The sequence below is a fragment of the Eschscholzia californica genome, unplaced genomic scaffold (genome assembly GCF_041429995.1).
Source record: "Eschscholzia californica isolate CP2 unplaced genomic scaffold, dmEscCali1.0.p SCAF_3, whole genome shotgun sequence".
Taxonomy (NCBI): Eukaryota; Viridiplantae; Streptophyta; class Magnoliopsida; order Ranunculales; family Papaveraceae; genus Eschscholzia; species Eschscholzia californica.
The window spans coordinates 28,265,649-28,408,973 of NW_028238420.1; the positions used below are offsets into that span (position 1 = coordinate 28,265,649).

A 143,325-nucleotide genomic window follows, 5' to 3' on the forward strand; every position below is an offset into this window, starting at 1 on the left:
TGGTATTTATAGAAGTATTAGTGACACTTCAGACAGGTGACTATAGACGAATGGATGCTTCCCACCAGACATATTTGACTGTTGGTTTTCGAGTGCCATCTTGACCGTCAGATCTGAACGGATCTATCAAGATCTCGCGCCTTGAACGCCCACCGTTAGATCATCAACGGATCTATCTTAAGGGCGCCAATCATCCTTCTGACCGTCGGATCAAATCTATGACCGTAAAATCAAAGGCTTCAATCGCTCCTCGCGAGGATGCGTACGTGCAAAGTGTGGGCGCCTCTAAAGCGCCCAATGCGCCCTAAATGCCCATTTGCCCACGCCGCGCGTGGGCCTGCGTGGTGCAAACCACGTGAAACACCTTTCTATTTCAACCAACATACCATAAATTTATGGAAGATTTTATTTAAGAAAATAAAACATTTCCTCCATCATAAATGTGGGACTAACTCAAAATCCCGGTTTAGAGTTAATGGTACCCATACCAAACTAATTTTATGATAACTCACTCATACGGAATCGGATTGGGACAAAATTTGAGTCTAAACTCAAAATCTCGACGAGACGGATCCAACGAGACGTCTTGCTCGAGATTCTAATAAATATAGGTACACCAAATTAAGGAAAAACCGGTCCAACTGCTTTTGAGCTAGGTACCAATTCCAACAAAACATAAGTAAATGGATCAGAATGAAAGGTAATCTTAATTCCTCCATACTAGACTGTTAAAAACCCCAATTCCATGACTTACGAGCAAGAACAGGTCATATAATTCGCGATTTCATAGTCTTTAGTTAGTTTTGGTTGAAGTTTTCAAAACTTTTATCTCCACCTAATATTAGACACTGATGGAATAGTTTGTTGACGTTGATTCAGGTACTTGAACATGAGCTTGAGGCCGCACTACTATGCATGTGAAGTTCTTTCTCAATAAAACGAGAAAGTCGCAGTACTTTGTATATGAAGTTCATTCGCAATAAAATCACAGCTTTTTGTAATTTTTACCTTTTTGTTTTTATATTTTATGTGAATTGTGCAATTAATCATTGGGAAGTTTTATAAGGCCTCCCCAATTTTGTTAAAAGGCCTCCCCATGAACCATTTTACTTGCTAAATTATCACTAAGGGGAGGCCTTTTAACAAAAATGAGGGGGCCCTATAAAATCTCCCTTAATCATTTTGTATGGGCGTTTGTTTAATCAATCCCGTTACTTTAACTACTCAAAAGGAACTTAAATAAGCATACATCTAACTTCCATAAACGACATTTTTCAAAGTACCTGAACAAATATGTCATAATAGTAAAGGAAGTTTGAGCCTCTCATTTAGAATGGGATCACATACATGCATGGAATTTAATATGGTTTTATGAATACTATTGTGATGATGGCGGTGGTGACATTGGGTGGATGACAACGATAAGCAGAGCTGAGGTCAGAGAGATGACAAAACGTCACTTCAACAATTTCACCACATATATTTGACGGATTTGTCGGGCACGGACAGAACCCAAGTATATATATCTAAAGGCTAGAGAAAATTGGGCTAGAGAAAAATGGGTGTGCATCAATATGGGATAAGTGGCATAGAGGTTGGTATTTGGGCTTGATTTCAATTTTTATTAAAAACTTTGGGTTTTTTTGCATTATTTATGAGTTGGCACTATTTAGTATTTCAACAAGGCTACACAATCCACCTCCTGTGACTCCCACTTGAATCGCATGTGAAAAAAACAAAAATTTCTCTCTCCACATGACTGAACATGTGGGAGGAGAGAGAAACCCCTGTTTCTCTCACATACGCTTCAAGTGGGAGTCCCAGGAGCGCGGGTCGAGTATACTTTTTGTTAATATTTGGCCATATTTTTCGGGCTTCTCACCCAAAATTTCTCCCTTTCTGGGCATTAGTAATTTCTGATCATCTTCCCACCTTTCGGTGTCGTTTGGCAACCAAAAGTAGAAGTACTTTTGCTTGTAGTAGAAGTTCTTTTGCTTTAAAAAAGTAAAAAAAGTATATTTGGCAAAAATGTTACTTATAAGTAAAAAAGTCAAAAAGTTAGTTTGGTAACTCAATTTACTTTTGAGAATATTATTTTTCTTTTTCATAGAGACACTTGTTTCAATTGAATTTATTTATGATTTCCACAATTACTCGTGTATGCGAAGTAGTGGTAATATTGGTGGTAGTGGTGGTGGAGGTATGATGGTAGTGGAAGTATGACGGTGGTGGTGATGGTGGAGATACGGTGGTGGTTGGGATACGGTGGTGGTGGTAGATAAGGTATGTGAGTGATAGTGACAGAGTTATGGTGGAGGTGGTATGGTGATGGATAAGGTATGCAGGTGGTAACGATGGAGGTATGATGGTGGTGGTGAAGGTATGTTGGTGGTGGTGAAGGTATGTTGGTGGTGGTGGTGGTGGTGGCGGTGGCTGTAAAGGTACGGTGGTGGTGGTGGTGGTGGCGGTGGCTGTGAAGGTACGGTGGTGGTGGTGGTGGTGGCGGCGGTGAAGGTAAGGTGGTGGTGGTGAAGGTACGGTGATGGTGGTAGTGGTGGAGCTACAAAGTGGTTACTGTCGAGGTGTGGTGGTGTATGGTGGTGGTGGTGGTGGTAGTTGAGGTAGGGTGGTGGGGGAGGTGCAATGCGTGTTGTGGTGGTGGTGAGGGTAGAATGTATGGTAGAAGTTTAGTTGGGTAGTGGAGCGGAGATAGACAAAAAAATAATTCGTCAAGTAAAATTCATTCATGTCTCAAAGAAAAGTTACTTTACTTTGAAGTCAAAAGTTAAAAATTTTAACTTCAAGAAAAAGTCAAATTTTAACTTAAATGAAGTCGGTAATTTTTGCGTACCAAACTAACTTTTTGACTTTTCTACTTAAATAAGTAAAAAAGTAACTTATTTTAGTGTTGCCAAACGACACCTTCTTCTTCTCCTTCAAGGAATACCACTTTCTACACCTCAAAACAAGTTCCGAAAGCAGGAACAAAATTATAAAACCCAATAATGGACTAGGATCCAATTTCAAGTATCAGAGTACTTTTCCTAAGCACAACACCATTTTGAGCGATGAAGAAGAATAGAAGGGAATCGTCAAGACACACAAAGAGAAAATAGTCAAAAAAAATCTTTCTATTAGGATCTGCAACTTTTTCGTAAGCATTTCATGTCTCCGAAACAAGTATAATCTTTCCTTTCTTTACTATAAAGTTTCTTTTCTTCGAGATAAAAATGAAAAAGATAAACTGCGATAGTTCTTTTCAAAAGAAGGAAAAGCCACGTATATAAATAGAAATTACAATTGCCAAAAAGATATGGAAGAGTACAGCTCAAAGAAGAAACGCTTCCTGATCTTCTTGATGTAGCTAAATTTTCGAAGTTCTTGATCGTGATCCTGCAAGTCTACTTTCAAAATTTATGTATCTGCCTGAAATTAGAAATGAAGGAGCTTCCATTAATCAGCTACTGCACAATCTAACACCTTTACTTGAACTCCTACGAGGCTCCCGTCTCTAATCCGTTAACAAGTTATGAGCAAAACTCCTTCGAAAATAAAAAATTATCGAAGTCCCAAGAAACCCAGAACTCAAAACATTGCATCGTCAAAAAAGAAAGCCATATAACTTGTGCAATAGTTTCTGCTACCTCACCAGACACTTAGATGCCATGAAAGGAACTTTTATAGATGTTCATCCGAAAATACCAGTGGACGAAGGATGTCTCGGGGAGAGTTCAAGAAAGTTATATCTTTTATAACTTAAGGCAAAAAATTGTTTACTTCACCTGCAGAAATTCATTTTCGACTTGACTAAACTTTGCTTTCATGTGATCAGTCAAACTGGATTGAATATTCTTTGTGATCTTTTTCTGATGTTTGGTGCTTTTCAGCCATGCAATCCCGAAGTGTACTTGGACACTACACGACTTTGGTTTAGAGGGGGAATCCTCAATTTGATATCTTAGGTGAACCTGCAAATGACAGTAGATTGAGTTCACTGTTCATTAGTAACAAATTTTTATAAGATGCGAAAAGACTCGTTAGCTCTTACCCATTTTTAGGTTAACTCGTTATTTTGTACTGTAAAATAGCATTCTCAGAAAACTGAAAAAAAAAATGGGAAATATTAGAGGAGGTAGTCTTACAGTAAAATAGTCGGCCAGTGGGATACCAGTGAAGGTCATGACCTCTTCGACAACCCATGCTTTTCTATCAGAGAGTGCAGATTTTTGTTGGGTGCTTGTTACTTCTCCTCCATAACAGGCAATTTTTTTGTCAAATTTGTAACATATTTCTCTCTGATATATTTCAGGCTTCACAAATTCCCATGGTGATTGAGTATAGTCAATACAACCAATCTTCTCCATCACTTTATGGTCAAGAGGACCTCCGGTGAACACTTCCATGCAGAAATCCATCTAACAACAACCAAATAAAATTTAACAACTTAAAACCACGTCTCAGGGACCAGCCAACGAAGTATAAGCAGATAAATGAACAAACAATCTCAATCGAGAGCATACACCACCTAGCACGCGATGTTTGAACTTTGAACCTTCCTACCAATAAACTAATCGAAATATCCTTGTCTCCATTGAGGCAGTAAGTGAGGATTATGATGTACAACGTAAATATCTCCTTAGTTGCAAATGAGAAGAAAACGGTAGTAGCTCTCATTTATGTGGAAATCGGTGAGTTTAGATAAATAAGCTAGTTTCCACCGCTTGATTGCAATTTTATTTCTATAGAAGTGTCAGAAGTTGACCTAAAAGCAAGACAATAACTGTAGCTCTAATACATTTTCATGGAATACGTTTATTGACTGATCACTGGCCCGAAGGAATTGTTCTCGTAAAGTTGGTCATAATGGATACACATTCAAGAAACACATTTTTGTGCTATCAAACATGTATTATCATTACTTCATTAGTAGAGTTAAGTTATTTATCTTGAAGTTCATTGACTGCAATACAGACCCTTCAGATAGATATAGAACATTTCAAGTTTGATAAGTTCACTTATTAAAGTCATAGATGGTGTACTTTTGGTTGATTGACAAAATGACACGATGGCACAATAATAGCATGCATATTGATGGCATACATGGAAAGATAACTCACAAGAACAGGAAGAACAGAGGAATAAATCTCTGACATACTTGCATCCTCCAGACCCAAGAAAGATCCACTCTCTTGAGTTTGCAGGCTTTTTACTCCAGATTCTTCTTCAACTATTTGCATCTTTTGTTCAGGACTCAAAGCTTTCGCCCTCCATAGTGCCATGATTGTCCTGTATGAATTAAAGTTAAAACAAGTGAAACATCTAATCTTGAAAATGTAAAAGCATAAAAGAATCAAATGTATCTTCTTTTTCTTAATTTTCTTCTTGCTGCTGCAGAAGCAAAAGAGTAACCATGTGTACTACTTTTAGTTTCATTCCGTTCGTAATAAAATCCTGCAACCTTCTAAACCTGAGACTCATTGTCAGAAGACTACTGCGGGTGAATTCATGAGAACGCCTCTCATACAAGACTCGGCCACCTTAGAGGGTAAGATGCTAAGAGTAAGATACGAAGTGTAACGAAAATACCAACATTAACCTAGCTGTCTTCTAAACTAGGTTCCAGAATTCAGGTTTGCAAGTTTTAATTTGACATGTTGTCCATCCATCAAGAAAAAAATAATAGGAAATTTGGCCAAAGACCTAATTTCTTGTAAAGACATTAATATTTTTTTAGGCTTGGGCTCCCTGTGCAAGTTGTGCAAACCCGTGTAACCTATGTGAAAATCATACATAGTATGTGCGAATTTGCAAACCTGTCCAAACCCTGCGAACTTACATAAGGAGCCACCGAGCCGGAGCCTTTAAAGATTGATGGATTCTTTTTGACAAAAGAAAACTTGGGCTAGGGAGTTTTGGTTAATTTTTCTATAAAATAACAGGAGAAAATTTAAAACATCGAAGTCATTTACCGAATTTTGAATTAATGATGACGTGTGATCTCTTTGTATTTACAGAAATATTATCATTGAGGATAAACAATTAGCAGATAATAATAACTTCGTGTATGGAAATTGAGGTATCCTTCTAAGACATACAACATGGATACAGAAAAACGTATCAGTATCCAGTATTGGCATGATAGCAAGTTGGAAAAGACCAAGAAGGAGATATAGCTATCAATGTTCAGAAATATAGCTACAAATTTTCTTGTTTTAGTTGTTAGGTAGTTAGGTCTTAAATAACATTAACCCAGGGTTGTATGGTCTTCTGTCTTAACGTGATTGCCCGCAAGAGTGCACAATACTGTACATAAGAAAATTTAAAATTTAACAACCAGAGAAGTTTCAGCCATTATTCGACGCGGCAAAATACAACAAGATGTCAGAAACTACAGAAAATGAGTATCACAACACAGCAAAATACTATAAGTAACCAAGTTGGATGGCTTCTACGTTATTTTTACCATAAACCACTCAAACATTTGAGAGAGAAACAGAGACAATATTAGTTAGTGAAAAGACATAAGATGTGAAATATCTAACGTTTAGTGTTTACCTGTTCGCTACATTGAAAGACACAAAGGACTGGAAATGGAACTTCAGCCGACCTTCCTCGTCTAGTGTCTTTGCTCCATGCCTTGCATCCATACCTCTGCCTTTGCGTAGAACAAAAACAACCGAGGGACTACACATTGATGCTAGAGTCGGGGGAAGCAACTGAATGTCTTCTACATCTTCCCAGAGAAAAAAGAATTTGGTTATACGTCCAAACATGTTTGTATGAAATCCAATTACTCTGGCTGACAAAAAGAGTCGGCCCTGCACAAAACCAACCATAAACTATAAGTGGAGTCTTATGCATCTTGTAGACTCATAAAACAAACAATTATGTCCATTGTTACAGATCACTCCTAGTCCTAGAGTCCTTTCAGGATTTTAACTTAATGTCTGATTTCATTGTTACAGTACCTGAAGTGGCAGCTTACGCTTCAAGTGACACGTGAAATCATTGATAAGAAATTCCTCTGATGGAAGCCCGAATAGTTTCTGGAATGCTGAATTGGTTTGAGGTGACCTGACATTTAGCTACAAATATTCTTTTAAAGTCAAAACAAGAAACACAATACAAACACAAGAAAAGAAATATTGTGTTGTAAGAAGACTTGTAATCACATAAATTGTTCACCTTCTTTCCAACCTCCTTTTCCATCTTTGCTAAGTACTCTGGAACAACATCATTACCTCTAGTATTGTTCAAGAATATTTTCAAGTGTAACTTCGCCTGACATGCCTGAGCTGCTTTTCCTTTAAGAGGGATCCAAATATCCACAAGATCGGATATATTAGATTTTAAAAAATTGATTTCAGCACGTCCTAGACATGTAGGTTCACTAAAAGGTCCATCAAAATCAAATACTTCCACATCCAGCATGGATGGAGGCTCTTCCGTAGCATCAAATTCAAATACTTCTGCAAACCAAATAAGGGTGCATGAACATTTGACCAGCGGACAGAACAAACAGCCGAAAGAGATTCACACAAAACTTCATATTCAACAGTGATGCCTTTTGAAGGGTAAATTGAAGAAAAGACAGCTTACCATTCCACTGAGGGTTGGATTTCTGGAACTTGATCGAACTAGTTCTTGTCTTACTATTGCAAGTAAAGACCACATATGGATCTGACAAACCATTTGAATCAATTGCAGCTAAGCCACTCCCTTCAAGCAAGGCAACAGTTAACAACCACCCTTCTCCTTCTGCTTTCACTCCATGATCGCTACCTTATGAAACAATAGAAGTATAGAACATGCCATCATCAAATAAATGTTCACATTGAGAAGGCAAAATTCAGTCTTCAGCATGAAAATGTTGGTTATATTATGATGAACTGATCTACGTTAGATCACATTGAACGATATAATAGTGGTTGAAGTGAAGACAAAATGTTAAGTATTCTTTCTAAGAGCAAAAAAACGCATGTGCCATTTAGCTAACTACAGAATTACAACAAATGGCCTACTCTATTACGTGCTTTGGCAGAAAAAAAAAATCCTAAATCATGGTAGTTCAGAGGAAACAAATTTACCACAACCCGCAACTTGTAATAATACAATTCCAAGTAAATTGAAAGAGACTAAAGGATACACTTCAGAATCTAACTGTTTCCCAAACAACCATACCAGGTCACAATTAACTAAAAGCTTCGAGTTCATCAAACATATAAGCACACAAGATCAGATATACTGTAATTTAATTTGTACCTGCTTGTTTTCTAGCGCGCAAGAAGCGCAGTAATTTACTGAACACTCTTCGAAGCTGAAATACGAGAATTCCACCAACAACTACTTCACCAATTGAATCTGGCAAATCTATTCCATCAAATTCGAGCCCCTGGGTCGTGCTAGGCATGGATAGCAAGATGTGTACAACAACATACAGTCCCATAAGAACTGTGGAAAATACAGTAAGATTCAAAAAATATTGAGTTGCAAGCGTCCAAGTGGATTGTGGTTCCGCCTGCAAAGAAGCTAAAGTATGCTCCTTGTTTGACCCAAGATCTCTCGAATCAACAACCTTAACCGTCTGAGACAAAGCTTCGGCGAACTGTTTATAATTGTCTTTAAGACCTTGTCGGGCCCCATTTTCGATCATCCCTTTCATCATTGTACTCTGTACAAAATTCAGGCGCCATGATATTACCAAACGTGATGACTGCTCTCCCGAAGGTAATTCAGGACCAGGTGATATAAAGTAGAGTATTTCTGTCCTGAAGGTACTCCCATACATAACATCTGGTATGCTTACAGTTGCTAGTACCACGAAAACCTTCCCATCAACTTTCAAATACGTCTGCTCTTCGGTGGCTTTACAAGACTTGATTAATTTAGAGGCAGCAGTTACAAAGGTAACAACTCTTTTCAGTCTCTCTCCACTAACCTCGAACCCCCAAGGTTTTTGTTGCAGATCTGCAGTCCCCTGAAGTTCTGCTACAGTTTTAGGGAAATTTGAATCAGGTGAAAAGAGGATGCTATTTAGGTCCGACGGTGCTATTACATAAGATTGGTCTAGAAGTATTCCTCCAGGTAAATTACTAGGAACTTCCCCTCCTTTTGATTCCATGATTCTCAGTAGTTCATCAAAACTGCTGTCTGGAGGTAGGGTTTGGGAAATATTCTCATCAACCTCAGATTCAGGCCTTTCAGGTGAGTCTGACACAGAAAGCACTCTATTGATAGTGGGCATGGTTTCACCACTTCTCTGAAACATTTGAGCTAGACGACCTGCAATTGTTTGGACATTAAATTTGTCTTCCTTAACAGAAGTTTCTTCTTCTATTCTTGTAGGAGATATTCGGGAGGGACTTCTCAAAGACGACCTTAACGAAACCGACGATGAATCACTCGTGAAGTCCGCATAAGGTGCATTATTAGGACTACATGATGGTGATTCATCAAGAAAAGAGTTGTTTAAATTCAAGGATACCGTAAGAAGAATTTCACCTGCAAATATAAGGGAAAAAGAAAAAACTATTAAGAACCTTAGGATAAGCAGCGCTGCGTGCAGAACTACACCTTACAAAATCTTGTTTAAATTCAAGGATACAGTGGAACACGGATCAATATCTGAAACATGTACATGGCACAAAGTTTCGGACATGATGAATGGACCAATATGGGGACATGGCCATATACAAATATTAACTTTTGTTAGTTATTAGGTCCTTCGCATTTACATAGATTGTTTAGATTGTGGACACACCTAGAGTAGTATTTTATGGTACTAACACGATTGTCCGCAAACATACACAAGATATACATACAAGAACTCACATTATACATTTATACCTATTAATGTAACAAAAGAACTGGATGGGAGTATTCGGGTGTCTGACAGAAATATCCAAGTATTCAAGTATCCAACATGGCAGAAATACTGAATAGGAGTATCCATGTTTATGGTTATTTAGTAAATTATGATGAACACGCTAACATAAATATAATTGTGAACGGTCTCAATCATTTTGGCTATCAATTGAATATCTTCTTCTATGCCTGTAAAATTAGAGCCATGAAGCTCAAAAGAGCAGTGGGTCAAGGTTTTCTTTCTTGTCCCATACAGATAAGGGTTGCGTTGCTAATGAGTAGTGACTCTAAGTACTTGTTTCGAGTAGAATCTTTGTTATATTATACAAAAAAGTTAAAAGGAGGTCCTAATATTTTGTTTAGATATAAATTTACACAATTCAATAACCAATAAACCTCATAATGGTTTAAGGGCATCGCGCTCGAACGAGTAATCGACATCATTACTTATTCCTTCGCTGTTTTCCATTAACCATGACCTTAATGTTTACTAGTTCTTTTTTGTATAAATGATATGAATTGAATTCAACCCATCGAATTGTTAATCATTCTCATATCTAAAACAAGCAGCAATATACCGACAAACTTCAAGCAATTCTAAGAAAATAATAACAACAAGCAATCTACTAATGAAACTCCAAGTGAGTCTAAGCCAAAATTAAAACTTAAGAATTCAAATATGATCACATCATGAAATTAAGCAAATTCTGAATACTTACCACAACCTTTGTTCTTAGACTTCTTATTTCTAGGTCGAAGATTATACCAAGTGGTTTCAAGAAACTTATTTTCTGCATCAAAAACCTCAGACATTGGAATTTTTACCTTACCCACAAAATCATCATTGAAGTACTTATCTTCATTCATAACATATATAACTAATTTTTCTTTTAGGTCTTCAACTCGAAAACAAAAATCTTCACACCATAAAGGATTCAAACTCTTTTTAGCCACTTTAGTTTTGAATTTCTGCCTTCCAAGCTTTAACCTAACGTATGGATCACTTAACCCATTTATATTTATCCCTCTCAAATTTCTTGCTTCAATCACCCTCACCAAAAGCCTCATCTTTTCTCTTTCAAAACTCTGTTAATAACATTTTACTAATCAAACAAAGAGTTTGAGCAATCTGAAAAGTTATAAAACAAAAAGTATCGACTATTCATTCAATCAATCAATTCAATAACCTAGAAATTAAAGGCTGGTTAAAATAATTAAAAAACTTCAATTTGAAGAAATTAAATTGATCAAAAAACGATAGGACGATCATGCAAATGAAATGAAGACTAAAGAAGTTACGTTTTTTGTTAATAGAAAACCCTAATTCCTCGTTACAAAAAGAACAGATTTAAATGACAAGAAGGGGAAATCGGGAAAAAAGTAGGAAATGTGGTGTGGAACTATGATCAAATACAAAAAAAAAATCGTGAATTAGAAACCCTAATTTTCTAGATAGAAGGTGTAGAAAGAGAAAGAATGGGGAAAGAATGAAACAGGCTCCTACGTTGCTGGTAATTTCTCTTCTCTGTTACAAGTTACAACCAACGCGCATAACCATTTTCTCGTCTCTCTATTTCTTGCTTCTCTCTGGCGGACGTACGTTTTGAGTTTGAAATTTGATTACTAGTACTAGAAAATAACGTCTCATTAAACTCTAGTTTTTTTTTTTTTTTTTTGTGAGAAATCGACTACGATCTAGGTAAGTCTTTACAAGACATTGATATACCATTAAGATATGATAAACACGATAACTGGCTAAGTTAAATTAATAATTAAAGAGTCGTCCGACAACATTTATTTTATTTAGTGCCTAAATTACATGAAATAAATTTTGGTGTGATAACCGGCTAAGAAACTCAATATTTGAGATTTCTTTTGAGGATCTCAATTGCCCACTCAACATTAAAAGCAAATCTAACCATCTAGGAAATGACACCCAAGTTATTTTTAGGTTTTTAGAGTGTTGCATTGGAGATGTCTTTTGAATTGAGAATCTCAACATTGGCATCTAGGAAAGAGAAACTCAATTGAACCTTAACACATGTGACTATTTGAGTTTTTTTTGTGTTTTGCATTGGAGATGCTCTTAAGAGGGATGTCCTACCACTACACCAAAGTGTGGTGGACATTAAACTCTAGTTAAAATAAAGATGGGAATGGGTTTAAATTTTTTTAACCAACAAACTTAAACAAAATCAAAGGCCTACATTAAAAGGAGTTTGATCTAAGAAAAGTGGACATTTTCAACAAAAAAAAAAAAAAAAAAAAAAAAAAAGAAGAAAAGTGGGCATCCCCTGGCGTGAGAGGTTTAGGCATTATAACAAACTTCAGCCAAGGAGTTCTTATATCTATTTACACGGACGAAGTAAAAATATATATATATATATATATTTTTTTTTTTTGTTGAACTTTATATATATATATATATATCATCGAAAAAAAGTAAAATAAAAATATTTATACCTAGTTTACAAGAACCACATGGGTCTTTAATGTCTTGCTAAGAAGCTGGTACTGCATCAGCTCCAAAAGCTAGAGGGTGGGGTCCCAATAATGGTATTTTGGTAGGGTAACAATCGGACATTTATTGATTTTATTAGTCTACAATGATTTCTAGAATAATTTATGGAGTTATTTGTTTTTTAACCCCTATTTTATGATCATTTTTTTTTCGGTCTCCTATTTTTTATAAATTTAAAATTAATTTCAATCTTTATAACTTCGTTCACATACTGTTAGAATCAATATTTCTCTTCCATAATATCCTTGCGTGTGTCAGTGTGCATTATTTCTTTTCGAGATTGTCAAATCAAATACTTTCTTCTTTTTCTTCGTATGATACTGGTTTTTTTATGTTCTAACATTGGGTGCACTAATTTGTTCATGTTCAGTTTTAAGTTGATGATGATTTCTGATCTTCATATATTTTTCTTGAAGAAGACCCACTACTTCCTTCACTTTAACACCCATTTCAAGTAGAACTCATTGATAATGAAGTCATTTGATCATCTAAAAAAGATTCAATTAAAACAGATTAGCTATTGATTTCTTTCTCATTCATCTTTGTTAAAGCTCTATCTGCCTCCCTAATGTCATATAATTTAATGAATCTTTGATTTCATTTGGAGGGAGTTTCTCTTAGCTCCTTCACTGGACTTGCTAACATTGAAACATAGATCAACCCCCTAATTGAAGATTTTAGTAAGAGACTCCAAAAAATCACTAGAGATCTCCCATTTGAAGATGTGAGTAAGGAAAAAATTATGAGAAACTCAAAATGACGATATAGGTAGGTAAGGAATCATGAGAAACTCCATGCGTGAAGATCATGAGGTAAAAAAAAATGGCAGAAATCCCAAACCTAAAAGTAGCAACTAATATACAGAAAATAACAGAATTTAAAGTTTGAATCTTACAAGAAAAATATGCTTGCATAAGAATTTGATTAAGAAATAATTAAAGATATAATACCAAAAGTTTCAAAGATTTCTTTGATCTTTGAAGCAGAAACACCTGGATCCAATTTGTAAACATTTAGAGTTCCTTCACTAAGCCCATCAACCTGCCATTAACGTTGGTATAGTGTATTGGGCCCATACTTCCGTCGGATAATACGACCTCTTTCAGGTGGGTGGTAATGGTGGTGGAGTAGCAAAAAGTTCTATCTCTAAACCTTCCCGTGGCATATAAAAGGAGGAATTATGGTGGCAGTGATGATTTTTGTTGTTAATGCAGATCCGGGGGATCTTCTCCCAAATCTTCAAAAAATTAAAGAGAAGGAGGTTTGGGAGAGATCTCCTAGATTTTCAAAAAAAAAAATTTATGAGAGAAGGAGGTTAGAGAGAACGAGAGGAAGAAGAAGAAGAGTAGTTGATTTGATAACCTCGAAAAAGAGTAATGCACGCTGAATCGAAATATTGAGTTAACAGTATGTAGACGTAGTTAGAAAAAAGTAGACTAATTTTGAATCTATGAAAAGTAAAGAGTCGAAAAGAAAATTGGTTATACAGTAGGGGCTAAAAATGAAACAACTCTAATTTATATAATATTAAGGTTTTATAAGATTCTCCGGAATAGTTTTGTGAATGTCATGAACATGTTAAATCTCTATGACGTATATAAACATTTGATGCATAATGTATAACATACGATGTCTATCATACTCATGTAATTATGTATTTCAAGATTGAAAAAGCATTGGATTGTCAATAAATGTTAGGGTTATTTTCCAAACCCAACTTTGTGACCGGTTTCCTGCCTAATCCCCTACATTGTCAAAAATACCCAGATGACCCCCTTTTTCAGATTCCGTTATAACACCGTTAACCAGTCATTATTTCTCTCTCCTCCATCTCATAACCTCTCTCTACCTTTCTCGCCACCTCATCGTCTTCACCGGAGAAGGTCGCCGGCCGGCGACCTTCAAACAGTTAAAAAAATTTCTCTCTCTCTAAAAAAATTGGTTTTTTTTAAACCTCACCTTATTTCTCTCTAGATCGGGTAATGGAGGTCGGAAAATGACCAGTAAATTGATTATCATCCTCTGCTACTTTCTCTGATTAAAATCACGTGAACTTAACGCCATTTGTCCGTGATGAGAGAGAGAAAAAATGAGGAAAGAACAGTAGTCTCTCCAACCACCATTAATGATTTACTTCAAAGTTTTTTTACTTGAAAATTTGGGTTTTATGAAACTAGGGTTTCTATTTCATTGATTGATCTTTAACTCTAGCATTGTTTATGAGCTGGCAACCAGTGAAGAAATCAAGTCGGTTAATTTCTTATGGATTTTTCTGTTATGAAGATGGTGACATTGTCTTATCAAGTTATTAGTGTTGTTTATGTTTTATTGAAGAAGCTAAAAAGGAAGTAAAAAGAAAGTTAGAGAGAGAAAGAGAGAATACAGATTTGAAGATTTTTCTCTTTTTTAAGATCCATCAAATGATGAAGAAAAGGAAGAATTAGAAAGAGAAAAGTGATAAAGTTTTAAATATCTGATTTCACTTTGTAAAAGATTGAAATGAAATCCATAATTTCAAGTTCAAAAAGGTATGTTTTATTATTTTACTTTCTCTCTCTACAATTAAATCTTAGTTTAGTAAGATCAAATGATGATATGAAAGCACTTTTAACTCTCAAATCAAGGATTGATCCTTCAAATACACTTCAACGGATTGATAGATCTGATTTCTGTAAATGGGAAGGATCAGAGAATGTACAAGAGGAAGAGTTACTAGATTAGTTTTAGAACATTTAAACCTAACTGGAACCCTAGATACCAAGAGTTTAAATCAGCTTGATCAACTTCGTGTTATAAGTTTTAAAGGAAACTCTCTTTCTGGTGAAATCCCTAATCTTTCTGGTTTAGTCATTTTCTGACCTCCATTACCAGATCTAGAGAGAGAACGTGAGGTTTAAAAAAAAAAAATTTAGAGAGGGAGGAAATTTTTTTTGTTTGAAGGTCGTCGGCCGGAAAATTGGCCGGCCGTCGACCTTCGCCAGTGAAGACGATGAGGTGGCAAGAAAGTGAGGTGACAGAGAGAGGTTATGAGATGGAGGAGAGAGAAATAATGACTGGTTAACGGTGTTATAACGAAATCTGAAAAAGGACATCATCTGGGTATTTTTGACAAAGTAGGGGCTAGGCAGGAAAGTAGTCACAAAGTTGGGGGCTATTTGGGGGATAACACTAAATGTTATACTATATTTTTTTTTCTTGTTGAAAAGGAAAATTTCAATTGAACTATAACAATTTAAGTTGATTACAATAAAGGTGTGAGAGAGGAGCTGAAACGGAACTATCAAGACAACTTAGCTATAATGTCTATTTGGATATTACACTTACCACTAATGTAGTGAAACTTGAGAGACTTGAAGGATAAATAAATTTGTTTGATGTGCTTAACTGTTGTCCTTGTTTGCTATTGAATCTCTTACATTTTTCTTTGCATGTATCTCATTATACTTAGAGCGTGTTTGATTTTTAGCACTCAGAAGTGCTACCACTTACCAAGTTTAATCACTTAGTCAGTGATCTAAATTGTAAGCGTTATATCGTTTTTTTCCGTCATTTCTAAGTAATTATTATTTTGACCTTAAAGTATTTAAATGTCACTTTATAATAACTCATTATGGTTTTGATTTAGTTAGAATAAAACTAATAAAGTTTAGGGTTATTTCCCAATTCCAAAAGTGTGACTGGATTCCTCCATGGCCCCCTAAAGTAGGAGAAATATTGAAATGGGCCCCATGGGGTGTACATTTAGTATCCGAACCGACCAAACTAATCCAATTCAAATAAAATTGGGTGGTTTTGGGACTGATCCAATGGTTATCCGGATTGGATGTTAAAATGTCAAAACCGAGTAGTTTGATTCAGTCCATGGATTTGTTTGACGGATAACCGAACCAAACCATTTATTATTATCTTATATATATATATATATTATATATGTAAGAATACATGATTTACATGATGGATGGTAGAGATTCAATTGTTATCGTTTTTTTATCTTCCTCGAATGTTGATAAACTACGTCGAATTAATCACGTACATGTAAACTTCAGGGTTTGTGAGATAATACTAGTTAACACGTTTTAAGTATAACTGTAGCAAGTCTTAAAGTTGAAAACTCGAAATTTTCTTCTTGGAAAAATTTTAACTTTGCCAAAATTTAACTTTCTAAAATTTCCCTTTTGTATTTTTCTTTCTCTTATTTCTGTTTTTGTCCCTTGTACTTCTCTCTTTTAATTATTTTATCTTCATCATCTTCTCTTTCTCTCTTTCCACACGACCTCCATTAATGGAGTTCTTAATAAAAAGTTCTTTCAAATTAAAATTTAAAACCACCCACACTCTTCTATCTTCTCTTAATCTTCTTTCTCTTCTACTAAGAGTCTTTATTTTCTTTAATGATTCCGTGACTGAAGTCCAATTTGTTTCATGGAAGCAACGCAAGATATTATTATTTTTTTTCTAAGTTAACTCTCTAGGGTTCTTCATATCTATGTTGAAAAAGTCGGGATTAGTCCTAGACTAGTCCCCAGTCGCCATTGTGGCGCCTCGACTAGGGACCAGACCCCTAGTCGGGACTTATTATAAATAAAGCCCCGACTCGGCCCGACTAGGGTCGGGTCGACTAGTCGGGCCAGTCGGGCTTTATAATAGCAGGTCTGTTTTTTTTTTTTTTTCTTTTTCATTCTCCAAACCGAGAAAGTCTAGGGTTCTTCCATCTTATCTTCTTCCCTCTTCTCCAAACACCAATCAACCATCATTGAAGCACTTTTTCAAGTTATTTTCTTCTCCAAACTTGATTCCAAGTAAGTTTCTCTCTCTGTCTTCTCCATTTTTTCTTTTTACAACTCTTTCTCTCTCTAGAAATCATTAGTTAACACTACAAAACGGGCAGGCTTTAGCTACAAACCTTTTGTTATGGAATGCAATAACCGTACCTACTAGTCTCCATTTGCTATGGATATCTTCTGGTCATAGCAAATGCCGACCAACGACTACGAACTTTCTATGCACCTGCTACACATATGTCCGTGTTAAATGTGTCTTGCGCACACTATTTGTAAAAATTGGAAAGATACCTTTCGGCTACGGTTGGGTAAGCATAACAACTTATGGGTATTCGTTACAGCTACGTCGTAGCTATTGGGTGAAAATCGTAACATTTAATTTGGCGCGAAGAAACACGGCCGAGATGTCGAATATTGCGCGAAAGTTTTAGAAATTGCGCCAAAATTTCGGGTGCCCATTGTAAAAGAAGGCCAAATTTTTGGGCGCCCTCTGCAAAACATGCTAGGGTTTAGGGTGCCCAAATCATCCCTCAACAAACTTCTTTGGTTTGGGAATTAGAACTGACTATGAGGAGAGAAGTTTAGAGCTCCACAACGAGAGAATTGCTGAACCACGACGAGAAGATTATAATACCACGCTGGGAGAAGGTTTCTAGTAATAAGAGGGAGAGAGATCAGGAAGAGATAAAGAACATAAGGGTTTTGCTGATTTCTTGGTGGGAGATAAGTCAGGTATTTCTTTATCTTTGATTTTGTTTAACTATATAAAATCCTAAATCAAGATAATTTGATTTTGTTGGTAAAACTGATGTAGTTATATTGGATAAATTCTCAATTGTTTTAAATCCATATATGATTTTGTTGCAAAACTTTTAGAAGTGAATGGATATAAGAAGTTTAAATCTCAAAATTGAATTTTTTTACATCATTAGAAGTCTCCTGAAAACAATAACTTGAAATCCATCTCTTCTTGTGCCAAATCTACACCAATCAGAAACAATAATAGATGTAAGAAATAGTTGGAACTTTTATGCCTCTATTTCTTCCTTTCTTTATTCCTATTTTTATTCTTGATTGGTAGAAAAGTTAAAGCATATTTCTACAGCAAAGTCTTCTTCCTCGATCTTTTAAGTCATCACTTGGTCTTGATTTAGCTTGTTTATCTTCTCCCCTTGTCATCATCATCAGTTAGATCACTAGCTCTAATTTATTATGCTATTTTTTATTAAGCTTTGTGAAATTATCTGTAAAACTTTGAATAGAATTGTGTGTGCTCTGTGCCTCACAAATATGTATGTGTGTCTAGAGGAGACACAAACAATTACATACGAAAAGTGAGAGACTTGAAAGTTTGCTTTATACAAATAAGCTTGTGCTTGTCTTTTCTTATTATTTGTTTGTATCCGAAGTGTGGCTCAGATAGAACCAACATCAACCATTTAGACGATAGGATATCATGATTCGTTTCAAATCTCGACTCATATTTCATATATTACTTAAAAGACAGTCCTGTAACATTAAACTATTATCCTTAGAGGACTACATAAGAACCACAATGACTTGTCGGATTTGAAAATAGACTAGAGCATAAAATCCCAGACGATTGAAATATGTGATTTAGAAGAGAGAGATAGAGAGGATAGTAAGAGAGGAGTAACTGAGTTATTAGGGAACTTAAGGGTGCAAAATAGATGTTAAAAACATTAAACATTTACTCGTTCCGATAACCGCTTGAAATTGTTTGTCCAAATAAAGTAAAATCTTTAATGTTTTTGAATTTTTGTGTTAACTTTCATTCCTCTTTGTTTCATTATTGTTGATGAACTTTCCTTTTTATTGATAAAAGTCAAAGAGAAGGATTTTCTTGTTATTTCATTTAATTGAACTTCGGAATCGATCAAGCTTTTATCATGGTATAAAGACATAGGATAAAGATTTGAACTTCTATAACACAGTCTGTCTATGTCTGCCAAGTTATCCACAATGCTTTATTGAGTTCCATTTTAGTTCAGCACTTCTAAATGCTTTATAGTGTATTTGTGCAGGCCTCAACCAACACCATACTTTTCCAATTTTGGGGGTTTGTTTTCTCATCGGACCTATTGCGCTCAGTTACAGTTTCACTTTCCAAAGGTATTCCTGTCCCCGAGCTTGTAAAGTAGGCCGTGTATGATTTAATACTGCCACGGTGTTTATTAGAATTATAGAAACACTAAAACAGATTAGGAAAGACCATTATCCTAAAGATTTAGCTTCATATATTCTATTTTATTATTTTACCATGTTATGTCAGGTTATGACCTATTCATTATTTCACCAAGATTTTATTTTCAAACTCTAGTTAATCAATTTTCATGAGAATTTAACATGATTCAGTTAGGGATTTGAACTTAGTTATTTTAAATTTATACCTCCAAGTTCTATTTTCACGCAATCGAATTATTATTTTCATTATATGCCCACATAAGTTAGATACACTTTTTAGAAAAATAATAGTAGTAATTGGTTGTTACAGAGTTGGAGATACTAGGTTTTCGAATTTCTTGTTATGTAAGTTCTGTACAGGCCTTTCTTCATACAGATGGATAAAAGTTGGATCCATTTGTGTAAGAATTCTCAAGAGTATGATGACGGAGTTTTCACATTTTTAGAATATGCTTATGCCCATGGTTATGTCAATAATGAGGGACATATAAGGTGTCCATGTGTAGACTGTAAGAACTTCAATTTCATAGATAGAGAAACTATTTATGAACATTTGGTTTGTAAAGGGATGCTAGGTACTTATACAATATGGATTCATCATGGAGAGACAATAGGAACTACATCTTCTTCATCTACTATAGTTGAGAATAGAGAACGTGGAGAAGATGTTACTGATGATGATATTAATGGTATGTTGCAAGATTTGTTCCCGAACGTAAATGAGGAAATTGTTGAGGGGTTGGCAGAAACTGGTATGAACAGTTCTAACATTGCAGGAAAATTTCATAAATTCTTAGAGGAAGCAAAAAAGCCGTTGTATCCTGGATGTGAGAAGAAAACGATGTTGGCGTTTCTTATTCGGATGTGGCATTTCAAGTGCCTAGGTGGGTGGAGTAATAAGACCTTTAGTATGATGCTCGAACTACTAAGAGAGTCTTTACCAGATGGTTGTACTCTGCCGGAAAATTTTACACAGTGCAAAAAGGTTATCTCTGACCTTGGATTGACTTACGAAAAAATTGACGCATGCGAAAATGATTGTATGCTGTTTTGGAAAGAAAATTCAGACTTGCAGTCTTGCACTTTCTGTGGGGCTTCTAGATGGAAGGTTATGAGATCAAGAAAGAAGAAGAACACACCTGTTAAGATCCTTCGTTACTTTCCTCTAAAATCGAGGTTGCAACGTATGTATATGTCTTCTAAAGTTGCAGAGGATATGAGATGGCATGAAGAAGGACGCACTAAAGATGGAGTGTTGCGACATCCAGCTGATTCGTTGGCTTGGAAACATTTTGATGAAAAAAATCCGATGTTTGCAAGAGATTTGAGGAACGTAAGACTAGGTGTAGCAAGTGATGGTTTTAATCTTTTTCGAACGATGAGTTGTGCACACAGTACTTGGCCTGTTATACTTATTCCATATAATTTGCCTCCATGGCTGTGTATGAAACAACCTCACATGATTTTATCTTTAATTATACTGGGTCCTAAAAGTCCCGGCAATGACATCGATGTATATATAAGACCTCTAATAGAGGAGCTTAAAGAATTATGGGAGGAAGGGGTAGAGACATACGACTCATATACGAAGGAAATGTTCACATTGCGTGCTGGAATATTGTGGACAATAAGTGATTTTCCAGGTCTTGCCATGCTCTCTGGTTGGAGCACTAAGGGTTTTATGGCATGTCCCACGTGTCATAAACATACACGGTCCAGACGTTTGAAAAATTGGAAGAAAATATGTTATATGGGCCACCGACGTTGGCTGCCTATGAATCATAGATTCCGTAAGCTTAGAAAGGAATTCGATGGAACCACTGAGAGTGAAACTCCCCCACCTCCATTACTCGGAAATGATGTATTAGAAAAGTTAAAATGTATTCCACATAAATTCGGAAAGAAACCTGTGGTAAACGATACATCGTCACTTGTTCGGAGAAAGAGACCGCGTGAATGGGAATCTTTACCTAGCATGCCAGATAATTGGAAAAAACTGAATATATGGTATGAGTTACCGAATTGGGCAGACAATCTTCTTAAACACAACTTAGATGTCATGCACATTGAGAAGAATGTATTTGACAATATTATGGGTACACTGTTGGACATCGATAAGAAATCAAAGGATAATGCAAAGGCAAGGCTTGACTTAAAGGATATGGGAGTCAGACATGAACTTCATTTGCGCTTTGAGGAAAACAATAATAAATGTTACATACCTCCTGCATGTTACTCTATGGACAAGTCTAGGAAAGAATTATTCTGCAAGGTTTTGAAGAGTGTGAAGGTTCCTGAAGGTTATTCATCTAACTTCGCTAATCGAATTAACATAAAAGAACGCAAAATATGTGGATTAAAGAGCCACGATTCACATGTTATAATGCAACAACTTCTTCCTCTTGCTATTCGGAAGACGCTGCCAAAGCAAGTTAGCTCTATTTTAATAGAGTTAAGCTCATTTTTTCGTGATTTATGCTCTAAGGTAAATATGCCAAATGATTTTAACCAGCTGGAAGAGCGTATTCCAGTAATTCTTTGTAATTTGGAAAGGATATTTCCACCATCTTTTTTTGATGTTATGGTGCATTTGATCATCCATTTGGCGTCCGAGGCACGTATCGGTGGTCCTGTCCATTTTCGGTGGATGTATCCCATTGAAAGGTAAACTTTGTTGTCAAATATAATAAGTTCTGTTTTTTCTTATTTATTTTCTTTATTTAAAACTAATACAAATTTTGAATACATGTCTATCCCAATAGATTCTTATGTACTTTGAAGTCGTATGTGCGGAATAGAGCTCATCCCGAGGGATCTATTGCGGAGGGATACATCGCTGATGAATGTCTCACATTTTTGACTAGATATTTAGGAAATGTGGAGACACGATTAGATAGACCACCGAGGTATAAAGATAATAGTCATATTGGAGGATTTCAAGTCTTCGTTCTTGAGCCTATAGAAAGAAGACAAATACACGACTACATATTGTTCAATGAAGATAATATCTCTCCATATGTAAAGTAAGTTTTTTTAGAATTGATTTTGCATAGTTTTATTAGCAGTGTCCATGAACAATTGAATAACAAACTACACTTTTGTATTTAGGCAACATGAATCATTCGTCAATTTGATGAGTGGACGAAAAACTTCAGTCCATGAAAAACAGAAACGCTGCAAAGCTGAGTTTGCTGGCTGGTTTAAGGATGAAATTGGGAGACAAAGACAAACAAAACAACCTTTAGCTGAAGGTGTTGATGCATTATCTCGAGGTCCATGGTCTCATGCGAAAAGGTTCACCGGCTACATGGTGAATGGATATGTCTTCAAAACAGTTGATAAAGAACGTGATTCTAAGACGCAAAATAGTGGTGTGACGCTTATTGCAACAGTTATGAGCTTTGCTAGTGCAAAAGATAAAAGTCCAGTGAGTGGGGAGGTATTACATTATGGGCGTGTGACTGACATTATAGAGGTGACGTATCCACAAGAGCGCAAGTTTGTACTTTTCAAGTGTGATTGGGTCGATGTCGACAAAGGCAAAGGCATTAAGACTGACGAGTTAGGGTTCACTCTTGTTAATTTCTCTCATCTATTGGCATCACAAAAAGATGAACCGTATGTATTAATTTCACAAGTCAAACAAGTTTTCTATGTTGAAGATCCTACAGAACCAGGATGGCACGTTGTTGTTCATAATAAGCCTCGAGATACTTTTGACTTGGGTACAGATGATCAATTAATGGATAGTGAACCTTATGGCAACCTTGTAAAGGTATTATTTTCTTAACATGAACTTTTTATTCTACTAGTAATATGTGTTCACTAGTTTCATTGTTGTAGTTGAAAGATAATTTGTTCACCAACAAGAGCAACCATAATATACTTGGATACCTAAGAAACAAAATCTAAAAATGAGATTGTATGCATTACAAGGAAACTTTAGCTCATGAATACCATCTTAGGAGAACCTGAAGGGGCCTTATATCCCATAAAGTTATAATTGATGGTTAAGAAGTGATTATGTATGCAAATGAGTTTTGGATATTTTCATGTATGGTCAACTTTTATGCTCTATTTTGTACTTCTAGAAATATAGTATGAGAGCATTATTAGAGCAGTAAAACGATTACCTTGGGAATAAGTAGTTGTCTAGTACTTCGATTATATTTCCTAAGATATTCTTATCTATATGTAAGGCTTGAAAGCATGGCAATCATATCTTAATGATGTTGTTCTGCTGCTACTGTCGTTGTGCCGTTACTGTCGTTGTGTTCCTACTGTCGTTATTTTTGCTGCTGCACAATAACAACAACAATAGGTCAGGACCTGAAAGTATAGGGTTGTTTCAGCCGCATAACAACAAAAATAATAGGTCATGGCTTCAATTGCTTGAAATTATGACATTATGGAAAACAACACTTGCTTCTATGTTTTCATATGTGTCGTACTTACTAGGCTTAATAACAAAAAAAGGATCAAAGTACCATATCTCTGTTTTTTATTAAAGACACAACGATATCAAAATCCAAAAGACGAACTTTGATGAACTTTTTATGGAAATAACATCAATATAACTTTTTTTGAATCTATTAAATGATTCACCACTACATGGACTGTTCTGTTGGGTGTTGATGATATAATCAATTCTTATTTGTTTGTGATGCCTTTCTTGTTGTGATGCCTTAGTCTTGTTGAGTATTATTAATAGTTACTTTCAATTTCATGTGAGTTGCTTGAATTTTCATTCAAGTTTATCGTTCTTTCTTTTGCCTTCGTTATTTAGCATTGCATATTAACATTGTCACATTTAAGTTTATTGAAGCAAACTCCATAATACGAATTATTGTATGCGTTATTATATGGGTTTGGAATGTACCAATTAATCAAATCTAAACTTGTCTTTCCTTTTGGCAATTTTATTCAAGTGTTTAACTTATTTTTATCTTGGTGTTAATTTCAAATTTTTATTTTTGTAATCAGGTGGTATATATTAGAGCAATACAACAGAGCTTATACGAAGAGTGACTCAACAACTTCTCTACAACATTCGGAGCTTGTTTGATGAATTTAAGGAAGAATATTGTTTTTTTTTCTTGTTTACTTGAAGATACAATTGGAGAATTTCAGTGAAGTACTAACGAATGAACTTGTACTGCAGAATTTTTATATCTATTAGTTTGAATGTGCAACTAAGTTATTTATTAAATTCTAGGTTACTTTTTGTTATCTGCGATATTATCTTGAGAACATATCTGTTACGAGCTTTTACTCGTCTTAACTGTAGTAGAAGAACAATTGATACGGGTTTTTTGCTACGCCAATTTTGGAATTGAAACACAGTTTATACGGATTTTTAGTTATGCCTAAACCGTAATCAAAGTCAAAATTGATGCAGATATTTGCAACGGAACCCTGTAACAAATAATATTAGCTACAAGCATTTTGCTACGGTTCTTGTCGTAAGCAAAAAGTTTCAACGGTCATATTTTTTAAATTTAGTTCTACCTTTCGTTATGGTTTATGGTGTAACAAAAACCTATGCAGTAGTTATGGAATTCGGTTCCATAGCAAATACGTCGTAGCAAAAACTATTTGTTACGGGACCTTCAATGACGGAACGTAGTCCATAACAAATGATCATTTGCTACGACTTTCTATATATTTGTTATGGACCCTGGCCATAACAAATGACGGTCTGTTTTGTAGTGTAAGTTTTTTTTCTATATAAACTGATTTTAATGTTAAGTTTGAGTTGTTATACTTCATTAATGTTTATAACAATTAGGTTTGACTTGTTATGGTTAATTTATAGTGATTTATATGGGTAATATGGACTGATTTTAGGGTTTAGGGTTTGTTTTTTAGTGTTTTATACTTATAATGGGGTTATTTTAGGGTTTAAGGTTGATATTTTAGGGATTAGGGTATGATTTGTACTGTTTTATACTCATAATGAGGTTACTTTAGGGTTTAAGGTTGATATTATACTCGTAATGAACTGATTTTATGGTTTATTGTATGATTTTTGTTGATATTATACTTATAATTAACTTATTTTATGGTTTATAATCTGATTTTTGGTGATATTGTACTCTTAATGAATTGATTTTGTTCCTTTTTTGGTTAATTTGAAACAGTAAAGTGCTTAAGCGATGAATTCTGCGAGTACTGGATCTGCTGGTGCTAGTAGTGTTGCTCCGGTGAAAAGAAATTCCAACGACATAGCATGGGAATGGGGAGAATGTAGGAATGTTAATGGCAAAAATTTGGTATGGTGTAAGTTATGTGAGAAGAAGTTGTCAGGGGGAATCTATAGACTTAAGGAACATCTTATTGGCAAGAAAGGAAATACTTTACCATGTGGTAAAGTTACTATTGAGATAAAGAAGAAAATCCAAGAACAAATGGATAACTATGGAAAGAAAAATATTGAAAAGGCTAGAATTAGTAATATCATTCGAAACCATGATGTTTTGGGTGATGATGATGATGAGGGATATGATGAAGATGTCGAAGATGAGGGTCAAGTATTGGTGAAGGAATCAAATACTGTTAATGCGAAAGGAAAAAGTCAGAAGAGAGCAAGCAATGTTAGAGGTTCTACGGATGTTTATTTTAAGGCTGATGCTAAGAAAATGAAACAAGACACTCTAGATAGAAACAATCCTCATAAAATAGAGTTGATGCACAAGTCTTGGAAGAAATATGCCATTTGGGCAAATGAGGCTGGGATTTCTTTCAATGCTGTAAAATTGGATAGCTACAAAGACTTCACAGATTCAGTTGGAGAATATGGAAGATTCATGCCAGCTCCCTCTGTCTACCATATTAGAACAACCATGGTCAAGGAGATGTTGAAGGAAACAAACGCCTATGTTGAGTCTTTTCGAACACATTGGGAGAGCTTTGGATGTACTATAATGTCAGATTTTTGGACTGATGGAAAACGTAGGTGTTTGATTAATTTTTTAGTGAGTTGTCCGAAAGAAACAGTTTTTTTGAACTCCATTGATGCATCTGAGTATGTTAAGGATTCGAATCTCATTGTGGGCATGATTAATGATGTGATTAAATTTGTAGGAGAGAAAAACATTGTTCAGGTATGTTTTTGGATTATTATTACGTTATTTGATATCATCTTTAATTAATCTTGCTCATACAATCTTACTATGCTTTTCTTTTGTAGTTTATTACCGATAATGCTGCTAATTACAAATTAGCAGGCAAGAAGTTAGTGGAAGAACATCCTCATATGTTTTGGACTCCATGTGCTACACATTGTGTGAACTTAATGCTTCAGAATATTGATGATGATTTACCGAAGATAAAGAGTGCTTTAGCTATTTCCAAAACTGTTGTGGGGTTTATATATAACCATGGTAGAGTATTAAACATGATGAGGAAACTTACTCTCGGGAAAGAGTTGCATAGATCATGTATTACTAGATTCGCCACTGCTTTTTATACTCTGAAGAGTGTTCATATGAATAGGTGTGCTATACAAACATTGTTTGTAAGCGAACAATTCAGAAAATCAGATTTTGCAAAAAAAGCGGATGGACTGAAATGTGCAAGGATAGTGGGTAAAAGTACATTTTGGGCAAATGTATATTTTGCATTTCGACACTGAGATAAAACCGAGTATGGGCTACATATACGAGGCGATGTCTAGAGCAAAGGAGCAGATCAAGAAGAACCTTGGAGATGACCACATCGCATGTGCGAAAGTTTGGGGTATTATTGATGAAAGATGGGTTGATCAACTTCATCATCCACTGCATAGAGCTGCGTATTATCTGAATCCGGCAATTTATTATGGTCAAGATTGGGGAAAAGTTGAGACTAATCAAGTCATGAACAGTGTATATCTTGCCAGTCATAAATTAATAGATGCTGATAAGCTTGAGGAAATGCAAATTGAAATGCTCCATTATAGAGATGGAAGTGGCCTATCAAACCCACTGGCACTGAAGTTAGTCGACAAGATGGAACCATGTAAGTTTTCTTCTTTACGCTATACTTTTTTGTACTTATGTAGCTATAAGTTTTCTTCTTTTGGCGCAGATCAATGGTGGAGGCAATATGGTAGGGGGGTTGCCTATTTTGTATGATTTTGCAAAGAAGGTTTTGAGTCAAACATGTAGTGCTTCACCATGTGAGCGAAATTGGGCTGCATTTGATAATGTAAGTAGTATTTCAATTTCTAGTCTTATTCATATTTCAATTTATAATCTTATTTCTTTTCATTAATTTATAATCTTGTTTATTAAGGTACATTCATAGAAGAGGAATCGCTTGTCCCAACAAAAGTTGAATGATATTGTATTCATACAATACAATAGAAAGTTGCTAGTTCGAAATTTAGCTAGGGACAATGTTATTGGGCCAAAGAGAGACGTTAGAATTGATCCTATTATTCTAAGGGATGTTGACGATAATGATGAATGGATAATTCCTAATGAGGAAGAACTTCAAGATTTTGTTCATGCAGGCGACACCCTCACATGGGAACAAGTTCGAGCGGCTCAAGGGGTGACTGATATAGGGCCAAGAACGAGGAGCAAGTCAATGAGGGGGTCTACTTCTTCTACTCCTTCTGGATCGGGCACTCAAATGGAACTTGTAGACGAGGATGAGTCTGAAGATGAAGATATTGAAGTTGAAGGGGCAAGATATATGGATTTACTTGATGAGATTGAACCGCCAAGTGTATTCGATCAATGCTACTAATCACTTGTTGTCGTTTGTAGTTTGTTTTTAGCTTACTAGTTGTTAAGACCTCTATGAACCACTTTTATTTTGAATTTGCTTTAACTATGGACCACTTAAGTTTATGTTATTTAAATGATATTATTGTATTAGTAATTGGTGATGGCGATTGGTAGTATTTTTTCTTTACATGAATTTGCAATGGTGAAGTAAATATTGAGCTACTGAATTGAATATTGAATGAAGTCTTTTTTTTTCAAGAAAAGTTGTGTCTACACTTGGAAAATTTGGAAGAACCTCTATTCACCTCTATCAAGGTAAGATTTCTCATCATATTGATCTCAAATGTTTATATTTATGCATATATATAATTACATATAAAAAAAACATTATATATTAATATTATACGACTAGTCCCGCCTAAATACGACTATTAACGACTACTCCTAGTCCCGGGTCTGGCGACTAGTCCCTGTTGCCGCCTTTTTCAACATAGCTTCATATATTAGAGTTTTGGTATAATAATCTTTTACTTACTCACTAACTCATTTGGTATGGTTTCTTTAGGGTTTTGTTTCACAATCACTTTTTACTTACTAATTATAGTCATTCATACGCATACGCTGCGCGAGTAAATCTTCAATTTTGACATCCCAAAACTCTGACTACTTCAGATATAATCTCACAATCAAATATTGTAATTCAGTCAATCAATTACAAACTTGTTTTTCTCTTGATCAACTGATCAATTCAACTAACCAAAAAAAGGAAAAAAAAAATTAAAAAAATCTTCTAATTGGACTACTAAATCTAGTGAATCATATGGATTTCAAACTCGGTAGTCTCAGTCTCAACGTCGTTGCTCATATTATTTTGATTCATCCTTCAATAATGGTTTTTCTTTCTTTGCTTTTTAAGTAGAGAGTAACTAGGGTTTCTTTATTCAAGATGCCTTTTTAATTTCTCCATGATGAAGGGGGCTGGTTTTAGAGAAGGGACTAAACCGAAATAAATACAAAATTGTCAAGGTGAAACTAAAATTAAAATTTGGTCCCTGAATAATATCCCTAATTAGAAAATGATGTTTGTCCCAGTCAGCGAAATCCCTTCTATTTTATAATATAGATTTTCTTTTTTAAAAAGTTGTTTTCTCGTAAACTCATTTTTTCGGGAAAAAAAATGCTTTTTTCGAAAATTATTTTTTCAAAAGCCGCTTTTCTCAGATGTCGTTTTTTTTACAGAAAAACATTTTGCCAAAAATTGTTTGTTTTTGGGAAAATTATTTTTTTCCGTAATATTTTTCACGAAAACGGGAAAACGATTTCTGAAAAAAAAATGGTTTATGTAAAAACACTGTTTCTGAAAAATAGTTTTTGCTGAGAAACAAAGATTAAAAAAAAACAGTCTCATGGAAAAGTTGTTTTCTTGAAAAAGGTTTTAAAAACACAATTTCTGAAAAAAGGGGTTTTGGAAAAAAAATCGTGGAAAAAATAATTTTTGGGGAAATCTTTTTTCGGAAAAAACAGATGTTTATATACATAAAAAAAAATTGGGTTGATTTTAAATCTGAAATTTAGGCTGAATAATCCAAAATCTTAGTAAATCTTAGGATGTGAGTGAGATTTTTGTCCAATACAAGTTTTTGACTTTTGCATTAATAATCCAACGATCAAAACACATTACTAATAATCCAAAATACATTACTAATAAATATAACGACCAAAATCTATTCATTGTCGTCGTTAGATCTCGTATTCCATAAGTGTTCAACAAGATCTGCATTTAATCGAGAATGAATTTCCTCGCTTCTAACTCGACCTACGCGTTCAAGCACTTCGTCTGATAAATTTTCTCCACGATCTATCAGACCTATTTCACATACCTCAACATTGATTGTAGCATTTGGACCTTCGTCTTCAATAATCATGTTATGCATTATGATACATGCCTTCATAATATTACTCATGGTCTTTACGTCCCACCAACGTGACGGTCCTTGAATAATTCCCCAACGATCTTGCTGTACACCAAAGGCTCGTTCAACGTCTTTTCGAATCCACTCTTGTCTTTTGGCAAAATATGCTTCTTTTGGACCATATGGATTAGCAATAGTTTTAACTAAAGTACTCCATTAAGGGTATATCCCATCAACAAGATAATAACCCATATCATATTGTGTGTCATTAACTACATAATTAACTAGGGGACTCTCACCCATTAACAGTTTATCAAAAACTGGTGAACTTCAAGAACATTAATGTAATTGCAGGATCCAGGCATCCGAAAAAATGCATGCCATATATGGAGGTCTGACGATGCAACTGCTTCTAGGATGATAGTTCGGGTTTTGACATGGCCAGTGTAGGTTCCGTGCAATGCGGCGGGGCATTTACTCCATCCCAATGCATACACAATACTCCCTAGCATTCCAGGAAATCCTTGCGATTCAGCAAGTGCTAGGAGTCTAGATATATATAACTCATTCGGGTCTCTCAAGTATCTAGGGCCGAAGACATGGATGACTCCTATTAGAAGTTCTCTTAAAGATTCAATGACAGTAGACTTACCAATTCAAAATATTCGTCTTGTGAATCGGCCACACATTCATATGCAAGCATCCTCATTACAGATGTTATCTTTTGATGAGGTGACAATCCCTTTTGCCCCACTGCATCAACTCTTTCAGTAAATTTGGGGTTGTATTCTCCAACAACATTGAGAATACGCAAAAATAAACCACGATTCATCCTGTAGCACTGAGCGAAACATTGTATCATCATAAGTTCGAGTTTCATTGAAATAGTCTCTCATAATGTTTTCATGACCGAGTTGTCTATTACGATCTATCGTTTGACGATCCGAAACAGAGCCAACATGACGAGAACGTTTTCGTGTAACGTTCTTTTCCATTTCTTCTAACATTCTACGATCATCATCATCTCTTTGTCAAGCCCATTCATCTTCTTCAAGCATCAAGTTTAAAAAAGTGAAATTGAAATTGAAATTCATGGGTGTATTGGCCAAAAACAGCATTTGGGCTTAATGGAGACGACATTCGTGTTAGGCCTTCCGTCTCCGCCCGCCTTCATACAACATGAGGTGTGAGCCTCTAGCAACCCAGCGAGCCTGGCATGGAAGCCCATCGAAAGTTCCTTACTAGCAAGCCTAACACGTTTAGTAGGCTCAGTCAGTCTGGAGTGCTCACCCTAGCCCACTCTTCTAGCATGACAACCCCAGTCCGACGTGTCAGGCCACTCAGACTCTGTGTAGTCACGCCACCACGTGGCTATACGTTGGGATCATGGTAGAAGACCGAGTCTTGCGCTACTTTAAAGGGGTAGTAGACCACTTCTATTAACAACGACGCCCTGTTAAAAGATCGACGGCTGCGAAGACACTCTAATGGGATCCTACTATTGCGGATCTAACAAACCCACACCTATGGGTGCTTATTCTCCCCTAGACTCTATAAATAGAGGAAAACTCACTCTGGGAGGGACATCTGATTCTCACTCGAAATTACTTGCTTACTCTCTACTCGGTGTTCCAGAAACTATTTTGCTCCGATCACATCAATCATTCACAACTAAAGCTCCGATTAGAATTCATCTATTCCGGTGATATTTTATCTAAGTTAGTCTAAGATAGAGGTTCTGGCCAGAAGTGTCTACGATACCTCACCAGATCTATTAGAGGTTCTTTGTTCATTTTCTACCTTTCTAGTCTACTCTACCATCATCAGAAGCCTACGCTGCCATCATCAAAAGTCTACTCTACGGTGATCAGAAGCCTACTCTGCCTAACCAGAGACCCGCTCTACCATCCAAGTAGTCCAGAAGCTATCCCTACTCATCACTCCGTAGAATCGAGCTCCGGCCACTCTACGAGTCGCGCCACCTCCGACGCTACAACGACTCTACTATCATTAGTAACTCTATCTTCGGTTTATTTACTTTACTTTATCGAACTAATTTACTAACTTGACCGTCGGAGGGTCCTTGGCCGACACCATCTCTGGTGCCCTTGGACTTCACGGTTCTGTTTCTCTTGTGCAGGTCTACAGGTCGTCAGTACTCCTTTTCTACCTAGACGTTGGTCCGCCCGTACCCGTTTCCTACCCAAACGTTGGTCTACCAGTAGCCACTTTCTACTCGGACATTCATCTATCCATCCACCCGACTACTAGATCCGACCTTATGCCCGTCAACCCGTCTATTTGGAGGCCTGAAGCCTAGTTGCTGGTGCCCACCTAACGATCTCTCTAACCGTGTGACTTTTTATCCGTCCACAATGGGATTCAAAGGATTCATGGGATTCAAAGGATCCATGGTAGAGAAAAAAGAAGATGAAGTTTGTAGAGAAAGAAGAAGATGAAGTTTGTAGAGAAAAGGAGATGTATTTATAGATAAATATGAGATGTTTAACATGGTGGTTGGATGGTTAGAAAAGAGGGAAATTCAAATTTCAAATTCAAATTTTCGGCCTCCAGAGAGGCTGGAGCTGAATTTTTGAGGCTGAGCTGAGACTGAAAATTTTGGGTGAAAAAGTGGTTTTTTCGGCCTAAGACATACTGGGACTGGAGTTGCTCTTAGGATTCAAGAGACTTAGGATTTTTGTTAGCCAAAAAGATCAAAGACTCTTGATTTCTACTGATTCCTATTTTTGCTAGGAATTCAGCGTCCAAACGCACCATTAATGTTTCAAATATAAGGGTTTGTTTGATACAGATAAAAATCAGGATTTTCAGCTGTTTGATTCAACTAAAAGGTTAGAAAGTCACTATTCCGTAGGAAAAAAAGGTTGGAAAAGGGGGTTCAAAATTTTACCACATTTTAGATGGTAAACTGGTTTTCTCTTCCTCTCTCCACATCCGTAACTCTCGGTCTCTCTTGCACTCTCTCCATCTCTCTCTCTCCATCTCTCTTACACTTTCTCTCAAGTGTTGTTCTCTCCCATACTCATCTTTATTAATCAACTTGATTTTCTGTCAGGATTAAAAATCATCTCAAGATTAGCAATTAACAGTAGTAAAGAACAACCTGAAATTTCAAAAACCCTAGAAAAACCAATTCACATATTTTAGCACGAAAATTATCAGTCATAACCCAATCCAAAACCCTAATACCACTTATGTTTAGGCGATTCTGGAATTGAACCCATGAAAGATCAATTCACGTATTGTAGCAGAAAAATAAAGTTTATTTGTAGAAAATTTCAATTGAACTTGAAAAAGGACCTAGTTTCTATATAGATCCTAAAAAGAATTCACAATTTACAATAGAATAAACGGCTTGAGCGAGTACGACGGCCCACAAAACACCCATCCAAAACCCCAATCCCCCTTATGCTTTGATTTTGTTCTTCATTGAGAGTCGATCCAGAGAGAAGATGAGATTTTTTTATTTTTGACGAAGAGAAGATGAGATTTGGAGATAAGACAACAAGACGAATTCTGGAGGCGCCCCTAAAAATGTTCTTATATATCTTAATTTTTAAAGGCATTCTTTTAAAAGTCTTATTTACATGTTAATTTCTAAAGGCACGTCTTATTTTCCTACTCCATATATAATCTAAAACATATTTTTCAAGTTAAAAAATTTTATTTTCTTTCCTATCAGAAATAAGTTGATTTTCTTACTCTGACATTCTCACGTAACAAACGGACTCTTAAGTCTTGGGGAGGGGGGGGGGGGGGGGGGGGGTAGTGGATTGGGACTTTCGTGGACATTTGGGTGTCTACGAAAGTCGAAAAATATATATTTGAAATGTTATTATAAATATAGTATTTCATGTGATTAAACAATAATAATAATATTAAAATAATAAATGTCTACCAATGTCCACAAAATATTCACAGATGTCTATGAAAGTCGAAAAATATATTTTTGATTAGTACAAATATAATATACATTACACATTTTGTCAATGGACTCAAGATCTTGAAATGCCCCCAGGACATTTTGTCTATGGATCAAATGTCGTGAAATGTCTATGAAGACATGTTGTCTACAAACTCAATGTCTTGAAAATGTCTATGAAGACATGTTGTCTATAATAAGTCATCTGAAATGTCTTGAAATGTCTACGAGACATTTTGTTTGTCTATGAAAGTCTGTGAAAGTCCCAATCCACTACCCCTTAAATTCCTTTGAAATTTCCTACCTGTCGTTTCGGGCCGCCGCCCGAATACCCTCTAGCACCAGCCTAAAACAAACACCCACTAAGCATCGTGTCGGGTTTGGGATCTCGGATATTGGTTAACCCGCTTAACTTGGACATATCCATAAAAAGGCTCAACACTTTCTTTCTCTCTCTCGAACTCTTTCCTTCTCTTCACCAAGACGAGAGAACCGCCATTATTGCAGAATCCATCACTCATCTGGTAAGCAGATTCTTGTTTGTATTGTTCCTCCATCTCTGTCTTCATTACGTTTAGGGTTCTTTTCTTGTTTGATGTGCTTTCTTGCTTCCTGATAAATTGGGGATCTTTTCATACGATTCAAATTAGGGTTTAGTTTAATTTGCTTGAAGGACATCCTTATAATCGTAACATCGACTACTTTTATCTTCTTTGTTGATTTACGATGAGCAGCGTTTCCCTACTTGTCTTTTCATTCCAGCATAACCTACTAGCTATCATCTTGTATTGAAATTCGATACGGTTCCTTTCCATGTCTATAATAGAAACTTTGGGGTTAATTCGATTAGAATGGAATTTACGGTTTTTCTTTCCCAAATTTTGGTCTAGAAACAAAAGTTAAAAGCTGATATCTTTTTTTTTGTTTTGGGGATTTTGAAGCTTTGAGAATTGAATTTTTTCCCGATTCCTCGCTTAGTATATAATCTGAGGGTTTTGCTTACTTGTTCTGTAGTAGAAACTTGAGAAGACATGACAACGGCAGCTAGACCAACATGGGCACCGGCTAAAGGGGGACAGGAACAAGGTGGTACTCGGATTTTTGGTCCCTCACAGAAATACTCTTCAAGAGATATTGCAGCTCATACTACCCTTAAACCCAGGTAACCCTTCAAAGTATCACCTACTTTTGTATACGCTTATTTGATATACATAGTCTTGTGCCTCTATGAAGATATTGAACTGAATATGCTGTGAACCAAAAACCTAACATAATCTTTTAGAGTCACGGCGTAGCCACACCACTGCTTCTCATAAAATAGGAGATATTGGGTGTTCAACAGCTACGTCAGTGTCTAGAATTGCATAGCATTAAAAAACTAAATCATGTCTTAACAAGACTCATCTGCTCTCCTTTTTAAGACTACGAGAGTCAATTTACTATGTGAAGCACAAACGTGGCTTTGGCATCTATGGGTTTATTATTCAGGTTGATGAAGTCATGAAAGTGCAAAGACACGCACACCCCAACTATTCTACATGTAGAAGTGTTATATATATGTAATTTGGTGCGATTTTGTAAAATTTTAACAATTTGGTGTCTCTACCTCTCATTTGCAGAAGAGAAGGACAAGATACGCAAGAAGAATTAGAGAAAAGGAATCTACGTGAGGAGCTGGAGGAGCGGGAGCGCAGGCATTTTTCTTCGAAGGATAAGTCCTATGTTGGTAAGAGAGAAATTTAACCAGGCCTAATGTTTCTGGAAGCCCTGTTATTACTTATACAGTTTTGCACCTCCGCTGATTGCAACTGCACTTTTTTTATTGCTGCCATTCTCCAAATTCTGTTTTATTTTCTTTGTCTTTTCTTTTTTATTTTGACGTTCTGTGTTTGGTGCAGATGACAGAGATCGAAGAAAGGGCTCAGGTCACCTTCTTTTAGAAGGTGAGTGAAAGCAAACTGTCTACATATATGCATTCAGTAGTAACACTTCTATATCTTCAGCTGCTAATTCGTTTGAGCGACTTCTTAACTTACTGAGTGTCTTATTAAATATAGGGATGAAGAGAGATACTGAAGATCGCATAGTTCCGCGAAACATAGATGCTGATGACTCTGATGTGGACGTTAAAAGTGATGATGAAAGGTAATCTCACAACATATTGTTTTTTTTTACTACTGTCTTTTGAATGATCAATTTCTTGTTTCATTATTGATGAACCTATATATGTTTAAGTAGGTGCATTCTGATCGATAACATGTATCAGACTATCAGAGGTTTCTTTGTGTAGTGAAAATACTTATGTTCTTCTCTTGGTTGCTTCAATTACTACAAAGTGACACAACATTTACCTGCTTAACATAGGCACCAATGAGATTGATTTTGTAATTTATATGTTCTAGAAATTTATCATAGTTCAAATTTCCTTTTTCCTGTTCTCCCATCATGAAAAAATCTCAGTTCTGAATTATTATTCAAGTCTATCTGGATAAGAAGCCCAGGTATCGATGGAGGCATGGAGTTGATTCTTGTAAATGTTAATGACAAATGATGTGGCCTTGCTGTGTCATAGGCTACATTGGTTTTAGTACATAAGCTTACATGGTTCTCGTTGTTTCTTCTTAAAACTCAATCATTTCCTTGTCTATGAAATTCTTTATTATTGGGCTTGAGTGATCTAATCTATGACGTGGGTAGTGATGACGAGGATGATGATGAGGATGACACTGAAGCTCTCTTGGCTGAACTGGAACGCATAAAGAAAGAAAGAAACGAGGAGAGGCTTAGGAAGGTGTGTTCTTAATCTTCAGCTAGATTCTTTAATATAATGGATGATTGGTGACACTTGCGATTATTCTCTTAAGTTAATTTTAATATATTATTCATGGAAACAGGAACGAGAACAACAGGAGGAAGAGCTAAAGGTAAAAGAAGCAGAACTTATCCGAGGCAACCCTCTGCTCAACAGTGCCACATCTTTTACAGTTAAAAGAAGGTTAGTCTTTTGAAAACTGAGATAGTTCCTTGTTTACCGGTGTCAAATGTCGGTCCCTGGTACGAAGGGTTAATATATTCTTTTATCATCTTTCGAATTTACATATAACTTTTTTACTTCTGGATACCCAGATATTTAACTGTACTGTTTTCTTTTCTTATGTGTTCGGTCAGGTGGGATGATGACGTGGTTTTTAAGAACCAGACTCGTGGAGAAGCTAAGACCCCAAAGCGTTTCATAAATGATACCATCAGAAGTGATTTTCACCGAAAGTTTTTGCAGAAATACATGAAGTAGGGCCTGCCTGTATTACTTGGAAAACTGGAAGCTAAACCCATGTAACTTTGTAACTCAGTCCCAGTGAAGACTGAGAAGTGGAAAGTGGAAACCCTAGCATTGCTCTAAAACTTAACATCCTTGAGCCTTATTTTGTGAATATACAAACTGATATCTGGTTGCTTGAAATGGATGCTTTTTTTTTTCTTGTTACAAACAAATTGTTCTCGGTTCTTCGTAGGGTTTCAAGTAGCATATTTATAACTTTCTTGCGGAATTGGTTAATGGAAAGAATATGTGAACTTGTTGAAGTCATTCATGATAGCCAGTTTTATTGTTGTAGTTGATTTGTCGACTTTGAAGTTGAGACAAAAACGTCGGGCTCGCAACTTAATTGGTACCCCTGGTTGGTTTAGAACAGTTCAATGCCTAGTTGTTTTAATTAGGGGTGAGCAGCGGTCGGTTGCCAATCATTTAGAGTCCGGCCGAAGCCGAACCAATCAATGTTTGGCTAGATCACCGGCAGAAGCCGAGCCGATCAAATTGCCAGCCGACTTCGTTCGGCCCGGTTCGGTTTGGCTCGATTGACTTCGGTTGGTCTGTCGGGCCGAACACAATAAACCAAATAAAACGTGAGAAAAATGAAATTATTGAAAATCATAATGTTTAACGATGTAATTCCAATCAAAACGTAAAGAGATAACGTATTAGGCACAAAATAACTAAATACCATATATCTAAGTTCAATTGTCTTGTAACCGTCACAGACACATAAATCTATTATATAAAACAGAAGGGAAAACGATGACTGGGACAAACCCCCTTATTTAATTATGTATATTGTCTAGAAATCCTTTTCTTAATTTATGATATGGTCCTTAGAAAGTTAGAATTACATATAATTTTACTTAAAAAAAAGAAAGAAATCGAAATTGAAAAAGAAAAATAAAGAAATAACCCATGTAAAGAAAGAAAAAGAAAAGGAAAAAAGAATAAAGAGTAAAGAAATTTCTCTCTCTAATATTTTTGTTCTTCTACCGAGAAAGAAAAGAAAAAAAAGAAAAAAAAAAAAAGAAAAAAGGAAATTTCTCTCTAATGTTTAAAATGGGGAAAAAAAAACTCTCTCTCTCTAATAGTTTTGTTCCTTTACATATTAGGTATTCCTGTCGGTGTAGAAGGAATTTTAGTGCAAGAATTAATCGGTTTAGAAAGAAAGAAATTTAGGGCAAGAATGATTAAACCCAATTCATCTCTCTCTGTTAGTTTTGAGGTAATTTCTAAGTAGGTTTTAGGGCAAGAATGATTATGTAATTTCTAAATTGGTTTTAGGGCAAGAATGATTAATTCGTTTATGTAGTTTCTGTAAAAAAAAATTTTGTTGAAACCTGTAGTTTCTGTAAATTAGTTTCAGTAGATTAGTTTATGTAATTTCGAAATTAAAACCTCTCTCTCTAAGATTCGTTTGGGGCAAGTTCTACTTAAATTTCAATTCAGATTTGAATTGATAGCACTGGTTTAATAGCAATGGTAATTTGGAGAAATAAGAGGAGTTCTACTTAAATTTCAACTGGAGTTCTTCACTTTTTCTTCATTGTACTTCAATTCTACTCAGGTCTCTGGTGAGTACTCAAACCTATCTTTAAATTATTTCTCTTCTTATTCTTTTTTGACATACAAATTACATACGGACAATAACACATGATGCTTCTTTGGAAAATAAAGAATAAATCGGATATCCCACACTATACAAATAAAGGAAATCCCAGACTATAGTATTAGTTGTGTAGCCCAATCTTTCTACCAGGTACAGTACATTTGAATAATAAGAATCCTTCTTCACCTAACTTAAAAGTATGTAAACGATCCAGTGTGATAGCATATATTAGCAATGGGGCAACACTTTCAATATCTGTTATCTCCAAGCATTGTTGTCTTGCTCTCTCTAATACTTTAGAATTCAGGTCTTTTTTTTTCGTATACATACTTTATTTGTACTAAGAACTAAAAGAGAATTAGGATCCTTACAAATAATACACTATTACATACTTTAGATGCTCCAATGTCATGTTTCCGTATACATACTTTAGAATTCATATTTTAGAATTCAAGTCATTTTTCGTATACATACTTTATTTGTTGTTGACATGAAGTATTGGATTCTTAAGTAGGTATTAGACCCTTTTGGTTCATTTGGATTGTGTATTTGTTTGTAAGTGATTAATTTTGTATTAGGTATTTGTTTGTTCATGGATTTTTTTTTTCCCAGTTGCTGTAACATGTTGATTGGTATGTTCTATATATATACAAAAATGAGCTTTTTAGGCGTTTGATGAAATGCCTATGAAAACAGTGATTAATTGTGATATACATATTGATTGGTATTTTCTATATCATAACCAAAAACTCCATCAAAGGAACACCTATTCGAGCTTTGACTCCGTACCTGGGTAGGTGGACAATTAGGGCAAGGGTAACAAGCAAGAGTCCTCTCAGATCATACACAAATACAAGGGGTCTTGGAAAAGTTTTTTCGTTTGATCTCCTTGATTTTGAAGCCAGCGAAATACGTATTATTGGTTTCAACACTCAAACTGATAAATTCTACAATGACATTCTGGCTGGAAAGATATATATTATTTCTGATGGTGTTTTGAAACCAGCATCCACGAGCTTCAATCACCTGAAAACCGAATATGAGATTTTTCTAGACAGGGCTCTTAACACTCAGCTGTCCACGGATGATGATAATTCAATCCCAATGCAATTATTCCACTTTCTTCCAATTAGTGATATTGAAAGCATGCAAACAAACTCTTTTGTGGATATCATCAGTGTTGTTCATCGATAAATCCCGTTCTGCCAATAACGAAAAAAGACGGAACTAGAACACATAAAAGGACTCTACAACTGAAAGACAAGTCTGAACGAAGTGTGGAATTGTCCCTATGGGGAAGCTTCTGCAATATTGAAGGACAGAAGGCTTTTGTGGTTGTTGGTCGAACAATACTAATGGATCTTTATGATGTTTAGTCAATTTCACTTCATTTACAATTTCCCAACTCCAGGTTGTGTCCTTCTCTTGCTCCACAGAGGTGAGTGAAATTTCTACAATATCAGTTCTTTCCTGTTTACTAACTTATTATGCCCTTTTACATGCATATTAGTCCGACGTGTTTATGAATGTCAGTACAATACAAGTTTTCATACCTATTTCTTATATATTTACAAATCCAAATTGTAGCTAACATTACCAGATGCTGCTATCACAGCCCCTTGAATTGCTCTCACTATTGTTAGAAATCTGTCCAGAATCGTAATAATTTTATAATCTGTCTTGAACGTCTCGAATTAGTGGAGATGTTGCAGCGGATTTAATTGATCATGTCGTAGTCATGGCTTTCGAGCAGAGCCGGAGTAGCAATTATGTTCGTATTCAGGCACAATTTCACATCTTAATACATCAAAATCTATTGGTTATTAATATATCTTTATAATCTATGTTGTGGGTGATAAATTTGCACTTTCTTTCATGCTTATGTTTTCAGTATACTACTGTTGAATTTATTGTTTCCAATTTCATGAAATTGGCTTCAATGTTACCGCTAAGACTGAAATACCAACCTAAACCCAGATGAGAGTAGTTTTTTTATCAACTAAATGCAGAGAGACATACTCAAATGCTTATTCAAGCAAATGAAATCAAGTAAAGAAGATGTACATATTTGAATTAGAACTAATAGGGAAGGCAAATAGTTAACCAACAAACTGTGATTGAGAGATAATCAAATGCAAAATCGATCATGATTTTATTTCAGGTTTTACAATTAGTTCAGTGATATGGGGCTGATGCGGAGTCTGAAATCAGAGAAGATTGCATAAAAATTTTGTACTCCAAGCAGAAAGTATTATAAACCTATACGATTATATAGAACCTCGAACTTATCTATATCTATCTACGTGGCTACTCTTATTCTACATAATAACCAAGTTTTGAAATCTTATTGGCTTTTGTGTAGTATATGAATTAATTCCCTTTCATTTGCCTCACCTAAATATGCAGGCATATTATCTCAGATTAAGAAAGTTCCATTGTTGGCGCAGTGGCAAAATTCCATAATGGAAAAAATACTACAAATCAAAATCTACAAGATTGGAAGATTCTACAACAGAAAGATCATCACTCATCCGAGAAAGAACTGGTTCAGTTCAACATCGACCTAATGCTGACAGCCAACAACAACATCAAGGTAATAGCTCATTGGAACACAACCAATTGCCTTTACAACAGAACCAGTCTCAGGATGATCAGCCACAACGCCAGGAAGAACAAAAGGCGACTCATTCCCAAAAAAATGTTGCCTAGATATCTGAACAAAATACTGCAAATAACCACGGATAGTGTAGAATGCACCTTCCCCATAACCAGCTTCCATATCAAAAATTGTGGAAGATGAGTAATCAACAAGCATCACCGCATATACATGGACCAGTATCTGTTTCTGAACAAGCAAATAACTCGCTCATTCGGAACGAACGGGTCCCCTTTGTGATGTTACTGCCAGCAAAATTACCTCACCTTGAAAAAGATAAGGCCATGCAGCTGACAACTCTTTTTTCTAAATTGAGGGTGGGTGAAGCTTCTTTATGAGTTTTGGTAAACCTTTTCTCAGCTGACATGTTTTTCAACTTTTGTTGCAGATTAAGAGGAGCCAACATAACCTATGAATCCGGCTATTATTATTCTTCGCGCGGGCGCTGGTTACCATGGTGTATCGCCCCTAGGAACTGCAGAGTTGTGTTAATGGATTATCCAGTTAAGGTTTTGGCTTCTACGAGAAATGCAAGTGGGTTTTTGAGGATATCATGTTTAGAATTGGTACAAACCGAAAACAACCATATGTTCTTGGAAATTAAAAAGTTATGCAAGCGAAATTAAATTGTATTTATTTTTTAATTGTCTTATTAACCTACACTTGCACCATGTTTGATGTACCACATTTTTTTTACTAAATTTTAATTCATGTGCTCTTTCTTAATATTCAAAAAATTTGTTTATGATAATTTGATGTTCAGCTAGATTTCACTAACAATTTCGTTAAATGTGTATTGATAGAACTGTCCGTGCCCTAGGGCACGGGCTATACCCTAGTAACTTAAAAAGATAAATTCCATGCACAAAGGTCAAACAAGTATATAAAACTTGAATAGTGGTGTATTAGTTTGATGGGAGATTGTGAACTTTGATGTTAAGACTTCACACCTTACAGAAGGCGGCAAGAAGAATAGTTGAAAACTATATTAAATTAGATTAGATTTTAACTTTTTCACTTAAGGACAAAACAAATAGAAACTTGTAATTCAATGGAACTCTTTATTCTATTAAAGGTTTCAATCCGTAGAATATTCATTTGTTAATTTCCAATCCTTATTTACTATTTAGTTTCAACTTTTAAAAACTTATTTTAGTATTATTTTATACAATATATATATGTATAATAAATATATGTAGTTTGGTCGGTTCGGTTTTGGCGGTTTTCAAAATCCCAAGCCGAAGCCAAACCAAACTTTGATCGGTTTTTCAGTCGAGCCGAGCCGAATACTATTCGGTTCGGCCTAAAAACCATTCGGTCTGGTTCTGCCGAATTCGGTCTGGTCGGTTCGGTCGACCGTTGCTCACCCCTAGTTTTAATTACACAAACTCAACCTTGGTCACTGTAGGCCCTAGGCGCCAAAATTCTTTCCTCTTTCACATTTACTATATATCTGGGGTTTTCTAACCTCTTTAATCTACTACAAATTTAGTCAAAATAAGTAGATTTCATCCCTTCAACAAAGAAAAAAGTAGATTTCATATTTTCAACAGAAAAAAAATGTAGATTCATTTTCATTCTAAAATGTTCTCTTGTTCAATTTAACATGAGATGTCTCTAGTTCAACAAAAAAAAAAACATGAGATGTCTCTCTTGTTTATTTTCTTTTAACAAAAAGAACGAAATTGTAAATTTTTAAAAAATTTCTTGGGTGCAAAATTGTGAAGGAAAACAAGACATCTTGTTTTTCTTCATTTCCTACCACCAACTCTGTTCCGCTGCCACAATTTGTCTCCTTTTTTCTTCTTTTTCCTCTGTAGTATGAATTTTCAACCCCAGGAAACCTTGTTTGGAATAATCCCAAACCAAGCCATTCAACAAAAGGCGCCATACCAAGTGAGCTGAAAAATCTGTGAAGAAAACCACAACATATCTTAAGACTGCTAACTGGAGCATATTTTAGAACAACCTCAGAAAGTGAAGTGGAAGCTCAAACACATCTTGAGTTAAGAGGCCCAAAATTTGGTACATTAGAAGAGAGAATGACACATTTTTGTAATGTTACACCAGATGCCCCACACAATTCTTTTCCAATTGAAGGCAGAAAGACGAATAACTTGAAAATGAACCATATTCAATTACATATGATAAGATTCTCTTAAATTTTATTTTATTTTTGAAGTCTTCTTTTTGCCCGTGTAGTCTCTTAGGAACTGTTTGGGAGAAGATCCCTTCGCCGTAATGGCTACAGAGAAAAGGGGGAGTGAAAGAGATGTTGGAAATATAGGGTTGGATCAATGAAAAGTAGTATCACTCAGAAAAACCAAAAACGGAGTTTGATGTGTCATGGTATGGAGGCCACTGCCTTGAAAGTGATTTCGGTACAACCTCGGTGCAAATTGTATCATTCCGAACACTTCCCAAGGATTTACCACATCTATCACCTTCCACTGCACTTAAGAAGATGATATTGGAGAAGCAGAAAATCGGCTTCAATATTTAGTAGAAGATGAACCCTCTTAGTAGTTGTACGTGTCTCTATTTTGGTTTAGGTCTTATTTATAGACCAAGAAAGTTGTGGGATTTGAGGATATTTAGTAGAAGATGAACATTTCTCAGAAGACGTGGAGAAGAATAAGGAAGTTGTGGGATTTGAGGATATCCGTTACTTGTTCTACAAAGAAACAAATAATAGAGTTTTAGAAATAATAAATACCAAAAAATATTTATTTTATTCTAAATTTCCCCCAAACTCCAGAACTCCCAAACCCGACCCGACCCGCGTTGGTCAGACCGACTATTCTCCTCAAGTGGGATTATCGGACTTAACGGCTTTGGAAACCATTTATCCAACAATCCCCCACTAAAGGATTACAAAGACTTCTAAATACAGAGCCTAAGTGGGACATGTACTTAAGTGTTCAATATCTTTCGATTTGAATTGACACATAGTGGAGTGGGGCAACAACAAAAATAAAACAACCAAGTGAAATGATTCTTCAACTTGGAGATTCTTAGTTGAGACCCCCACAACACATACGATACCCAATGACTTTCCACGTTCTCCGCGATTCGTTCATGTTCGTTTAGTAGGCCCTGAACATACTTTGGGTCTAATGAGTTTTTAAGAAGACAGCTGTATATCTTCCATAGAAGGCGGCCTTCCACCCTCGGGCTCATGCAGGTGATTTCTTTAAGTCTACCTCAGTGTAGACACTGACCCCTCACACGGGTCATGAAATCATTAAGAACTTTGGTAAGTTCATCCTCGTCATCATCAACAACTGAACACCCAGACAGTCCGTCTCAGTAAGACCACCAGTCATGGTGATGGATGTATCAGTCATCGAAAATTTATCAAGTCCATCTCAATAGGACCACCACAAAGGGCTATAAATGCATTAAGAACTTTTTACAAGTTCACCTTCACATCATCGGCAACTATGTGTCCATCGAGTCCATCTCAGTAAGACCGCCATAAAGCTTATTAACACATTCATCAGTCGGTGCATTCATCAAGTCCGTCTCAATAGAACTACCACGAAGGGATATAAATGCATTAAGAGCCTCATGCTCAACCTTAGGTCCAACTTTGACCTGCTCAGTGAAGCTCTATACTCAGCTAGCTCTGCTCCACGCTATAGGAGTAAGAGATCAGCCACACAGGCTTTATCTCATCCATCTCGACGTCTCGAGAATCAATTTGCTCGTGAAGCCTTTCAGAAGTAGATCTGCCAATTTCTGCTCAGACCACTCATCCTCAAGAGCTATCGCACAATTCTTCAGCTTACGCTTTACTGCTACATGCCTTATCCGGATGTGTCTCATTTTGTCATTCTACACATTTTCTTTGATATCACAATGGCTGCATGTGAGTTATAATGAAAGGAGATCAAACATCATCTCCTTCCCCCACTGTGACACGTCTTCCTAAAGAGACTTCTCAATCACTCAACTTCCTGACCTACCAAGTCAAAAGGAATACATCCAGACTATAGTAGAGCGCATTACGCATGTCAGTTTTTAAGCCTTCAATGACACGACACCTCCACCAAAGATAAAATTATAACTACTAGCTTGAACAAACTTCATCATTGTTAATTACTCAGTTAACATCACAATAACGTTCCAAAGCTGTAGAAAAATTACTTTACTGCAAACCTAGGTTAATAATGCCTCTTAAGTAATTAAGCAAGCGATGAAGAACATTTTAGAGTTCCTCACTAGGGTTATGAGTATATCTACTGAGTCTGTTAACTGCAATGACAAATCAGGTTAAGTGTAATTCACCAAAAACCTCATACTTCTTATGATCTTAGCATACTTTGGTTGAGAAAAACAACACATTCATTCTTAACTGGAGCTATGTTGAGGTCAAATGAAGTTCTCGCATGTGTCACATTACACGAGTTGAACTTTCTCAATATCTGTTCAACACAATCAGATTGACTTAGAGAGATGACATTTAGGTTTCTCTTAAACTTAACCTCCAGAAAGTCATTTTCCTCCATTAAGTCCTCTATCTCAAACTTAGATGACAGAAAGATCATAACCTCATTCACATCATCTACATTGGCACCAAAGATAAGCATGTCATCAACACACCAACAAATGATGACATATCTGGACTCACACTGATTTGAATAAACACACGAGTTTGAGTTTATTCACAATGAAGTCATTGCTTAGCATGGTATCATCTAGTTTCTCATACCATTTCTCAGGTGCCTGTTATAGACCATAGAGAGACTTCTTCAGTCTACACACCTTACTCTCCTGACCAGGGATCACAAATCCCTCGGGTTGGGACTTACAAACACATAAATCTCCTCATCGAGATCTCCATTCAGGAAGGTTGTCTTTACATCCCTTTGATGTATTACTACGTCATGTAAAACAGCTAACTCAATGAGAGATCTCACTGTAGTAATTTTGGTCACTAGAGAGTAAGTGTCGATGTAGTCAAGTCTCTCTTTCTGTGTAAAACCTGTAATCAAGTAGTTTGGTTTTATATTTATCTATGTTCTCTTCAAGTCTCATTAGCACGAAAAATAGACATCTCATCAACAGATACCCATATTGTCACATACCCATAATTATACTGTTTAGAATAAACACATGATTCAAAGTTATTCACAGTAAAACTATCACTCAACAGGGTATTATCAAATTTCTCATGGCATTCCCTGGGTGTCTGTTCCAGACCATGTGGGGACTTCTTCAGTCTACACACCTTACTCCCTTGACCAATGACCACAAACCTCTCAAGTTGAAACATGTAAGTTTCCTAGTTAGGTCTCTAATTAAGAAGGGTGTTTTGACATCCACTTGCTGGATCACTAATTCATTCAAGGCAACCAAGACAACCAAGACAAAAAGTGACCTAACAATTGTGATTTTTTGGCCATAGGAGTGTAAGTGTCAAAGTAGTTAAGTCCTTCACTCGGTGCAAAGCCTCTATTCACAGGTCGAGCTTTATACGTTTCTATGGTCCTGACTGGTCTTAGCCTTCTCTTAAGCAACCATTTACTACTAATGGGTTTACACCCTTAGGTAAGCCAGTCAGTTCCCAAGTGTGATTAACTAAGATATAGTCTAGCTTACTCTTCATGGCCTCTTTCCACAAGCTTTAATCTAATAAAGTCATGACCTCATGATAAGTCTTTGGGTCAGTCTCAAACAAGAAACTAGACACAAACTGATCATTCAGCTAAACTAAACTTGTAGACAGAAAAGCAGTGATGGAGTCAGGGACACATGATATAGTCTAGCTTACTTTTCATAACCTCTTTTCACGTTCTTTCATCTACTGAAGTTATGGTCTTATGATAAGTCTTGGGTCAGTCTCAATTTAGAAACTAGACACAAACTGATCATTCAGCCAGTCTACACCTTCAGATAGAATAACGGTGAAAAATTCAGGCAAAGTTTTTCTCTATCCTACGTCTCTTACGTTTCGAAAAAAATCATGTTCCGTCTAAGGTGTTATCAATGACAGAACTAGAGGGAGGGCATACTATTAGGCATCTCAACATGCAAAAGTATGCGAGTAAGTGACTTATCATGCAAGGGAACATTCTCAACTGACAGTTTCAAAGGAAATACATGCTCAAAAATTCAGCATCTCTAGATTCTATCATAACATTATCGTATAACATGAATCTATATGCAACACTATTATGAGCATAAAAAACAAAACCAGAATCAACAGTTTTGGTCCGACAGTGACTTTCCCAAAGTCAGGTCTACCCATTTTTGTTAGACACCCCCACACTCTTAAAATTTCAGGTTAGGTGCGAAACCCTTCCATAATTCAAGAGTGTTTTGTCTAACACCTTTATGAGGTACCATGTTTAACACACGGCAGGCGGATAAATTCGCCTTCCCCCACAGGTCCTCTGGTAGTCCTACCTAAAAGCATGGCATTCTTCATGTTCTAGTGTCATCTTATTCCTTTCAGATACACCATTTTGTTGTGGCATATAAGGAGCACTAAGTTCATGAATTATCCAATGTTTCTCATAGAAAGTCTTAAGGGCGTTAGTGCTATAGTCACCACCCCTATCAGATCTAGACCTTTTCTAATTTCCTGTCCAGTTGGTTGTCTACTTCAACCTTATATTTCAGAAACATCTCTTTTTGCTACATCTTAAGCCCAATGAGGTAATCTCTCGTGTACCTAAAGTAATCATCTATGAAGTACTTTTTAGCTCCCTTCTTTGCTAGGCAGTTCTTGATGTCATCTAAGTTTCTGAATGCACTAGTTCTAATAATTCTATCATTCTAGTTGTGACATGTTTAAAAGGTGACTAACATGTTTAGGTTTTACAGAAACATGACAACTAGTGTGATCATCAAGATCGTTTACATTAATATGTTCACCAGTTTTCAGATTCTCAAAATAAACATCATTAAACTGTTTTAGCTTCCGTACATACAAGACATCTAGTGTGATCATCAAGATTGTCTACACTAACGAGTCCATTCATCTTGGGAAGCGTAGATAACTTGTCCTAATCTACCATGTCACACATCATAATATAGAATGATAAAATAAAACTAGTGATGCTATCATGCAATTTCAAGAATTGCTATCACATATTAGACAATACTCATAGTACTTTAACTAATATTAAATGAAACGAGGTACCTTAAGATAGCAAGCCTTGCTATTGCAGAGTTTGCTAACACCCTCAGTTCAGATATCCAACTTTAATCCCTTCTTGGTTAGGTTAGGTAATATCCCTTTACCAGAAACATGTTTCCCATTAGCAGTGGAGATGTCAACTTCCCTTAGCCGAAACAAGTTTCCCCATGGCAGTAGAGATGACAGCTCCCCTTAGTCGAAACTTATTTCCCCATAATAGTGAGTATTATCTCGCTACAACAGAAACGGGTTTCCCCACATCATTGAAGATGTCATCTCACTTTAGCAGAAATTTGTTTCCCCATATCAGTCAACACCATTTTCTTCCTTCAAAGAAAATCCACCATTAAAACTTAAGGCAAGCTTTCTCTCTCTTGCAAATCTGCACAAAAACAAGAAAAAACACAAGAGCAAGGCAACGAATAACATCCCCAAAAGAAACCTTAAGTTTTTCTAGCCAAAATAATGGTCGGAATATAACTCTAGAAGATCCCGGCTAGAGAATGATTTTCCGGCCAAGAAAAGGTGCTGTTACGGCTGAAGTCCCGAGTTGCTTCTCTGCAGTACCGGGCTGCTTCTCTGATGTCTCGAGCTTTCTTATCGACTGTCCCGAGTAGGGGTGGGAATCGGTTCGGACGGGCGGAAAACGGACACTAAGTCAACCGGTCCGGGCGGAACGGGCATAAGTCTTAAGTGTCCATTCGGACATCCGGACAAAACAGGCGGGCATCTCGGATTTTTCTCTAACAAAGTGCCCGTCCGTGACCGTTTTGATGGTCGGGCAAACCGGGTATCGGTCGGTCGGACACCGATTACTAATGAACAAATAAAAACAAAATTATCCGAAATTAAAACTGTTTAGTAACTAAATACAACGTTCAAAACTCCCACTTTACAATTCCGAAAAGTACATGAATACAAAATTAAAAGATAATCATTGAGATTTTTCATTGATTACGATCAGTTCTATTCTTCTTTACATGGATTACGATCGGGGCATTGTGGGTTCTACGGTGTATTGTGGGTTCAAGGGGTTACCGATGAGATATTGAGATTTAGGAGGAGAGAGACTAGAGAAGTAGAGAGGTGAAGATAAGATTAAGAAAAGTGATTTCTAGGGTTATATATTTTTACTCTTGAAATCTAACGGTTGTAGCTAACCCTACAAATCTAAAGGCTTAAAATCAATCATATAGGCGGGTGGGTATAACGAGTAGGATAAACGAACGTATATGGACGGATTCGGTCGGGCGGACAATATAAGCGGGCGGATTCGGTCGGACCACCGAGTAAGGACCTATGCCCGCGTCCGTCCGCTTAAGCTTTTTCGGTCGGGCGGGTACGGACCGATTCGGGCAACGGACGGTCACGGGCGCTTCGGACTCGGGCGGTCGTGGGCGGACTCCGGGTTTCCGGACCAAAATCCCACCCCTAGTCCCGAGTTTCCTTCACTTATCCGAGCCGACTTGCTTGAAGAACTACAACATAGAAGAACCGAGTTTCTTCTTTTTATTCTTCAGATTCATCATCTTCCTTCTTCCTTCAATTTTCTAAGAATAAGAAGACAATTGCTATAATAACAAAAGCCAGATTCCAAATAATATCCAAAACAACCAATGGTTTTGAATAAGCCCAATCACTTTCTCTCTCTGAAATTGAATATTCCATTCATCACCAGTGAATACAACCTCTTTGAATAACCTAGTAGCTTCACCTAAACTCTTCGGCTACTATCATCATCAAGATTTCCAAGCAATAAAGCATCACCACGAAGAATATCCAATTAATCCAAGGTTTTGGGATGCAAGGCAATGATAGAAATATAGAATTATCATCATTGATGGCATCATTAACAATGAGTCAATTTGGATCCTTCTTCCCTTCCAAGATAGCAGTAGTAAAACCCTTTTTAATCATCTTCTATTTTGAAGATTTGGATTGATTAGTCATCTTTGATTTTCTAAAGGTTTTTTCACTATCTCTTATTGGAATTTAAGAGAATTAATGACATATGCAACTTTTCTGTTGTTTCTTTGTCTAACAAGAATCCCATTTCTCACTCTACCTCTTTAACCTTCTTTTTACTGATTTAGAAAACGCATCCCACAACTACAATACTTTCAAGTATCGTAAACTCCACTCTGTCTGCAATAAAATAAACCGAATACCGTGTTCCACCAATAATTTCCATTAATCGAATAAATCACTTTCAAATTGTTGGAAATATAGGGTTGGATCAATGAAAAGTAGTATCACTTAGAAAAACTAAAAACGGAGTTTGATGTGTCATGGTATGGAGACCACTGCCTTGAAAGTGATTTCGGTACAACCTCGGCGCAAATTGTATCATTCCGAACACTTCCCAAGGATTTACCACATCTATCACCTTCCACTACACTGAAGAAGATGATATTGGAGAAGCAGAAAATCGGCTTCAATATTTAGTAGAAGATGAAACCTCTTAGTAGTTGTACGTGTCTCTATTCTGGTTTAAGTCTTATTTGTAGACCAAATAAACCCTATTAGGGTTTCCCAGAAGACGTGGAGAAGAATAAGGAAGTTGTGGAATTTGAGGATATCCGTTACTTGTTCTATAAAGAAACAAATAATAGAGTTTTAGAAATAATAAATACCAAAAAGTATTTATTTTATTCTAAATTCTTCCCAAACTCCAGAACTCCCAAACCCGACCCGACCCGCGTTGGTCAGACCGACTATTCTCCTCAAGTGGGGCTATTCCCGTCCCACTCGACCACAAGAAGAGATTCCATTTTGTTCTGGATCACCAGAAAACCCAACCCGGTTCTCCTTAATCCAAAATGACTAAAGCCCACCCAGTTTGGCCTTGCTGACTAAGTCAGCGATCTCTGGCCGCGCTGACCAAATGCATTATAAAATATGACGACCCTTTGCTGTGACGCCTCGTATTCCGAATCACGGTTTGCAAGACAGTTTATAAAAGAAATTCGGTCTAATACTAACTCAAACTATTTTCAAATATAAACCCAAGCCAAAACTCTGATCACGGGTTACAAATCAAGAACAAACGCAACAAGAAATCAAATATAGTTTAAACCTTTTGAAAATATGTTCGGAAAATGTGTAACCCGAAATAGTTTTCATAAGGCGAAAGATAGGAAATTTTGACAGAGTCTCCTCTGTAAATTGAACCTATGAAACCTGAAAAACCTGTCAAACATTCATACATGTTTTCATAAACTTGAACATAACAATAACATCAAATTAAAAGTGACAAGGTGCATATTATTTACATGTGTACAATCACAAATCAGGGAGAGAGCGATCCTAACTATTCTAGATGATACATATATAATATTAATATTGTGATGAAATCTAAGGTTGAAAACATAATAGAAATTATATTCTTACATAATGTGAGCAAACGAAGTAAACTGTGTCACTCCGGGTCACCAACACCTGCAACTGAACAAAAACAAATAGGAATGAGATAACCCGAAGGTCAGCTTAGTAGAATACCTAGACATCCTACCCACACCATAAACATCAACAGTTTAATATATCAATAGTTATAAGTGTTACATATATACAGATATATCAATATGAACAACAAGCAAGGCAATATAGCAAGATAATTGAGATCACGATTGAATACGCCCTCAGTCGGAGTCACTAACTATTCAGCTAGGAAGAACCGGTTGGGCTTTTTTAGTGCGTAGGCAGGCGGCGCCTTATCGAACGTTTGACTACTGTAGTGTACACATGGATCCACGTAATACCCCGGTAAGAGCTTCCGTAACTCTTCCTTCGTCATCATCGCCCATCAGGCTAGCTTGTGATCTCAATACGCATCGAATAGTAAATCTCACCCAAACAGTGATACGCTTAAAATATGTCATGACTTACCCAGACGACTATAAGAGCATCGTCGTGTAGCAGAGTCATATACCCACGATGATACAACTATCTCATCTTGAGGCGCATCCTACCTCCGACCAGATCTGATGCTTCCTCGCGAGGTAATTCTTTAACCATTCGAAGAATACCCAAACATATGCATGAACCTATAAGAATATTTAATGATCTGAGTGACTCCCAAAACTACAAGAACAGAACCCTTCTAACAGGTGCCGTCAACCAGATGAGACGAGCGTTCTTGTGTCTCAAGGTAGGGTAAACCTTGTTTTAGGCCAAACTTTTACAAGTCTCCACTTTCAGGGATTAAGTATTTACTTATTAAGAAAATTCAGGTAAACACCCTCTTTCATTTCGGTGAAAACATTGTAAGTATCAATCACAACAAAATTAAAACCACACACACAAGTGACTTAGCAGAATAAATAAACAAGCATGGCATTAAGTCGATCCCCTAATCACTTCAAGGGTCGGAATACTCAAACTTCCATCTTCTCTGGACCCCATTCTGGGTAACCTAGAATGGTCATTACCAAACGGCTGCGCACGCACCAAGTGTAACCCATGACATAATTCATGACTAATCTATAACATAAAAATAAACAATGGGACCAACCAATGGCCGTCGGAAAACAACCATTAGACGTAACACAGCTTAAGCAATACCGCTACCATGTTATACATGCAGCTCAAGCGATTCCGCCACCACATATTTACAATTCACACAAAACGATCACACATCTCAAGCGATTCCGCCACCATGTGATTATTTTTTCGAAAAAACAATTTATTTTGAAAAGATAAACATCCATAACAGAGAGCACAACACATACATTCACATCATATCATGCCATAATTTGAACTAGAGAACGATAAAAAGAAAATAATAAATATATATATATATATATATATATAAAGTGGCGAAACGGGTGCTTCAAGTAAGATTCATAGGATGCATAAAATGGTCATTTGACAGTTACACAATTGTCAAGAGTTCTCTTGCAAAGCAAGAATGCATAAAATGCATGAAACTAGACTAAGAATGTCCTATCAGCACTATGCAGTTCACTGAAACACTCTACCGAATACCTGAAATGTATTTAAACCAACCAACCAATTTCTCATAAACTCTATTTTACATTTCAGCATCTCCATAAGCCGACAAACCATATAACAAACCCAATAATATGAATCTATAACTCAAACTGTCCATTTATGTGAATATATGACAAAATTCGGGTAACTATCTCTGTTCCAATTCATTCCCAAAATTAGTCCAAATATGAAATTTGAGAAGTAGAATAATTCGACAGCAACCCGCCTATATGCGGACATCCCAAAATAGTCCATAATATCCTAAACATGTTCCTAAACATAAATCATTCGAAAAAACTAAAGAATAATCACTTACCGTCCTTCAATAAACCCAAACCCTCTTGTTTCCTTTACTGCTTGATTCTCAAAATGACTTGACCCTAGAGATGACTCCTCCAGCAAGTGATATGTCTAAATGGGATACGGGTAGGTAGGGTCCACATGAAAAATACTTGAAACTCACTCAAACCACCATCCAATAAGTTCATGCATGCAATGAGGTGTGACAATTAACTTGAATTTTCAACCCTTCATTTTATATTAATTACTTATATATTTTAAAAAAAAATTTGTATAAAACTAAACTATTTCTACTTAAACCATTTTAAACTTAATTATATAAAACAAAACTCTTTATTTTCATAATGAATCACATATTCATATATATAACTTTAACAACCAACAAATCTTATTTTGTTATAGGATGGTGTGGACCAGCATTCCGGGCTGCTAGTGATATTGTCCGCTCTGGCACACCTGGGTCTCACGGTTTTAAAAGGCCTCATTATGATCTGTGAAGTAATCAGAAATATCCAAGGGAGTTGTGTTCATTGGTACTTCAAATTCTGCAAAATTGGCTTCTATTTCTTTACCTTTCCCCTTAATGGAATTTTGGTAAAGATTAACCAAGTGTGTAGCAGTACGACAAACACGTGACCAATGCCCCTTCATACCACATCGGCGACAATTATATTCACGATGATTAGATGTTTGTACACTTTTTCCTTTGTCATTTTTGTATTTGACATTATTCCATATCTCGTGGTTTGATGCTAATTTTTGTTCACCTGAAAGCCTAATAGGACCACCACGTTGTCGATTATTATATCGACCTCGACCTCGACCACGTCCATTGCTATGTCTGCGTTCACGGTTCATTGATGCAACAACATTCACTTCAGGGAATGGTGCAGTCCCAATGGGATGAGCATTATGATTTTTCATTAACAGCTCGTTATTTTGTTCAGTAACAAGAAGACAAGAAATTAATTCAGAGTACTTTGTAAACCTACACTATCGATATTGCCGCTGCAGGAGCATATTCGATGCGTGGAAAGTTGAATATGTTCTCTCTAGCATGTCCTCTTCAGTTATATTCTCTCCACATAATTGTATCGAGATTTAATTTTATACAATGCTGAATTGTATTCACTTACTGTCTTAAAATCCTGTAAACGCAGGTGCATCCAATCGTAACGAGCTTTTGGGAGTATGACAGTCTTTTGGTGGTCATATCTTTCTTTCAGATTCGTCCATAAAACATATGGATCTTTTACCGTTAGGTATTCAGTTTTCAGACCTTCATGAAGATGATGACGAAGGAAAATCATTGCTTTTGCCCGATCTTGTGGGGATGTTTCATTTGCAGCCATAATAGTATTTCCAAGATTCATCGCATCAAGATGAATTTCAACATCTAGAATCCATGTCAAGAATTTTTTTCCCGTAATATCAAGAGCAAGAAATTACAATTTTGTAAGATTATCTGACATGATCTTAAGATTGTAATATAATATTCTATAATTTGTTGTGTAAATTACATTGAGTTAGAACTCTTTTTATAGGCTCTAAAAAGTAAGGGCATTCATGGGCATTTACACAAGGAGTTACATGCATACACATAAATGTGCCTTTAAGTTATAGGTTACACATGACCACATTAGTGTAGATGTTACATATTATAGTAGTGGAAGACAAAATATTACAACACTCCCCCTTGGATTCCACAACGTAAGAAATTGTCTCATTAAAACCTTACCAAGAAAATCCTATGGGAATAACCATGGTGAAGGAAAAAGAGTAGAATGTTCTTTAATATCTTCGATTATGTTAGAAGTACATAAACTGCCTCATTAAAACCTTGCCAAGGAAAATTCTATGGGATAAAACCGTAGCTAAGGAAAAAGAGTACAGTTCATAGATTTACAGTGTAAGATACATTTAAACTTTGTCACTTTCTTTCTTAGTTCACTCCCCCTCATGGATACTCCCCCTCATAGACGTTCAGACGGTTGAGATTGTGCAAGATCACTTAGCCGACGCATTCCGATGTTATAGACTAATTTCTTGAATGTTGAAGTTGGTAAAGCTTTAGTAAATATATCTGCAAGATTATCACTTGAACGTATTTGCTTAATTTCTATGTCACCGTTTCTTTGCAACTCATGAGTGTAGAAAAATTTAGGAGATATGTGCTTCGTCTTGTCACCTTTGATATATCCCCCTTTATGTTGTGCAATACAAACTGCATTATCTTCATACAATACTGTTGGAGTATCCTTGATTGAAGAAAGTCCACATGTTCCCCGAATATGCTGGATAATAAACCTTAACCATATACGCCCACGACTTGTCTCGTGAATAACAATTATTTCAGAATGATTGGAAGAAGTAGCTGTTATAGTTTGTTTTACCGATCTCTAGGATATGGCAGTATTACCACTAGTAAATAGATACCCTGTCTGTGACCGTGTAGTGTGAAGATCAGAGAGGTATCCGGCATCTGCATAGCCACATAATTGTGATTTTACTCCTTTCGAGTAAAATAAGCCCAAATCTATAGTTCCTCGCAGATACCGTAGTATATGCTTGACACCATTCCAATGTCTTTTGGTAGGTGCAGAGATGTACCTTGCTAATAAGTTTACAGCAAATGTTATATCTGGTTGGGTACAAGTTGCTAAATACATAAGAGCACCAATTGCCCTTAAATACGGTACTTCAAGACCAAGAAGATCTTCATCATCCTCCCGAGGACGGAATGGGTCTTTCTTTTCATCAAGTGAGTGAACAATCATAGGACTACTTAAAGAATGAGCTTTGTCCATGTAAAAGCGTTTTAAGACTTTTTCTGTATACATCGATTGATGGATAAATATTTCATTTTGCAAATGTTCGATCTGTAAACCAAGACAAAATTTAGTTTTGCCAAGATCTTTCACCTCAAACTCTTTCTTCAAATATTCAGCCGTCTTAGTGAGCTCTTCTGGAGTCCCAACAAGATTTAAATCATCTACATAGACTGCAATAATGGAAAATCTATTTTCTGATTTCTTAATGAATACACATGGACAAATTGCATTATTAATATATCCTTCTATCAAAAGGTATTCGCTAAGGCGATTATACCACACCCGTCCTGATTGTTTCAATCCATATAACGATCTTTGTAATTTGATCGACTACATGTTTGATGATCCTAACTTAGATGTTTTAGGCAAGTTGTATCCGTCAGAAATTTTCATGTAGATGTCACTATCAAGTGAGCCATACAAATATGCAGTGACTACATTCATTAGACGTGTTTCAAGACATTTAGATGCTGCTAGACTTATCAAATATCGGAATGTTATTGCATCCATTACAGGAGAATATGTCTCTTGGAAGTCTAAACCCGATCTTTGAGAAAAACCTTAAGCAACTAAACGTGCTTTATACCTGATAATTTCATTTGTCTCATTTCTTTTGCGCACAAATACCCATTTGTATCCTACAGGTTTTATATTTTCTGGTGTTTGAACTACATGTCCAAATACCTCTCTCTTCGCTAAAGAATTTAGCTCAGCTTGAATAGCATCCTTCACAGTCTCACTCTTAAATTGGTCTTGAGAGCGGCGTCAATGACATTTTCAAGGCGCTTTTGAAACGACCCTTGACGTGGCTAATTTTAAAGGCGCTACTTAATTGGTCTTGAGAGAGGCGCCAATAGTACTTTCAAAGGGTGCTCTTAAAACTATTCTTTTGACATTATCGCTTGACATACTTGAGTTTACAGTTTACCTCCTCAATTTGACATAATTGAGTTTACCGGAACAAGGTTTTGAAAAAAAAAAATGCAATGTGTGAGGCACACATATTCGTTTATACCCAGGGACGGAACTACAGCTAGGCCGAAGGGGGCTATCGCCCCCCTCGACCTAGCCGTAGTGACCTCCACTATAATCTACAATAACCACGATTCACAAAAAATAACCTATTAATACATATAATACTAAATACATAACATCAACATTTAGCAGCTTCTTGGTAGCACTTTGTTGTTATAACTCAAGTGACCAGTGTTCGACCATGATTGCATATTTTCTTATTTTTTGTGTTTCAAGACTTCTCTAAGTGGGTTTGGAAAGGATATACAATTTATTTTCTCTAACATTTTAGCCAAGGTTATCGATTAGTCAACATTGACCCCTCTTGATCTTTGATCCTGATTCCGTCCCCTCTTTATACCTAAATGGATAGTTTTAAGAGCACCATGTCAGTGTTATTGTCATCCCTCTCCGGGCCAATTTATTAGCACCCCTCTCGAAGTGTTATTGACCCCCAAAGTGTTATTGCCTCTGCCGTGAGATTTTGAAGAAAAGAAGCGCCTTTTAAATTACCCTAATACCTAGCTGTCCATCGCTTGATGGGTATATATGCAACCTTCTAGATTTCTCTCCTTCTATTCGAATTTCGCGTGTCATTATTTTTGTGCCTCTTCCTGCGAAACCCTAACCTTGATTAAGACTCCATTACTTGTTCATCCAAATTCCAAAGCAACAATCTTGATTACTTATTTCGGTATCTCTCTCAGTTTCTATAGTTTCTCTTTCTAGGGGATCATGGGTTCGAAAAGCTATTCAAGGCATTCTGAAGGAGACGGAGCGAGTCCAGGGTTTGTATTTCTTCCAAAAATTCGATATTCTTCTTGCAGAATTATTTGGGTCAGAATATCGATGTTCTTTCTTTTAATTAAAGTGGGTTTTCTTTGTTTTCGATGATTCAGGAAGATTTTCATTGGAGGACTAGCGAAGGATACGAGTTTAGGTAAGTTCTCAAAACCTAATTTTATGTATTCTAGCATAATAATTCCTGGAAACTTTTATTATTGCTGAATTTAGCTACATTCACAAAGTTTATTTGTGGGATTTAAGTTAGTTTGATATCTAGGTTGTTTTATAGAGTTCAAGTGCTGATTTGATTTTCTTCTGCACTTTTATTATTGCTGAATTTAGCTACATTCACAAAGTATTTTGAGAAGTATGGGGAGATTACTGATTCAGTAATAATGAAAGATCGGCACACTGGGCAACCGAGGGGATTTGGATTCATTACCTACTCTGACCCATCTGTAGTTGACAAAGTGATTGAAGAGACCCATGTCATCAATGGAAAACAAGTAAGTCATCCCTGATTGCTTTAGAATTAATATTCTAGTTAGCAAGTAGTGGGTCGTTTCTTGCCTTCACATGAGAATTGAGATTATTAGCCATTTATGTAGGTTTTGGTTAGATAAGTAGAAGAGTTTTCTAGTAATGAATTGCCTGAAAAGAACGTTTAACTAGTTTTTTTTTTGGATATTGACTACGATAGTCAATGCAAAGGCATTAATACGATGTGATAAGCACGATAACTGCCGAATTTAAACCCTTACAAAAATGGGCCTAAAGGCCTCCTAAACAACTGGCCTAAAGCCCAACTAAATTACGTGTTTAAAGCCCATCTAACTACTTTATTTATACCCAAGTGCAATAAATCCTGATTTGCACTTCCATGGGATCGAACCTGAGACCTACGTATTGGGCAATAGATGCACTACCATCTGGATTGCCAGTTGTTGGCTACTAGGCTACATCTAAGTACTTAATCATCTAGAGATTGGAGATAGGAGAATTATGCAAGATTACCTTCTGAAGTTCAGTTGCATTGATAAACCTATATACTTTGCTTGTTGAGAGCCCCATGTTTGTACTTTGACTAGTTATAATCTGGTTATATGTTGAATTGGCTTTCTGGTGAATAGTTCATCAATAAAATCTAATATTTTACATTTGTTGATGATTTAATGGTCTGCAGACCTTCTGGTATTCAGCATATTAGATTTAATCTTATTGGACTCAATTTATTGATGAATTACACTGTTTGCGAGATATTCAGCATATTTAATCTATTATATGTAATTTTGGGTGTTAGGTTGAGATCAAAAGAACAATTCCTAGGGGTTCTGTGCAATCTAATGATTTTAAAACAAAGAAGATATTTGTTGGTGGGATTCCTCCGACTGTCACTGAAGGTACGAACTTTACAATTTAACTAGTTAAATTCATATTTCAGTTCCTCTTTCGGTAGAGTTCAATAAACAAGATTAGTTTAATACCTTGATGTTTTAGATAGCATTTTGTTGTTTAACTTGTTCATTGTTTTATTAGATGAGTTCAAGAATTTCTTCGAGAAGTATGGCAAGGTAGTGGATAACCAAATTGTTCGTGATCATGCAACCAATCGCTCTAGAGGTTTTGGATTTATAATATTTGACAGTGAAGAAGTAGTAGATGATATGATATCCAAAGGAAATAGGATTGATATGGCTGGTACCCAGGTTAGTTTTCCTGCAATGTCTGCTAAAAAAATTGGCGTAGATACAAGGATAGTTGTATCACTTGTCGCTTTCTTAGAAAATTTGAGTACTTTTTTCTTTGTTCAACATAAGGGTATTGTTTACATATTTCATCAATCTTCAGGTCAATTATTGTTCCATTTCGTATTTAGGCAGGGTCATCAAACTTGTTGTGTAGATGTACGAAAGCCAAGGTATAAACGTATTGAAGAACTTAGGTTAACTCACTTCCTTTCCTGTAGGTTGAGATCAAGAAGGCTGAACCAAAGAAAGCCTCAAACCCATCATCCGCTCCTCCAGTTGGAGGTGCTTCTAGGGCTCACTCTTTCAGTGACGGGCCTGGTGGATTTCAAGACCCCTATAGTTTTCGTGGGGGAGAATATGGTTATAGGACTCCTGGGGGATTTGGTGGTAGGTATGGTGGTTATGGAGGGTATGGGGGTGGTGAATTTGGTGGTGGTTACGGCCTTGGCGGCAGTTTAGGTGGTGGCTATCGAGGTGATACCTCACTTGGCTATTCCAGTACTAGTCGCTATGGGTCATACGTTGGAGGTGGTTATGGTGGAGGTGGTTACGGCCGAGTTGAGGGCTATGAAGGCTATTCAGGATATGGTGGTGGTTATGAATCTGGCCCTGGTCCGACGTATGGTGGAAGTGGAGGGTACTACGGAGGTAGAGGTGGTTATAGTGGCAATAGTCGTTACCATCCTTACGCAAGGTAGAAACATAATACAGTTCCAGTTGCTCTGAGCTCTTGTTCTAGAAGTTAGCAAAGGTTTATCTAGTTCTATACAGGTTTTGGCTCTATATAATTATCTAGAAGTGGTAGAAGTTATTGCAGGGAGATCTAGAGTTTTAGAAGACCAGAAGGCACAGTAGTATTATCATCTTGAAGGAAGTTTAGAAGATCTAGAAGAAGGCTCTAGTTGTCCTACTATTTGTCTACAACTTGAACTAGTAATTCCGGATATCTTCCAGTCTAGAGCTTATTGTCAATTGTGTTTTGGCTAGACTACAGAAATTTTTTCATTTTAGAATGTTAACTAGTACATAGACTTCCAACACTTGAATTAGAGTTACTCTCTATGTCAGTTGTTTTGGTATGTTTAGATAGATTTCTTTTCTGAAGTATATTATCATTTTTAGCATTTAAAATAGTGGTTTATGTCATGTCGGACTAGTTCTTTCTCTCACCAAAAGTCCTTCAACAATAGCAGTACATAGGTTGGGCTCTATTTGGGGTAGATTGCACAACGCATAAAGGTGTTACAATTAGTTAGAATAACCGTCGAATGATTTAAAATATGGGATTGTTCTCAATCGACAGGCAGAAGTGTTTGCTTCAAAGCCGATTGTCGCAATGATTCTACTATTAGGTAGGCTTTTTGTCTTTCTCATTGTAGGTTCAGAGTTCTTTAAGATGATGCCTTTATGGGATCTGGCCAAAATGCTCTGAAATCGACCACGATGGGCTGGAATCTCAAATGAAAGCCTTTGAAGAGAACTGAACGAACACTAGACAATTCTTTTATTGATGGTGGTACGTATACGGTGGGTAAAATTGCAGGAACAAAATAGAGATGAAAATAAGTTCTTTAACGCAGCTAAATACCTTGCATTGTAGTTTACCTGGCTTTAGGGGTGGTTATTGGGATGGGTCGGGTCGGGTGACCACTGGGTTACTCCTTCATCAGATAGGATTGGTTGGTTTCTAGAATTTTTTGTTTTTTAAAATTATAGGAGGGCTATGCTGTTAAATTGATTTGTGAGAGTTTGATCTCATTAATCACGACTTGATTTGTATTTAATATATCAAGATAGATTATTGTCATGTAATCTCAGGATATCAATTCCTTGTCTCAATAGAATCTCGAAATATAGAGATTCCATCTATTTAGTGAGCTCAAGCTCATACAGTGAGGTATGAGTGTCTGCTCATGCTAGATCTTCCAAAATCATCCCACATAACCATTTAACACTCAAAATCATCCCACATAACAATTTAACAAATGGATCCTCTATTTAAGGAGTAGATTAATGAAGACGAATTACCCATAAAAATCCTCTTTGATGATTAGTATATTACCTTAGAATCTTAGATCCTTCCATCTCTCTCCCCAATCACTTTACTTTCTTTCTTTTGTTTTCTACTCTAATGGGGCAGGTTTATTTCTTATATATCCTTGTCTGACAATCTGTAACCTTTCTCACCATTAAAAGTAAGTGTTACTGAACCAATGTTTTATCCAACAATTAGACATCTACAGCCAAAGGATGCTGTTGGGTTGGTCTGCGAACACGAAGAAAAAGATTTTGGTGTTTGAGATGCAATGACTAGATTTTTTTCATCCACACAATAATCTTCTTCGATCTCTTCATCAGTCTTCATTAGGGTTTCATTTTCACGTCCAACACGGCTAAGTCTAATAAAAATCAAACATCTTCTAACTTTCTTTTGGATACGTTTCATTGTTTCCTTAAATTATTGAGGGAAATTGCTTTTTGTGAGAAGCAAAAAGGAGTTTGTTATTATGTTTCATACATGGTTAGACTTGTTGTATTTGCCAAATTATACAATCAAATACATTCCTAATTGTATATTGAGATCAAACATGAGATGATTTGATCTTCATTTTCTAATTTAATATATGAATCTATAAAAATTTGAGTGTATGAATCTATAAAAAAAAAATTGTTATTGGTCACATTTGAGGTTAAAACTATAAAAAAAAGTTTGGGGTTCAAAAAATTTGCGTGTAAGAATCTATAAAAAAAAAAAAAAAAAACCTCACATTTTGTTGCCTGATTATTTTTTTGTTGGTAACAATCGTTCTGAGTGTAAATTGTTTCAGCGGTTAAAGTGCATAAGGATAACATTTGAGGATGAAACTACAAATAGAAAAGGGTTACTTTCTTTTTGGCCTCTTAGTTTGTGATTTGTTTCTTTTTTTGTCTTGTGTTATAATAAATTCAGACCTTATGTTTTATAAAATGGTCGGTTATCTTTAACACTTAATTTTTTGTTTTTCTAATTACTTTTTACTTAAAATTAGTTCTCATTTTATTGTATTTCTTTTCTTTCTTCTTTTTCTTTCTCTTGGCAACCTCCTTCTCTTGGGGTTATCATCCTCTAATTCTCTATTCGAAATCTAACTATCTAAAGAGAGGAAAATCAAGACAAAGTTGGATCATAAAATTCTCTAACTTCAAATCACAACGTTCCTGGAATACCATTTGCTTGAGTCATAATTTCTCCAACTTCAAATCTTTATAAATAGTACCAAAATTGTGTAAATACTCCAATGCTCGAACTAATTTCACCCCGTAAAACCTGGAATCAGACAAATGAAGGCTTTTGGTATAGGGACCTTGCTTAGATGTATTGGGACATTAATTTTAAAGGGACATTGGCACTTTTAGTAAGTAGACATTAATTTATAAACAAGTCCATCAAAACATCTTTTATTTATTTACAAGCCTTGTCAAATATTAATAATTCAGCAATAACTTAAAACCCTAAAATCATTTTGAAAAGAAAAAAAAAACACTAGCTTCTTTTGCTCGTTTCTCTTTCTTTTGCTCGTCCCTCTTTCTCTGTATCTTCCCTCCAGTCTCTCTTGGAAGCTAAGTTCTCATAATCATCTATCACATTTCCATCATCTTTAGTTAGTCATCAAGTTTGAGTGGATCATCTTCAACAAATATGCCAAATCTAAGAGAAAGGTAAGTTTTCCCCCAAAAATCTGAACATAATCTCTTATGATTTCACTGAAATTGGTTAAAGCGTAGGGGTGATTCAATAATTTGCAGTTATTTTATAACTCACAGCCAGAAAATTCATCAACCTCCAAGATTACATACCTTCTTTTTTCTCGTAGTATTAAGGTCTTGTATAGTCATCAAGTACACACATAAGGTGTTTGATTTAATGTCTATCAGAAAATTGTTTCTATTTTCCCGTCAAATGGTTAACAACTCAAGAGCAATCTGTTACAACTATTATATTCTTCTTTTCTTCCTTTAGTTATCATAGTTGTGTGGGTTTTACATCAATAAGCAACTGTGTTGGAATTCCTGCGTTCCATCCTAAAAAATTATAATAGCAACTTATAAACAAGTAGTGTCATTTATGTGTTTGTGACAATTATGATGTAAAACCTTAATTTGACACAAAAAAATTACCTCTACATGTTAGTTTTGCGTGTATATATTTATCGCAAGTACAAATTTCCTTTATAAAAGTTTAGGCTCGCCGTGTCATTTTAATCTTTTTTTTGTTGTTTCATTAAGCATTAGTTATTTCAAACTATAGAGTTTATATTCCTGCTTAAGCATTAGTTATTTCAAACTATAGAGTTTATATACACAAAAACTTCATGAAAGTCTTGAGCTGTCGTACGAGGAATCCAAAAGAGAAAAAGAAGCAGATGAAGAGTCTAATTCTAGCGATTCAGAATACGATGAGGAACAAGGAGATGATGAGGAAGACTGACTTGATGTTTCTTTATAGTGATTTTGTAGATCTATTATTCTGAAAATGATGAATTTTTTCTGCGAAGGGATATATTAAACTTCTAATGAATACTTTTGTTCAAGTAAAATCATGGTATATCTTTTGGAGATTTTTTGTTTTATGATATATAGTACATTTCTTGCAAATATTTTTGTTATGTTTAGTGATTCTTTTATGTCTGATTGAATATGATGTGTTTGAATAAGCAGGTAGTTTTTTCATGAATGTGAATACGCAAAGTTTTTCATCCAGAAATGTTAATGTTTGGAGAAATTCGTACAAAATTTCGGCTAGAGGAGACGAAATTGTAAGATAATTTCGGCTACAGTTGACGAAATTGTATAACAAATTTACAAAACAGTAGAATTTCGGTCAAATTTCGAGTCTTTCAATAATTTTGGTAAAATTTCGGGCATACTAGAAGAAATTATAAGCGAACTACGGCTACAATGGACGAAATATGAATGTAATTACGGCTACAGTTGACGAAATTTCATATCATTTTTATCAAACAGTGTTATTTCGGCCAAACTCTTAAATATTGTGACAAGCCTTTTATGAAATTTCGTTAATACGAAACGAAATTTTATAAAGATACATAATAAACAGAGTGTTAATTCATAACTTTTATTATTAAAATTCCTTGTATTTGCAAATTTCAAATCTATAACATAATAGTAACTAAATATTTTCTTTAGACTTGAAATATACAAACACCAAAGATATCTGACAGAAAAAACTTATACCCATGAACTACCCTGTGACATCAACCCAATCATTGAGACCTTCCATATCCCATTTCTTCTTTAAATTTGTCCATTCGATCTTCATACAACGCACACCACTTTGCTGCATTATCATTGAAAACTCTATCCCAATATGGATTACGTGGCAAACACGGCAGAGGAGATCCTCTTTCAAGGTTTACGGAAACATAGTGATTATCCGACACATATCCTAATACAATCATGTTATCTTTTGTCTCCGGTGATGGTGGTTTCAGAATAGGTACATATGTGAGACACAAGTGTTTGGAAAGGGAGACAACTGTTGTATCGAAAGTCTCTGCAATTACGTGTCCAAGTTCTGGCAGTAACATCCAATTTGCAAATGGAGCAGGAGTAATATAACAATGTAGTCGTTGCTTCAACTCTTCCACTATTTCAACAGGCCACATTCTTAGGTATAATGTGGAATTTGTATTCATATTCCTCAACATTGACGCTCTAACTTGCTTCCACCCATACGTGTTATCAAAATTGAGTTGCTTTGACACTGCATGATATCCACAATGTCCGTCTCCGGGAACATTATCAATTGAACTTGTATATTTTTGTAAAGTATTAGGAAATTCGTGCAAGTATGAAGAACGTACGCTAAGGTTGCTATCGAGAGGATAAATTGGGTTTGAACTCTTGAGTCGCACCATTTTTTCTAATTCCTTCTTTTGTTCGGTCAATGCAGCACACCGTTTTTCTTGTTCGAGAATTCTTTCAGCAAAATTTGGCCCTCCTTTTCTGGCGGCTTGCTTAGCAGCTACCTTACTTAAAACAACTTCATATTTTGATAGTTGTCTCTTTGTCGAATTCTCAAATGCAATTTGCTTCTTAGATTTCCGTCCTTTTCCTACAATTGGTTCACATGGCTCTTTTATATTTGTGCTTTTCGGGTTACCTATCAACTCTAGCTCAACTAACATTTGATCTCTTACAGAAACTGGCGCCTCATCCCACCTTTGTTGGATCTTCCCTAAAATAGGTAAGTCAAAAAGCGATACTTTAGTATAGTCCTTTTTTACTGTGTATGAAAGTTGTTTCCAATAAGGATCAATAACGTCAAGTGGTATGATAGAATCCTTTTCTTTAAATACTAAAATTTCATGTACCCAAGGTAATCCATAAGCACTCCGAACGTTGCATAAACAATTTTCTTTGTCGGCGTACAATTTCTCAATCTTCTCAATCTCGTCCACTATCAAATCCAAGGCCCGATGTGCCACCATATTACGTAGCTTATCAAACAACCTTCTGTTATATTGGCGCATAACGGTTTTTAGACTTTTTTTCAAATGAGTTTGTAATGCCGATAAACTCATGCTCTAACATCAGATGTACAGACTCCCAACACGTGACAAAATTTCCTTTTGAATTAGCTAAAAACCCTTTAAGTCTAGCATGTTCACCCTCTCCTCTACTCGTTGATGTAGTGCCAAAGTGTTTTACCTCATTAGTCCAAAAATGCACAAATTTCTCCTTAAAAGGTGTAATCCAAGTCTCCATACGATACCTTACTATTTCCTTATCCTTGTCAGTTTTAGACCACTTAACCTTGAACTCCGACAACTGTGTTTCAAAATCTTTTTCAGTTTCTGCCCATGTAACTAGATGCCAGTCGGCAATGAAATCTTCACAATCTAGGGCATTCCCTTCATATGTAGTTGCTGCACGGGATTGAACGTTTCTATTTATATGCCATGTACAAAGAAGATGATGAGCTTCCGGAAATACCACGCCAATTGCCTTCATTAGAGCAAGTTCTCTATCAGTTACAATAACAGAAGGAAGTTCACCTGACATATATAGTTGCTTGAGACATTCCAACCCCCACTTATAATGATCTTCCGTCTCTCGAGACATGAATGCACATGCAATAGTGAACGTTTTTCCAGTTGAAGTACAAGATACCGCATGAAAAAGGGGGTGCTTAAACTTGTTCGTCTTGTATGTGCAATCAATAATGACAACTTGGGGAAAACATAAAGCAAGACTTACACTCTTTGGATGTGCAAAGAATAAATCAGCTACCTCATCAGAGTATTCATGACACCGATGTTTCACCATATATTGGTGATCATTGCATAACTTGTAGAATTGTTGCATAACAGTCCTTCCCTCACTAGATTCAAGTTTGATTCGTTTTACTTCGTTGTATATTGTCGCATCAGTGCAATAAGGACCTTTGTTGCTCTGCTTAAGGTTCAAAAGAATTTGTTTTGGTCGGGATCCGCTCTTTGTTAAGGATTCAACAATTTCTTTTTCTTCTTTGGTTAACCGAGCAACATACGCATGTCCAGTAAGATCTTCAGGAAGAACATGATTGTGAAAACCATTATTTACTTTAACCAACCATTTCCCCTCGGCCACACATTTTCCTGTTAATTTAAAAGGACAATTACATTTCATTGACCCTGATCTTCTTTTTTTCACGTTAGCCTTAGGCGTGTAACCTTTCTTCTGATGACTAACATAAGCACGACCTCTCTCGCAAATTAACACGACAAAGGAACCAACTCCTCCATTATATAACTTTGTCTGTGAAGATCGAGTGACTAATACGGTTTGATGAAGTTTTCCATCATTTGTGCACCACTTAACAACTTCTTCTTTTGATCCAAAATACTAAGAATTTAACAAAAGTTAATCGTTAGTATGAAGAACAAAACTTGCATAAATATTAAATATACATTTAGAGTGTCAGTATACCTTATCCGTATCGAAAAACTTGGTCATATCAGGTCCTAAAAGGGAAGGTTTAACTTCTTCGAACCTTTCACCTTCATCGCAGATAATTGGCTACATAAAGTAAAATAGAATTAGTACAAACAACATTCGTAGAAGAAAAAAAATTGACCAATATAGCAGAATTTCGACCATTGTGGACGAAATTTATAAACTATTTCGCCGCTGAAATTTTGAAATCTTTTTGCTAACAAACATAATCAGTAATTTCGATCATTGTAGTCGAAAAAGGTCATCTTCACCAACTAAAAAAATGCTCGAAATTTGGCAACGAAGAGAAAACCTAAAATTCGATTTTCTTCAATTAAATGTCAAATAAGTATTCTTCTTACCTCTTGCAACAAGCCTTCACTACCATTATTACTACTTGATTGTGTTATTTTACTAGATTGAGAAAAACAATCTTGTATTAATGATACATCATCTTCTATTAATGAATCATCATCTTCCTTCCATGAAATATCATATTTTATTAATAAAACATCATCTATGTCTTGAGACATATTAAACACTTGAAATAAAGAATAAACAAGGCTATGGTGGTTATTAGTGTTGATTATTTGTTGTATAAAAAGTAAAAGTAGGGTTTTGTGGTGGAGTTTTTAGGGTTTAAAAGATGCCTAAAAAATGAACAAAGACATAAAATATTTTATTGTTATTTTTTTAATTAGCTTTGAATCCCTATAAATATTTATTTGTTTATTTTAATCCTTAAAATTAATGTCCTTCTACCAAATTAGAAAAGGGACATAAATCATAAAAAAGTTGCATTTGGAAAAAGTCCCAATACTATATAACCGTGTCCCTATACCAAAGCCCCAAATGAAAGAAAGAGAAAATCAGAAATCTAGAGAGAGAGAGAGAGAGAGAGAGAGAGAGAGAGAGAGAGAGAGAGAGAGAGAGAGAGAATTTAGGGAGAGTGAAATCTTAAACAATCTGATTAGATTAATTAAAAGATTACTTGGTAATGTCATTGAAAACCATTATCTTTGCCTAGCGTTTACTCAAGGATTTCTTTTTTTTTGAAACCACGCGAAACAATTTTTCATTCACAAGTGATTAAATCACAATGTTACATGGATGATCATAATTATTTCTCTCATCTGAAAACTTCATGAGAGTTACATACCTTTAAATGCAAAGTGCCTCATGAAGAGAAAGAAATGGGACTAGACACCGACTCAATAAAATGACCTTAAAGGTCGAAAAATGAAAGGATCCTAAAGATTACGGATGAAAGGACCCTAAAGGTCAACAAAATAACAGGAAAAAACTAAAAGAACCACTGTCGCTGTCACCAAAAAACCGCCTCCGTCGCCGTCACCGCCATGGAACACACCACGTACAACACCGAATCTTCATTGATGTTCATATACAAACCGTTACCAAAATCCATCTTTTCCTCTCCACGAATCACAATCGTGATTAGAATGATTATGAAACCTAAATCATACCCCTCCATTATAGATTGATTCGGATATATTCTTCAGATCCGGTCTATGACTTCTCACTGTTTTCTATCCGTCACTGGAAACCATATACAGAACCCTAGGTGAATCAATCCTTGTTGGAACTATGAACTCTCAACTGAATCTAACATTCGTCCAACGCCCAATCGGAACGATAAAGCTTCAACCTTTCTGCCAATAGATCTTAAAAATCAAGAAAAGGAAGAAACTTAAAAGATACATCAAGGTCTCAAGAGGAAGAGAAAGAAAATAAGAGTAATATTGATGAAGAAGAAGGATTAGACGAGGATGGAGACTCCTAATTTGAAGGAAATTGTTGGAATCCGCCTACGAAACCTTCAGGAACTCCAAACCCTAGTCCGGTAACCGCCAACTGGAGGCAGCGCCACCCTAAAAGAGAAATCACTCTGCCCGACTCCAAATCCCTTCGTTTATCTCCTGATCGAGCGTTGTTTACTCAAGGAATGGAGACGTTCTACGACGCAACAATTAATAGCGAAACCAACTATTTCATTACGAACGACAACTCCTTCCAATTTAGGTCATTACGGACGATTAATCAATTAAAAACAATCTCATTCAAATCAGATCCGTCAACTGAAATACTGAATCTCCATTGTGTTTCTTCTTTTTGTTCTCGATAAATGATTTGCAGATAACTTTCAAAGCCAAGTTTAAGTGAAATCTGATTTGTTTTGAACAAGAAACACAACTTCCTTTGACCCTCTTCCTAGAATTGATAATGGTTTTAAGCTTTCAAATCAATTGATGAAGAAACTTCTTGTTGATGTTCACTCATGGCGGTAAAAAAAAAATCAAGAGATTTTGAGTTTTTAAATCGAATTGAAAGTTTCTTGGTGATGAAAACTAAGAAATAGATGGGTATAGCATGTATTTAAGACAATGATTTTTTTAAAATTTTAATTAACTTTAAACGATAATTATATAATAGGATAAACACTTTTAAATAAAAATATTTTTGTTGCAAATATTTCAAACGAAACAAATTGAAAGTGAATTGAACGTTTTTTCAAAACAATTACAAAGAAGACATTGAGAAAATTGTACTTCTTAGTGTTTCCATTCTGAATTTTGGGAAGGAGGAAGAAGAGAAAAATGAGAGGAAAGAAGAAAAAATATTAAAGGATTCCTCAACATTCTTTCTTTGTATATGAGTCAATCTGAGTCGAGTTTTTAAGAAAGAAAAGATGGAAAGGGGGATTTATTTTCTTACGTAAACTAAAACAGAAGAAAAAAAATAAAGAAGTGTTAAAGGTATCAAAAAAGTAATATATTTTAAAGGTATTTTGATGGGTCGGTCATCTTTGGGGTCAAAAATAAATTACCAAATTTAACTTACATTTTGCCTTTAATGTATCCAACGATTTTTTTTTTTGCTAACACGAGAAGTTGCAGTTAAGTTGAGGAGGGATTATCTCAACAATAAATTGGACATAGATATCGAACTGAGTAACATCTTTGCTTACATCAAATTTGAACCATTAATTGAGAGAGACCAGAAACCAAACTATTTTGTTCCATAAGCACGTACTGAAGACACGGTAACAAGTAATTTAAAATGATAATAATATAATAGGATATACGCTTTCAAATAACATAATTTTGTTATAAATATTTCGAACAAAACAAAATAAATATTTTTAAGAGCATCTCCAATGCAAAATTCAATCTTAGATCGAAGTAGCACATAGGATTTTCTAAGGTTTTCTTAAAAAATCATCTCCAATGCAAAACTCAACTAAGATATCAAAGATGATGATAAGAACCTTCAGGTCTACTGACGGTCCGCCAAAGATAGACGTAATACTGATTGAAAACTTTATTAATAACTTCAAAATAATATCTTAACTACTATAAACTCAACCATATGTTAGGTTACAACCGGAAAATTTAGTCTTTAACTAGGACTCCTAATTAGACTTCAACTAGGACTCAATATTTAGAAATATAGAAACTCTTAATATTAAATAAAAACTCTAAATTATAGAAACTCTTAATATTAAATACCTATAAAATATCTAATTAGACTTCAACAATGATCCTAATACTTCAAAATATGGAAACTCTTAATTTTTAATAACTATGGAATATCTTTCTCTATCATTCCTCCTCCCTTCACAACATCCTTGCCCTCAAGTTGATCATAGTTAACACCGGGTCTCCCTCATCTTTCACACTTGGTATTTCATCATCAATCGTAGTATTAGAGATAAGTGTCTTCTTCAAAATAGAAACATGAAAAACATGATGAATTTTAGTTCCCTTTGACAATTCCAAATGATACGCTACTAGACTGATTCTTTCCAGTATTTTATATGAACCATAGTACTTTGGAGATAACTTCTGAGACACCTATCTTATTGTAGAACTTTGCCGATACGTTTGTAACTTTAAATACACGTACTCCCCTAATTGAAATACATCCATCCGCCATTTGTCAGCATATTGTTTCATCTTATTTTGGGTAATATGAAGATGGCTCTTTAAATTAGAAAGAATTTCACACAAAACTCCCAATGGTCCTTACTTGAGGAGTCGTTGCATGTCACTGCTGCTACTGATCTTCACTTTCCTTCCTCTTACACCTTCTAAACTAAATTTTGTACACTGTAAGGTGAATTTCATTGTTAAGTACTTGAAATCCCAAGTTATTGATCTAAGTGTTTGTAGCCTAATACCATATCACAAACACCAAGTTTCAGCATATAAATTTTTTTCGTGAAGGCATACTAATTAAGTTTATACTATAGGTTAAATCATTGCTCTTCACAAGAAACTCTTGATCCGCCTGCTATCATAACTTCAAAACAGTTGTGAAATACAATTTTTAATACCTAGCTTCTTAGGAATGGAAGCGTCATTAAAATTATGTGTACTACCTAAATCAATTAAAATGATAAGTTGATCCCTTTTAATTTCTCGTTAGACCTTCACGGTTTGTAGTGTAGGGAAATTGTCCAATGCATGCATAGAAATCTCCACATGTTCTTCTTCTTGTCTGCATTTCTTTATCAACTTCTCTCGGTTTCAGTTTGGTCTGCATCGTTATTCTCTTCTCCTTTCTCATTAACGAATAAAGTTTTTGTCTTACATCGATGGCCACGATGTTACTTCTCATCGCCGATGGTAACATAACTGTTGTTTCCTTCTTTCTTTGACTCCAGCTGATGTGAGTCGGCGAATTATTGGTGCTTCATTATTAATCTGGTTTGGTATTGCAGGTGGTCTTGAGTTCGGTGGTTTAGCGGTGATAAAGAGTTTTGATCTTGTAATATTTATATAACTTTGGCGCCTCAAATAGACTTTTTCATCATGTAATCTAGCTATACACATTGCATCACGTAAGTTTACTAGACTAAATGATTTAGTATCTAGTCTAACCTCATCTTTCAATCCACTCATGAAACAACTCATTAAAAAACTGTCTGGTAAATCATTAACCATGTTTGCAAGACTCTCAAACTCTTCTTGATATTAAAAGTAAGACCTTGTTTGTCGTAATTTTGCTAGTGCAACCCCTACATCTTCATACGTCGTTCTCCCGAAGCGACCTACAACTGCTTCGACAAACTCTTCCCATGAACGAAAATAGTTACCTCTTTTAGCCCATCGATACCATTCTAATGCTTTTCCATCCATATGATTGATTGCAAACAGAATCTTTTGGTCTTGTGGAGTGTTACAGAACTTAAAATATTGTTCATCTTGAAAAATTCATCCTTCCACATCGGATCCATCAAACCGTGTAAAATATAACCGTTCACCTTTAAAACGATTACTTCTTTGACACGCAATCTCTCTATTTTCGACCAATCGACCAATCTTCTCAATCAACAATGTTTGATTTACCATCACCTCAGTCATCTTCTCTGCCAATTCACCTAATTGCTTCTCCATTCCTGTTTTTTTTTTCAAGTTTGTACCACAAACGAGGTTCTCTAACGAAGATGAAAGTAGTGAAAAAACAAATGATAGAAGTGTCTGCTTTGGATACCGGTTGATAATAACCTTCAACTCTTACTCAATGGCAGCCAAAGAAAGATGTAATACTAGTAGAAACTTTATTAATAACTTAACATAGTATCTTAACTACTACGAACTCAGCCATATATATTGTTTACAACCAGACAATTTAGGCTCCAACTAGGACTTCTAATTAGAATTCAACTAAGACTCAATATTGTGAAATACATAAACCCCTTATTAAATAGCAACTCCAAAATATAGAAACTCTTAATATTAAATAACTATAAATTATCTAATTAGACTTCAACAATGATCCTAATACTTCAAAATATAGAAACTCCTATTTTTAATAAGTATATATGAAATATCTTTCTCTATCAGATGATGTGTCGAGGGTTAAATAAAGATACCTCAGGAGAAAACTCTATTTCTAGAGTGTCCTCTTGAGATATCTCTAGTTGTCCAACTCATCAATATTTAAATTTCAACCTATAGAAATTAAAGTCTTCGTACATTTCCAAAATAACTGAATATTTTTTGACAGAAATTACAATCCCACATAAGTAAAAAAGACATTTTCTCTATTAAGCAACTGTTATATATAATAATAAAGAAAATTCTAGAAAATAGTTTAAAATGTCGTTCTCCTAATTTAAGTAATAGAGAAGAATGTTGTTAGGATCAATAAGATGCTAGAAGTTTTTTTAAATTCCTGTTATATATAAAAATGTTGTTAGGATCAATAAGATGCTAGAAAAATAATCACACTTTTATTCACCTACTCTAACTAATTCCTAACATATGACACACATATTATGCTAATAGAATCAATAAAATATTAGAAAAATACGGATATTTCAGCAAAATAAATATTAGTTTACACTATGTGTTTTATGACAAGAAGATTGCAGTGATGAGAAGTTCAACTTCTTTTCTTAAGAAAAAATTGTTAAAAATGTTACATTTAAGTACGTTGTTAGAACTAAATAAATGTTTTAAGAAGATTCGAAATGTAATAAACATATATATATATATAATTTTCATAATGATTTTCAAGATAAAATAGTTTGTAGAGATAAAAACGTCGTAAGAACATAGAGAGAGAGAATGAAATCTCGTTTTTAGGCAAAAAAAACTACTGATTTGGTATGTCGGTTTTGACAACTATAAATTTAACAAATATTTATTTTGGAAATAAATATTGACAATAAATATCTATCATAAATATTCTTTCTTAAAATATATGGAAAGAATATCAACCACAAAAAATCTTTGATTTTGATGCATGTGGCCCCCCAAAAGGTGAATTTTTGGGCTTATTTTCCATTTTATGTTTATTTTGATTTTATATTGTTTATTAATTTAAGAGTGGATATATGACTAATTACCCCCTATTTTTAGACCTTAGACTAAAAAATCCTTTGAATTTTTGTAGCACACTTGAACTTCTAGCGTTTTACATAGTTTTAATTTTCGAATTTGCAATACACCCATAAGAAATATGTTAAATAATTCACTTCTCACTTTCATAATTATTCATATCTAAAGAGATGAGAGGTGAGGGGTATTTATAACCCTACCCACCATTGTAAATGACAACCACGTAAGGGGCAATGTGAAAAGAAAAGAAGGGTCTATAGGCACCTCATGCTTTGCACCTCATGCTTGCATGAATATGGTGGATCTTTATCTTTTTGGAGTAATTTTTAAGGGAAGGACTTGAAGCTTGTGGGAGAATGTTCCCTCCAGGCTCGTTAGAGACCCCGTCCGGCTTACAAGGCTCCTATTTGTAACTCAAGACATAGTAGAAAAACATAAAACATAAAACTGAGTGGTTATTGTTTATATCTAAATTAATAAATGAAAAGGAAAAAGTTAAATAGGTGAAGAGTTTATGAGGGATCGGGAATCAATCACGACGATCCTATGCCTACGTATGGTCTTTGGATCTTGGGGAAACATTCCCCTACAAGGCCCTTGGAGACCTCGCCCTGCCAACATGGCTTCTATTTGTAAATCAAGACATAGTAGAAAAACATAAAACATAAAACTGAGATGTTATTGTCTACGCTAAACTAATAAAGAAACAAGCTGCAAATGAAATGCAAAAAGCAAACTGAGTGGAAGAGTTTCCAAGGCATCAAAAATCCGACGCGATGATATGATCCCATGCCTACGTATGGTCTGATCGGCCATATCAATGAGAAGCTGGACTGACAGGTTCCCGAATAACAACGCCGGCTGAACTCCGGCTGACCAGAGACTTGGTGCAAGATTTTTTGACACTAGAAGAAGACGGAATATCTTCAGCCCTATTCCGTTTTCCCAGGAAAGCTGAAAAAGAAGAAGGAAAACAAGAAGATCAGACACATAAGGGAATACCGAAAAGAAAAGAAGAAGCATATCTGACTGAAACTCACCAGGGAGAGAAGGAAACGTCTTTTTCTGATAAAGGGCCTGTAGATCATCTAACATCTCCCTCATCAGGGATGATTTTTGGACGAACGTGGGCAGAACTAGATACACGAAAACCATAGTCCTCAGTTACAAGAGAGGGACGAACAAAAAGGAATCTATCCTTGTAAACCTTAGGGATATTCAGAGCAGAGAAGAATGTACCAACAGGATTAGAAAAATAATGCCAGCACCGATCACTGGACTTAACAGAAAAAATCTTGTCAAAAGCATAAAGACTCGCTTTCTCACCATGATGAAGACAGAAGAAGTAAAACGCCATGATAGTCATCACGGCGTTAGGACTCAGTTGAAATAGTTGTAGCCCATAATGGTTCAGCAAGTCAACAAGAAAGAGAGGGAAAGGAACCACCAACCCCAGATTGAAGAAGACCTCGTATACACCAACGCGGCGGTCATTTGTAAGGTAAATCTTGTCCTCTTGAGTCATCCGACTTGTGAAACTTTTTTTAGCGGAGAAATCAGCGGCAGAAGAAGGAGTCGCCATTCTCCTTCAGAAACAGGAAAGAAGAAGATCACAACTCAAAAAATGAAGAACTGACTAGACGAAGAAAGTAAAGAAGAAAATATGAGCAAATTCAGAGGCTTAAATAGACTCAGCTTGAGGGTTAAGGCTAACATGCACCGGACCAGAAGGAAAAAGACGTGCGACAGTAATCAGTCGGCGCAAAGAAACCCTAGCTTCCCCTCGATTACCAATCAAGGTCGTCAATAATTCACGTTACTCGATAAACGACGGAACAATTAAAGAGTTCTGGAAAGAGCACTTATCCCCCACTCATAAAGGACCATGCGTCCACCATGGTTGTTGTACACATCAATCCAGAAGATCAACGCTGAAAACGCGTGATCAGAGGATCAAATCTATGACGTCACCAAATCACGCATGGAAAAGAAATCAATTACTTCAGCAGAAGACGAGACGTGTCTCGGGAGAACAAACCACATGTCAAGACAAAACATAGCTGGGATGACTCTGGCAAAAACAACGCTTCATGAGAAAGGATCTCCACTTAGCAGATACCAATCAACTCTGGAATATCAACAAAGAAATCGAGCGCTACGAAACAGCCCAGGTCCAGGTAAGACCCAAAAAGTTTCACGAAACAGCTCTGGGACAGGTATTACTCTTGACTTCAGGCCTTCAAATAAAGTAAAAAACACACGAGTTACTTCTACTCCTTAGTCTCTTTACTTTCAACTAAGGAGTGGCGGGACTCATGATGATGCATAAAAATGTCCAGACGTTGACTAACGTCTGAAGAGTCAAGATCAGACCTGAAGTCTCTTAGAACGACTCGGCTTAAGGCAGCAGGACAGCTAAACACTTGACGGTCCACCATACGTTCCCCTAACAGGGAGGTCGGCCAGAAGAAATCAGCTCTGTATTGAACGCCCTTGGCATGGATAGATTAGCCCCGGGATCTTAAAAGGAATAAGGGGGGTCTCCACAGGTTCAGCCCATATCTTACGCCCAGAACTGGGGAGACATCAGCGATGCGCGACCTAATGACTTAATCCCGAACTTTCTAGAAAGATCTCAGTCGGCCTCACATCTTGAAGTGTTTAAGCCCGATTGGACTCCACGTATGTAGAAGAGGAAACTTCTCCTTTAAAGTCTTCACTCCGGCAAGATATATAAAAGGCGGGGCACTTCGACCTTCACAGGACACGATCTCTTCACTCCAGAAAAAATCACCCCATACTCAGAGTTCTCACAACTAGCCCCCCAAAAGGATCGATCAATATTCATTCTTTTACTGCAAAGAGCACCCTGACTGTCTTGAGCGTCGGAGCAGTTTTCGAACCCTTTACAGGTTTTCCCCCCTCGGGAATAGACGAACAGGAGCAAGGAGCGAGGAGGTGGAGCAAAAGAGCTGGAGCAGAGGAGCAGAGCAGAGCGAAGAGGCAGAGCTGACTAGAGGAATCTTCTTCTCCAAACAGAACATACCATCATAACGGAGGCTGTCATGCATCAACTCCCTTTTTCATGCTGATTTAACCGGGAGCCAATTTCGACATCAGCATAAGTGACATCGGGGCAAGTGACAGTGAGATATGGAAGGCGACGGTATATGGAAGGATCAGAGAGGGAGTGTTGTTAAAAGGACGAAGGCAAAGTTTTTGTTCCATAGGAAAGCTGGAGGGTCGTGATGCATTGAGGTCGGAGTCTTGAATTATGTCAAGGGCATATTTCGTTAGTAGAGAAATATGCCTTAAGAGGAAGGGGAAACTTCAATCCCAATAAAATATTGACGACCTAGGTTCTCAAGGAAAAAGCTGTTATCGAGAAAAGACTTCAAACGGGAAATGGTTCAGGCATCATGTCTAATGATGCATAAAATGTCCAGACGTTGACTAACGACTGAAGAGTCAAGATCAGACCTGAAGTCTCTTGGAACGATTCGTCTTAAGGCATCAAGACAGCTAAACACCTGATGGTCCACCATACGTTCCTCTAACTGGGAGGTCGGCCGGAAGAAATCAGCTCTGCACTAAATGCCCTTGGCATGGATAGATCAGCTCTGGGATCTTAAAAGGAATAAGGGGGATCTCCACCACGGGTTTGCTCCATATCTTACGCCTAGAACTGGGGAGGTATCAGCGCTGCGCGACCTAATTACTTAATCCCGGACATTCTAGAAAGATCTCAGTCGGCCTCACTTCTTGAAGTGTTTAAGCCTGATTGGACTCCCCGTATCTAGAAGAGGAAACTTCTCTTCTGAACTCCGGCAAGATATATACAAAGTATCCTTGAACTTAGGAACTTTCACTTATCAAAGATCCAGGATAGACTCGAAGAGAACCCCTAGATACGCAAAAAAGGTAACTTCCCTTACGGTTCGACGGCCACCGCCTCACCACCGCCACTAATCACAATCGGTTTAACTTCACCTATAAAAGGCCCCTACTTCGTCCTTCACGGGACACGATCTCTTCACTCCAAAAAAGATCACCTCATACTCAGAGTTCTCACAACTCTCCCTCCAAAAGGATCGATCAATATTCATTCTTTTACGGGAACGAGCACCTTGACTGTCTTGAGCGTCGGAGCGGTTTTCGAACCCTTTGTAGGTTTTCCCCCCTCGGGAATAGACAAACAGGATCAAGGAGCAAGGATCAAAGGCGCAAGGAGCAAAAGAGCAGAGCAGAGTAGGAAAATCGGAGTTGAACAGAGGAATCTCTCCTCTTCAAACAGAATATACCATCATAACGGAGGTTGTCATGCATCAACTCCCATTTGCATGCTGATTTAACCGGGAGCCGATTTTCGACATCAGCATTTGGCGCTAGAAGGAGGGGATCTCTCCAGCAAATCATCAGATTCCGGCCCGAACCTCACTCAATAACTTTCTAGAACTAACTACCTCCCTAAGCCCTTCAGGCAAACATGTTCTCGGGCGAACACATTCCACGTGGGGCGCCTCACAGGCTCCCCAACTCAGACGAACTCCTTGTCGAATTGGAACAAGTCAGGGCCGACTACTTCCGGAGAGACGAGGAGGCAAAACAATTGGAGGAAAGCATCCGCAAAGCCGAAATAGCCAGGAAAGCTGTCGCACCCGAGGAGAGGAAAGAAGTACTCAGGACGTTCGCGAGGAGGCTCTTCTCGCCCGACGACACTTACACTCCTGAGGCCCTAACTCTGCAACCAGGCGACCAGATGCGCCTGGAAAGCATCTTGAATGAACAAGGCGTGCTGAACCCGGACCAACCTTACGTCCCCAAGAAAGCTGAATAGGTGAGGGGTGCGTGGACGACCCCACCGTCTGTGATATACTCATACACCAACTGGCAGAATTGACAAGAGAAAGAGAGAAGGACAAACTCTAGGAAAGGACGGTAATTCGGCAGCCACCCCTCTGCCGGGAGATACTGGAATCCGAAAAACCGGCAAACTTCAAGTGCCCCACGCTGGAACATTATCACGGTGTGGAAGACCCACGGAGTGTTCATTAACAGCTATGTTGCGAGGATGAACTTATGCACGACTAACCGGAACATATGGTGTGTAGTCTTCGCCCCCATCCTAAAAGGACCAGCTCAGGCATGGTACCAAGCGCTAGCTCCAGGGTCAATCAAGTCCTTTGATCAGCTCGACCAAGCTTTCTGCGAAGCTTTTCGGGGAAGCACTAGCATCAAAAGAGGAACCGACGAGCTGTTCAATGTTGTCACTACAAAACATACGACTTTTTGTTATGATCCTAAATCGTAGCTGAAACAAAAAAGTCCGTAGCAATTGATTAATAACTACAGACCAAGGTCGTGACAGCTAGTCTCGTAGAAAATAGTTTTAGCTACGAACTTTTTGCAATGGGACCAATACCGTAGTTAAATTGCGCCTTTTAGCTACGACGAAGTGCGTAACAAAAGATCTTACTTTTTTGAAAAAAAAAAATAGGGATAATTCCGTTTTGGCCCCCGATTTGTGACCAAACTGGCCGTTTTAGCCCCCATAAGTGTCCGACAGTTCGTTTTGGCCCCAAGGGCCAAATTTTTGACGAAATTATCCTCGGGGGCCAAAATAGAATTATTTCTGAAAAAGGGTAAAATAAAAAAAAAACCACATCACCCCTTTCTTTATCATCTACTTCACCTTATCTCTCCTCCATCTCACCACCTCCTCTCCACCTCACCCTTCTTCTCCGGCGAAAGGTTGCCGGCCGGAATAAAAAATTCCGGCCGGCCACCTTTAAAAAAAAAAATTTCTCTTCTTCTTCTTCTTCTTTCTCTCTCTCTTCTTCTTCTTCTTCTTTCTCTCTCTCTTCCTCTTCTTTACTCTCTCCCTCTCTCTTTACAAGTCCGGCGAAGGGGAGGACCCCCTTCGCCGGACGTCTGGTTTCCAGACCGTGACGGTCTGGAAACCAGACTTTGAAGGCCAGGAAACCAGGCCGTGAAGGTCTGGTTTCCAGACCTTCGTCTGGATCTGGAACTCCAGATCCAGACGAATCTGGAAAGGGAACTCCAGATTCGTCTGGATCTGGAGTTCCAGATCCAGACGAAGGTCTGGAAACCAGACCTTCACGGCCTGGTTTCCAGGCCTTCAAAGTCTAGTTTCCAGACCGTGAAGGTCTGGAAACCAGACGTCCGGCGAAGGGGGTCCTCCCCTTCGCCGGACTTGTAAAGAGAGAGGGAGAGAGTAAAGAAGAGGAAGAGAGAGAGAAAGAAGAAGAAGAAGAAAAGAGAGAGAAAGAAGAAGAAGAAGAGAGAGAAAGAAGAAGAAGAAGAGAGAGAAAGAGAATATTTTTTTTTTAAAGGTGGCTGGCCGGAATTTTTTATTCCGGCCGGCAACCTTTCGCCGGAGAAGAAGGGTGAGGTGGACAGAGGTGAGGTGGACAGAAGTGATGTAATAATTGTTATATGAGGTGGACAAAGAAAACAAAAAAAAATAAATTACAGAAATGCCATGGGGGTAGAATTGGGAGGTTGGAAAAAATTTGGGGCCAATTAGGAAATTTTTGGGGCCAAAACGAACTGCCGGGCTCTTATGGGGGCTAAAACGGCCAGTTGGTCACAAATCGGGGGCCAAAACGGAATTAACCCAAAAAAATACTATTCATTGAAATTTACCTATTGCATGGCAAAAATATTACGATATACATTTCACTGCAATTATAATTAAGTTCACGAAAAATTCGTGGCATTTATTAAACAAATAGTTAACAATTACAGTAATACATATGAACAATCAATTGCATTCATTCATCAAAAGAGTTCAACATTCAAATAAAGTACACATGTTACACCTTATCTACGGGAGAGTTGAGCAATCAACAAAAAAACCTCTGCAGGCACTTGTAATCTTTATTGGCGAAGGTCATCTGACTGGAATATACCTGTGGCTAAAATAAGATTGAGCAGTCTCCTCAATTTTGCTAATCTGCATAAAATTTCTCAATTACTATCTTTTTCTAATGTATAATAATTGATGGTGTTCTTCAAGTTTAGAAAAGATGAGGATCCCATTGTTTTTATTGAGCCGTTAGGATTACCTAGTTATGACATCCAAAGGCGAGACTGCCGATCTGCATAAAATTTCTCAATTAATATCTTTTTCTATTGTATAATAATCTATGGGGTTCTTCAAGTTTAGAAAAGATGAGGATGCCATTGATTTTAATGAACCATTAAGATTACCTAGTGATGACATCCAAAGGCATGTAATGTTTAAGAGGATCAAGACACCACTATATGAGATTAGAGATCGAATGAACTAACAAACCGAATTTCAAAAATGAAATTTCTGAGTTCAGAAGATTTTATCTAGAGATATAGTTTACCATGACAGCGGTACTTTGACGGATGACATTTTCTGGTCGATCTAACACCAATTTAATCTCTCAATCATCTAGCACATGTTGAAACAAAACTGGGTTAGAGTTTGGAATTCAAAATCAACGAAGAATTAAAATATAAATTCAAACACCATAAATGGTAAGACTTGGGGAAGAAAAAATCATGAAGACGACATTTCAAACAGTTTGAAGATTCCTTTAAAAGTTAGTTTAGGTACATACAACTCCATTTTGCAAGTGAAAGTTTGCAACTGCGTCTAGAGTTTTCCCTCTTTTTTCTCTTGAATAAGGTACCTGAAAACCTCAAGTCAAGCATAACAAATTAATACTTATCTTGTCATACATTTATTTATTAGGAGATTCGCAACTTAAGGAAATATTAATATAGAAAGTTCCAGTGGGGATGAAAGGTCATTACTTTTAAGATAAATGAAGATCGAAATCAAAAGTTAGCCCTAACCAGCACTCTAAAGAGTAAGAGTAATCATCATACTCGGTGTATCCTAATTGAAGAGTGGGTTATAATACCTGGCACAGAACTGAAAAAGAGGGGCTTGTAATACGGACAACAAACTCGAGGAATTGGTCCACTCGTTATTCATCGAGGTCAACAAATTCCACATTACTTCCATGCCGTTTTTCCCAATTGTAAATTCTCTGTAAATGAACTACTTAACATGATATTAGGATTAGAAGATACGATCCGATAAAATTATGTGATAACATCTACTTTCGCTCACATAGATGAGGGTAATATTGCTTTCTCTTCTTTTGATTGGAGTATGTTTTCCCTGAAAGTAGAACCTAAACTCATGTTCGATGAACCGACATTTAATTTTTTGGGTCGGGTCAACAAGGCTCGCCACGAACACGGGCATGGTACACCCACTTAACTGGTGTGTCCGTGAACTCGTGAAGTGCATGGCACACCACTAAAGAATATGCCACTGCTCCGAGTAAAAAAGATGTCATGTTGCGAAGTAAGATCTCCGTGATTGATCTAAGGAGAAAATATAAGTTGAGACTGTTCTTTTATTGTCATCAAACATTTATCCCTTTCACATTCACAAAGCTAGTGAACCTGTTCCATTTGATTGCCCATTTTTCGGCCACAATTTGGTGCTCTATGAAAGATAGAGGTACTTACAGAAATATGTGGCATCACGAGCTGAATCACCTGATTAATAAGAAATTTTTCGAAGTTGATTCCTGCTAACCATGCCTGCAATGGTAAGGGCAGGATTAGATAAATATAAACGGGTATCTTTACAAGTCAACTTAATAGTTATTTTGTAACTTCGGCTAGAGAACAATCTTAGGATAATCTCTTTACGAGTTTGTGATGTTATTCACCTTAGTTGATGATATATATAGAGTAAAACAAAGCGCAAGTTGCGTCATTTTCAGAACTAGGAGGAATACCCCACAACACCTTCTGATTGAAAAAGAAAGTTACTGACCTAATAACCCAAATTTGAAGAAGACCATTGTTCTTATATTCTTCAAGCAAAATTTTCTGGCTTTCAATCAAACACATCAAAATTGGACTTCAAATCTTAGGAATATCAAACATAGCATAATAAATCAGTACATGTGGTTTTCTTGGAAGAACTGTAAAAAACCCTAATAAAATCTCTAACATGATGCCATAGTTCAAAGGAAAAGATAAACAAGCCAAAATAAGAGTTAGTGATCTACCTGATGATGATGACAAGAACAAGCCAAATCAAGGTAGTGATCTGCCTCCTTGATAATGAAGAATGATGAACCCCGCTACTGATGACTCTCTGTCTCGGCCCTGACGAAGGAAGAAGATGGAGATGAACTCGGCTAAAATTTTTGTAGAATGAGCTCGGCTATTGATCTGCCTGCCTGATGGAGAAGAAGATGAACTCGGCCCTCCGCCTTGACGAAGGAAGAAGATTGAGATATTGTGCCCTAGTTTTCTAGTTTTTGGCTCTGTAAGTTTTACTTCTCTCTGATTTGGGGTTAGTTTAGGTCACCACAAATTTTTACTCCTGCGCGCGAGAATCCCAAATTTTTGGCGCAACTTTTTTGGGATAAATTTGAACATTTGCTGCCACTTTGATCCACTAACTACGGACGGGTCATAGCAGATGCCCAAGATTTGCTATGCTAAAGGTACTGTAGTAAAAAGACACTTTTCACTTTTTTATAAATTTTATGTGTACGACGCATCACACACAGACCTATAGCTAGCAAATGCACACAACATGTGTAGCTATTAATCAGTATTTGCTACGACCAACAAATATCCATAGCAAATATTAACCAGCAGCTACGATATCTTCAGTCTATATTAAAAATGTCGTAGCTAAAGCCCTGTTGTTTAGTGGGTGCAAGGAAAGAGCGAGACTCTAGCGAGCTACTGGCAGAGATTTCACAATCTTATGGTACAGGTCCCCGACCTAGAATCAAACGTCGCCTTCGCAGAGAGGCCTTAGGCAGGACGACATAATAAGAGATATCTCAAGAAGAAAGCCAGGCACCCTCGCAGAACTGATAGAAAGGTTGCAGTTTATCAGGTCCGAGGAAAAGTATCTACGGGTGAAGGACGTGGCAAACATCCTATACGAAAGTGAGCGCCCCCGAAAGAAGGAACGGGACGAAGTCAGGCCACCCAGGGAACGAGAACGAGGCAGGAGACTTAAGGGCTGACTTCGCAACCTACACCCCACTGATGAAAGGAAGGAAGGAAATCTTGCAGGTATTGACAGCAAAAGGCAAGGCTGGACTGCCTAAACCCAATGACGACCGAGAAGAGTTCGGGTCTAGGGACATGACTGCATGGTGTGCCTTCCACAGAGGCTACGGCCACAAGACTGACAATTGTCGGCACCTCAAAAATCTTATCGAAGAGATGGTAAGAAAGTAGAACTGGACAAGTACATCCAGAAAGAGCAGCGACCCTACGAATCGTGGAACAAAAGGCCAGTAAACAAGGCAGGAATTGGATCGGGACCGGAAGCCAACGAGCAAGGCCTGACTTTCAAAAAGGCAAACAAAGGTCTGGAGGAACCAACCGGAGTAATGGGAAATATCAACACCATAGTAGAAGGACCGACCCTCGGCGGAGCAACTAAAAGGGAACAGCGAAGATACGCCAACGTGGCGAAGAACCCGCCGGTCCGGTTAATCAAACCAGCAGTGGAAATTTCACCCATCGTCTTCACTGACGATGATCTGGTTGGGGTAATAACTCCACACGCAGATCCATTGGTAATAACGGTTGTAGTGACCAATTGGAGGGTAGGACGCATCCTGGTCGATACAGGAAGCTCGACAGAAGTCATGAGTCGAACATGCTTCCAAAAACTCGGGGTAAGTCAGCACCACCTCAAATCTTTTAAATCTTGCTTGACAGGGTTCGACGACAACCAGGTCGAAACAGATGGAATAGCAACCCTGTCGGTACTAATCGGTGAAGGAGAATCGGCAAAAGCGATAATGCTAGACTTCGCCATTGTCGATAAGATGTACGCCTACAACATCAAATTGGGCAGGAACTTCCTAAGGGAGTCAGGAGCAATAGTTTGCATGAACCACCTCATGATGAAATTCCCAGTCCCGGGAACGAATCTCATTGGGGCGGTCAGAGTAGACCAGAAAATAGCCCGGGAATGTTACCTCATTTCCGCCCAGGGCTGCGAGGAAGAAGCGATCAATCCGATCATCGTTGGGGGAGACAAAGTGTTCTACGGAGACCCCACAGCGGACATGCAGAGCTGAGAAAATCAGGTCATCACTACTCCTAGTCTATTTCCTTTTTAAATAAAGCCATTAGCCAAAAGAAGTAGCATTACTAGCTACATATTTTATCTAACAAAATAATATATTTTTAACAAGAAAGCTATAAAAGGAGGAATCCTGGTTAAACTCATCTCGCTCTGAATCGAGCAGGTAGCCCTGATAGCGAAAGCCACGACCAGGGGACCTAAAGATAGTCTTGGTAGGGAAAGCAACGACCAAGGGCCCTAATTTAAAAACAGCTCTGCTAGCGAGAGCCACGACCAGGGACAGGATAACCTCGGTAGCTATGGCGACGAGCGAGGGCCCTAAGGAGCAGTCCTAGTTAAACTGAATTTTACTCGAGTAAAACTGACCCTTCACCAAGGTCTCAAGGAGAAGTCCTAGTCAAACTGATCGGCTCAAGCCGGCAAATGAGGTAGCTCCGGTAGCCACAACTGCGATCTGAGGCCTCGCAAGGAGAAGTCCTGGTTAAACTTAAACTCTTTACTCGAGTAAAACGTGGTCCCTGAGGATCCCCAAGGAGAAGTACTAGTTAAACTACAACCCTGACGAAGGTGCTGGGGGTATAAGGAGAAGTCTTTGCGAAATTATTCATTCTTAAAATGAGGAAGACAACTCTAGTAGCTAAGACAACGACCAAGGGCACGGGAGGAGTCCCGGCGAAAACTAGTCGAGCTCAAGCCGACGAAACCAGCTCTGATAGCGAAAGTCACGACCAGAGGTCTAAGGAGAAGTCCTAGTTAAACTAGTCAAGCTCAAGCCGACGAAACCAGCTGTGATAGCGAAAGCCACGACCAGAGGTCTAAAGAGAAGTCCTAGTTAAACTAGTTGTGCTCAAGCCAACGAAACAAGCTCTGATAGCAAAAGCCACGACCAGAGGTCTAAGGAGAAGTCCTAGGTAAACTAGTTGAGCTCAGGTTGACGAAATCAGCTCTAATAGCGGAAGCTGCGATCGGAGGTCTAAGGAGAAGTCCTACTTAAACTAGTTGCTCAAGCCAACGAAACCAGCCCTGGTAGCGAAAGCAACGGCCAGGGGTCCAAGGAGAAATTTTAGCTAAACGGTTCGAAATCATGTTAATAAAAGACAACCCTGGGAACAGTAGGCATGATCAGGAGCAAAAGTAGGCTCGACATACAGAGGCATTCTAATTCGGGTTCTACTTTGCAGAGGGAAATAGTAAGACTAGGGCATGGCAGATTAAGTCTAACTTTCTTTTAATTTTGCAGAAGCGATCATTCGGAGCATGCGTAGTAAGTTTAGGATTGCATTAGTAAGATAGGGTTTATGCTAACATTAATTTTGCAGAACTGGCACACAAAACGTAAGACATCAAGAAAGGGTCGCGGCAAACAGTCACAACTAATAAATGGGGAGTCAACAGACTTAAACATGGAAGATAAAAAGAGATACAAAAGCATAAGGGAAAAAGGTAATTCTTTATTAATTCGTAAGAAGGACCTATTACAGAAGAAATTACAGAAAAGGACACCAAAACCACCACTGGCGCTCGAGTCTATTACAGAAGAAATTACAAAAATCCCTATAGTTGAAGGGCAAACCAAGAAACGTGAGCCACAAAGGCAGTCACATGTCTCGGTTGGAGAGGAGATGAAAGTCTACCAGGTATCCCTTCCCAGAAGTGTTGTCAATTCCATAAGACAATCGAAGACAAAAGAACCCTCTTGGCATCATCGCCTTGTCCCGAGCACCTAAGCGGGAGGAACTACTGGTAATCCTCACCCCCCTTCGAGCTCAGACATAACGACGCGTGAAGTTATCACGGCCATTATGAAGAAACCCATCCTTTATCACGGTCATTATGAAGAAGCGTTCCTCAAAACAGACACTTGATTTGAACTCGAACAAAGGCCTAATGTTGAATCCTTGAAGAGAACAGGGAGAAAGTAAGAAGCAACGTCAAAAGGAAAAGATCTCTCAAATCATCTTCCGAACTTTTAGTGATGAAGGGTTGGGAGACCAAAACAGGCTACTTATAGTGGAAGAAGATGACCAAGAGACCTCTCGGGAACAGATCAGGGGTCATTAAAGACAGAGGCCAAACGCACCTCGAAAATATTTAAGGGAATAATGACTGGGAAATGTGAACGGCTCAGGAACAGCGGTTACCAATGAAGTCTCAGCGGGTCTCGGGGAGACGTGTTCCATCCACTAGTCACGACGCTCCACGCGCCCGTGCATGATGAAACAAGTTATCGTGCGCAACCTAAAATATCAGCGACGGAAGTACGCGATCAGAGGATCGAATCTATGACGTCACCAAATCACGCATGGAAAAAAGACTAATTACTTGCGCAAAAGGCGAAACGTGTCTTGGGAAAACAAACCACATGTCAAGACAAAACATAGCCGGGATGGCTCTGGCAAAAACAGCGCTTCTCGAGAAAGGATCTCCACTTAGCAGATACCAATCAGCTCTGGAATATTAGTAAAGAAACCGAGCGCTACGAAACAACCCAGGTTCAGGTAAGACACAAAGAGTTTCACGAAACAGCTTTGGGGCAGGTATTACTCTCGACTTCAGGTCTTCAAATAAAGTAAAAACACACGAGTTCTTCTACTCCTTAGTCTCTTTACTTTCAACTAAGGAGTGGCGGGACTCATGATGATGCATAAAATGTCCAGACGTTGACTAACGTCTGAAGAGTCAAGATTAGACCTGAAGTCTCTTGGAACGATTCGGCTTAAGGCAGCAACACAACTAAACACCTGATGGTCCACCATACGTTCCCCTAACTGGGAGGTTGGCCGGAAGAAATCAGCTCTGCACTAGACACCCTTGGCACAAATAGATCAGCCCTGGGATCTTAAAAGGAATAAGGGGGTCCACAGGTTCGACCCATATCTTACGCCCAGAACTGGGGAGATATCAGCGTTGTGCGACCTAATGACTTAATCCCAGACTTTCTAGAAAGATCTCACTCGACCTCACATCTTGAAGTGTTTAAGCCCGATTAGACTCCACGCATCTAGAAGAGGAAACTTCTCCTGTGAAGTCCATCACTCCGGCATACAAAGTATCCTTGAACTTAGGAACTTTCACTTATTAAAGATCCGGGATAGACTTAAAGAGAAACCCTAGATACGCAAAAGAGGTAACTTGACTTACGATTTGACGACCACCGCCACTAATCACAGTCGGTTTAACTTCTCCTATAAAAGGCCCCCCACTTCGTCCTTCACAAGACACGATCTCTTCACTCCAGAAAAGATCACCCCATACTCAGAGTTCTCACAACTCGCTCCCCAAAAGGATCGATCAATATTTATGTAGGGATTTACACCCTTCTACTAGTGTTTATAGCGGAAATATGACATCTAATGTCTACACTAGTATTCCCAGGATCACATGCAAAACTAGTAATTAATCTAATGGAGATAGTAGATTACCTTAATCGCTTTTCCCTCGAACTAGTTGAATTGATTGAAGAAGACCAAGAGCTTCAAGTGTAGCTCCTCTACTTGGGACACGAGCAATCAATTTGATCTCCCACCTTGTTGTATAGCTAGCACACCAATGGTGGTTGGAAAAGAAGAACTCCTTTCTTCTTGACTAGATAGATAGTTAATGGGAATTAGCTCACTTTCTCCTCTCTACTTGATGTGGTAGAGTAAGAAAGCTTAGAGAGAAATTCCACACCTTATTCTCTGCCCTAAGAGTGTTTATATAGAACGCTAATAAGAATCCACCTCCTTTTAGGTTTCCTAAAACACCCTTTAGAATAAGATTTAGGGAAATAGTCGAAAATAGCAACTATTGGTATTTTCTCAATTCCCTAAGGGGGAGGTGCCCAAACACCACGAAAATTGGCAGATATAATTTTTATTATATCAGCAACTAACCCTCCAAAATTCAGCCCAATCCGAGTCCTAGAAGTACCCGAACCGGTCTAGGCCCAAAAACCCTGTTTTTGGCCTTTTTGTACTATCTTTGCCTAATTCCTTTTAAGGCCTATGAGATATGTTTATGGGACATTCCCATGATTATATCTCACTCCCACTAGTCATATCCTAGATCAATTTGTCACTCTTATGTGTAACCCGTTGTAGGATCCGATCGAAGTTAGCCGCGAATTACTTCGTAATTCGATGATCGTAGTTGGTCTCTAGCTACAACTCTACGATCCCTAAATCAATCGGACTTGATGATCTTCCACATCAATTGTCCTATCCGACAATTTGTTCGCATTGTCACCTTGGTCGAAGGACATCTCCTTCAACTCCTTCAGACTCCCACTTGGACTTAGAACAAGTGCAATGCCTCGATTCCCGTGTCAATTTAGTATCCCATCTGATACGTCACGTCATTCAGACTTTCTTGATATCCGAGTACAACTGTAAAAGACAAACGATTAACTTTAATCCGTTTGAGCGCGGCCACGCATTTTCAGTTGCTACTCATCAAGTGGCCTTGAGACACTTTGTACCTAATGTGATTAGGGTGACACAATCCATTCTTGCGCTCCCACTTAACTTCATGTCTATCCTGTCCTTCCCAGTATCCGTCTTTATAACCTCCTTTTACGGCGCGGCGTTTAACGGAACCAAAGTCGGGCATTCCTTACATAAGATGAGTGGAGCACTCATGTTTTGAGGAATCTCTCCAATTGTCTTTATGAGAAGTATTGACGTTCATCACGAGTGATGTACTTCTCATTTGAGGGTTATCCAGTGTATAAACCTTTTACACACCCACGTAGTCGAATAGAATATACTATTCATATAGCCTATGAAACTGCGCTATCCCATCGACTCCCGTGCTAGTCTTCGTGAGTCATTGTTGTCCATGCAATGACCTGGACCAGGGATTTTTGATAATAATTATTCCAAGTTCACTTAATAGGGTTTCATTCATCAGATCACGTATCTGACAAACCTATTCGGAACGTTTTATTATCGATGGACTGTCGTTTAAACACTAAACCAAGTTTAGACGACTGGTGAAATAATTCTTATTATTTCTGATAACGAGAGTTGTAAATCTGAGCCTCTTCCGTAAAACTCCTTTTACCCACGCAGTTTTACTTGTCGAGGTTTAAAATTATACCTCATGCCTTAGACTGTGTATGAATCTCATACTATGTCTAAGGTGACAGTTTAGTTTGACCACCGTGGTAGTCGGTTTTAAACTTTGCTTATTATCAATTAATTTGAAGATTACTATCTTCAACCTTGATAATATCTAGTAATCTTTACTAGAGTTAAGGCCTTTAATTCTTTGTATAGTATTTGCAACAGTTCCCGGCTTAAAACACTTTTAGCCTACTTTCCTTCCATGTCTGGAAGTTTGCTTCGATGACATGTTCAACTTTGTACTACTTCATCCTTTAGCCTTCTAGGATGTACTAAGTAGTGTTTCGGTTTTCCAATCCGAATTCGGATGTTTAAATGCTAATCATGTCCAACATGATTGACTTTATGTTTTCGAACATAAATGTCTCTCTCTCATGCGTGCTAGCTCATCGGTGTCTTTTAGACTCCGAGTTTTGCAACGCCCTCTGTCATGAGTTTTTGGGTCGAAATTCTTTTAGACTTTCCGAGTCTTAGATTTTCTGTTTCGGATCTCAAGCATCTCAGCGTACTGAGTCTCTCTAATCCTATCATCCTTTTGATCTATGCTTATAGATCTTCAGATGCCCAAAATGGCATTTTATCCTTTTGTGTGTGGTCCTTTATTGAGTCAGTTCGTTACTGTTATACAACACCTTATGTCGTACTCAATCTTTTGTATGTACTCTGCATACGGACCCGGAAGGTTTGTTTACTCCCACTTACCTTCTTGAAACTCGTGATTCAAGATTTTCTTCATTCTCCAGGAATCAAATTTCTCTGATTGCCTTTTGAATCGAAGATTCTAACTCTTGCGTGCTTTTAATCCGTCGATAGATTCCTGAAGCATGCTTGTGGACATAACTTGATTGGAAGAATCTTTATTCTTCTTGTCTCGTTTCGGGAAACACGAATGTTTCCATCCTTCTCAGTTTTCTATTTTGGAAAACCAATTTAGGTCTTTTGTTGACTTAAATTATCAAGCTTCATGTCTTGACGAGATATGGATTCCAAGAAGCCAAAATCTAGAGTCAGTTTCCGTTTCTGCGCAGGTCTTTTATCTCTTCAGAAATAACCTTTATTTTCTGTGTCTTTGAGATTTGACCTTTTAGGGCTTTTGAACAACAATTTGGAATTTTCTCAACTACTTTGAGATGTTCCTTTAGAGACACTTTCACTTGTTTTGAGAGTTCTCCAGCGAATGACATTCGCTTTTGTGCGGTGGGTTTATAAGATCATATCTTTAACATTTCCTTTTCCAAGGAGTCGCAATTTGTTGCTCTTGGTCGAATTTAATCGACTTGTACAAGTTTCATGATTGTTCTTCATGACTCTCCATGATTTTTCTCATGATCGAATTAAATCGACTTGTACTTTTCTCCCACTTATTCTTTTAATAATTAGTGTTTTCTCCCAGGCTACTAGGTGTGCTAATTATTAGAAGAATACTATCATGAGCAACAAACACTTTGTTCTCTTGATTAGTTATGGAAGAAGCCCAAATTTCTTTTAAAGAAATTGCGTCAGATATTAGCTAGTTTTGTAATGCTTTTACAAGCTTAGCTGTTAGACGGAATTTTGGTAGTTTTGTGAGAAGCTATGTCTAGACTAAATGGATTTTGGAGGATAGAGTTTGATTCGTGTTCTTCATCTTAATCCTTTTGGACACTCCAAATATGGATAGGTTAGAAGTACGTTTGAAGATCAATCTCTGTTTTTGACTCAAGGCTTTCTTTCTTGTCAGTTTGATTCATGTTTTGGTTATAGTGGACTTGTTGTCCTCATCCCTTTCGATTGGGATGAACCTATCTTATAGGTTTTTGACCAAGTTTAGAATCTTTTGGTTTAGTTTGTTAAACTTAGCACTTATTAACATCTCAATTTAGAAATAAAATTCTTTGTTGATTCTCCATAATACTTAGTACAGAGATGATGTTAAAAAACTAGAAAAACGATTAATCTAGAATAGTGCCTAAAGTAGACTTCGATCCCTTTCAGCATCCTTAGCAGTCGAGGCTTCTGCTCCCTCTTGGATCTTGTCTTCCTTAGCCAAATACTCAGTTCCCAGCTGCGCCTGTACATTCACAATGAAAGGGCAATTTTAGGTATTACATACCATAATTTGGGAATTTTACAGTATTTGATAAGTTAACTGTTTATACCTGAATTGGAAGCTACTGTTCCATTCTTTTTGTCCTCCAAGAACTTAGGGCAGTCTCTTTTCCAGTGGCCTATGCTACTGCAGTAGAAACATCTTGACGTAGATTGAATACCTTTGTTTTGAGGTTTAGCAATACGTTTGCCTTTTCCTTTTAACGCGGGTTTCTTCTTCTGCCTCTTGTTCTCTTGAGCCACAAGAATCTTATTCTTTGGCTCCAAGTCCATTGTTAGTCGTTCTGCTGCCTGAAGCATTGCATCAAGTTCCTCTAAAGGCTTGTTCCATCCATTCATCGCATATTCCATCTTAAATAGATTGAACCCTTCATGAAGTGAATAGAGGATCATGTCATTAGCCGCCGATTGGCTAACGGGAGAACCCAGCTCTTCTAGTTTAGCAAAGAGTTCTATCATTTGCCGAACATGAGGACCTACTGGTTTTCCTTTCTCGAGGTGCAGACGCAATAATTTACTGGTTGCATCAAACCTCTCCACTCTCGCTTTGCTTCGGATTGAATCCTCAGTTTTCGGAGTGATGGAGGGGACTTCCATGTTCAGAGGTTTCTCGTTAAGAGTAGCCTCCATGGCTGATAACAACCGAGAAGTCATTGATTCTGGTTCTGCCCTCTTTTGATCATCCTCTTGATGCTCTGTTTCTTTAGCAGTCAGAAAATCCAATTTTGAAAATGGATAGTCTGAGACATTTAGCTTGTTTTTAAACTCTCCATCAAATATTTGAAGTATCTCCCGATTCCTTCCTTCATGGATGTTTTCGTTTAACACCTTCCTTAGGTACGTTCCAAGGTCGAACATGTTTCCTTGTGTCATCTTTAAAACTACATAAAGTAATGGCAAAGTTTTAAAACTCGTTATCGTTTTTGAAAAACATTAGTTTTCCCACATTATTCAATAAAAATCGTCCCCGATTGAATAAGTGATTCCAAGACCCCAGTTCTTCGAAGTAAAGCGGACGAAGGCCCTACCCTTTGACTCCGTCGTTCCGGGTGAGTGAACTACTTCACTGATCATACCTTATGACTCTTGGTTGATAGATTTCATTAATGAATGACTAATCTATCCTTTTGCCTCGAGTATCCAAGACTCTCTTGCTGATCTCGTTGAGTAGAACCATTTAGACGTGTAGGCCTCTTCTATAGGCCTACCCGCATTGTCCCAAGGTAGAGGAGGTACTCTGCGAAGGCCGACCCACCTTCCTCGAACAAGGGCGCAACGAGTGTCTTAATCTGGATAGGCGATTACTCAAGATTACTTTTGGGGACTTTTACGCTAGTCTGGCGTTTGTTATAGTGAACTATTTAGCCTAACTAACATCCACGACATAAAGCGTAAATAAGTAAGTAAATGCGCGCGAGAAAGTAAATCAAGCAGACATGGATCCTAGTATGGCCCCTAACCTAGAAGATCTAATCTCCCTTGGTTTTATTCTTGTTTCGCCTTTTGGTTCGTCTTGGATCGCCATCTTTGAACCACCATTGATTTCTCCCACTCGCCTTTGGATTTCATCCTCGTGTTTCTTCAATGGACTCATAGACCCTAAACTCTAATTACAAGACTCTAACGATTCGCAGATCGTATAAACTTGAAATTAAAATTAATTACAAAGCATGCACCCATCCGTGCTTAAAACAAGAATAAGGAAATAAATCTATGGCCATACTAGTTTCCCGCATTCACATCACATGCAATCATATAATATATCAAGGCTAAGAATTATATATGCATGATTATCTTGGGAGATACTTTTGTTGACATCACATGTCACATTGCGGACCTTAAGTCTAAATTCGAAGAATTCAACTAATGGTGCTTTCCGGTTTTATGTTTTATGATTAAAATCATCTTTTAGAAAAACTCCGTTTTGGGCTCGAGAAAGCCCGGGTCAATTTCGGAAAAAATATTGGTTCGATTCTTAATGATTTCATAAATCAATTTAAAGAGAAATCCGTTTTGGGCTCTTGGATGGCCCGGATTGATTTTGGAATTATTTGGTTGGAATCGGAAAATTTTTTGGCAAAAACTCCCACTCGAATGATGGTCCCTTTTCGTGGTCCGAAAAGCCTCGAAAAAAGCCCGGGACAAGTCCTAGACAAGTCCCGGCCCAAGCCCAAAAAGGGCTCGGACAAGGTCCGGACATAGCACGGCCCATAGGGCCGGCATGTCCTGGCCGAGGCCTATCAAGGCCTGGTCTCGTCCTGGCCGGAGCCAGGACGCTAGTCCATGTACCAGACGCGTCCTAGACGTGTCTGGTACTGGACCGGACCAGCACTAGGTGTCTCGGACTAGTCCGAGACACCCAGAACCTCCCAGACGCGTCTTCAAGACGCGTCTGGTCGACTGCTCTGGACGCGTCCAGGAAGCTCCTTCGCAGCTGCTGGTCGCGTCTTGGACGCGACCTGGACGCGTCTTCAAGACGCGTCCTAAGTAGCTGCTCTGGACGCGTCTTCTAGACGCGTCCAGAAGCTTCTGTCGCAGCTGCTGGACGCGTCCAGAGGACGCATCCAGGAGCTTCTGGTCCGGCCAGGAAGCTTCCTGGCCGGACACTAGGGTTTTTCAAAACCCTAGTTTCCAAAAAGATTTTTTTTTTTTCTTATGCAACTTTAAGTTGCTATTTTCCAATTTTAAAACTTTTCTTAAATTTTTGAAATTCCTTTTAGAACACTTCTAAAATTTTTCAAAACTTTTAGAAACTTTTTAAATTTTTCCAAATTTGTTTTGAGAGTTTCCCAAACTCAAAACTACTCTTTTTAGAACACTTCTAAAATTCCAAATCTTTGTTTTTCAAAAGTTTCCAAAATTTAAAAAACAACTCTTAATCAAACCAATTTTGGATCAAAATCTAGGTTTTTGAAATTTTTCAAAGAACAATTTTGAAATCAATTTGAAAAATCTTTGAATCCAATTCATAATTAATCAAATTTTATGTTTTAAAATCTTTTTAAACATAACTATCAATTTAATCAAGCATGGATTAGTTTGAAATTTAATCAAATTGAGACTTTTAAAACACTTTTAATCATCAATGTGATTCTCAATTTGAAAATTTATTGAATCCCATCAAATTATGAGTTAAAAATACTTTTAAAAACATCTTTTAAAATACTTTTATAAACTCAATTTTCAAACTATTAAGCATATTAATTAGTTCGATTCTTAGCAAAAACTAGTTAATGGCAAGAGGCTCTGACGCCACTGTAGGGATATACACCCTTCTACTAGTGTTTATAGCGGAAATATGACATCTAATGTCTACACTAGTATTCCCAGGATCACATGCAAAACTAGTAATTAATCTAATGGAGATAGTAGATTACCTTAATCGTTTTTCCCTCGAACTAGTTGAATTGATTGAAGAAGACCAAGAGCTTCAAGTGTAGCTCCTCTACTTGGGACACGAGCAATCAATTTGATCTCCCACCTTGTTGTATAGCTAGCACACCAATGGTGGTTGGAAAAGAAGAACTCCTTTCTTCTTGACTAGATAGATAATTAATGGGAATTAGCTCACTTTCTCCTCTCTACTTGATGTGGTAGAGTAAGAAAGCTTAGAGAGAAATTCCACACCTTATTCTCTGCCCTAAGAGTGTTTATATAGAACCCTAATAAGAATCCACCTCTTTTTAGGTTTCCTAAAACACCCTTTAGAATAAGATTTAGGGAAATAGTCGAAAATAGCAACTATTGGTATTTTCTCAATTCCCTAAGGAGGAGGTGCCCAAACACCACGAAAATTGGCAGATATAATTTTTATTATATCAGCAACTAACCCTCCAAAATTCAGCCCAATCCGAGTCATAGAAGTACCCGAACCGGTCTAGGCCCAAAAACCCTGTTTTTGGCCTTTTTGTACTATCTTTGCCTAATTCCTTTTAAGGCCTATGAGATATGTTTATGGGACATTCCCATGATTATATCTCACTCCCACTAGTCATATCCTAGATCAATTTGTCACTCTTATGTGTAACCCGTTGTAGGATCCGATCGAAGTTAGCCGCGAATTACTTCGTAATTCGACGATCGTAGTTGGTCTCTAGCTACAACTCTACGATCCCTAAATCAATCGGACTTGATGATCTTCCACATCAATTGTCCTATCCGACAATTTGTTCGCATTGTCACCTTGGTCGAAGGACATCTCCTTCAACTCCTTCAATTTATTCTTTTACTGCAAAGAGCACCCTGACTGTCTTGAGCCACTACAAAAAAATGGGTTATTAGCGACGGAACATTACCGACGGTTTTTTCAAAACCATCGCTAATGTATGTTCTTGCCGACGGTTTTTTACAAAACCGTAGGTCATGTACTTTGTAATAACGATTTAGCACAAAACCGTCGGCCAAAACCCTAATTAACGACGGAATTACTACAGAGCACAAAAGAGAACCAAATTTTCGCGTTAAAGTATTAACGACGGCTTAGAAAACCGTCGTCTATAACATTAATAACGGCGTGGGAAAATAAAATTCCGTCGGTGCGAGAAAACAATTCCCGCGAAAACTTTTTGGCAACCCGCGATTTCCCAAAATCTGAACCCACTTCTAAAATTTCCCTCTCTCTCCACGGACACCCAAACCCGCCTTTCTCCACAAACTTCCTAAAATTCCCAAAAACCTTTGCATTCCTTCTCCGTCTTCATCTCCACTGAAGAAGCTGCTCATCATCTCCATCGAAGAAGTTGCCCTCCATCTCCATCTTGATATCAGGTTAGGTCCCTTCTTTAACTTCTTATTGAATGTTTTAGGGGTATGATTTCTATATCCATTCCCATCAATCCTGTTATTTGATTATGGTTATGATTTCCATCTCCATCTCCATCAATCATATTATTGGACTAGGGTTTTGATTTCCCACATAGAGAGTTCGATCAAACCCTTTATATTTAATTCATAAATACTAGATGTTTTAATACAGGTCAAATCTCATTAGGAAATCTCTAATTGAATTAGGGTTTTTCTTTTGCAAAGTTTGTATTATGAAAGGAGTAATTTTTTATTTCATGCTTGAGGTAATTGTGAACTTTTTAGGGTTTGATCTAAACTGTTCTACTAGGTTTCCTGGTTTTGATTTGTAGTTGGCTTTGGAGATAATTTCATTGGTCTGGTAATATCTTTTAAAATTGATGGTAATGGTAAATGTTCTATATAATACTAGATTTTTTAATACTAAATCAAGTCTCATTAGGAAATGTCTTATTGAATTAGGATTTTTCTTTTGTAAAGTTTGTATTATGAAAGGAGTAATTTTATATTTCATGCTTGAGGTAATTGTGAACTTTTTAGGGTTTGATATAATACGTTCTACTAGGTTTCCTGGTTTTGATTTGTAATTGGCTTTGGAGATAATTTCATTTGTCTAGTAATATCGTTTAAAATTGATAGTAATGGTAAACTTTCTATATAATCCGCCGATTAAATGTTTACTAATGATATTTTGTTTGAAGGAATAGCTCAGCGCACGAGTTTGGGTTTGGGGCGACTCGAATTATACTTTTCGTGAAGCTACTGTACTAGGAAGGTATAAGATATCCAACTATGAGATGATACTTGAAATTGATAATGTCCCCTTATATTTCAGAAAAATTAGGAACTAATCTCTCTTTTGATATCCAACTATGAGATGATACTTGAAATGGATAACCCAGAATACCCTCTCATTTATCCATCTGTTCTTCGTTTTTTCTGGTTCTGGACAAACTCCTTTTTCGTGTTTATCTTCTTTTTCTTGTTGTTCTTCAAAGATGATGAATACCAATTGTGCTGTTTCAGCACAAATTGTCTATACATCCTTTTTGGTTCTGAAAATAAGGACCCATTTCTCCATTTAGCTGTTTCAAATAGATTCTCACATCGTTGTCGTTTTAGGGTTTTTTTTCCTGGGTGGTTGTTGTTGGTGAAGGAGTTGAAGGAGATGTCCTTCGACCAAGGTGACAATGCGAACAAATTGTCGGATGGGAAAATGACTATTTAGGTAGAAAAATTTATCTTAATAACTATAAAAGCCTACACTTTTTATTAATAACTAAGAGTTGTCAAAATATTATTGGTAAAGATGCATAGAGTGTAAAATAATATGGGTATTTATCAATCAGGTCATTTTTTAATTTTTTGGTTCTCAAAATACCCTTGTATATTAATACTCACTTTTTCTCAAAAAAATCTAAAAGTTTTTAGGTTTTCTTTTTCTTCTTGTTCGATGCTTGTTCTTCTGAGTCAGTGATGGCCACCGTCATTTTCGCCATTTCAAGTGGCTTTTATTTGTTTAACTTAACTATGAATTTACAGAGATTCCCTTTGAAGAGTTGCCCAAACAACTATCCTTGTTTATTCACTAGCTTCGTTGGTTCATAGACAAATCCAGGTAGTTTACTAAGAATGAAGGCTTGAGGATTCTTACCATCAGTTGTCATAGTTTTGTAAGTGGTATAGCCAAATCCAGGTAGGTTATACGGCTATTGATTTTGGAACTTGTTTTTGTCTCTCTCTATGCTTCAAATAGCTTTGAGAATGGACGCCAGCCCGTCATCTTTCTCATCATCAAAATCAAATTACCTGGAGGCTTTATTGATGAATCTGATGTTGATGAGTTGTAGATTAATGATAAGGAAATTGAGAAAGTTTTGAATTTTTTAGGGTTTTGATTTTGAGTTATGGTTCATATAAAAAGTGAGAGATGTTTAACAAAATTGTAAAGTTTAGGCATCGAAAAGTTCTTCAATATGATGCTAATGAACCTAATTAAGTTTTGTTTATAATGGGTTGTTCATTGTTGGATGACCTAATTAAGTTTTATAGAACTAATGTTGCACACGATGTGTATGGTGAAATGCTTAAGAGAGATGATAATAGTGGTTAGAATTTTGTAGATGACTTGCCTCATGGTGAGAGGTTTGTATAAAGAAGCAGAGATTGAAGAAGTTAAGAAGTTGACTGGGATGAGGGTTATAGGGTTTATTTGAAACTAGTGGGAAAAGTGATTTTGATTGAATGATCAAATGTTCTATGTTTCTTGTTGTATTATGTATATGATTCATTGATCAAGTTTCTCTCCCTCTCTCTAAATTATTTCGTCTTGAAGTATTGAAGGTTTAATCTTAAAGTAGAAAACAATAAGAATTTTGAAGGTTTGATCTTAAAGTCGGCCACACAATTTCTTCATGAGTTTTATATGATGAATGATGAAATCAATTTCAAACTTAAGATTTCGTAGACGCATACTATTAGTTTATATTCTTGATTTGCAAATCGCGTTTGCAATGCAACTCAATATTATATTCTCCAAAGCTTGCAAATCATGTTTGCAATCTATATTTTGCAAACACAGTTTGCAGTTTACAGCTTTAAAGAAAATATGAGTAATGTTGCAGATAGTTAGTCTTTTTCTGCAGTAGTGATTATTGTGATTTCAAGTCGAATATAAAACTTTAAAGGAGGGCAGAAGAGTTCATTGTCGGATCGACAAGTGGATTAGGGTTTTATGTAGAAATACACGAAAATAAATTTTATTTTTCTTAATTTTAGAAATAATGTATTTTTTCGATGATCTCCAAGATGAAATAAACAAAGAAAACCAAAAGGTCTTTGAATAGCTTTGCATCTCAACAAGCTTCATTTCCAAGTAGAGATTGAGCATCACATTTGTTGTCCTCAACTACTACTATAGAATTTAAGGTGGATAAACTACTTTTCAAAACATCGACAAAACATGTGTCTTATTTTCTAATACCGATGTCGTCGAGATTGTTGCAAACACATTTGCAGACCGGATTGTTGCAACCACGTTTGCAGACCGGATTGTTGCAAACACGTTTGCAGAACGGATTGTTGCAAACACGTTTGCATAACAGATTTTTGCAAACAGGTTTGCATAACAGATTTTTGCAAACACGTTTGCAGAAAAACGTAAAGGAAAAAAACGCCGTTTTTTCTGAATTTTTTTTTTCTGAAAAAAAGGTATTGAAAGTGGATTTTGTTAGAAAGCTAATGAAAAATCATTTCTAAATATATAATTTTTATAGAAATCTGACATCTCAAACAAAAGTTATATCGATTTAAAATTTAAAGAAAAATAAAGAAAATTAATTACACAAAATGACAAAAAAGGGTATTTTAGTATTTGCACACTTTTTGACCTTAATAATAATTTTCAAATGTTTTGTGCTTTTCTACTCATTTTCAATATTATTTTGACCTTTCTAGAAATTACCCCTTGTCGGATAGGACAATTGATGTGGAAGATCATCAAGTCCGATTGATTTAGGGATCGTAGAGTTGTAGCTAGAGACCAACTACGATCGTCGAATTACGAAGTAATTCGCGGCTAACTTCGATCGGATCCTACAACGGGTTACACATAAGAGTGATAAATTGATCTAGGATATGACTAGTGGGAGTGAGATATAATCATGGGAGTGTCCCATAAACATATCTCATAGGCCTAAAAAGGAATTAGGCAAAGATAGTACAAAAAGGCCAAAAACAGGGTTTTTGGGCCTAGACCGGTTCGGGTACTTCTAGGACTCGGATTGGGCTGAATTTTGGAGGGTTAGTTGCTGATATAATAAACATTATATCTGCCAATTTTCGTGGTGTTTGGGCACCTCCTCCTTAGGGAATTGAGAAAATACCAATAGTTGCTATTTTCGACTATTTCCCTAAATCTTATTCTAAAGGGTGTTTTGGGAAACCTAAAAGGAGGTGGATTCTTATTAGGGTTCTATATAAACACTCTTAGGGCAGAGAATAAGGTGTGGAATTTCTCTCTAAGCTTTCTTACTCTACCACATCAAGTAGACAAGAGAAAGTGAGCTAATTCCCATTACTATCAATCTAGTCAAAGAAGAAGGTGTTCTTCTATCCAACCACCATTGGTGTGCTAGCTATACAACAAGGTGGGAGATCAAATTGATTGCTCGTGTCCCAAGTAGAGGAGCTACACTTGAAGCTCTTGGTCTTCTTCAATCAATTCAACTAGTTCGAGGGAAAAGCGATTAAGGTAATCTACTATCTCCATTAGATTAATTACTAGTTTTGCATGTGATCCTGGGAATACTAGTGTAGACATTAGATGTCATATTTCCGCTATAAACACTAGTAGAAGGGTATAAATCCCAACAGTGGCGTCAGAGCCTCTTGCCATTAACTAGTTTTTGCTAAGAATCGAACTAATTAATATGCTTAATAGTTTGAAAATTGAGTTTATAAAAGTATTTTAAAAGATGTTTTTAAAAGTATTTTAAACTCATAATTTGATGGGATTCAATAAATTTTCAAATTGAGAATCAAATTGATGATTAAAAGTGTTTTAAAAGACTCAATTTCATTGAATTTCAAACTAATCCATGCTTGATTATGTTGATAGTTATATTTAAAAAGGTTTTAAACATAAAATTTGATTAATTATGAATTGGATTCAAAGATTTTTCAAATTGATTTCAAAATTGTTCTTTGAAAAATTTCAAAAACCTAGATTTTGATCCAAAATTGGTTTGATTAAGAGTTGTTTTTTAAATTTTGGAAACTTTTGAAAAACAAAGATTTGGAATTTTAGAAGTGTTCTAAAAAGAGTAGTTTTGAGTTTGGGAAACTCTCAAAACAAATTTGGAAAAATTAAAAAAGTTTCTAAAAGTTTTGAAAAATTTTAGAAGTGTTCTAAAAGGAATTTCAAAAATTTAAGAAAAGTTTTAAAATTGGAAAATAGCAACTTAAAGTTGCATAAGAAAATTTTTTCTTTTTTTCTTTTTGGAAACTAGGGTTTTGAAAAACCCTAGTGTCCGGCCAGGAAGCTTCCTGGCCGGACCAGAAACTCCTGGATGCGTCCTCTGGACGCGTCCAGAGTAGCTGCTGAGACGCGTCTTGAAGACGCGTCCAGAGCAGCTACTAAGGACGCGTCTAAGACGCGACCAGCAGCTGCGAAGGAGCTTCCTGGACGCGTCCAGAGCACTCGACCAGACGCGTCTGGGAGGTTCTGGGTGTCTCGGACTAGTCCGAGACACATAGTGCTGGTCCGGTCCAGTACCAGACACGTCTAGAACGCGTCTGGTACATGGACTAGCGTCCTGGCTCCGGCCAGGACGAGACCTGGCCTTGATAGGCCTCGGCCAGGACATGCCGGCCCTATGGGCCGTGCTATGTCCGGACCTTGTCCGAGCCCTTTTTTGGGCTTGGGCCGGGACTTGTCTAGGACTTGTCCCGGGCTTTTTCGAGGCTTTTCGGACCACGAAAAGGGACCATCATTCGAGAGGGAGTTTTTGCCAAAAAAATTTTCCGATTCCAACCAAATAATTCCAAAATCAATCCGGGCCATCCAAGAGCCCAAAACGGATTTCTCTTTAAATTGATTTATGAAATCATTAAGAATCGAACCAATATTTTTTCCGAAATTGACCCGGGCTTTCTCGAGCCCAAAACGGAGTTTTTCTAAAAGATGATTTTAATCATAAAACATAAAACCGGAAAGCACCATTAGTTGAATTCTTCGAATTTAGACATAAGGTCCGCAATGTGACATGTGATGTCAACAAAAGTATCTCCCAAGATAATCATGCATATATAATTCTTAGCCTTGATATATTATATGATTGCATGTGATGTGAATGCGGGAAACTAGTATGGCCATAGATTTATTTCCTTATTCTTGTTTTAAGCACGGATGGGTGCATGCTTTGTAATTAATTTTAATTTCAAGTTTATACGATCTGCGAATCGTTAGAGTCTTGTAATTAGAGTTTAGGGTCTATGAGTCCATTGAAGAAACTCGAGGATGAAATCCAAAGGCGAGTGGGAGAAATCAATGGAGGTTCAAAGATGGCGATCAAGACGAACCAAAAGGCGAAACAAGAAGAAAACCAAGGGAGATTAGATCTTCTAGGTTAGGGGCCATACTAGGATCCATATCTGCTTGATTTACTTTCTCGCGCATTTACTTACTTATTTACGCTTTATGTCGTGGATGTTAGTTAGGCTAAATAGTTCACTATAACAAACGCCAGACTAGCGTAAAAGTCCCCAAAAGTAATCTTGAGTAATCGCCTATCCAGATTAAGACACTCGTTGCGCCCTTGTTCGAGGAAGGTGGGTCGGCCTTCGCAGAGTACCTCCTCTACCTTGGGACAATGCGGGTAGGCCTATAGAAGAGGCCTACACGTCTAAATGGTTCTACTCAACGAGATCAGCAAGAGAGTCTTGGATACTCGAGGCAAAAGGATAGATTAATCATTCATTAATGAAATCTATCAACCAAGAGTCATAAGGTATGATCAGTGAAGTAGTTCACTCACCCGGAACGACGGAGTCAAAGGGTAGGGCCTTCGTCCGCTTTACTTCGAAGAACTGGGGTCTTGGAATCACTTATTCAATCGGGGACGATTTTTATTGAATAATGTGGGAAAACTAATGTTTTTCAAAAACGATAACGAGTTTTAAAACTTTGCCATTACTTTATGTAGTTTTAAAGATGACACAAGGAAACATGTTCGACCTTGGAACGTACCTAAGGAAGGTGTTAAACGAAAACATCCATGAAGGAAGGAATCGGGAGATACTTCAAATATTGGATGGAGAGTTTAAAAACAAGCTAAATGTCTCAGACTATCCATTTTCAAAATTGGATTTTTTGACTGCTAAGGAAACAGAGCATCAAGAGGATGATCAAAAGAGGGCATAACCAGAATCAATGACTTCTCGGTTGTTATCAGCCATGGAGGCTACTCTTAACGAGAAACCTCTGAACATGGAAGTCCCCTCCATCACTCCGAAAACTGAGGATTCAATCCGAAGCAAAGCGAGAGTGGAGAGGTTTGATGCAACCAGTAAATTATTGCGTCTGCGCCTCGAAAAAGGAAAACCAGTAGGTCCTCATGTTCGGCAAATGATAGAACTCTTTGCTAAACTAGAAGAGCTGGGTTCTCCTGTTAGCCAATCGGCGGCTAATGACATGATCCTCTATTCACTTCATGAAGGGTTCAATCTATTTAAGATGGAATATGCGATGAATGGATGGAACAAGCCTTTAGAGGAACTTGATGCAATGCTTCAGGCAGCAGAACGACTAACAATGGACTTGGAGCCAAAGAATAAGATTCTTGTGGCTCAAGAGAACAAGAGGCAGAAGAAGAAACCCGCGTTAAAAGGAAAAGGCAAACGTATTGCTAAACCTCAAAACAAAGGTATTCAATCTACGTCAAGATGTTTCTACTGCAGTAGCATAGGCCACTGGAAAAGAAACTGCCCTAAGTTCTTGGAGGACAAAAAGAATGGAACAGTAGCTTCCAATTCAGGTATAAACAGTTAACTTATCAAATACTGTAAAATTCCCAAATTATGGTATGTAATACCTAAAATTGCCCTTTCATTGTGAATGTACAGGCGCAGCTGGGAACTGAGTATTTGGCTAAGGAAGACAAGATCCAAGAGGGAGCAGAAGCCTCGACTGCTAAGGATGCTGAAAGGGATCGAAGTCTACTTTACGCACTATTCTAGATTAATCGTTTTTCTAGTTTTTTAACATCATCTCTGTACTAAGTATTATGGAGAATCAATAAAGAATTTTATTTCTAAATTGAGATGTTAATAAGTGCTAAGTTTAACAAACTATACCAAAAGATTCTAAACTTGGTCAAAAACCTATAAGATAGGTTCATCCCAATCGAAAGGGATGAGGACAACAAGTCCACTATAACCAAAACATGAATCAAACTGACAAGAAAGAAAGCCTTGAGTCAAAAACAGAGATTGATCTTCAAACGTACTTCTAACCTATCCATATTTGGAGTGACCAAAAGGATTAAGATGAAGAACACGAATCAAACTCTATCCTCCAAAATCCATTTAGTCTAGACATAGCTTCTCACAAAACTACCAAAATTCCGTCTAACAGCTAAGCTTGTAAAAGCATTACAAAACTAGCTAATATCTGACGCAATTTCTTTAAAAGAAATTTGGGCTTCTTCCATAACTAATCAAGAGAACAAAGTGTTTGTTGCTCATGATAGTATTCTTCTAATAATTAGCACACCTAGTAGTCTGGGAGAAAACACTAATTATTAAAAGAATAAGTGGGAGAAAAGTACAAGTCGATTTAATTCGATCATGAGAAAAATCATGGAGAGTCATGAAGAACAATCATGAAACTTGTACAAGTCGATTAAATTCGACCAAGAGCAACAAACTGCGACTCCTTGGAAAAGGAAAGGTTAAAGATATGATCTTATAAACCCACCGCACAAAAGCGAATGTCATTCGCCGGAGAACTCTCAAAACAAGTGAAAGTGTCTCTAAAGGAACATCTCAAAGTAGTTGAGAAAATTCCAAATTGTTGTTCAAAAGCCCTAAAAGGTCAAATCTCAAAGACACAGAAAATAAAGGTTATTTCTGAAGAGATAAAAGACCTGCGCAGAAACGGAAACTGACTCTAGATTTTGGCTAGAAGCCAAAATCATCGTGGAATCCATATCTCGTCAAGACATGAAGCTTGATAATTTAAGTCAACAAAAGACCTAAATTGGTTTTCCAAAATAGAAAACTGAGAAGGATGGAAACATTCGTGTTTCCCGAAACGAGACAAGAAGAATAAAGATTCTTCCAATCAAGTTATGTCCACAAGCATGCTTCAGAAATCTATCGACGGATTAAAAGCACGCAAGAGTTAGAATCTTCGATTCAAAAGGCAATCAGAGAAATTTGATTCCTGGAGAATGAAGAAAATCTTGAATCACGAGTTTCAAGAAGGTAAGTGGGAGTAAACAAACCTTCCGGGTCCGTATGCAGAGTACATACAAAAGATTGAGTACGACATAAGGTGTTGTATAACAGTAACGAACTGACTCAATAAAGGACCACACACAAAAGGATAAAATGCCATTTTGGGCATCTGAAGATCTATAAGCATAGATCAAAAGGATGATAGGATTAGAGAGACTCAGTACGCTGAGATGCTTGAGATCCGAAACAGAAAATCTATGACTCGAAAAGTCTAAAAGAATTTCGACCCAAAAACTCATGACAGAGGGCGTTGCAAAACTCGGAGTCTAAAAGACACCGATGAGCTAGCACGCATGAGAGAGACATTTATGTTCGAAAACATAAAGTCAATCATGTTGGACATGATTAGCATTTAAACATCCGAATTCGGATTGGAAAATCGAAACACTACTTAGTACATCCTAGAAGGCTAAAGGATGAAGTAGTACAAAGTTGAACATGTCATCGTAGCAAACTTCCAGACATGGAAGGAAAGTAGGCTAAAAGTGTTTTAAGCCAGGAACTGTTGCAAATACTACACAAAGAATTAAAGGCCTTAACCCTAGTAAAGATTACTAGATATTATCAAGGTTGAAGATAGTAATCTTCAAATTAATTGATAATAAGCAAAGTTTAAAACCGACTACCACGGTGGTCAAACTAAACTGTCACCTTAGACATAGTATGAGATTCATACACAGTCTAAGGCATGAGGTATAATTTTAAACCTCGACAAGTAAAACTGAGTGGGTAAAAGGAGTTTTACGGAAGAGGCTCAGATTTACAACTCTCGTTATCAGAAATAATAAGAATTATTTCACCAGTCGTCTAAACTTGGTTTAGTGTTTAAATGACAGTCCATCGATAATAAAACGTTCCGAATAGGTTTGTCAGATACGTGATCTGATGAATGAAACCCTATTAAGTGAACTTGGAATAATTATTATCAAAAATCCCTGGTCCAGGTCATTGCATGGACAACAATGACTCACGAAGACTAGCACGGGAGTCGATGGGATAGCGCAGTTTCATGGGCTATATGAATAGTATATTCTATTCGACTACATGAGTGTGTAAAAGGTTTATACACTGGATAACCCTCAAATGAGAAGTACATCACTCGTGATGAACGTCAATACTTCTCATAAAGACAATTGGAGAGATTCCTCAAAACATGAGTGCTCCACTCATCTTATGTAAGGAATGCCCGACTTTGGTTCCGTTAAACGTCGCGCCGTAAAAGGAGGTTATAAAGACGGATACTGGGAAGGACAGGATAGACATGAAGTTAAGTGGGAGCGCAAGAATGGATTGTGTCACCCTAATCACATTAGGTACAAAGTGTCTCAAGGCCACTTGATGAGTAGCAACTGAAAATGCGTGGCCGCGCTCAAACGGATTAAAGTTAATCGTTTGTCTTTTACAGTTGTACTCGGATATCAAGAAAGTCTGAATGACGTGACGTATCAGATGGGATACTAAATTGACACGGGAATCGAGGCATTGCACTTGTTCTAAGTCCAAGTGGGAGTCTGAAGGAGTTGAAGGAGATGTCCTTCGACCAAGGTGACAATGCGAACAAATTGTCGGATAGGACAATTGATGTGGAAGATCATCAAGTCCGATTGATTTAGGGATCGTAGAGTTGTAGCTAGAGACCAACTACGATCGTCGAATTACGAAGTAATTCGCGGCTAACTTCGATCGGATCCTACAACGGGTTACACATAAGAGTGACAAATTGATCTAGGATATGACTAGTGGGAGTGAGATATAATCATGGGAGTGTCCCATAAACATATCTCATAGGCCTAAAAAGGAATTAGGCAAAGATAGTACAAAAAGGCCAAAAACAGGGTTTTTGGGCCTAGACCGGTTCGGGTACTTCTAGGACTCGGATTGGGCTGAATTTTGGAGGGTTAGTTGCTGATATAATAAACATTATATCTGCCAATTTTCGTGGTGTTTGGGCACCTCCTCCTTAGGGAATTGAGAAAATACCAATAGTTGCTATTTTCGACTATTTCCCTAAATCTTATTCTAAAGGGTGTTTTGGGAAACCTAAAAGGAGGTGGATTCTTATTAGGGTTCTATATAAACACTCTTAGGGCAGAGAATAAGGTGTGGAATTTCTCTCTAAGCTTTCTTACTCTACCACATCAAGTAGAGAAGAGAAAGTGAGCTAATTCCCATTACTATCAATCTAGTCAAAGAAGAAGGTGTTCTTCTATCCAACCACCATTGGTGTGCTAGCTATACAACAAGGTGGGAGATCAAATTGATTGCTCGTGTCCCAAGTAGAGGAGCTACACTTGAAGCTCTTGGTCTTCTTCAATCAATTCAACTAGTTCGAGGGAAAAGCGATTAAGGTAATCTACTATCTCCATTAGATTAATTACTAGTTTTGCATGTGATCCTGGGAATACTAGTGTAGACATTAGATGTCATATTTCCGCTATAAACACTAGTAGAAGGGTATAAATCCCAACAGTAGGGAGGGTAGAGATGAATGAGCATGGGGAAGAACAAACTGGGTTCGAGATTGGAGTTGTGGTTCTTAAGAATGAGTTGAAAGAAGAAAAAGAAAGCTCTGATTGTGTAGATGTTTTGGTTTCAGAAATGAAAAAAGTTGGGTTAATTGTTTGAGAGGGTATTGGGCCTTGCAGATGAATTCATAATGGTTTTTCTTGGATCTTCACCATCATCATATAATTCTATTTTCATCTAGTTTCTTTCTTTTTTTTGGGTCTGGGTAATGTTAATTTTTTGTTGCTTAGAATTAATTTATCGGATTATTGTGTTATTATGTTGTTTGATTTGCTAGTTCTTATTTTTTGAAAGGATTTATAGTTCATGGTTATTTTTAGGAAGAAATTTAGAGTTGTCTCTCTTAAAATCCGACTTCAGTATCTCATTTATGTTCTTGTTCTGTCCATAGAGCTGCATTTAATGGTTTCATCATGAAAGATGACAATATGATTTTGTTTCCAAATTTAAATTTATGGGAGGAAGAATATCTTCTAAAATTTGATCACTTATAGAAACTTATTGGCCTTGTATTGGTAAATTTGAGGCATGCAACTACTCATAGAATTTCAGGATATTAGAGCAGTTTAATGTATTAGAAGAGAGAAAAGAATGAATATAATGTACTGTTTGTTTCATTGTTTATGATATTTCATCAATTACTAGCTAATTTGGAAAGAATAGTTGTTAGATAGCTTTTACAAAAATCCGAGAGTTTTTTCTAGTTATTGTTCTTATGTATTATCATCACAGCCTTGTTGTTTTTAGGTCGCAGCACCATTGGAGACATTGGGAAGGGCTGCAGCTGAGTTGCAAATAAAGAAGCTAACTTAAATTGGTACGATATTTCATCGCGATCGTCTTCTTTCTTTTAGGGTATATTATATGAACACAAATTGAACCCAATTTCCATTTCAACTAGTCAAGCAGTTATTAAGATGCTTTTAGGGTATATATATATATGTAGGCATTTGACATTTATATTGGCAAGTTATGCAATTTTTGTTTCTCCGTGCAAAAGAACCTCATGAAAAAATGCGTTCGTTTTCCTTAACAAAATGAGAAGATATGTGATTTGAAAAACGAAAAATAGTTGGTGAGAGTGAGATTGAACAAGTAGGAGTAATAATATTTTTTTTACATTGGTCTTCTTGCTCTTAGTTCACATAAAATCTATTACACATGTAATCCTCAGATCCTTCGAGCTTTTCTGCTATGAGCTTTATGTCACGTTGTTTTCTAGACTTGATAGTATTCTTGCCTTTTGCTCTTCAAACCCTCAAAATATGACTGTCATGCATTGTCATTAATGTATATTGTTTTATATATGTACTTTTGAGGTCTATGCTATGTCACATTTCAGAAAAATAATTTGTAAGAGTTAAACTAACTTTTTAGGTGTTTTAATCGAAAATGAATTAGCTACTTTATTTTCCACACATGATACTAGGGTTTAGACAAGCTTGAGCAAAACCCATATGTAGAAAAAACATGTAAACTATTAGTTTGTAAACTCATAACTTACTAGATGACTGATTACTGGTTTCTTCATTTGAATGTCATTTGGTGTTCATTATCTATTTAGTATATTAATAAGTAATTTATTTGTTAACTGATGATTCAATTAGGACCAAGTTAAAGAAAATGGATAAGAGTTGGGTTTCCAAGAGTAGAGTTTCAAAAGAGTATGATGACGGAGTGCTTGCATTCTTGGATTTTGCATTTGCTAATGGGTTCGTTACCAAAGATGACAAAATAAAATGCCCATGTGCAAATGCAGAAATGTTCCGTATCTCGATAGAAATACAATTTATGAGCATTTGATTTGTAACGGGATGTTGAAATGTTAAAAAAACTGGTTTCTACATGGAGAAGAGTTTAGTACAACATCTAATATGCATACAACAAGAAATGTTACAAATGATGACAACGATGATAATAATGAAGACAATGAGGACAACGAAGACTTAGATGGTATGTTGCAAGATATTTATGGAGTCCATGATACACGTGAAGATAGAGATGGTGTGAATGAAGTTGTCATGGATGATAATTCGTCAGTTAGCCGGTTTTATAAATTCTTAGAAGATTCAAAGAAAGAGTTGTATCCAGGATGTGATAAAATGACCATGCTTTCGTTCTTGATCAAACTATGGAACTATAAGTGTATTGGAGGGTGGACTGACAAGTCGTTCAAACTATTGCTTCAATTGTTGAGAGATTCATTACCTGACGGATGTGCTTTGCCTGAGAACTTTACTCAGTGTAAAAAAATAATTTCAGACTTGGGATTGAGCTACAACAAAATTGATGCATGCCCAAACGATTGCGTGTTATATTATAAAGAATCAGGTGATCTGAAAAAGTGTTCAAGGTATGGCTTATCCCGATATAAAGATGAAGAAAAAAAGACTCCTGCAAAGATACTTCGTCACTTTTCATTGAAACCGAGACTACAACGCTTGTACATGTCATCTAAAACTGCAACGGATATGACATGCCATGAAGAAGAGCGGAATAAAGATGGAATATTAAGACATCCGCCAGATTCAATCGCTTGGAAAGATTTTGATGAGAGAAATCCCACATTCGCTGCAGAACCAAGAAATGTCAGGTTAGGTTTAGCGAGTGATGGATTTAATCCATTCGGAACGATGAGTATTTCTCATAGCACGTGGCCAGTTGTTATAATTCCTTACAATCTGCCACCATGGCTGTGTATGAAACAACCTCATATGATACTCTCTTTGCTTATACCTGGACCTCAGAGCCCGGGAAATGATATTGATATTTATTTAAGGCCGTTAATAGATGAACTCAAAGAATTGTGGGAAGAAGGGATAGAAACATATGATTCTTCTAAGAAAGAATAGTTCAGAATGCGTGCAGCTTTGTTGTGGACGATAACTGATTATCCAGGACTTGCTATGTTATCTAGTTGGACCACTAAAGGAAAAATGGCGTGTTCAACATGCTATCATCATACAAGTCATATGTATTTGCCTAGTTGGCGGAAGACGTGTTATATGGGACACAGACGCTTCTTGCCTTCGGATCATAGGTTTCGAAAACTGAAGAAGGATTTTGATGGGACCGTAGATGATAGGCCACCTCCGAATTCTTTATTGGGACCAGATATCTTGCAAAAGCTAAGAGATATTCCACATACATTTGGAAATAAATTTGAGGAAAGTTTGAGAGGGGATACTTCTCCATCAAACAAAAAAAGAAAATGTGCAAGTTCATCTAGAAGAAAAGTAAAAGTGGCACATTGAAACCCCGAGATGCCGGATAATTGGAAAAAACTGAGTATTTTTTATGAACTCCCATATTGGGAGCATAATTTACTCAAGCATAATTTAGATGTTATGCATATTGAAAAAAACATATGCGATAATATTCTGGGTACTATCATGAGCATTGAAGGCAAATCAAAAGACAATGTGAAGGCGAGATGGGACCTCGCAGCAATGCATATTCGACCAGAGCTTCACCCAATACGACAAGATAATGGCACCTTTTACAGCCCATCTGCATGTTATTTAATGGATAAGGCTCGCAAAGAAATGTTTTGTAACATCTTGAAAAATCTTAAGATTCCAGATGGTTACTCCTTTAATATTGCCAGATGTGTCAATGTCAAACAACGAAAGATATATGGTTTGAAGAGTCATGATTTACATGTTATCATTCAACAATTTTTACCTTTGGCAGTCCATATAACATTGCCTAAGAAAGTTAGCTCGATATTGTTAGAGTTAAGCACTTTTTTCGTGAATTGTGCTCAAAAGTCAGTCGTGAAGAAGATTATGAACGATTAGAAAAGAAAATTCCCCTCATTCTGTGCAATCTAAAGAGGATCTTCCCACCTACTTTCTTTGACATAATGGTCCACTTGCCTATCCATTTGGCTTCAGAGGCACGTATTGGTGGACCTGTTCATTATCGATGGATGTATCCTATTAAAAGGTACGCATTGTATATTTCTATTTTTAACTTAGGTACTTGTCTTGTTCTTATATGTATTTACCTGTGCGAATAGGTTCCTCTAAACTTTGAAGAAATACGTGCGCAATAGAGCACAACCAGAGGGATCTATTGCTGAAGGATGTCTTGCCAATGAGTGTGTGACATTTATGACGAGATATATGGGTGATCTTGAGTCACGCATGAATAGACCACCTAGGTATGAAGATGATGCTCCAATAGGAGGTGTTAACAACTTCATACTGAGTTATTCTGAAGTGAAGCAAGTACATCAATATATTTTGTCCAACGACGATGACGTCTCTTACTATATAAAGTAAGTTAGTTCTAAAATAAATTAGTCTATCTTTGATAATTATATATTATGTATATGACATATTTTATTTAACTATTAACTGCAGTCTTCACAAATCTAAGTTGAATATCGTCAGTCGAAAAATGCCGGCTCAAGCAATTCAAAACAAGCACAAAGAAGAGTTTGCTGATTGGTTTAAGGAATATTTTGATAGACTGAAGCGGGCAAGTCATTCATTCTGATAGACTTGACATACTTGCTGCTGGACCGCTTTCATGCGCTAAGCGATACAAAGGTTATAGAATTAATGGATATAAATTCAAAATTGTTTCCAAAGAGGTCAATGCTAAAACGCAAAGTAGTGGTGTAACTTTAGATGCAATTGCTCCCTGCGTCTCAAGTGCAAAGGATCGAAATCCAGTTGAAGCAAAGTTAACATATTATGGACGAGTGACTGATATAATTGAAGTGACATACCGACAAGGTTGTAAATTTGTACTATTCAAGTGCGATTGGGTTGATGTTAACAAAGGTAAAGGAGTGAAAGTTGATGATCTAGGTTTCACACTAGTTAACTTCACATATCCATTGTCGACCCAGAATGAAGAGCCTTATGTATTGGCATCTCAGGTTGCACAGGTTTTTTATGTTCAAGATCCAAGTGAGCCGAAATGGCATGTTGTGGTAAGAAATAAACCGAGAGACACTTTTGACATGACTAGCCGCGAAGTTGATGATCAATTACTACATAGTGATCTATTTCTTATTCCTACCACTATTAGTCTTGATGATGAGGAAAAAGTTAATATTATCAATGAAGATGTGGCAGGCGAGATAGTTATTGCAGATAAACCTGTGACTACAACTGAATATAGAAATAATGAAAATAAAGACGAGGATGAGGACGTTTGCGACTATGAAGACGAGGATGAGGACACTTGCGAATATGAAAATGAGGATGAGGACATGCACGAGGATGAGGAAGTGGACGGATATGAAGACAAGGATGAGGACGGGGATGAATACGAAGACGAGGATGTGGACGTGGATGGAAATGATTCTTAAACTATTTAAAATATGAATAGGGCTTGGTTGTTCATTTGATTGATTAGTTATACTATATTGACATTTGTTAATTATTTTGGGATGAACTAATTGATATTTTATTTGAGAAGTTGTCTTTTGATTAATTATATGAAATATCGGTATCTCTACATTGATTTTTACTAATCTTCATAATTATTTGTCTCTTTTAAGTTTAGTGTTTATGATATAACTGGGTAATGGCTGAAGATCAACAAATTCCAACAAAGAGAGGGAGGGGGCCAACCCAATTATCATGGTTAGATGACCTCCCACCAGGAGGAACGTTAAAAATTGAAGTTGACAAATATGAGCAGCCAATCGGATCAAATTCAACATACTTGTCGAGTTATATTGGATATTTGGCAAGGGATGTGAACAGATTTCCACTTTCGATAACTGATTGGAAGAAAATGGTTAAGTTTAGAGAGGAAGAGATAAATAAAGCTATAGATCAGATTAAGGTAAATATTCTAACCTACTATGTTTAAATTTTTATTGATGGATGTGTCTTAATTATTGTTTACTATTTTCTTTTTACAAGCAAATATTCGAGATTCCTTTTGAATGTAACAAATTTCTATCGGAGAGGTTGAATGCAAGATGGAAAGATCACAAATGCACTGTGAAAAAGGAGCACTTTTCGTCATATGACAACCTAGAAAAGTGCCTTGCTAATCCACCCGATGGGATTGAACCGAGCGAATGGATGAATGTTGTTGATTACTGGAATTCAGAAGATGCGAAGGTAGTTACTTATAGTAAACACTAGCTCTATTTATAGTGTATAATTTAGTAATTTTGATTATTTAATACAGAAACAAAGTCGTCAAAATGCAAAAAATAAGGCTCTTCAGCAAATTCCGCATACTGGAGGTTCAAAGTCCCATGCCAAATATGCGGATGAGGTAAATTACTTTCGTCTCATTCATATCAAATCATAATATTCAATTGATTTTGTGTTTAACTCTTTCAGTAATTGCTTTAACAGTTAAGAAAAGAGCTTAGTGCATCCCCTCCTCGCACAACAGTATACAAAAGGACTCGTACGCGGAAAAGAAATCTTGCTCTAGTAAACGAATTGGCAGCAGAGAAGATCGTAATTATTTCATTTATATATATGATATATTACATTTACTATATGATTTAATTCTAACTTATTAGATGTGGTTGCATTGACAGGATAAAATGGAAAAACTACAACATCAAATGACTTAAGAAGATGGAGAATTTGTCGATTCAGGTCCGAACGATATTTTCGCTCAAGTGATGGGACGTGATAGAGGCGGTCGAGTTCGTTGTTATGGTCCAGTAAAGCCAAAGCAGTTTTGGGACAGAGATTTACTTCAAATTCAAGAAAGAAGAGAAGATCAGATGATGTCGAAAAAAAAATCAACAAATGAAGGATTTACAAGATCAACTCAAAAGTGCATTAGAGAGGTTGGCACAACTTGAAAATGATCGTTCTGGTGGCAGCAACACTCAAAAGGTGTGGACTCTTAACCTTTTTAATCAAAAAATTTAGTGACCAATTTTATATTTTGACTATTATGTTTAGGTTTTGATGATCAAATTCTTATGTAGGATTCCCAAGGCCCAACACCAGCCCAATCTTGATCGATGCTTCATCTTATTTTGGCTTTGAGAAGACGATCATAGTAAGTTATTATTTATTTGACATTATGATAAGTTACTTATTCATGTTAACAACTCATATGTTACTGGCCATGATAAGAGTGAGTCTGACCAATCGTTTTCTGTTTAAGAGTGATCAAATTAGTTTAGAGTTTATCTTATTACTAACGGTACATATAGGTTGTCTTATCGTTCTTTATCCAGCCTTAGTCACAAAGTGATGGTTATGTTAGTGATGCTGAATTTGTATGCGGTTTGGAATATGAAAAAGAATGTTTCTTTCGCTCAGAAGAGGCATGTGCAGCAGAAATCCATAAGTTCAAACTCGAAACCTATCATAACATCATGTTGAGTCCTGTTGATATTGTTTATCTTTTCTTCAGTAGTAAATTATAGATGTCTTTGTATTTTTATCTCTTGTCCAGTAAGACTTTTTAAGAAATTGTGCGACTTAATCGATAGATACAAAATTATATCCTTGCAATTAAGATAGCAACCGTCTGATTGGGACCAACACCAGCAAGAAGGGGACAACCTGACCTCCCTAGCAATGGAATTACCATAATTAGTTATATTAGTATATACTCGAGGAATTGATAACTCAATAATGAATGATTTTTCTTATCTTATTAGTTAACGCCAATGAAAATTTCGTAATATACATTATTCTTATGAATTGTGTATGCGTTTAATTTTCATACCATTTCATCCAAAATTTTAACTCTGATTGATATCATGTGGGTATAGATTTACATGTTTCCAAGTGATTTTTAGAGTAAATTCATTAGTCTTCTTGACTTAGTATTACTTAGTTTGAATCGAGTGATTCACTTGAATAACATGTGAAATCAGACTTGAATTGAGCTAATTCTATATTGAAACCCCCGATGAGGTAATTACCATATGATTGGAACTTTATGCATTTGTTTAATTTGTTTATTGTTTGAGAGTTTAGTACTCACACGTTATAAACCTTGTTATGCAGGATATACATGGAGTTTTGAGAGGATAAAGAAGATTTTTTATGAAGATTAAGGGTCGTAAAGTAGTAGACACTAAAATATGCACTTTTTACTTGTTTCGCATCTTTGAATACAATTTAAATGTTGTTTCTTTTTAGGTGTCGACATTTTGGGATATGTTTGTGTTCACATTTTGAGATATATTAGTGTTAATGTTCGTTTTGTTCAATGGATGTGAATTATTATTGCTTTTTGTGTGTTTGAAGGAATTATCTTGAGGGTTAGGCATTCTGCCAGTTAAAAAACAGGGGAAATATTGGAAAAAGATTTAAAACATTAGCGACGACAAGAACCGTAAGTAATATTATTAGAAACGGTATATAAATTGTCGGTAATAAGTATTACTAACGGTTTTTCCCGTCGTTCATGTTTAAAATAAAGGAAATACACGTTGCCAATAATCAAACTATAACGACGGTATTAAAAAAACCGTCGTAAATGCCTAAAACAGCAGCGACGGTATGTGTATAAACCGTCGCAAAGTCCGTCGGTAAAAGTATCGCCGACGCCACTTGTACCGACGGTTTTACTGTCGTCGGGAATACTACTGGCGACGGATTTATTCTATTAGTGACGGAATAAAACCGTCACTAATAAGTTGTTTTTTTGTAGTAAGCGTCGGAGCGGTTTTCAAACCCTTTGCAGATTTTCCCCTCTCGGGAACAGATGAATAGGGCAAGGAGCAAAGAGCCAGAGCGAAGGAGAAAGGAGCAAGGAGCCGGAGCGAAGGAGCAAGGAGCAAAAGAGTAGAGCAGAGCAGAGAAGCGGAGCTGAACAGAGGAATCTTTCCTCTCCAAACAGAATATGCCATCATAACGGAGGTTGTCATGCATCAACTCCCTTTTCCATGCTGATTTAACCGGGAGCCAATTTTCGACATCAGCAATTTCATGTGAAGATAATGTCATCCACAAAAACCAAGACAAATGGAAGTGGAATTGGTGGCGAAAATAAAAAAGAGAGCAATAAGACTTTGATTGAGAAATATATTTAATGATCGAGGAGAACGAAAAAAAATTTGAAGAACCATTGGCAGGAAGACTGTTTGAGGCCATACAGATATTTGTGGAGACAACAAGTAGTGGACTCCCCCCTTAGATGAAAAACCAGGTGGTAATTTCATAAAAACTTCTTCGTGGATGTCGCCTTGGAGAAAGGCATTATTGACATCAAGTTGATGAAGGGACCATCCTCTGACAACCGCAATAGAGAGGATGACCCGAACGTTCACTCGGTTTGCGACCGGCCCGCCACGAGGCGAGCTTTGTATCGTTCAATGGTAATGTCAGATTTAAACTTGATTTTCTAAACCCATTTCCAACCAATGGGTACGGGTGGCAAGGAACGATTGACCAAGTTTTGTTAGATTCTAAGGCCTTCATTTTATGAGCCATATCCTTAACCCAGTAAGGAGACTTCATAGCCTTTGTAGGTTCAGTCGTGGAGAAAACCGAAGATAGAATTACCTTGTGAGGAGCCAAAAAGGAATTAATAGAGAAATAATGTTCAAGGGGGTATTTGATGTTGGAAGATTTAGATCTAACAATATCATCTAAATGGTTAGGACGACGTTGGTTGTTGGATGGGAGTGCCTGCAGAGGCATGAGGCGGTAGTTCAAACTGAGTTGAGAGTGAGAGAGGCGCTATGTTGGAGAACCTGTAGGAAATGAGATTAGAGTTGGAGATGTTATAGGCACCCCAAGAGATAGGCTAGATGATTCACAAGGCACCTCCAAGGAGGAGCAGAAGGCGTAAGAGATTCTCCTAACAAAAGGTCAGATATTCTCGGCGTTGAAGGCACTGCTGGACCACGGTCAGAGGTATCACTTACCGAGTTCAGTAGTCTAGACGTGGATAATGGTGGGTCCGAGGAGAGGGTAATGTGGGTTAGTCGGAAACACAAAGGTGTCGTCATCAGAAATGGATATGGAGGGAACGGGCGATTAGTGCGAACTAGAAAATGATGCTCAAGGAAAATGACGTCACGTGAAGTAAAAATGCAATGAGATTAGATGTGATAAATAAGGTAGCCTATTTGGTTGTGTGGGTTTCCTAGATGTTAGTAGTGACTCGAATATGGATTGGTATCAAACCCGATTTACGACCCGCCAACCCGTTTACAAGACAATGGTATGCGAAGTAGGGCTGTGAGGCAGAGCTGGACTCCGAGACAGAGCTGGAATGCGGAAGCTAGGCTTATGTCGGTGATTAGTGTTATCTGTGTATAATGTCGGTTCTAGAGATAGTCGGTTGTAGAGAGTCGGTGAGGCGGTGGGATTAGGGTCTACTGGCTATATAAACTAAACCCTAAGGAGATATCAGTAGCACAATCTCACGGATCTCTTGTGTAAACTTGTTTGCTTATCATAGTGGAAATCATCGCGCCGTTGGCGCCGTGGGGTAGGTCTCACCAACCGAACCACGTAAATCTCTGTGTTCTGTTCTTGATTGATCTTTACTATTCCTATTGCTTGTCTTGATTACTCGTATTGTTCACATTAACCCCGATTGGGCATAACACTAGAAAAGTACCGGGAGAAGCACGTGGATCCATTTTATTCATAACTACTGGGATGCGAGCAAAGCAAAGACATCCAAATTCACGAAGGTGAGAAAGATCAGGAGGACATCCCAAAAGTTTTTGTGGAGAGACACCACGAAGGAGTGAGAAGTTAGTTTGTTGATTAAATAATGGCAGTAAGGACAAATTCGCCCAAAAAAAAAAGAGGGGTATGTGTTTGAGTGCGTAAGGAAGGGACCAGTTCAAAGATGTGGCGATGTTTTGTTTCAAGCACCCCATTCTGCTGAGGGGTGTGAGTACGACTTCTTTGGTAAATGACCCCACGTTCTAAAAACCATGGTTGTAAATGGTGGTACATGAATTCCGAACCATTCTCACAACAAAACGTCTTAATGGTGATATTGAATTGTGTAGAAACATAACTTAAAAATAATAACAATTAATTAATTAGTATCAGACCTTGTAGACATAAGAAATACCCACATCCAACATGAAAAATCATCAACGAGAGTTAAAAGATAGTGATAAGTTGAAGTAGAGTGGACCGAAAAGGGGCCGCACTAGTCGACATGAATAAGATAAAAAATATGAGAAGTAGGGGAAAATCAAGAAGGGAAAGGTAAACGTGCTTGTTTGGAACGAAGACAAACAACACACGGTTCTTTATTTATACATAAAGAAAGGAAATGCATATACATATGGAATTTTAGAAATAAGTTAACTGAACGAGAAATAGAAAGATGGCCAAGACGCTAGTGCCATAAATCAAAAGTAACATTACTTGTATTATTCCGATCGAAGCTAGTAAAAGAAAAAAATCTTAGGCTCTGTTAGAAGTGACTCGAATGTGGATTGGTATTGAACCCGGTACAACCTACCGAAGCTTGGACCCATTAACGGAGCTGATTACTAAGACAGAGCTGGTATGCGAAGCAGGGCTCTGAGGCAAAGCTGGACTCCGAGACAGAGCTGGAATGCGAAGCTAGGCTTATGTCGGTTATTAGTATTAGCGTATCCGTGTACAATGTCGGTTGTAAAGAGAGAGTCGGTGAGGCGGTGGGATTACGGTTTAGTGGCTATATAAACTAAACCCTAAGGAGATATCAGATAGCACAATCTCACGAATCTCTTGTGTAAACTTGTTTGCTTATCATAGTGGAAATCATCGCGCCGTGGAGTAGGTCACCAACCGAACCACGTAAATCTCTGTGTTCTGTTCTTGATTGTTCTTTACTATTCCTATTGCTTGTCTTGGATTACTCATATTGTTCACATTAACCCCAATTGGGCATAACAAACTGGTATCAGAGCCCTGGTTTTGAGGTTCCTGTGATGGCGAAATACGAGATAGATAAGTTCGATGGAAGTAACGTTTTTAATCTTTGGAAGATTAAGATGCGAGCAGTATTAGTTCAACAGGGTCTGTTGAAGATGTTGAATGGGAAGGCTGCACTCGCTGAATCACTTTCAGAAGTAGAGAAGGAAGATCTCATGGTCAGATTCTACTCTGTTTGAGCAATGAGGTCTTGTGGGAAGTAGCGACGGAAACTACAACCGATGGGCTATGAAATAAGCTAGAGACAAGGTATATGACGAAATCTCTAACTAATGGTTTGTATCTAAAGAAGAAATTATTTAGTTTACAGATGTTAGAAGGGGAATCGTTGAAAGACCATATGGATGAACTCAACCGAGTATTCTTAGATTTGGCAAATATAGATGTCAAATTCGTAGAAGAAGATAAGGCATTACTATTGCTTGCATCCCTGCCTCCATCATATGAAAGCTTTGTTGATTCTTTTATGTCTGGAAAAACAACTACAACCTTTGAGGATGTTACAGCAGCATTGAATTCAAAGGAGTTGAGACGGAGGTCAATGGAAGAAAGCAGCTCAGGTGATGGTTTGGTGGTTAGGGGAAGGTCGCAGCATGTGGTCGATGGGAAGGGCCGTTCACGGTCTAAATCGAAACCTAAGAAGTACAGATGCTTTAATTGTATGAAGGAGAGGAACTTCAAAAGGAATTGTCCTAAGCTTAGGAAGAAGCCAGCAGAGGCAGCAGTCATCGAAGAAGATGATGGTAGTGTCTTGGCAATCATTGAAGAATGTGATGAAGCTATGGTTCTGGCGATCAATGCCTGCTTCGCTGAAGATAGGTGGATTTTGGACACTCGTTATACATTCCATGTATGTCCTCATAAGGAATGGTTTTCCACTTACACAATCATTAATGGCGGTAAGGTGTTAATGGGAAACGATGCTCCTTGTAAGGTGGTTGGAATTGGTACTATTGAAATCAAGATGCACGATGGTGTTGTGAGGACTATAATAGACATCAGACATGTTCCAGATTTGAAGTGGAATCTAGTCTCTTTGGGCACTCTGGGTCACAATGGTTGCAAATATGTTGGTGAAGGTAGTGTTCTTCGGGTTTCTAAGGGGAGTCTTACAGTTATGAAGGGGTTGAAAAAGAATGGTCTATATGTGCTACAGGGTAACACAGTTACCGGATCTGTAGCGGTGTCATCATCAGGAAAGGAAGTTAAGACTACCAAGCTATGGCATATGCGGTTAGGGCATATGAGTGAAAGTGGGATGGCTATACTGAGCAAGCAGGGTTTACTCTGTGGGCAGAAGGTTGGAAAACTGAAATTCTGTGAACATTGCGTCTTCGGGAAGCAATGTCGGGTAAAGTTCAGTACATCGGTTCATAATACCAAAGGAAGTCTGGATTACATCCATTCAGATCTTTGGGGTCCCTCTTGGGTTAGCTCGCATAGTGGGGGTAGATACATGTTAACCTTGATAGATGATTTTTCCAGGAAAGTATGGGTCTACATACTGAAACGCAAAGATGAGGCATTCGTCAAGTTCAAGCAGTGGAAGACCTTGATCGAGAAGCAGACTGGAAAATCAATCAAACGCTTGAGGACTGATAATGGCATGGAATTTTGCGGAAACGTGTTTAATAGGTTCTGTGAAGACGAAGGGATAGTGAGACACCATACGGTCAGAAAGACCCCACAACAGAATGGGGTGGCGGAATGTATGAACGAAACTCTATTAGAACGAGCTCGTTGTATGCTTTCAAATGCAGGACTGCCGGAGGTGTTCTGGGTTGAAGCAGTGAACACAACAGCGTATCAGGTGAGTATTTCACCCTGTACATCTATAGAGTGTAAAACTCCTAATGAGGTGTGGTCTGGTTATCCTGCTTATTATGAGAACTTGAGGATCTTTGGTTGTTCGACCTATGCACATGTTAAAGAAGGTAAACTTGATTCAAGGGGCAGAGAAATGTGTATTTTTGGGGTATGAGCCTGGAGTTAAGGGTTATCGGTTGTGAAATTCGGATGGAAAATCGAAGAAGTTTCTCATAAGTAGAGATGTTACTTTTGATGAGTTAGCTATGGTAACTTAGAAGGTAACGCCTGTAGATGCTCGGGAGGGTGTTGGTAAACAGGTAGAGCAGGAAGATCATAGGGAGCAGGTGGAGTTTGAGATAGACACTCCGGTAGAGGTTTGGCCTCAGGTAAATGAGCAAGCTGAGGAAGCTGAACAAGAGCTGGTTCAGTAAAGTGTTGCGAGGAACAGGGGAAGGAGAGACATCCGGGCACCGGAAAGGTATGGGATGGCAGATATGGTTGCATTTGCACTTACTGTGGGAGAAAGCATAGATGGAGGTGAGCCATGCACCTATGAAGAAGCAATGAGGAGCGATGATTCACGGCAGTGGTCTCTTGCCATGAATGAAGAGATTGAGTCTCTTCGGAAGAACCAGGTCTGGGAATTAGCCGAGTTGCTTAAGGGTCAAAAGATTACTGGTAGCAAATGGGTTTTCAAGAAGAAGGAAGGAATCCCAGGGGTGGAAGATGCACGTTACAAAGCACGGTTAGTAGCTAACGGGTTTACCCAGCGAGAAGGAATAAACTTCAATGAGGTATTTTCTCCTGTTGTTAAACATAGCTCTATTAGAGTGATACTTGCTATGATTGCTTTGTATGATATGAAATTGGAGCAGCTTGATGTTATGACTGCGTTATTACATGGAGAGCTGGAGGAACAAATCTATATGCGTTAGCCAGAGGGGTTTGAGATTCTCGGGAAAGAAGACCAGGTCTGTTTGCTGAAGAAGTCTTTGTATGGACTGAAACAGTCTCCTAGGCAGTGGTATAAGCGTTTTGACACGTTTATGGTTAAAAACGGTTATGACGGAAACAGGTATGATAGTTGTGTGTACCACAAGAAACTATCGGATGGTTCTTATGTGTATCTACTCCTGTATGTGGATGACATGCTGATAGCTTGCAAGGATATGTCGGAAATCCACATGTTAAAGGATCAATTGAAGGGTGAGTTTGAGATGAAAGACTTGGGTGCCTCAAAGAAGATATTGGGTATGGAGATACGGAGAGACAAATCAGCTGGGAAACTGTTCTAGTCTCAGAAAACTTACATCGAGAAGGTGTTTGAACGTTTTGGTATGACTGAGGCAAAACCTGTCAGTACTCCATTGGCAGCACACTTCAAGCTTTCGGGGGAACTGTCACCAACAACTGATGACGAGACGGAGTACATGTCTCGGGTGCCTTATGCAAATGCAGTAGGTAGCATTATGTATGCTATGGTGTGCACAAGGCCTGATATTTCACATGTAGTTAGTGTAGTAAGCAGATACATGGGCGGACCTGAGAAAGGTCATTGGCAGGCTGTGAAATGGATACTACGGTATCTGGGAGGAACTGCGGAGCTTGGTCTGGTTTACGACAGAAGGGCTGACACTTCTAATCGGTAGTTGGATTTATAGATTCGGATTTTTCGAGGGATCTTGATAGGAAGAGGTCGCTAGCGGGCTATACGTTTCACACTCTGCGGGAGTGCCATTAGTTGGAGAGCAGTGCTGCAATCGGTGGTAGCATTGTCTACAACGAAAGCTGAGTACATGGCAGCAACAGAGGCGGTGAAGGAGGCAATATGAATTAGTGGTTTAGTTCAGGATTGGGCCTGAAGCAGGAGGTGACCGGGGTCTACTGCGACAACCAGAGTGCTATTCATTTGACCAAAAATCAATGTATCACGGGAGAACTAAACACATTGACGTCAGATATCACTTTATCAAGGACGTGATTGAAGAAGGGAAAATCACGATGAAGAAGGTTTCTACGGCAGAGAATCCAGCGGATATGCTGACCAAGGCAGTTACAACTTTTAAGTTTAAGCATTGCTTAGACTTGATTGGGATTTCAAGATGTTAGCCCTACCAGGGCTGGAGCGACGATGGCTCAGAGGCGCTGAGCTATGATGGTGGCAGATCTAAGTCAAGAGGAGCATATTTAAGTCAAGGTAGAAAATTGTTAGAAGTGACTCGAATATGGATTGGTATCGAACCCGGTACAACCTACCGAAGCTTGGACCCATTAGCGGAGCTGATTACTGAGACAGAGCTGGTATGCAAAGCAGGGCTTCGAGGCAAAGGTGGACTCCGAGACAGAACTGGAATGCGAAGCTAGGCTTATGTCGGTTATTAGTATTAGCGTATCCGTGTACAATGTCGGTTGTAAAGAGAGAGTCGGTGGGATTAGGGTTTAGTTGCTATATAAACTAAACCCTAAGGAGATATCAGATAACACAATCTCACGAATCTCTTGTGTAAACTTGTTTGCTTATCATAGTGGAAATCATCGCGCCGTGGAGTAGGTCTCACCAACCGAACCACGTAAATCTCTGTGTTCTGTTCTTGATTGTTCTTTACTGTCCCTATTGCTTGTCTTGGATTACTCGTATTGTTCACATTAACCCCAAATAAACTAATTTGAATGAGAACAGAAAGAGATTCGATAGAAGAGTTGCAAGTAGAGTCAGGCAATAGTCGATTTAGACGGATAATTTTATTCACAAAATCAATGTTGATAAATACTAATTATTTATTAGCATGGTAGGTTAGTTAACTTCACAAACTAACACTGACATTCCTCAGCATAATGAGTCAAACTAAGCATAATAGATCAAAAGTTACTAAGCATCGACTGTCAAACTAAGCACACACTGTCAAATGAGTTGACAATGAACAAATAAGACATTCCTTAGTATAATGCGTCAAACTAAGTATAACCGATCAAAAGTTACTAAGCACTAATTATAAGCATAATCGATCAAAAGTTACTAAGCATCGACTATCAAACTAAGCACATACATGAGTTGACAATGAACAAATGTGACATTCCTAAGTATAATGCGTCAAACTCAGTATAACCGATCGAAAGTTACTAAGCATCGGTTATCAAATTATGGAGCCACTATCAAATTACGTGTCTTAATAAACAATTAAGATCAAGGCTTCTAAATCATAAAGTTAAAAGAAGTTTATTTAGGCCAGCGCCTTGGAGAAATTCGAATATTTTATAGGGTGGAAAGACTTCGTTAAAAACTGGTCAACATTAGTTGACCAGTATAATTTCTAATTGTTAGGGGGGAAAAAGTTGTGAGCGACCTTAAATTTTTGTTTTTCAAATCTATCTCTCTTATATCTATTTTTTCGATCACCAAAATCTGGCCACCACCATCATCATTTGCATCTTTCTCTCTCTGCCTCTCTTTTTCCCCCCTCTCTCTTTATCGCTCTCACGGCCTCTATCTCACTGTATATCGTACTCTCTCTATCTTGTTGCCCCTCCCTAAACCCTAATACTCGGTCTCACTCTTGTTTTCTTTTAGAATTCGTGGTCGGTCGAACCACGAAACATTTCGTGGACCAACCATGCACGCAAAGTTTGTGGTCAGTCGACCACGAAATATTTCGTTGTCAACCGACCCACGAAACTCTCGAGGAGGGTTTGGCGAGACCCTCCTCGAAGTTTTGCTCCCGCGAAGGAAAAACTTTCCTTCGACGGGACTCTGTATGAGAGAGAGGGGCTGCAAGAGAGAGAGCGAGAGAGAAAAACTGTGAGATTAAGAGAGACAGACTATAACAGAGATAGAGAGAGATGGGGGAGAGGAGAAAGAAGCGAAAAGAAAAAAAATGGTGGTGGTCGTGGTCGTGGTCGGAGTTTAAGATAAAGAAGAAGATATATTTTGTTTCCCCGAAAAATCTCCAATACTTTACATCTTCCCTCTAAAATTTGCTACCACGGAAAAAAATTCTGATTTCCCCAAAGAGTTGGCCTTAGTTTAACTAACATTTAACAAAAAAGAAGCAATCAATCATATATCAAATCATGCTTCAAAAGTATCCAAATACAAGAGTTAGCTAGACATAGTGAAACAATTAACAAACACGAAGAAGATAAACAAAAACATGACTTAAGGTGAAAATCCCCCTTTTCCAATGACGCGCGAAGCTAGGATTGTCGGAAAAGTATTGTTTGGGTGCATCTGATCTCCCCTTCGCGAAGTTTTGGTTTCCCCTTTATAGTGCAAAATAGGTGTCCTCTCAACAAAATCAGGGTTTCCCTTAGGGGTCAGCATCATCTTCCTCCTCTCAAGAATAATTCCCCATTAAAGCTTCAACAAGTTTTCTCTCTCTAGAATTTTTAGCCCAAAACCAAACTAAACAACAAGGGTAACTAGACAATGTTATGGGGAGTAAAAGCCTTAAAGTTTTCGGGAAAAAGAGTGGTCTGAAAACCCTTGAAAACCCGGCTAAAGTTGAAGATGTTCGGCCAAAGTAAGAGTCTGACCAAGATAAGATTGTCCCCGAGCCAAGAAGCAATTGTCCGAACCTTCAGTTGTCGCCCCGAGCTGGTGCAAGAAGATTACCGAATCGTCCTGACCTTTGGAGCTTCAGCTCGAGCTCTTGACAACTCCCTGAGCTTCTGTAGCCGCCGGTGTGAAGACCTATGTGTCGTGCTAGTGTGGTGCTGGCTCGAGCTTTGCTGGCCTGAAGTGCGACCTAAGCTTGGCTAGCACTCCTCCTTTTTCCTTTTCTTTTTTGACCTAGCATCAAGAACTTGAAACCCTAAAAAACATTTTCTCCAGGTCTCGTCCACATGATATAAAAATATGATGAATCCTTCGATTTATTCTGAATTAAACGTCAAACTCAAAATAAGATGCCTAACAAGAAAAAACACATCAATGATTAAAAATAAAACCCGAAACGAACTAACTCATCGAAGTTAAATGATCCAAATGTGGCATTTTCATGCCATATTACTTATCTCGTAAGGTAAGGAGGGACTAGTGCTGGTCTAGAGTTAGGACGTCGCTAAAGGCACCACATGAGCTGAAGGATCGCCTTGGACCAAAGGACTGACGGATTCTGGTCAGATTCTGTGTCTGGGTCGCTGTTCAGAATGTGGCAGGTACCCCTGTGGCTGGTAATAAGGTTTGGCCCGTTCAGGTTGTTGCTTGTCTTTCCAAACAAACGGAGAGTAACCCGCATCATGAGATCCGATGGCAAGAGCAACTGCTTTGGTTCCAACATAAGTGGAAGAAAGGATGTTTATTTGAACCTCCTTTTTCTTGACGAAAGAGTTTATATGTAAGAGGGACGGAAAAGCATCCTTGAAAAGAATTTGACTTCGATATAGCAAAAAAATGGTCATGGAGGCCTTGAAGAAACTCCGTGGCACGATTTTGATTTGAACAATCAAGTAGAGATCTGTCATGGCCACATATGTAGGGCTCAACAGTCATTAAGGATTGTAATTCATCTTCAAGAGACTTGAGATCGGTTAAATACGTAGAAACATCGAAACTTTTCTGTTCAAAGAAGATATGGCTCTCTTAAGTTGAAAAAATTTAGGAGCATTTGTCTGATGAAATCGATCGTAGTGATTTTTTTCCATACATCTAAAGAATTGTCATCATATAAAATGGAAGAACAAAGGGATGGGTCAACGGAGTTAATAATCCAACTTAAGACCAAATCATTCATTGCAACGTTCCAAAAATGCAACTCATTGGGGTTGGTTGGTTTTAAGATTGCCTCATCAACAAATCTGAGGTTTCCTTTGCTCGAAGAGGTTTTGTCATTCCCCAAGACCAACAGGAATAATTGTCTCCAGTAAGGAGAGGAGTGATTAGAATACTAATTGGAGAATCCGAATGTTGCACATCAGAAGGACCAGTCAGATAAGGAGGTTCAAAGTCCAATGCCAAATATGTTGATGAAGTAAATTACTTTCATCTCATTCATATCAAATCATAATAGTCATTTGATTTTGTGTTTAACTCTTTCAGTAATTGCTTTAACAGTTAAGAAAAGAGCTTAATGCATCCCCTCCTTGCTCAACAGTATGCAAAAGGACTGATATACAAAAAGAAATCTTGCTCCAGTAAACGAATTGGCAGTAGAGAAGATAGTAATTATTTCATTTATATATGATATATTACATTTACTATATGATTTAGTTCCAACTTATTAGATGTGGTAGCATTGACAGGATAAAATGGGAAAACTACAACACCAAATGGTCCAAGAAGATAAAGAATTTGTCGATTCGGGTTCGAACGATATTTTCGCTCAAGTGATGGGACCTGATAGAGGCGGTTGAGTTTCTTTTTATGGTCCAGTAATGCCAAAGCAGTTCTGGGGCGGAGATACTTCAAATTTAAGAAAAAAGAGAATATCAGATGATGCTGAAACAAATCAACAAATGAAAGAATTACAAGATCAACTCAAAAGTGCATTGAAGGGATTGGCACAACTTGAAAATGATTGTTCTGGTGGAAGCAACATTAAATAGGTGTGGACTCTTAACCTTTTTAATCAAAAATTTAGTGACCACTTCTACAACTTTATGGTTTGACTATTATGTTTAGGTTTTGACGATCAAATGTTTATGTAGGATTCCTAACACCCAACACCAGCCCAATCTTAATCGACGCTCCATCTTAGTTTGGCTTTGAGAAGATGACCATATTAAGTTATTATTTATTTGACATTATGATATGTTACTTAACTCATGTTAACAGCTCATGTCTTACTGGCCATATGATAAATGTGAGTCTGACCAATCGTTTTCTGTTTAAGAGCGATCCGATTAGTTTAGAGTTAATCTTATCACTAACTGTCCATATAGGTTGCATTATCGTTCTTTAGCCAGCCTTAGTCACAAAAGTGATGGTTATGTTAGTGATGTTGAATTTATATGCGGTTTGGAATATGAAGAAGAATGTATTTTTCCCTCAGAAGAGGCATGTGCAGTAGAAATTCATAAGTTAGAACTCGAAACCTATCATAACATCATGTTGATATTGTTTATCTCTTTTTCAGTAATTAATTATAGATTAGATTGTCTTAAGCATTTCTTTGTAATTTTATCTCTTGCCCAGTAAGACTTCTTAAGAAATCATGCAACTTAATCGATAGATACAAAATTATATCCTTGCAATTAAGAAAGTAGCTGTCTAATTGGGAGCAACACCAGCAAGAAGGGGACAACCTGACCTTCCTAGCAATGGAATTACCATAATTAGTTATATTAGTATATACTCGAGCAAATGATGACTTGATAATGAATGATTGTTCTTATCTTATTAATTAAAGCCAATGAATTTTGTAATCTACATTTTTCTTATGAATTATGTATGCGTTTAATGTTCATAACATTTCATCCAAAATGTTAACTCTGATTGATATCATGAGGGCATCGATTTACATGTTTCCAAGTGTTTTTTTAGGATAAATTCATTAGTCTTCTTGACTTAATACTACTTAGTTTGAATCGAGTGATTCACCTAAATAACTTGTGAAATCAGGCTTGAATTGAGCTAATTCTATATTGGAACACCTGATCGAGTTAATTATCATGATTGAAACTTTGTGCATTTGTATAATTTATTTCTTGTTTGTGTGTTTAGTACTCACACGTTGTAAACCTTGTTATGCATAATATACATGGAGTTTTGAGAGGATAAGGAAGATTTTGCATGAAGATTTAGGGACATAAAGTAGTAGACACTAAAGTATGCAGTTTTTGTGTGTTTGGCATCTTCGAATACAATTTAAATGTTTTTACTTTTCATGTGTCGACATTTTGACATATGTTTGTGTTCACATTTTGAGATATATTTGTGTTAATGTTCGTTTGGGTCAATGGATGTGAATTGTTGTTTTTTGTGTATTTGAATGAATAATCTCGAGGGTTAGGCATTCTGCCAGTTAAAAAATAGGAGAGGTGTTGGAAAAAAATATTTTAAACATTAGCGACGACAGGAAGCGTAAGTAATATTATTAGAAACGGTATATAAATTGTCGGTAATAAGTATTACTAATGGTTTTCACCGTCGTTGATGTTTGAAATGCAGGAAATACGTTGACAAGATTAAAACTGTAACGACGGTATTTAATTAGAAAATCGTCACAAAATGTTCAAAACATCAGCGACGGTGCGTGTAAAAACCGTCGCAACGTCCGTCGTTAAAGTATGGTCGACGCCACTTGCACCGACGGTTAATCATCGTCAGAATACCTTTGTACGGCTTTCCTCTAGTAGTGACAGTATAAAACCGTCGCTAATATGCTATTTTTTTGTAGTGAACAAGCAAGTAGGAGTTGGAATCTCCGATTCGACAAGGCAATCAAAAAGTTCTGCTTCCTCAAGAATGCTGAAAAATCTTGTGTCTACGAGAAGGTTAGTGGGAATAACTTAGTTTTCTTTTTAAGGGAGGCAGAATACATATTGAGCATCAAGATCTATAAAGATAGATCAAAGAAGATGATTGGACTTAGTCAAGAAACTTATATAGATAAGATTCTACACAGGTTCAAAATGGAAGGCTTTAAAAGAGGATTCCTTCCATGTCACATGGTATTGTCCTAAGAATCTTGATGGGGTAGCATACATGGTTGATGTTCCTTATGCGTCAGCAATTGGATTAATCATGTACGCATGATCTACACTCCCCAGACGTCTCATATTCCTTGAGCATGTGTAACCGTTACCAATCGAATCCAAGCAAAGCACACTAGACTGCCACCAAGAATATTTGGAAGTACCTTAAAAGGACTAAAGATCACGTCTTGGTGTACGGCGGGGAGGAGTCACTCAAGGTTGAAGACCATGTGGATGCAAGTTTCCAAATAGATAAAGACGATTTCAGATCACAGTCTGGTTACGTCTTCTGTCTGAATGGAATAGTAGTGAGTTGGAAGAGTTCCAAATAGAGCACTATAGCAGACTCTACCACTAAAGAAGAATACCTAGTAGCCGCAAAGGAAGGAGTTTGAATCAAGAAGTTCATAATGGAACTCGGTGTTGTATCTGGCATAGAAGAGGGAATAACTCTATATTGTGACAAAAATGGAGCAATCACCCAAGCCAAAGAACCTAGAGCACACTAGAAACCAAGCATATCCAAAAGAAGTACCACGTGATCAGGGAAATCACAAAACGAAAGGATGTGGTCATTTGCAAGGTCCATACGGATGACAACGTAGCAGATCCGTTGACTAAACCATTATCTCAGCCCAAACAGAACTCTCATACGAGGGCCATGGTATGAAGCACATTGGGGAATGAGACCAAATGTAATTTGGATTCATAAAAGAGTTTATGTACCCAATTAGTTACATTCAATATTTAAAATAAAATAAGTTGTATTTAGTCGCTTAAAATTTTGTTTAGTATTTTAAAAGACAGTTCGTGGATAAAGAGATTATCCAAATAGGTTTCATCAGATGCATGATCTGATGAATGAAATCCTATTAAGTGAACTTGCAATAATTTCATTATCACCTCCCTAGTCCATGTCATTGCATGGACAACAATGACTTACGAACACTAGCACGTGAGAACGACATATTAACGTTGTTTCGTGGACTATGTAACTAGGGTATTCGAGTCGACTACGTGGGCGTATAATTGGAATATACACAAGATAACCCATAAATGAGAATACATCAAAAGTGATGAACGTCAAATACTTCTCATTGACAAGATTAGAGAGATTCCTCTGAACACGAGTGATCTGCTCATTTTATGTAAGGAATGTCCGACTTTGGTTCTGCCAAACGCCGCATTGGAAAAGGAGATTATAAAAGAGGATACTGGGGAAGACAAGATAGACATGAAGTTTAGTGGGATTACAAGAATGGAAATGTCCTCCTAATAAAATTAGGATAAAGTATCTTCCGGCCACTTGATGAGTAGTAACTGAAAATGCATGGTTGTACTCAAATAAGTAAAAGGTTAATTATTTTTCTTCACAGTTATTCTCGGGATCAAGAAAGTCGGAAAGATGTGAAGTATCAGATGGGATACATAGTGACATGGGAATCGAGCATTAAACTTGTTCTAAGTACATGGGGGAGACTGAAAGAGATGTCATTTGACCAGAGATGCACTGCGAACAATTTTTTGGATAGCACAATTGATGAAGAAGATCATCAAGTCCGGATGATTTAGGGGTCTTAGTGTTTAGCTGGAAACCAACTACGATCGTCGAATCGTGAAACGATTCACGGCTAACTTCGTCTAGCTCGTACATCGGGTTACACAAAGAGCGTCAACTTGATCGGAATATATGACTAGAGGGATGAGACATATATGGTGGATGAGACCCATATATATGTCCCAAAGGCCTGAAATATGTTTAAGCAAAGATAGTGTAAAAGGCCCGAAATTAGGGTATTTGGGTCGGCCCATATCACCTCCATAGGGGTCGACCATGCTTGGTATTTCCTGTAGGGGCCGACCTATCTTTGCTATTTCCTAAAAGGCCATGCTTGGTCGTGTGTCCCTATAGGGGCCGACCAGATCTTCCCAAGATAGGCTTGATATGGTCGGTCAAGCTATGGGAAACAAAGAAATAGCAACTAGTTGTTATTTCCAAGGGTTTACTAAATCTTATTCATAAGGGTCTTTTAGGAAACCTAATTAGGGTTGTACTCCAACTTAGGGTTCTATATAATGTCTCTTGAGACTTGAGTAAGGTGTGGAAAATTCTCAAGGATCTTTCAATCTCTACAACATCAAGTAGATAAATAAAGAGAGAAAAGTTTCCAACTATCTATCTAGTCAAAGAAGAAGGTGTTCTTCAATCTAACCACCATTGGAGTTCTAGCTAACAACAAGGTGGGAGATGAAGGTGATTGCTCGGTGCCCCAAGTAGAGGAGCTACAATTGGAGCTCTTGTTTGTCTCAAAGCGATTTGAAAGGTTTGAGGGAAAACTAGCGATTAAGGTATTTATTCGAACTAGTTAACTGAGTTATGATCATTAGCTTATGCATGAGATCCTGGGATACTAGTCAACACTATGACACCACACAACCCAACATGTGGCTCATAAAACAGAAACATCCTCAAAAGGGATGAGGATATAGTGTCCACAATAATCAAGATCGTTTCACAAAAGAAAACCGTTTTCTTTCGAACGAAGCAATGAATCGATTGAAAAGAAAGAAGATTATTGAGTCAAACACAGATGTTGATCGTCACTTCTAACCTATCCAAATTGGAGCAACCAAAATAGATAAAGTTGAAGTTTATCGATCAATCCGCGTCCTCCGAAAACACTATGTCTAGATACAACTTCCACACGATATCAAATCTGTCTAAAGGCTAAGCATATGTAAAAGCATTTTACAATGGAACAAAATTAGCTAGCCGGACACAATTTCTTTAGAAGAAATTTGGTCTATTCCACAACCAATCCGAGAACAAAATGTTTGTAGCTTCACTTAGTTATTAGAAGAATAAGTGGGAGAAAAGTACGAGTCGAATTAGTTCGACCATGAGAAGAGTCATGAGAAAGTCATGAAAACCTTTCATGAGAAAAGTATAGGTCGAATAAGTTCGTCCAAGAACAACAAACTGTTAAGAACGGTTAATCGCGGTTCTCAAAAGGAAATAAAAGGTAAAGATAAATTAACTCTAAATACCTACTGCACAAGACGAATACCATTCGCAGAAAAACTCTCAAATAGTTGAAAGTTGCTCAAACGAAATTGTCCCAAAGTTTGAGAGCATTCTCAAGTGTTGTTCATAAGCCCTTAAGATCGAAATAGATTATTTAAAAAGTTCAGAAGATTGAAATCTTACTAATTAAAATACTAAAGCCGTAGACCTGAGCATAGACGGAAACCAACTCCGTATTTTGGGTTGAGACCAAAATATGACGGAATCCGAATCTCGTCAAGTTTTAAAACTTGCATACGGAAACCAACTCCGTGTTTTGTATGTACTCTGCATACGGACCCGGAAGGTTTGTTGCTCCCACTAACCTTCTTGAAATTCGTGATTCAAGAATTTCTCCATTCCTCGAGAATCAAAACCATTTGATTTTCTCTGTGAATCGAAGATTCTGACTCTTGCGTGCTTAATTCGACGATGGATTCTTCGAGCATGCTTATGGACATAACTTGATTGGAAGAATCTTATTCTTCTTGTCTAGTTTCGGAAAACATGAATGTTTCCATCCTTCTAATTTAGGTCTTCCGTTGACTTAAATTATCAAGCTTCATGTCTTGATGAGATATTGATTCCATGATGATTTTGGCTTCTAAACAAAATCTAGAGTCAGTTTCCGTCTCTGCGCAGGTCTTTTATCTCTTCAGAAATAACCTTTATCTTCTGAATCTTTGAGATTTTTCTTTTGACCTTAAGGGCTTTTGAACAACAATTTTGAATGTTCTCAACAGCTTTGAGATATTCCTTTAGAGACACTTTCAACTACTTCGAGAGTTCTCCTGCGAATTACATTCGCTTTTGTGCGGTAGGTTTTTAAGATCCAATCTTTACCTTTTCCTTTTTCGAGGAACCGCGGTTTTACTGTCTTTCAACAGTTTTGTTGCTCTTGGTCGAACTTAATCGTCCTGTACAAGTTTCATGATTGTTTTCATGACTCTTCATGATTTTTCTCATGATCGAGTTATATCGACTTGTACTTTTCTCCCACTTATTCTTGTAATAATTAGTATTTTTCTCCCAGACTACTAGGTGTGCTAATTACTATAAGAATACTATCATGAGCAACAAACACTTTGTTCTCTTGATTGCTTGTGGAAAAAGCCCAAATTTCTTCTAAAGAAATTGCGTCAGACTTTAGCTAATTTTTGTAATGCTTTTACAAGCTTAGCTGTTAGACGGATTTTGGTAAGTGTGAAAACAATCGTTTCTAGAATATGTCCAAAAATATTCGGAAGACTGGCTTAAACCCATCTTTGATCGAATTATGCATAGCAATGTTCGATTACTCCCACTGAATCCACCATCCCTCAGATGTGTTCCATGAAGCGAGTTGGGAAACGGTTTCTCAACTCCTTTGATGGTTATCAAGTATTTGACTCAAGTTTTTACCACTCCAATCTAATCGGATGACTTTAACTCTCTTGTCAAAATTGATTCTTTTACTTCGGTTTGTACTTTGTTTGAACCTTTCAAACATTCCGACTTATACTTTATGATTTGTACGTTTCCATACTCCATGAAGTTGTCAGAGTACGTACTTGAAGTTTCTCTCGTTAGCTTCGGCAAGTAAACTTATAGGTCTGCATAACACCGTATGAGTCCTAATAGATTACTAGTCTCTATGCCTTTTGAAAAGGGTGACTTTGTCAATTAGTCCTTAAGACCCAACTGACAATGTTGAAGTTAATGAGTTTGAAACTCTTGATATCAGCCATTATCAATGTTAACCTTTAGTTAATTTACCCCTGGTTTAAAACATCAGATGTTTCTAGAAGAACAAAATTATTATTAAGTTCTAAGCTAGATCAGTGTCTAAGAGAAGACTTCGATCCCTTTCAGCATCCCTAGCATTACTGCTTCTGCTCCCTCTTGGATCTTTACTTCTTTTAGTCAAGTATGTAATTCCCTTCAGCTCCCACTGAGCCGCTCATCTGGTCTTAAATACCTGATGAAGGAATTCTATGATACTTGTTTAACTTTGTTAACAAGGATACTGGAACCGGAATTCATAATTCCATTCCTTTTGTCCTCCAGGTGCTAAAGGTAGTTTCCTTTTTAAATGGTCTAACCATTATTTGGAAACATTTACAGTAATGAGGAATACTCTTGATCATGTACTCAGCAACTGCTTTTCTTTGATCAAATATTTGTCTCACTTGACTGATCCTTTGCCCTTTTGAATCTAAAGAACTCTTTCTTAGATTCCTTCCATCGAATCTCAAGAACTGTTTCTTAGATTCGATGTTCCCGTGTGTTTTGCTCAGTTGTTCATAACAATCTGAGTGACTCATCTAAGGTATTTTCTATCTAGGTTCAATCGATATTGAATTGGGTGATAGATGAATGTTGTTGTCTTCCCTTAGGATGACTTTCAGATTGCCTTGGAGGTCTCGTACCTCCCCATTTATGACTTCTGTAGGAATTTCTTCCTTAGTTTTTCTTAATGGTAATGCAAGCATTCATTACTCTTCCAAAGAGAATGTTATATGATTGCTTGCAAATGGCTTTTGACCTTATCTAATATGAGTCAACATTGGGACTGGGTATTCTAGACGCTTTCTTTTTTAATCTGAGAACTATTCTCGGTTTTATTCTTCCATTCTAGGAAGTTGATCAGCACCTCCCTTAGGTGTGATTCAATGTTGAGATCGTTTGTGTCATCTTAGAACTACATAAAGAAATGACAAAGTTTTAAAACTCGTTATCGTTTTTGAAAAACATTAGTTTTCCCACATTATTCAATAAAATCGTCCCTGATTGAATAAGTGATTCCAAGACCCCAGTTCTTTGGAGTAAAGCGGACGAAGGCCCTCCCTTTGACTCCGTCGTTCCGGGTGAGCGAACTACTTCACTGATCATACCTTATGACTCTTGGTTGATAGATTTCATTGATGAATGACTAATCTATCCTTTTGGCTCGAGTATCCAAGGATCTCTTTCCGATCTCGTTGAGTAGAACCATTTAGACATGTAGGCCTCTTCTATAGACCTACCTGTATTGTCCCAAGGTAGAGGAGGTACTCTGCGAAGGCCGACCCACCTTCCTCGAACAAGGGCGCACGAGTGTCTTAATCTGGATAGGCGATTACTCAAGATTACGTTTTGGGGACTTTTACGCTAGTCTGGCGTTTGTTATAGTGAACTATTTAGCCTAACTAACATCCACGACATAAAGCGTAAATAAGTAAGTAAATGCGCGCGAGAAAATAAATCAAGCAGACATGGATCCTAGTTTGGCCCCTAACCTAGAAGATCTAATCTCCTTTGGTTTGCTTCTTGTTTCACCTTTTGGTTCGTTTAGATCTCCATCTTTGAACCTCCATTGATTTCTCCCGCTCGCCTTTGGATTCCATCCTTGAGTTTCTTCAATGGACTCATAGACCCTAAACTCTAATTACAAGACTCTAACGATTCGCAGATCGTATAAACTTGAAATTAAAATTAATTACAAATTATGCACCCATCTGTGCTTAAAACAAGAATAAAGAAACACTTTCTATGGTCATACTAGTTTCCCGCATTCACATCACATGCAACCATATAATATATCAAGGCTAAAAATTATATATGCATGATAATCCGGGAGATACTTTTGTCGACATCCCATGTCACATTACGGACCTTAAGTCTAAATTCGAAGAATTCGACTAATGGTGCGTTCTCGTTTTATCTTTTATGATTTATAAAATCAACTTTAAGAAAAACTCTGTTTTGGGCTCAAGAAAGCCCGGGTCAATTTCAGAAAAATTTGGTTCGGTTCTTAATGATTTCATAAATCAATTTAAAGGGAAATCCGTTTTAGCCTTTCGGATGGCCCGGATTAACTTTGGAATTATTTGGTTGGAATCAGAAGAAAATTTTGGAAAAAACTCCCACTCGAATGATGGTCCATTTTTGTGGTCTGAAAAGCCTCGAAAAAACCCGGGACAAGTTCTAGACAAGTCCCGGCCCAAGCCCACAAAAGGGCCCGGACAAGGTCCGGACACGGCACGGCCCATAGGGCCGTCATGTCCTGGCCGAGGCGTATCAAGGCCTGGTCTCGTCCTGGCCGGAACCTAGGAGTTTCTAAAACTCCTAGGTTTCCAAATTATTTTTTTTTTTTTGCTTTGCAAATCTCTATTTGCTATTTTCCAAATTTTTAAAACTCTTTCTAAATTTTGAAATCTTTTAAAATATTCCAAATTTTGTTTTGGGGAGTTTCCTAAAACTCAAAACAACTCCTTTTAGAATACTTCTAAATTCCAAATTTTTTGTTTTTGGGATTTCCTAAAACTCAAAAACAACTCTTTAATTAAACCAATTTTGGATCAAAATCTAGGTTTTTGAAACCTTTTTCAAGAACAATTTTGAAACCAATTTGAAAAATTCCTGAATCCCATTCAAAATTAATCAAATTTTATGTTTAAAACTTCTTTTAGACATTACAATCTATCTAGAACAATCATAGATTGGATCAAAATCTTGGTTTTTGAAACACTTTCAAGAACGAATTTTGAAAACAACTTGAAGAATTCTTGAATCTCATTCACAATTAATCAAATTTGTGTTTGAAATATTTTTAAACACCATTATCTATCTAGAAAAACATGGAATTGGTCCAAAACTTAGATAAGATAGGCTAATTGCAAGAAGCTCTGATACCACTGTTGGGAATTACACCCTTATACTAATGTCTATGGCGGGAATAAGACATCTAATGTCTACATTAGTATTCCCAGGATCACATGCATAAGCCCATAATAATATTAAGCAAAACTAGATAATCGATTACCTTAATCGGTAGTTTTTCCTCGAACCTTTCCAATCGCTTTTGAGAAGACCAAGAGCTTCAAACGTAGCTCCTCTACTTAGGACACGAGCAATCAACTTGATCTCCCACCTTTGTTGTTTAGCTAGAACTCCAATGGTGGTTGGATAGAAGAACTCCTTCTTCTTTGACTAGATAGATAGTAATGGGAATTAGCTCACTTTCTTCTCTCTACTTGATGTGGTAGAGTAAGAAAGCTTAGAGAGAAATTCCACACCTTATTCTCTGCCCTAAGAGTGTTTATATAGAATCCTAATAAGAATCCACGTCCTTTTAGGTTTCCTAAAACACCCTTTAGGATAAGATTTTCCTCCATTCTCTAAGGAGGGAGCGTCCAAACACCACGAAAATTGGCAGATATAATGTTTACTATATCAGCAACTAACCCTCCAAAATTCAGCCCAATCCGAGTCCTAGAAGTACCCGAACCGGTCTAGGCCCAAAAACCCTGTTTTTGGCCTTTTTGTACTATCTTTACCTAATTCCTTTTTAGGCCTATTAGATATGTTTATGGGACACTCCCATGATTATATCTCACTCCCACTGGTCATATCCTAGATCAATTTTTCACTCTTATGTGTAACCCGTTGTAGGATCCGATCGAAGTTAGCCGCGAATTACTTCGTAATTCGACGATCGTAGTTGGTCTCTAGCTACAACTCTACGATCCCTAAATCAATCGGACTTGATGATCTTCTACATCAATTGTCCTATCCGACAAATTGTTCGCATTGTCACCTTGGTCGAAGGACATCTCCTTCAACTCCTTTAAGGAGTGAGTTCAGGAATTTGGCACGCCAAGATTCTTGAATTATGAAATTGAAAACTCCACAAGAGAAATTCGACCGAAATCTCACGAAGAAGAGCTCGGCAAGACTCAGGGTCTGGTAGGCACTGATGAGCAAGCATGCATATAAAGATATTTATGCTTGAAACATAAAATCGGGCATGTAGGACATGATTAGCATTTAGACATCTCAATAATTAAGAGTATAAACAAACATTAAACATCCAAATTTAGATTAGGGAATCTGAAATACTACTAAAGAACATACTATAAAGGTTTTAGATTAAGTAATACAAAAGTTGAAACGTGTCACACAATGCAAACTTCCAGACATGGGAGGATAGTAGGCTGAAAAGTGGTTTCGAGTCGAGAACTGTTGCAGACTCTACAAACGAACGAACGAATTACAAACTTAAAGAAGTTTTAAATCTAGTACCCAATACTATAAGTTATCAAACAAAATTGAAGTCAAGTTCAATCAATTCATAGTTAGCAAAGTTTAACCGGATTGTATCTGTATCAACTAAACTGTCACCTAAGACAAAGTATAAATGAATTCATAAGTCTAAGGCATAAGGTATATTCTGAAAATAATCTTGACTAGTATATTGAGTAATTAAAGAGTTTATGGGAGAGACTCAAATTTACAAACTCTCGTTGTCGGAAATAAATTAGTTGTTTCATAAGTCGTCTAAATTTGGTTTAGTACTTAGACGTCAGTCCAAAGATAATAAAGTATTCCAAATATGTTTGTCAGATACGTTATTTGATGAATGAGACCCTATTAAGTGAACTTGGAATCATTTCGTTATCATCTCCCTAGTCCAGGTGATTACATGGACAACAATGACTTACGAAGACTAACACGTGAGAACGACATAATAACGTTGTTTCGTGAGCTATGTCAATAGGGTATTCGAGTCGACTACGTGTGTGTATAGTTGGGAATATACACTAGATAACCCGTAAAGGAGAGTACATCAAAAGTGATGAACGTCAAATACTTCTCATTGACAAAATTGGAGAGATTCCTTAAAACATGAGTGTTTCAGCCATCTTATGTAAGGAATGTATGGCTTTAGTACCGTTAAACGCCGCACCATAAAAGGAGGTTATAAAGGCGGTCACTAGGTCATGCATGATAGAAATAAAGGTGAGTGAGAGTACAAGAATGGATTGTGTCATCCTAATTAATTGAGGAAAAAGTATCTCGAGGCCACTTGATGAGTAAAAACTGAAAATGTGTGGCCGCGCTCGAGTAAATAAATAGTTAATTTATTCGTTTTGATACTCGAGATCAAGAAAGTCTGAAAGATGTGACGTATCAGATGGGATACAAATTGACACGGGAATCAAGCATTGCACTTATTCTAAGTACAAGTGGGAGACTAAAGGGGATGTCCTTAGACCAAAGATGGAATGCAAGCAATTTTTCGGATAGGAATTTTGATGAAGAAGATCATCAAGTTCGGATGATTTAGGGATCGTAGTGTTTAGCTAGAAACCAACTACCATCGTCGAATCACGAAGCGATTCGTGGCTAACTTCTTCTGAATCCTACATCGGGTTACACAGAGAGTGTCAACTTGATTGAAAGATATGACTAGAGGGATGAGAAATATATGCGTGGGTAAGACCCATGGATATGTCCCAAAGGCCTAAAAGAAGTTTGGACAAAGGTAGTTCAAAAGGCCTAAAAGAAGGGTATTTGGGCCGGGGACCGAAAGTGACTTTTTGGGGCCCAAAAACGGCCATGCTTGGGCGTGTTCCCCTATAGGGGACGACCAGATCTGCCCAAGATGGGCATGATGTGGTCGGCTAACCTTAAGGAAACAAGAAAATAACAACTAATTGTTATTTCTTCCAAGGGTTTCCTAAATCTTATTCAAAAGGGCCTTTTAGGAAACCTAATTAGGGTTTTACTCTAACTTAGGATTCTATATAATGGCTCTTGAGACTTGAATAAGGGTGTAAAATTCTCAAGGAGCTTTCAATCTTTAAAACATCAAGTACAGAAAGAAAGAGAAAAAATTCCTAACTATCTATCTAGTCAAAGAAGAAGTTGTTCTTCAATCTAACCACCATCAAAGTTCTAACTAAAAACAAGGTTGGAGATCAATATGACTGCTCAGTGTCCTAAGTAGAGGAGCTACAATTGGAGCTCTTGGTCTTCTCAAAAGAAATTGAAAACGTTCGAGGGACAACTAGAGATTAAGGTATTTATGCAACTAGTTTTACTTAGTTATGATTATTAGCTTATACATGAGGTCCTGGGGATACTAGTGTTAGACATATCAGATGTGTGAGATTACGCTACCAAGACTAGGAGATATCATAACCCATCATTACCTGCACAGGGGATTGAACATGTTTGTGGGAACACAAGTCACATTTATTTTTCCATATATACCACATGGTGGTTGCATAAATTGTTGTTCTATTGCTATTAGTTGTGTTATTACTGTCTTTCCAACTTATAATCCAATTT

At 37.2% G+C, this 143,325-nt stretch overlaps 9 protein-coding genes, 4 long non-coding RNA genes and 2 pseudogenes across 23 annotated transcripts; 9 read left to right on the forward strand and 6 right to left on the reverse strand.

The window, feature by feature from the left end:
* Nucleotides 1-3,113: 3,113 nt before the first annotated feature.
* LOC147549343 (C2 and GRAM domain-containing protein At1g03370-like) lies at nucleotides 3,114-11,610 on the reverse strand. 5 transcript variants are annotated; one of them, XR_015236912.1, is made up of 10 exons: nucleotides 11,369-11,608; nucleotides 10,584-10,993; nucleotides 8,263-9,501; nucleotides 7,600-7,782; nucleotides 7,186-7,469; nucleotides 6,969-7,085; nucleotides 6,556-6,818; nucleotides 5,156-5,286; nucleotides 4,143-4,415; nucleotides 3,114-3,968 (listed from the first exon to the last, which is right to left on the reverse strand). XR_015236912.1 is itself a non-coding variant. In XM_086665924.1 (10 exons), the coding sequence occupies exons 2-10, from the start codon at nucleotides 10,930-10,932 to the stop codon at nucleotides 3,774-3,776; spliced, it is 3,072 nt and encodes a 1,023-aa protein (XP_086522050.1). In that variant the 5' UTR covers nucleotides 10,933-10,950; nucleotides 11,369-11,599; the 3' UTR covers nucleotides 3,114-3,773. The 5 variants fall into 5 exon arrangements, 3 of the variants coding, with proteins under 3 accessions (XP_086522050.1, XP_086522051.1, XP_086522049.1); XR_015236911.1 differs by having other exon boundaries at nucleotides 10,584-10,950; nucleotides 11,369-11,556; XM_086665924.1 differs by having other exon boundaries at nucleotides 5,118-5,286; nucleotides 10,584-10,950; nucleotides 11,369-11,599.
* Nucleotides 11,611-19,747: 8,137 nt separating this feature from the next.
* On the forward strand, nucleotides 19,748-24,399 carry LOC147549344 (uncharacterized). The gene is made up of 4 exons (XM_086668279.1): nucleotides 19,748-22,035; nucleotides 22,134-22,394; nucleotides 22,480-23,146; nucleotides 24,355-24,399. Exons 1-4 carry the CDS (start codon nucleotides 19,748-19,750, stop codon nucleotides 24,397-24,399), a joined length of 3,261 nt encoding a protein of 1,086 aa, XP_086524405.1.
* A 1,127-nt stretch (nucleotides 24,400-25,526) lies between these two features.
* On the forward strand, nucleotides 25,527-27,004 carry LOC147549345 (uncharacterized). Its single transcript, XM_086668280.1, has 2 exons — nucleotides 25,527-26,474; nucleotides 26,561-27,004. The coding sequence occupies exons 1-2, from the start codon at nucleotides 25,527-25,529 to the stop codon at nucleotides 27,002-27,004; spliced, it is 1,392 nt and encodes a 463-aa protein (XP_086524406.1).
* Nucleotides 27,005-27,038: 34 nt separating this feature from the next.
* On the forward strand, nucleotides 27,039-28,104 carry LOC147549346 (uncharacterized). Its single transcript, XM_086668281.1, has 3 exons — nucleotides 27,039-27,369; nucleotides 27,413-27,558; nucleotides 27,658-28,104. Exons 1-3 carry the CDS (start codon nucleotides 27,039-27,041, stop codon nucleotides 28,102-28,104), a joined length of 924 nt encoding a protein of 307 aa, XP_086524407.1.
* A 6,219-nt stretch (nucleotides 28,105-34,323) lies between these two features.
* On the forward strand, nucleotides 34,324-37,527 carry LOC147549347 (uncharacterized). Of its 2 annotated transcripts, none has more exons than XM_086667528.1 (8): nucleotides 34,324-34,465; nucleotides 34,956-35,103; nucleotides 35,561-35,667; nucleotides 35,840-35,884; nucleotides 35,999-36,086; nucleotides 36,639-36,732; nucleotides 36,836-36,936; nucleotides 37,110-37,527. In XM_086667528.1, exons 2-8 carry the CDS (start codon nucleotides 34,973-34,975, stop codon nucleotides 37,231-37,233), a joined length of 690 nt encoding a protein of 229 aa, XP_086523654.1. In that variant the 5' UTR covers nucleotides 34,324-34,465; nucleotides 34,956-34,972; the 3' UTR covers nucleotides 37,234-37,527. The 2 variants fall into 2 exon arrangements, with proteins under 2 accessions (XP_086523654.1, XP_086523655.1); XM_086667529.1 differs by having other exon boundaries at nucleotides 34,367-34,465; nucleotides 34,959-35,103.
* Nucleotides 37,528-38,174: 647 nt separating this feature from the next.
* On the forward strand, nucleotides 38,175-42,166 carry LOC147549348 (uncharacterized). 2 transcript variants are annotated; one of them, XR_015237622.1, is made up of 4 exons: nucleotides 38,175-38,831; nucleotides 39,445-40,304; nucleotides 41,273-41,839; nucleotides 41,911-42,166. It is a non-coding gene; the product is annotated as an uncharacterized LOC147549348 (long non-coding RNA). The 2 variants fall into 2 exon arrangements; XR_015237621.1 differs by having other exon boundaries at nucleotides 38,260-38,831; nucleotides 39,479-40,304.
* Nucleotides 42,167-54,429: 12,263 nt separating this feature from the next.
* Nucleotides 54,430-54,882, reverse strand: LOC147549349 (uncharacterized). The gene has a single exon (XM_086668282.1). The coding sequence runs from the start codon at nucleotides 54,880-54,882 to the stop codon at nucleotides 54,430-54,432; it is 453 nt and encodes a 150-aa protein (XP_086524408.1).
* Nucleotides 54,883-55,931: 1,049 nt separating this feature from the next.
* LOC147549350 (secreted RxLR effector protein 161 pseudogene) lies at nucleotides 55,932-56,735 on the reverse strand (annotated as a pseudogene).
* A 1,518-nt stretch (nucleotides 56,736-58,253) lies between these two features.
* Nucleotides 58,254-61,468, forward strand: LOC147549351 (RNA-binding (RRM/RBD/RNP motifs) family protein). The gene is made up of 6 exons (XM_086669349.1): nucleotides 58,254-58,591; nucleotides 58,703-58,743; nucleotides 58,932-59,095; nucleotides 59,890-59,989; nucleotides 60,126-60,295; nucleotides 60,556-61,468. The coding sequence occupies exons 1-6, from the start codon at nucleotides 58,539-58,541 to the stop codon at nucleotides 61,033-61,035; spliced, it is 1,008 nt and encodes a 335-aa protein (XP_086525475.1). The 5' UTR covers nucleotides 58,254-58,538; the 3' UTR covers nucleotides 61,036-61,468.
* A 4,133-nt stretch (nucleotides 61,469-65,601) lies between these two features.
* LOC147549352 (uncharacterized) lies at nucleotides 65,602-68,847 on the reverse strand. Its single transcript, XM_086668283.1, has 4 exons — nucleotides 68,677-68,847; nucleotides 68,309-68,398; nucleotides 67,049-68,224; nucleotides 65,602-66,924 (listed from the first exon to the last, which is right to left on the reverse strand). The coding sequence occupies exons 1-4, from the start codon at nucleotides 68,845-68,847 to the stop codon at nucleotides 65,602-65,604; spliced, it is 2,760 nt and encodes a 919-aa protein (XP_086524409.1).
* A 6,379-nt stretch (nucleotides 68,848-75,226) lies between these two features.
* Nucleotides 75,227-80,797, reverse strand: LOC147549353 (uncharacterized). The gene is made up of 2 exons (XR_015237657.1): nucleotides 76,221-80,797; nucleotides 75,227-76,134 (listed from the first exon to the last, which is right to left on the reverse strand). It is a non-coding gene; the product is annotated as an uncharacterized LOC147549353 (long non-coding RNA).
* Nucleotides 80,798-81,891: 1,094 nt separating this feature from the next.
* On the reverse strand, nucleotides 81,892-84,720 carry LOC147549354 (uncharacterized). 4 transcript variants are annotated; one of them, XR_015237660.1, is made up of 8 exons: nucleotides 84,270-84,720; nucleotides 84,032-84,087; nucleotides 83,719-83,793; nucleotides 83,100-83,228; nucleotides 82,794-82,865; nucleotides 82,557-82,624; nucleotides 82,269-82,301; nucleotides 81,892-82,156 (listed from the first exon to the last, which is right to left on the reverse strand). It is a non-coding gene; the product is annotated as an uncharacterized LOC147549354 (long non-coding RNA). The 4 variants fall into 4 exon arrangements; XR_015237658.1 differs by having other exon boundaries at nucleotides 83,100-83,239; nucleotides 84,270-84,706; XR_015237659.1 differs by having other exon boundaries at nucleotides 83,100-83,242; nucleotides 84,270-84,681.
* Nucleotides 84,721-111,663: 26,943 nt separating this feature from the next.
* On the forward strand, nucleotides 111,664-115,195 carry LOC147549355 (uncharacterized; annotated as a pseudogene). The gene is made up of 3 exons (XR_015237406.1): nucleotides 111,664-113,817; nucleotides 113,891-114,151; nucleotides 114,237-115,195. The product of XR_015237406.1 is annotated as an uncharacterized LOC147549355 (transcript).
* A 218-nt stretch (nucleotides 115,196-115,413) lies between these two features.
* Nucleotides 115,414-116,392, forward strand: LOC147549356 (uncharacterized). The gene is made up of 5 exons (XM_086668284.1): nucleotides 115,414-115,677; nucleotides 115,758-115,961; nucleotides 116,032-116,121; nucleotides 116,205-116,312; nucleotides 116,378-116,392. Exons 1-5 carry the CDS (start codon nucleotides 115,414-115,416, stop codon nucleotides 116,390-116,392), a joined length of 681 nt encoding a protein of 226 aa, XP_086524410.1.
* A 3-nt stretch (nucleotides 116,393-116,395) lies between these two features.
* LOC147549357 (uncharacterized) lies at nucleotides 116,396-118,059 on the forward strand. Its single transcript, XR_015237711.1, has 3 exons — nucleotides 116,396-116,702; nucleotides 116,798-116,871; nucleotides 117,834-118,059. It is a non-coding gene; the product is annotated as an uncharacterized LOC147549357 (long non-coding RNA).
* Nucleotides 118,060-143,325: the final 25,266 nt, after the last annotated feature.

Bases quoted from the DNA above. Each gene is read 5' to 3' on its own strand.
- LOC147549345 (XM_086668280.1), top strand. From the start codon at position 25,527: ATGAATTCTGCGAGTACTGGATCTGCTGGTGCTAGTAGTGTTGCTCCG. The intron at 26,475-26,560 runs GTATGTTTTTGG...TTTCTTTTGTAG, and splicing joins GAGAGAAAAACATTGTTCAG to TTTATTACCGATAATGCTGC.
- LOC147549344 (XM_086668279.1), top strand. From the start codon at position 19,748: ATGGATAAAAGTTGGATCCATTTGTGTAAGAATTCTCAAGAGTATGAT. The intron at 22,395-22,479 runs GTAAGTTTTTTT...TTTTGTATTTAG, and splicing joins AATATCTCTCCATATGTAAA to GCAACATGAATCATTCGTCA. The intron at 23,147-24,354 runs GTATTATTTTCT...TTTTGTAATCAG, and splicing joins CTTATGGCAACCTTGTAAAG to GTGGTATATATTAGAGCAAT.
- LOC147549356 (XM_086668284.1), top strand. From the start codon at position 115,414: ATGGCTGAAGATCAACAAATTCCAACAAAGAGAGGGAGGGGGCCAACC. The intron at 115,962-116,031 runs GTAGTTACTTAT...TATTTAATACAG, and splicing joins GGAATTCAGAAGATGCGAAG to AAACAAAGTCGTCAAAATGC. The intron at 116,122-116,204 runs GTAAATTACTTT...TTGCTTTAACAG, and splicing joins ATGCCAAATATGCGGATGAG to TTAAGAAAAGAGCTTAGTGC.
- LOC147549352 (XM_086668283.1), bottom strand. From the start codon at position 68,847: ATGTCTCAAGACATAGATGATGTTTTATTAATAAAATATGATATTTCA. The intron at 68,399-68,676 runs GTAAGAAGAATA...TACTTTATGTAG, and splicing joins GTGAAGGCTTGTTGCAAGAG to CCAATTATCTGCGATGAAGG. The intron at 66,925-67,048 runs GTAAAACACTTT...ATCTGATGTTAG, and splicing joins TGCATTTTTGGACTAATGAG to AGCATGAGTTTATCGGCATT.
- LOC147549347 (XM_086667528.1), top strand. From the start codon at position 34,973: ATGACAACGGCAGCTAGACCAACATGGGCACCGGCTAAAGGGGGACAG. The intron at 35,104-35,560 runs GTAACCCTTCAA...TCTCATTTGCAG, and splicing joins CATACTACCCTTAAACCCAG to AAGAGAAGGACAAGATACGC. The intron at 35,668-35,839 runs GTAAGAGAGAAA...TGTTTGGTGCAG, and splicing joins GAAGGATAAGTCCTATGTTG to ATGACAGAGATCGAAGAAAG.
- LOC147549351 (XM_086669349.1), top strand. From the start codon at position 58,539: ATGGGTTCGAAAAGCTATTCAAGGCATTCTGAAGGAGACGGAGCGAGT. The intron at 59,990-60,125 runs GTACGAACTTTA...TTGTTTTATTAG, and splicing joins TCCTCCGACTGTCACTGAAG to ATGAGTTCAAGAATTTCTTC. The intron at 60,296-60,555 runs GTTAGTTTTCCT...CCTTTCCTGTAG, and splicing joins TTGATATGGCTGGTACCCAG to GTTGAGATCAAGAAGGCTGA.
- LOC147549343 (XM_086665923.1), bottom strand. From the start codon at position 10,932: ATGAGGCTTTTGGTGAGGGTGATTGAAGCAAGAAATTTGAGAGGGATA. The intron at 7,086-7,185 runs GTGAACAATTTA...GAATATTTGTAG, and splicing joins AAAAGGAGGTTGGAAAGAAG to CTAAATGTCAGGTCACCTCA. The intron at 4,416-5,117 runs GTGAGTTATCTT...GGTTGTTGTTAG, and splicing joins CCTCTGTTCTTCCTGTTCTT to ATGGATTTCTGCATGGAAGT.
- LOC147549349 (XM_086668282.1), bottom strand. From the start codon at position 54,882: ATGAAAAATCATAATGCTCATCCCATTGGGACTGCACCATTCCCTGAA.
- LOC147549346 (XM_086668281.1), top strand. From the start codon at position 27,039: ATGTCTAGAGCAAAGGAGCAGATCAAGAAGAACCTTGGAGATGACCAC. The intron at 27,370-27,412 runs GTAAGTTTTCTT...GTACTTATGTAG, and splicing joins AGTCGACAAGATGGAACCAT to CTATAAGTTTTCTTCTTTTG. The intron at 27,559-27,657 runs GTAAGTAGTATT...GTACATTCATAG, and splicing joins ATTGGGCTGCATTTGATAAT to AAGAGGAATCGCTTGTCCCA.